Source organism: Amblyraja radiata, chromosome X (genome assembly GCF_010909765.2).
Source record: "Amblyraja radiata isolate CabotCenter1 chromosome X, sAmbRad1.1.pri, whole genome shotgun sequence".
NCBI lineage: Eukaryota > Metazoa > Chordata > Chondrichthyes > Rajiformes > Rajidae > Amblyraja > Amblyraja radiata.
Window position 1 is genome coordinate 15,777,413 of NC_045999.1, and position 144,179 is coordinate 15,921,591.

General features: G+C 46.1%; 1 protein-coding gene across 1 annotated transcript; it reads left to right on the plus strand.

The window, feature by feature from the left end:
- Positions 1-40,714: 40,714 nt before the first annotated feature.
- On the plus strand, positions 40,715-112,871 carry LOC116968193 (probable G-protein coupled receptor 139). Its single transcript, XM_033014836.1, has 2 exons — positions 40,715-40,937; positions 111,961-112,871. Exons 1-2 carry the CDS (start codon positions 40,715-40,717, stop codon positions 112,869-112,871), a joined length of 1,134 nt encoding a protein of 377 aa, XP_032870727.1.
- Positions 112,872-144,179: the final 31,308 nt, after the last annotated feature.

Consider the following 144,179-nt stretch of genomic DNA (forward strand, 5'->3'; position numbering starts at 1 on the left):
GCGGTTACTGATGACGTCATCAGCGCGACATCCGGTGAGTATTTGAATTGTTCCCGGCTTCCAGACCCGATTTTAACGCGAAAAATCGCGATTTTACAGCAGCGGAGCTAAAAGTTGCGACTGCTAGTCCAGCATGGCGCCACCGGAAGTCCCTTGTTTTTAAGTTGATGGTGTATTCTGCCAGCAGGTGGAAGGTTATAGCATAAGGTTTGGCGCTGGACTGTGATTAGCAAATCGGCCGATATTCTTTACTCTCCAAATTCCTCTGTGGTCAGGCGAATGAAATTCACGATTAATATATATCCCCGTCAGACCTCTTAATAATCGTTCTGCGATAGGCCGCGAGTCTGTAAATCCAGTTGTGGCCTTGGCCAGTGCATTTTATTCACTATTTCAGATGTCCTTTTCAGAATCAGAGATGTGTGCGCGACCCGAGTAAAAGGGGTAGGTGACAGTCTGATATACTCCATTTACTTTCACAGAACTGTCAAACTGATGCTCTTCTGGGACAGTGAATGTTGTTGATTTTAATCTCGTCTTTCCTACAGCTAACCTGATGTCAATCGTAATTCTCTCCCGGGGAAAGTGTGGACTCCCCAAATGTGTCTCCCGCTATCTGGTATCCATGGCCGTGGCTGATTTAATGGTCCTGATCATCGAGGTAATTTTCTCCGAGATTTCAGGTGGCTATTTTCCTTATTCATTCCTCAGCATAACTCAAATTTGTAGGCTAATTGTTGTCGGTGATTTTATTTGCTTCGATTGCTCTGTCTGGTTAACGGTGACCTTCACCTTCGATCGATTTGTCACTATATCCACTAGGCATTTACGAACACAATATTGCACCGAGAGAACTGCAACTATGGTGATATCGCTGACATGTCTTCTCTATGAACACAAATATACATATGTATTTTGACTTCTACACCTCACAATTATGGGCAGCACCTTTGTCCATAGAGACAATTTAAACCCCATTTTTACCAATTTTACTGATCATACTCCTCAATGCCCTGACAATCAGGTACATCATACACGCCAACATAGTGAGGAGAGGACTCCGAGGGGAAACGAAGGATGAGGGCGGCACGGATCAAGAGGTTGAGAGCAGAAGGAAGTCCATCATTCTATTGCTGGCCATATCCGGTAGGTTCATCCTACTGTGGATGGTACATTTCGTGTGCTTCTTGAGTGTAAATGTCCTCGACGTGCAGCTTTCATCAACAGATAGCAACGACCCATTTACCATTGCGGAACAGTCCGGATACATGCTGAGGTCTCTGAGTGCTTGCACCAATAAGTTTATTCATGGAGTGTCCCAGAAAATATTCAGGGAGGAATTTAAAAAGGTGATTAAGAGCCCATTCATTTTAATTTCCAATTCAATAAAGTGTTTGTTGTGATATGTGTTCAAAGTGAAAACCCGTTTCTATATTACTTGCCTTCTACATTATATACTAGCAACTGACTTTCCTAGATTCCATTTGCACCATCGGGTCAATACCGGGCGTCAGGGTAATGTCTGCATTCCATTTCCTCACTGCACGCCCATTGAATGTATTCCCCAATGAGTCATTCAAATGCCCACTATTGAACCAGCAGCCCAGATAAACCAGGGCAGTGTTATAGAGGCCATTTGCCCTGTCAACTACTTGCGTCTTTGGGGCGTGGAAAGTAACTGGATTCCTCGAGGGAATTCCCCGCGGTGGCAGGGAGAACATGAGAAATCCACACAGCATCAGTGAACAGGATCGGAAGGAAGAGTCTGTAGGTGCCTCATCTGCAGGCAGATGTCGTTCATCGACATGTATGGCATTGCGTGTTAACTAGAACACTTTTATTGTACAGCTGCGAAATTATGAACACAGATATCGTAATAGAATTGGATATAAATCTAGTTTAGCAACGGGCCGTAGATACTTATTCACCAAAAATACACACATTTTTGGAGTAAGATAGCAGGTCAGGCAGCAGGTCGGGAACAGTGATGGGTGACGTAATGACAAGGAACTGCTGGTGCTGGTTTATAACGAATGTCGATACAAAACGCTGAAGTAAATCAGCGGATGAGGCAGCATTGTTGGAGAACATGCAAGGGCGAAAGGAACACGTTTTCAGACTAAGGAAAGGTTCCGACCTGCAACGTCGCCCATCCATGTTCTCCAGGGAAGCTCTGCTGCGATTAGTTGCTCAGTATTTTGTGTCTATCCATAGAGAGGTGACGTTTCTGGTCGGGAGAATTCCTCACATACAGTAAAGTCCTGTGTGCAGCTCCGGCGAGCATGTTACGCACAGTATTAGCGAGCAGCAGAGGTGATACTCAACAAGAGGAATTTTAGCAATCTATATATTGAATTACAATCTGCATGCAGTGACAAAAACTGACAATTTCACCCCAAGAAAGCTGGTACGGTTGCTGTCTCGCTACGCTAAATGTCCCAGTTCGATTATGAGCTTGTGTGCAGTCGTTGTAGAATTTACAAGTTATTCCTGATATGTCGTGTATTTGCTCAGTGTGCCCGGGTTCCCTCCCACATTCTAAAGTTGTGTGAGTTTTCTCGGTTTATGGGCGTCTTGTCCATATTTTGTAGGGATTGGACTAGAAAGTGGACTAACATAGAACTAAACGCACTCTGAGGCCCTCACCGTCGAAGCTGCAGCCGTCGTCAGACACCACTACCCCTCGGCCACTCACAGGCCTAACCTACTGACGGCGAATCTCCAGGTACCCGCACAGCTTCCCCCGTCGGTCCCACACGGTGCCTGACCACGCCACTGACGACCTGACCCCCCACAATCCGTCCGCCGGCGGGCCGGTGCCATTACCTCCACAGTTCCTTCCCTCACAACCGGACACTAGCGGGCCGGATCTGTCGGCTCACAACGGTTCCAGGTCCTGTTTCATGCAGAAGGCTCCATGATGCCGGCCCCAACAACTTGGCGTTCATCAGATCATTAGTTCATAAGGTCTAGGAGCTGAATCAGGCCATTCGGCCCATCAGGTCCACTCCGTCGTTAAATTATGGCTGGCCTAGCATTCCCTCCCCATCCCATGTTTCTGCATTCTCCCCATAACCATTGACACCCGCACAAATCAAGAATCTATCTATCTATGCCTTAAAAATATCCATTGACGGTCTCCACAGGCTTCTGGGGGCAATGCATTCCATAGATTCTCCACCATCTAACGAAATTAATTCTTCCTCGAAAAGTCATTTAACTCTGAGCTTTGCCCTCGTGAAAATAGCCACTCCACATCCACTCTATGCAGGCCTTTCACAATTCGGTAAGTATCAAAGAGGCCCCCCTCTCATCCTAAACACTTGTTCCGATTTCCAGTAGGGAAGCTCAATAATGGCACCACCCGTACACACGTCTCTCAGCCCCCATCATCTCCTCATTGCACTACACACGAGCATCCCTGGATCCCTCTTTCCCTTTACACACAGCCCTCACCATTGTCGTTTTTTCACCATATACCCGCCCTTCGTCTTTAGGATGAAGTACGGTCGGTTCTCAACAGAATCGTTATCTTCATACCCCTGCATCTACATATCAATGGAATACCCCCATTCCCTACCCCAACCCGTAGCTCGGGCATAATGTAGAGCACTGCTTCCGCTTCCCCGTCATCTGATCTTTTCTATGGGAAGCCTTCCGGTAATTACACATTTCCCCACCACTTGCACAACCCTGCCGGCCTTCATCCCGACGGTCTATGTTACTTCGAACTGCCGTCGCGACATCAACCGTTTTGAGATCTCTACTACCTTGATCCACGCTGATCTCGCCCGTCGCAACGCACATAGAAAAAATATATGCCCAATATCATCATGGTTGATAATCCAACTCGGTATCCTGTACCTTCTTTCTCTCCATACCCCCTGATCCCTTTAGCCACAAGGGCCACATCTAACTCCCTCTTAAATATAGCCCATGAACTGGCCTCAACTACATCACATCATGTGGCAGAGAATTCCAGAGATTCACCACTGAGAGTAAACAATGTTTTTCTCATCTCAGTCGTAAAGTTTTTCCCCTTTATCCTTAAACGGTGACCTCCTTGTTCTGGACTTCCCCAACATCGGGAACAATCTTCCTGCATCTAACCTGCCCAACCCCTTAAGAATTTTGTAAGTTTCTATAAAATCCCCCCTCAATCTTCTAAATTCTAGCCGAGTACAAGCCAAGTCTATCCAGTCTTTCTTCATATGAAAGTCCTGACATCCCAGGAATCAGAATGAACCTTCTCTGTACTCCCTCTATGGCAAGAATGTCCTTCCTCAGATTAGGAGACCAAAACTGTACGCAATACTCCAGGCGTTGTCTCACTCTTTCTTCGGTCGGTGGGGGCGCTGCAAGCCTGCGCCCTGTCAGAAGCGTGTCCGTTTTTTTCAATTTTTTGTTTTTTTAGTATGTTTTAAAGTATGTTCTTTGTGTCTCTCTGTATGTCTTGTGTGTGTGTGTGGGGGGGGGGGGGTGGTGGTGAGGGGGAGTCCGCTTCAATCACCTCCTCCATGGAGAGGCGACTTTTTCCAGACCGCCTCCCCCATGGCCTAACAGCAAGGATCGACGTGGACTTTCCCGGAGACACGCCCGGGGTTCCAGCGGCGGGCGCAGCGTGGACTCTCGGCGTGCAGCGGGCGAGCCCTCGCTGGGGCTCGCAGGAGGGGATCGCTTCGTTTCGCTGGCCCGTGGCAACCGGCAGCCTGAAGCCGCGGTCTGCAGAGCTCAAGCTGGCGCGGCGTCCGCAGCCCGGGATCCCTCGTGGGGGACCCAGGAGAAGAAGGAGCTTCCATAGGCCGGCCCGCGGCTTACTTCTACCGCGGACCCGGCGTGCACTTACCATCACCCCTGGAGGGGGAGCTTCGACCGCCGGCCCTGCACTCTGCGGTGCTTCTGGCTGCGGCGGTAACTTTAAATCTTCGACCGCCGGCTTGCGGCCTACACCATCCTGAAGCCGCGGTCTCCGGTGGGGAAAAGCCGACTATGGACTGGCTCTGGACTCTGGTCCAGACCACGGGGGACATGGAGGAGGACTGGCCAATTGTTGTGCCTCCCACCACAATGATAAATGCTGTGGTGGATGTTTGTGTTCAATTGTTATTGTGTAGTGTGTTCTTTCTCATTGTATCGCTGCTGACATATTCATTTCACTTGCACTTTATGTGCAATGTGACGAATAAACCCTTATTGTAATGTATTGTATTGTACCAAGACCCAGTACAGCTTCAGTCGAACATCTCTGCTCCTGTACCCCGCTGCTGTCATAAATTGACCCCCACGCACGTCTCATCTGCGACCAGCATTTTTATTCTGCTCTGGATTGCTGAAGAACAGCACATGTGATTTAGTTATGCAGGTGGAACAGCAGGATGTCAGATATCAGTGATAGGGAAGTTATTGGATCGGTTGGAAGAAGGCGGACTGGCTTGCGAAGCAAAAAGGGCTGTTGAGCCAAAACCAAAGAGGCCAAGGTCAGGCAACGCCATTGTAGTGGGAGACTCCATTGTGAAAGATACGGACAGGGGTTTCTGCGGCAACAGACGGGATTCGAGGATGGTGTGCTGCCTTCCTGGTGCCAGGATCCAGGATGTCACGGACAGAGTGCTCAACATCCTCAAGGGCGAAGGTAAACAGCCGGAAGTGGTAGTGCATGTCGGCACAAACGATGTCGGAAAGAAGGGGATGAATATTCTGAACCGTGATTTCAGACAGCTCGGAAAAATGCTGAAAAGCAGGACCTCCAGGGTTGTTATCTCCGGTTTGCTTCCAATTACTCGTGCTGGCGAGAGCAGGAACAGGGGGATACGGAACCTGAATGTGTGGCTGAGGAACTGGTGCACGGGGCATGTATTTAGATTATTAGATCACTGGGATCTGTTTTGGAGTAAGGGGGAACTGTACAAAAGGGACGGATTGCATCTTAACATGTGGGGGACCAGCATTCTGGCTGGCAGGTTTGCCACTGCTACACGTGTGGTTTTAAACTGAATAAGGGGGGTGGGGTGTCAAATGGTTAAGTCGAGGATGGAGTTAAAGTGAAAGGGTTTCTTAAATGTGTCAGCGTAGAGACAGAGGGGTGTAAAATGAGGGTAGAAGCAATCTGTAGCAAGGTGAAAAATAAAAGTGGCAGGCAGTCAAATCCAGGGCAAAAATCAAAAATGGCCACTTTTCACCATAGTTGTATAAGGTGGATGAGTTGAATGTGCAGATAGCTATTAATGACGATGATATAGTTGGGATCACGGATACATGGCTTCAGTGTGACCAAGTCTGGGAGCTGAACTTCCAGGAATGTTCAATATTCAGGAGGGATAGACAGAAAGGAAAAGGAGGAGGGGTATCGTTGCTGGTTAGAGCGGTGATTAACGCAATAGAAAGGAAGGACATTAGCTTGGAGGATGTGGAATCGATATGGGTAGAGCTGCGAAACACTAAGGGGCAGAAAACGCTAGTGGGAGTTGTGTACAGGCCACCTAACAGTAGTAGTGGAATTGGGGATGGCATCAAACAGGAAATTAGAAATGCGTGCAACAAAGGTAAAACTGTTATAATGGGTGACTTAAATCTACATATAGATTGGGTGAATCAAATTGGCACGGGTGCTGAGGAATAGGATTTGTTGGAATGTATGCGTGATAGTTTTCTAAACCAACATGTAGAGGAACCAACGAGGGAGCAGGCTATTTTCGACTGGGTATTGAGTAATGAGGAAGGGTTAGTTAGCAGTCTTGTTGTGCGTGGCCCCTTGGGCAAGAGTGACCATAATATAGTTGAGTTCTTCATTAGGATGGAGAATGACATTGTTAATTCAGGAACAAGGGCCCTGAACTTAAAGAAAGGTAACTTTGCGGGTATGAGACGTGAATTGGCCAAGATAGACAGGCAATTGATTCATAAAGTGTTGACGGTGGAAATACAATGGAAGGCATTTAAAGACTGCATGGATGAGCTACAACAATTGTTCATCACAGTTTGGCAAAAGAATATATCAGGGAAGGTATTGCATCCGTGGATAACAAGGGAAATCAGGGATAGTATCAAAACAAAAGATGAAGCATACAAATTAGCCAGAAAAAGCAGCCTACCAGAGGGCTGGGAGAAATTCAGAGTCCAGCAGAGGAGGACAAAGGGCTTAATTAGGAAAGGGAAAATAGATTATGAAAGAAAACTGGCAGGGAACATAAAAACTGACTGCAAATGTTTTTGTAGATCTGTGAAGAGAAAAAGATTAGTTAAAAATTAGTGTGTGGATGTAATTATGTGAGTGTGTGGATGTAATTATGTGAAGCACTTTGGGGTCAATGCAAGTTGACTAAAAATGTGCTATATAAATAAACAAAAAACAAAAAACAAAACAAATGTAGGTCCCTTGCAGTCAGAAACAGGCGAATTGATCATGGGGAACAAGGACATAGCAGACCAATGGAATAGTTACTTTTTTTCTGTCTTCACTGAGGAAGACATAAACAATCTGCCGGATATAGCAGGGGACCAGGGGTCAAATGAGATGGAGGAACTGAGTGAAATCCAGGTTAATGGTGTTAGGTAAATTGAATGGATTAACGGCCGATAAATCCCCAGGGCCAGATAGGCTGCATCCCAGAGTACTTAAGGGAATAGCCACAGAAATAGTGGGTGCATTAGTGATAATTTTTCAAAACACTTTAGATTCTGGAGTAGTTCCTGAGGATTGGAGGGTAGCTAATGTAACCCCACTTTTAAAAAAGGGAGAGAGAGAGAAAACGGGGCATCACAGACCAGTTAGTCTAACTTCGGTAGTGGGGAAACTGCTAGAATCAGTTATTACGGGCCGACAGATGGCACAATGGACTAAGTGTTCGGCTGGCAACCGGAAGGTAGCTGGTTCGAATCCCGCTTGGAGTGCATACTGTCGTTGTGTCCTTGGGCAAGACACTTCACCCACCTTTGCCTATGTGTGTCCTTGGGCAAGACACTTCACCCACCTTTGCCTGTGTGTGTGGATGTAATTATGTGAAGCACTTTGGGGTCAATGCAAGTTGACTAAAAATGTGCTATATAAATAAAGATTTATTTATTATTTATTTAAAGATGGGATAGCAGCACAGTTGGAAAGAGGTGAAATCATTGGGCAAAGTCAGCATGGATTTATGAAAGGTAAATCATGTCTGACGAATCTTATAGAATTTTTCGAGGATGTAACTAGTAGAATGGATAAGGGAGAACCAGTGGATGTGTGTATATCTGGACTTTCAGAAAGCTTTCGACAAGGTCCCGCATAAGAGATTAGTATACAAACGTAAAGCACATGGTATTGGGGGTTCAGAATTGATGTGTATAGATAACTGGCTGGCAGAAAGGAAGCAAAGATTAGGAGTATACAGGTCCTTTTCACAATAGCAGGCAGTGACTAGTGGGGTACCGCAAGGCTCAATGCTGGGACCCCAGCTATTTACAATATATATTAAATGTTTTGAACGAGGGAATTGAATGCAACATCTCCAAGTTTGTGGATGACACGAAGCTGGGGGGCAGTGTTAGCTGTGAGGAGGATGCTAGGAGGCTGCAAGGTGACTTGGATAGGCTGGGTGAGTGGGCAAATGCATGGCAGATGCAGTATAAATTGGATAGATGTGAGGTTATCCACTTTGGTGGCAAAAACAAGAAAGTAGGCTTTTATCTGAATGGTGGCCGGTTAGGAAAGGGGGAGATGCAACGAGACCTGGGTGTCATGGTACACCAGTCATTGAAAGTAGGCATGCAGGTGCATCATGCAGTGAAGAAAGCGAACGGTATGTTAGCATTCATAGCAAAAGGATTTGAGTATAGGAGCAGGGAGGTTCAACTGCAGTTGTACAGGGCCTTAGTGAGACCGCACCTGGTGTATTGTGTACAGTTTTGGTCTCCTAATCTGAGGAAATACATTCTTGCCATAGATAGAGTACGGAGAAGGTTCACGAGACTTATTCCAAGGATGTCAGGACTTTCATATGAAGAAAGACTGGATAGACTCGGCTTGTACTCGGCTAGAATTTAGAAGATTGATGGGGGATCTTATAGAAACTTACAACATTCTTAAGGGGTTGGACAGGCTAGATGCAGGAAGATTGTTCCCGATGTTGGGGAAGTCCAGGACAAGGGGTCACAGTTTAAGGATAATGGGGAAATATTTTAGGACCGAGATGAGGAAAACATTTTCACACAGAGAGTGGTGAATCTTTGGAATTCTCTGGCACAGAAGGTAGTTGAGGCAGTTCATTGGCTATATTTAAGAGTGAGTTAGATGTGGCCCTTGTGGTTAAAGGAATCAGGGAGTATGGCGGGAAGGCAGGTACAGGATACTGAGTTGGATGATTAGCCATGATCATATTGAATGGAGGTGCAGGCTCGAAGGGCCGAATGGCCTACTCATGCACCTATTTTCTATGTTTCTATGTTCTATATTTCTAAGATGTATGTTGATTACATTAATGGAAAGATGAAGCGTAGAAACAGTCCCACCAAGTCTACGCCATCTACCGGCCATTCACGGTATTTCTAAAAGAGAGCGCTCTCGCATGAGCTCCCTGCGCACGATGGGCAAATGACAGACGCCGATTAACGTCTCCAGCAGCTGTGGCACACAGCCGTCCATTTGGTAAGTCAGGATTACTTAGACAAAGGCAGTAGTTTTTGCAGAAGATTATGTTTGACTTTTTTATTTTACTTTTCAGAGGCAATGAGATGACACAGTGTACTTGACCTGATTGGCATAAACTTAAGGAAAGCCTTTGTCCAGCTCCCAGAGTTACAGTTAACAAAGCTGGGTGCCGCGGGATGAAGACTTCGAAAGTTGGATGCTGAATTGGCCTGGAAAATTCCGGCAAAGGTTAAACCTAATTCTGGGAGTGGGGAGGGGGAACAAGGAAGGAAGACAACAAGGATACTTTGTTCATTGAAGCTTTATGACAACAAATATAATCCACATATAATCATTGTATCAGCAGGTTTTAAAAGTGATTGAACTCTGGATTCTTGCAGAGTTTTTCGCAGTAGAAACTATTAAGATCTTGAATAAACTGACTTGAAAAACGCGCCACTGCTCGTTGAAATGTCGTTGTGTCTCTACCGTTCTGAGCTGTTAGAGCTGTTAGAGAGAGAGACAAGTGGGTCCCAGGTGAAAGTGAGATTCCAGGTGCAGGTTCAAGAGAAAATTCCCTAAAACATCTCCTTAGAGTTGATTACCGCTAATCCGGGCAGCGTTCTGGCAAAAATCGCCTGCAGCTTCTTCGTTCCCTGCCTTTAGTCCCTGTAATTGAACTACCATAACTATACTCAGAACAAAAACAAACTGAACACCCCCTATGCTTATTATTCATTCCAAAGTGCATAACCTCACAATTATCTGGATTAAATTGCATCTACCATTGCTCAGCCATTTTAACCAAATATCACATTTCAGCCAATAATTATCTTCCTCACTGTGAACAATACCATCATTTTTAGACATCTGCAGACTTATTGGGCATATCCCACATTGCGCAAATGCAAAGCATAAAATAAGATTACAGGAGAACGTACAAACTCCGTAAAGATAAGCACCTGTAGTAAGGATATAACCCTCGCTGGCAGTAGGTCTACCGCTACGACACCGTATCAGCAGTGGAATAACATATATCTAGTGTTACTGCGACAGGCTATTAAGGTCCCGCGTTTAAGTTTCTGTTTTACAACTTTAGTGAGCCCACATTTCCTAGATTTCTGTCTGCGTATTTGAACAAATGTTCTCATTTTACCCACAGTTTGCAAAACACATATATTGTCCCTATCCCAGTCATAATTGTTGAGATATTTCCCGGCTAAATATAGCTGGGAAAGAGAGAGAGATATAGTGAGGGAGGGAAAGAGAAAGAGAGAGAGAGAGAGGGAGAGGGAGAGGGAGAGCACGAGAGAGGGAGAGCACGAGAGAGAGAGAGAGAGAGGGGAGCGAGGAGAGAGATAGATCTCTCTCTACTCTCTCTCGTCTCGTCTCGCTCTCTCTCTCTCTCTCTCTCTCTCTCTCTCTCTCTTCTTCTCTCTCTCTCTCTCTCTCTTCTCTCTCTCTTCTCGCTCTCTCTCTCTCTTCTCTCTCTCTCTCTCTCTCTCTCTCTCTCTCGTCTCTCTCTCTCTTCTCTATTGTCGCTAGAGGCGATATCGATGAGCGAGATGCATAGATAGGAGAAAGAGACGTTTTAAGCAGCCTTTGAAGGATTCTGTCGCTGGGAAAGGAACAGAGGCAGAGGGGCTTCATAGTCTAACTTATTGTTGGACTGTTGAAACTGTCCAATGCTTTAAGAAACTCCTCCATTTAGCGTGAAAATCCCTTGATAAATTTCTACATTGTCGAGGGAGCAGGGTGCGGCTGTCATTGGCGGACTGCCAAGAGTGCCTGGAAATCGAAGGTTTGAAGTGTTTCGGTGCCTTTGCTGGGTTTTTGGCACTGCTTCTCTGCCCTAAAGTCATTTTGCACAGTGCGGCTGCCTGGCTTAATGTGAAGAAGGTGCTTTGGCGTTCGGCAAGACAGGGCGAGCTGGCTTTTTGGCGTGGACGAGTTTTGGAACGTTCCTTCTTCAGCTGGAGGACTTTGCTTTTTGAGGATTGCTTTGGACTGTGACTGTCCCTGGGAATTAATTTGCTGCGCTGCTGGAGTGCCGGGAGCTGGTTTGTGCCTCTGCCCGGATGGCGATGGAGGGGGCGCGGCCGAAGGCGAGGAGCTACGCAGCAGTGACATCAGCAGAGGAAGCGAGGCCATCTGATCATGAGCCTCATGTTGACATGGACTGGGACAGGGGAGCAATTACGAAGGCTATGAATGCCCTTCTTGGTAGGGGGGCTATTGTCTCTTCCGAGCTCGAGAGGGGAAAGGTTGAGATGATATTGAAGAACCGGGAGGCTGTGGCCACAGTGGTGGAGAGGGGGATTTCAGGGGGGGTCCATATACAGGTGATTCCATGGGTGTCCAGTGTGAGATCGGTTCTCCTGCGGAGTTGCTCTACATGTATTCCGGATGCGACACTCATTCCACACCTGTCTCAGATTGGGGAGGTGCGGTCTAAGGCTCATGCACCCTGGGGGGGGGACCCGGAGGAAAAAGGGATTCTCAGTTTCAAAAGGAGGGTGTTCGTGAAGGTGGGGGAGGGGGAAGGCAATGAGGGGAGTTTCGAGGTGGAGTGTAGGGGTCTCCCTAGAACCGTGCGTTGGAGTTGGGGAAAGGCACGGTGTCATGCGTGCGGTTGTTATGGACATCTCCGTAGGGAATGTCCTAATCACGGGGTCGCTGCCAGAACTTCTAGCGCAGCGGCCCAGGAATGCATTGCTGGCCCATCAGCGGTGGCTCGTCATGCCTCGAAGGGGCGGGGTGGAATCACTGACCTGGCTGGGGCTGCTGGCTCTGCCTCGGTGATCCGGGGCAGCGGGGATAGCCCTCCTGGATCTGCAGTTTCCGCCTTGGGGACCCGGGGCAGCGAGGGCCCCCGCCCCCTACATCCTGAACCTGTGGGGGTGGCTGAAGGTGAGGCACAGAGGGAGGGTGGAGAGAAATGGGAGCAGCAGAATAAGAAGAGGAATAAGCAGAAAAAGATTACCCAAGCGAGTCAAAAGCAGATGGGTGTGCAACTGCTGAGTGCGGAGATCACCCAAGGGGTGCCTGTCAGCTCCATGGAGGTCCAGAGTGAAACTGCCGTGGCCCACCAAGGAGCTGAGGTGGCTCTGACGGGAGTAGGGAAGGTAACACGTGCGGGTGGTAAAGTGGCTGGGGGTAGTGTGGAGGCGGAAGACCCTTCCTTTATGGAGGTCACCACACCGCCGCATGCTAGTGGGACAAAAAGGAGGATTGGGCCTGGCGAGGAAGAGCAAGGACGTGAGTCCAAAGTAAGGGGGGGTGCAGTTTTCCAGTCCTTCCACCACCGATGTGGTTGGAGGTCAGGAAATGACGTCTTCTGGGCTGGAGGTTGAGCCTCCGCTTCAGGGATCTCTCGAGGGTACCACAGGATCAGATGACGGGGTAGACCCCTCTGGACCTGTGTCCTCTGGGCGGGGGGAGGTCCGTTCATCTCAGGGGCCCTCCGAGGGAGGTATCTCATCGTGTGTTGATCTTGGCTCCCCTGGGGGTGCGTCCTCTGGGTCGGAGGAGGTCCCCTCGTTTCAGAGGCCTACTAAGGGTGTTAGCACGCAGGAGGGTGGGGCAAGCTCCCCTGGTAGTGTGGACCCTGAGACGGGGGATGAGCAGAGTCAGCCCGAGGGAGGGGGGCCGGGGGGAATGGTGTACGAATCAGTGCTCAATATTGGAGCCAGTGGAGGTGCCGAGGTGTGTATTGTACTGCCGGCTGAGTTGGCAGGGGAGAGAAAAAAGACTGGTGGAGAGCCTCTGGGTGTTGCCAGTGGAGAGGGTGCTTTCGGTGCTGTAGAGGTCGGAGTTGTTTCGGGCAGCGACCTTCTTTCGGATTCTGGGGGTGCCAGTTTACCACAGACCCTGGGGGTGCCTCTTGTTTTCTCTTCCCCAGGCCAAGATGTGGAGGGTGAGGACAGAGCGCAGGAGCCCAGCCAGTCAGTGGGCTGCGTGATGCGGATAGGGGATTCGGGATCCTTCCCCGGCATTGATCCTGGGGGTGGTGACATGTCGGAGGAGGGGGAGAGTGATGGGGCCAGTTTGTGTGAAGGGGTTAGCGAAATTCCAGAGAGCTCTGGTCTTTCGACTTCTGAAAATGACCTTGGTGATGCTGAGCGTGTTGTGTCAGGTGCGAGTAACTTGGCCGATAGCCCAGGAACCAAGGACGAGTCTCAAGCAATTGTTATCTGTGAGGTGCGGGAGTTTTTAAAAACAAGCCGTACCAACAAGAAAAAGATTGATGCTGCTAAGAGACGGTGGGCTGATCTGTCGTCCTTAATTGAAACTCTCGAGGCTATCCTTGCCACCAAGGACAGTGATCTTCCTGGCTCTGAGCAGTGCCAGCTTAGGGGCTTTTTGGAGCTCCTAAGAGAGAGGGCTACGGAGCCCAGGAGGAGAAGTGCGAGGATTTCAATCTAATGTACCAGTGCATTCACGTTAGTTACCCTAAACTTAAACGGGAGTAGAGCGAGTTTTCGCAGATTCCAGCTTTTATCGGTCCTTAGGGAGGGGAAATTTGCAGTGTGTTTTCTGCAGGAGACGCATACTGTTGTCAGTGATGAACCCACCTGGAGATTGGAGTGGGAAGGTGAGGTCTATATGAGTCATCTTAGCTCAAATTCGAGTGGGGTGGCCATTCTGGTGGCTCAGAATTTCCTGCCCAATATTATAAAAGTGCAAGAAGTTGTGCCAGGACGTTTGGTCCATCTGGCCGTGAGCCTGGATGGCATGCCGTTGCATTTCATTAACGTGTATGCCCCCAGCTCCGGCACGATGCAGGCCGGCCTACTTCAGGAGGTGAGTGCTCTGTTGAGCACTATTGATCGGGGAGAGTATGTCTTCTTTGGGGGGGACTTTAACTGCACACTTGAGGTGCGAGATCGTTCTGGTACTCGGTGTGCCCCTGCTGTAGCGAAGAAGCTGAGAGGGTTGATTGATTCTTTTGAGTTGGTTGATGCGTGGCGGGACCTCAACCCAGACTCCACTGCTTTTTCGCGGAGGTCTGAGGGCGGTGGTTCCCGCATTGATCGAATATATATCTCCCGAGCGTTTGTTTCCCGTGTCTCAGGTGCCTCAATGCAGCTGGTGCCATGCTCGGACCATTGTCTGGTGCGTGCGGATTTTAATCCAGCGTGCGCTCGGGCCGGGTCTGCGTACTGGCACTTTAATAACCGGCTGCTGGAGGATCGGCGTTTCCAGGAGTCATTCAGTCGGTTTTGGGTGAGGTGGAGAGAGAGGCAGAGGTGCTTCTCTTCCCTTAGGCAGTGGTGGGATGTGGGGAAAGCTCACATCCGTATTTTTTGTAAGGAATACACGTGGGTTCGACCGGGCGGCGGGACTCAGCGGTTGAGAAGCTTGAGAGGGAGCTGATGGACGCAGAGTCTCGCATGGGTCAGGTTGGAGGTGACTCTTGCGAATGGGGTGTGTTTCATGAGAAGAAGGAAGCATTGAGGAACCTGCAACTTGAGCGGTCCCGAGGCGCATATGTGAGGGCGCGGGTCCAGATGCTGCACGGTGGATCGAGCTTAGCCTTTCTTTTTCCCTCTGGAGAAAGGGCGGGGAGCCCGCAAACAGCTCGTGGAGCTGCTAGCAGATGATGGCTCCTCTGTCACGGATCCAGAGAGGATTAGTGCCTTGGTCAGGTCCTTTTATGGATCCCTGTTCTCCGCAGGTGGAGTCAGCGGGGAAGCTCAGCAGGACCTGTGGGAGAGTCTACCGATTATAGATAGGGAGGTGACCGAACTTCTTGATGGCCCTTTATCTTTGGAGGAGTTGACTCGTGCATTGCATCAGCTCAGGAGGGGTAAGTCCCCCGGGCTGGATGGGCTGACGGTAGAGTTTGTAAGAGCCTTCTGGGGTATCCTGGGGGGTGATTACATGTTGATTCTGGGGGAGAGCCTGGCGACCGGGGAGATGCCCCTCTCGTGGCGTAGAGCAGTTGTTGCCCTGCTGCCCAAGAAGGGGGAACTCCGCCTTTGAAAAACTGGCGCCCGGTCTCTCTCCTGTGCACAGAGTATAAAGTTTTTGCACGGGCGATGGCAAATCGCCTGGGCTCCGTGCTGTCTCAGTTGATTCACCATGACCAGTCCTACACAGTCCCTGGTCGGTCCATTCAGGAAAACATCCACCTGGTTAGGGACCTGATTCATCTAGCACAGGGAGCTGGTCAGTCAGCTGCTTTTCTGCCTCTTGATCAGGAGAAGGCTTTTGATAGGGTAGAGCATGAATACCTTTTCGGAACGTTGCAAGCGTTCGGATTTGGACCGCATTTTGTGGCCCGGGTCCGCCTCTTGTATGCTGCAGTGGAGTGCTTGTGAAGGTTAATGGTGCGTTGTTGGCTCCCTTTCATTTTGGGAGGGAGGTCCGTCAATGGTGCCCCATGTCAGGTCAGTTGTACGCGGTCTGTGTGGAGCCGTTCCTGTGTCTTCTTCGGAGGAGGTTGACAGGCCTGGCCCTACCGGGCCCGGGGGTGGAGTTGGTTCTTTCGGCATATGCCGATGATGTACTCATTATGTTCACCGATCCTGGTGACCTGCGGAGGATGCGTGATTGCCAGAAGATATTCTCGGCTGCATCTTCAGCCAGGATTAATTGGAGCAAGTGCTCTGGACTTTTAGTGGGTCAGTGGCAGGTGGACTCCCTGCCAGAGGAGATGGTAATGTTTGCGTGGAGCACCACGCACCTCCTCTATCTGGGGGTGTACCTGAGTCCCACTGAGGATGTTTGGCCGGCAAACTGGCAGGAGTTGGAGACGAAAGTGGTTGGCAGGCTGGGGCGCTGGTCAGGCCTGCTTGGAGTTCTTTCTTTTCAGGGGAGGGTGTTGGTCATAAACCAGCTGGTGGCCTCCATGTTATGGTACCGGCTGGCTACTCTTGTCCCGACTTCCATTTTAGTAAATGCTTTACAGAAGAAGCTGGTGGACTTCTTTTGGGGAAATAGGAAGCACTGGGTTTCCGCAGCGGTCCTGAGTCTCCCGTTAGAGGAGGGTGGCCAGTCCTTGGTATGCGTGCGTACCCAAGTGGCGGCTCTCCGCCTCAGGACCCTGAGGAGGTATATGTATATAGAGAACCCCCCCCCCCCCCCAGATGGCACGTTTTGGCCACGTATTTTTTGCGACAGGGTCGTTGTCTAATGAGGGTCTCGCGGCTCCCGGAGGCGGGCATCAGTCGACCCGCCCTAAGGGGCTTGCATGTTTTCTACCGGGATGTGTTAAGAGTGAGGAATCTGGTTGTTTTCAGCCAGCGTGTTGCTCCACGAGGGGAGGGGGATGTTGCGGCTGCGGGAGTGGCCGGTCCTCACCAAATCATGGCGGGTGTCGAGGAGAGGCGCGAGCCTAGAGTGGTTTTGACTGAGCTCTTACCCGCTCCGTCAGATCTGCTCATCGGGCCTCGGTTCCGGGATATATCTCGGGCACCGGCTCCACACAACCTGAGCCGCCTTTCGGAGATGATTAGCGCGCCGTTTCGTGACGCGAAGAGACGCTCACTGTATAGAATGTTCCTGCACATTCTGCACCTCCTTGCCTTCGTCTCCCGTCCCGACACACCATGGCGGACGGTGTTACCACCTGAAGGCAGGGAAGGTCCCCAGTGGGGGTCCCTCTACACGGGAGTTGTCCCCCTTTACATTGGGGACCTGGGGTGGAGAGTGCTACACAGAGCGGTGGCATGTAACAAACTTTTGAGTCGGTTCACGGACTCTTCCGCTGCCTGTATTTTCTGTGGCGAGGAAGAGACCGTGTTCCACATTTATATGGAGTGTGAGAGGCTACTGCCCCTGTATCAATATCTGAAGGGGTTGTTCCTAAAGTTCTGGTTACATTTTAGTCCTACGATTCTTGTGTTTGGACACAAGGCAGGGCGTGGGGAGAGCCAAGTGGGAGGGTGGGACTTACCTGTCGGTCTACTCCTGGGCCTGGCCAAGATGGCCATACGCGGGTCCAGGCAGCAGGCGATGGATGGTCAGGCAAGAGTCGGCTGCTGGCCCCTCTTTCGGGCCTACGTCCGTGCACGTGTGTCCCTGGAGAGGGAATATGCGGTGTTCACGGGGACTTTGGAGGTATTCCGTGGGCGCTGGTCACCGCGTGGGGTTGAGAGTATTGTGAATAATGATTGTAATGTTGTACTGTAATGACACTTGGTATAATGTAATTTCGTTTTGTGTATGACGTGATATGTTGTATTATTTGATGTGTTGAATAATGTCTTGGAATTTAAAAAAAAAAGAGAGAGAGAGAGAGAGAGAGAGAGAGATAGAGGAGTGAGAGAGAGAGAGAGAGAGAGAGAGAGAGACGAGAGAGAGAGAGAGAGAGAGAGAGACGGGGAAGAGAGAGAGAGTGAGAGAGAGGGAGGGAGGGGAGGGAGAGAGAGGAAGAGAGAGAGAGAGAGAGAGAGAGAGAGAGAGAGAGAGAGAGAGAGAGAGAGAGAGAGAGAGAGAGAGAGTAACGAATTACATATATCCTCAGTATCTCTAAATATTTTTTCAAAGATCTAATAGATTGTCATCACTAATATTATAGTAGATGAATAGTTATGATTGACTTTGAATTGGAACAAATAACAAATAAATGTAATATATTGGAATCTATTGCAGACGCCACCAAATTGCTCACGTAGAACCGAGATATTTGTAATTTGTAAAGTCATGTTTTAAATGTCCGTTGAAAACAAGCAATATCTCGTCACATCCCCACCCAAGACGATCGATATACGATTATGAGATCAATGTATCTACTCTTTCAGATAATACTGTCAGACAACGTGTTACTTGAAAGTTCATGATGCCTCAAATGAAATGTCGGGCCTTACAATAAATCTGAGAGAAAAGTGCAATGTCATTACTGAATTCGCATTCACCGAAGCCACAGCTGACAATGGTCTGTTCCCTTCCTCGTTATTTATTTGCATATCTTTCCGTCATTTGTTCTATCTCTCCTTCCTAACATCATTCTCCCGCCTCCTTCCCTTAACCCTGACACCCGTAGTAATCAAGAAATAACTACATAGGACTGAGGTTGCCTATAACTAACTTACTAAGCCAATATTTATTCATTTCATTTAGCCTAGTTTAGAGATACAGCGCGGAAACTAGCATTTCGGCCTACCGAGCCGGTGCCGACCGGTGATCCCCGCACATTAACACTATCCTGCACACACAAGGTACAATTTTACATTATACATTTATACCATCCCAATTAACCTACAAACCTGTAAATCTTTGGAATATGGGAGGAAACTGGACATCCCAGAGAGAACCCACGCAGGTTACGGGAAGAACGAACATCGGCCGTACAGGCAGCTGGCGTAGTCGGGATCGAACCCGCGTCTCTGTTTCTGTAAGGAAGCAACCTTACCGCTGCACCACCGTGGCGCCCTAATTCGTGATTCAAATCTAAGTCATGAGGCCTCCAGGACCTTATGGAAGATTAGATCCATGTATGGAGTAAGCAACGTCCATCTCTATATAATTGCCTAATTCTGTCCCGATGATTTAGATGTGGTACATATGAGAAAGTGAAATATGCAGTGAGATCATATAGTCCACTTGCCACAGAACGAAGATGCCCGAAACAGATTAACCTGGGACTAGGTGGACGTTAACCAAAGGAGGATACGTCTATTACACGGGAACAAACTGAATAAAGGATAATGTTGTTGCGGGGATTGAAGGTTTTATGACAAGTATGCATATAATGCGAAATTACACAAAGAGGATGCAGAAGGACTTAGACGGGTTGGGAGAGTGGGCAGAGAAATGCCTGATGGAATACATAGCAACGTGTGCAGTCATACATTTTGGTAAAGGCGTTGACTATTTTCAAAATGGGAAGAGGGTCAAGAAATCGGAGGTGCGAAGGGACTTGGGAGTGATGGTGCATGATTCCCAAAATGTGAATTTGCAAGTCGAATCAGTAGTAAGGAAAGCAAATGCTATGCTCGCATTTATTTCAAGAGGAATGGAATAAAATAACAGGAGTGTAATGCTGAGGCTTTATAAGGCGCTGGTTACGCCGCATTTGTACTGGAGAGGGTCCAGAGGACGTTTATGAAATTTGATCCAGGAATTAGTGGGTTAACATATGACAAGCATCTGTCGGCACTGGGCCACTGCTAACTGGAGATTGGAAAGATGAGGGAGGCCCTCATTGAAACTTGCCGAATAGTGAAAGGCCTGGATAGCGTGGATATGAAGAGGATGTTTCCACTGGTGGAGGAGAAGAGGCTCATGCCGAAGATGATGCCAAAGTAAACTAATGCCAACTGCTATATTTCTCCATTCCCTGCACACCCACATACAAACTCATGCTCATCGACACGAGCGCACGTCTCCCATAAAACGCATTGACAGCCTTTTATCATGCAGTATATTTGCTGAGCATGCGTGCTTAAATGTTCATGACAGTGCATCACAATTGTCGTAAACAGTGGCAATAAACAAAAATCGCCTTTATTGTGTGATAAAGGGAGTGGAACATTCCGATTATTTTGCAAGGCTCGCTATACCCTCGGGATTTATCTCAGATATAAATAACAGGTAAGCAAGAAGCAAGAAGGAGTTTCTTCAACTAACTGGAAACGTCGCTTCCCTTTAACGATGGGATTAGCGGTCAAGTTACTCGTAGAACGCATTTACTATCCAATTCTTGTGATAATTGGTGTTCCTGGTAAGCCATTTGCATGATATTATTAGATGTACGCTTAATAACTCGTTATACGTTCGCCGGCATACATATCTATATAACCATATAACCATATAACAATTACAGCACGGAAACAGGCCATCTCGGCCCTACAAGTCCGCGCCGAACAATTTTTTTTATATGGAGAGAATGAATGGGTGATGTTTCGGGTGGAGACTCTGAAGAAGGGCCTCGACCCGATACGTCACCCATTCCTTCTCTCTCTCTCTCTCTCGAGAGAGAGAGAGGGAGAGATGCTGCATGTCCCGCTGAGGTATCCAGCATTTTGTGTCTACCTTTGATTTCAATCAGCATCTGCAGTTCTTTCCTATACATATGGTCGGTGGGGGCGCTACTTGTTTTTGTTTTTTTAGCTTGTTTTACAGTATGTTTTGATGTTTCTCGGTGTGTTTCGTGTGGGGGGTGGTGTGTGTGTGTATGGGGGGGGGGGGGGGGTAAGGGGGAAACCGCTTCGGTCGCCTCCTCCACGGAGAGGCGACTATTTCCAGGTCGCCTCCCCCGTGGCCTAACAGCAAGGATTGTCGCGGCCTTTCCCAGGGACGCGCCCGGGGCTTCAGCGGCGGGGGCAGTGCGGGCTCGGCGTGGAGCGGGCGAGCCCTCGTTGGGGCTCGCTGGAGGGAAGCGCTCCGTTTCGCTGGCCCGCGGCAGCCGGCAGCCTGAAGCCGCGGTCTGCAGAGCTCCAGCTGGCGCGGCGTCTGCAGCCCGGGATCCCTCGTGGGGGACCCGGGGGGAAGAAGAAGCCCCGAATGCCGGCCCGCGGTCAACTTATACCGCGGGCATGGCGTGAATTTACCATCATCCCTGGAGGGGAGCTTCGACCGCCGGTCCTGCAGTCTGCGGTGCTTCTGGCTGCGGCGCGAATTTTAAATCTTCGACCGCCGGCCAGCGGCCTACACCAGCCTGAAGCCGCGGTCTCTGGTGCGGAAGAGCCGATCCTGGACTAACATAACTTTTACCTTGTCTTTTATCATCTGGACGCCCGCAGCGACGGCTGTGGAAGGTGGAGGTCCCGACCACGGGAGAAAATGGAGGAGGACTGGCCAATTTCTGTGCCTTCCACCACAGTGATGAATGCTGTGGTGGATGTTTGTGTAACATTTTTATTGTGTTTGTGTGTTCTTTATTATTGTACCGCTGCCGACAAATTCATTTCACTTGCACTTTATGTGCAATGTGACGAATAAAACTGATTGATTGATTGATGTTGACATATATTATTTAAATATGCCGACATTGGCTGCGAATAGATCTGATACTTATCAGACGTCTATGAAACTGGTCATAGAATAACGGCCCTTACACAAACAAACAAACAGCCAATCTGAATTTTTTTCCCGGGAACTCTGCAATTGATACGAATGTTGTAGCTGGGCTATATTCCATGTGGTTGAGCAATCCAGCCTCATTTGTGTAAATGAATCCTTGCAGAATCTTCCCAAATGTATATTTGTACTCTGGGCTGCATGTATTCCCAAACTGTTTCGATAATTAGAAACCGACCTGTCTGTGATAATGTAATAGTAGGATATTTTATTTTGTAGACAATCAAGCTCGTGGCGATAAATATGACAATATTTTCTGTTTTCCATGGTCCGCTTTTGATCACGCATTAAGTTTTTTGGCACAGAAAACGTTAAATGACCTTCCATTCCATTTTCAATTGCCAAACGTTGCTACTAACACTGGTCTAAAGAAGGGTTTCGGCCCGAAACGTTGCCTATTTCCTTCGCTCCAGAGATGCTGCTGCACCCGCTGAGATGCTCCAGTATTTTTGTGTACCTTCGATTTTCCAGCATCTGCAGTTCCTTCCGAAAAACTCAGTATCATTCTAACCGAACCACTTTAAATTCCTGATACACTGAGAGAATGCGTTACCTAAATATGCTTGGCTTTTGTATCATGCGAGAAACGTCAACTGGGGTGAACATAAGGAAATAACCCCATAGACAGCTGAACTAGATACAGATAAAGCTTATAATTAAGCTTAAAGTGGAGATTTCTTCACTCAAAAAGGGATGAATTTTATTCGTTATACAACGTGACCACAGCGCCGAAGTTACGTGGAGAGAAGTTCCAGGTGCGAGAAAATTGAACATAAAACAGTACAGCACAGGAATGAGCCGTCATGCCCACAATGTTAGGACAATACACGTTGCCAAGTTAAACAGGTCTCATCTGCCTATACACAGAACACATCCGACTATTCTTTGCACTTCCATATGCCGATCTATCAGCGTCTGAATCACCACTACGGTACCTGCCTCCGCAACAACCGAGGCCGATGCCGTCCAGACCCCCACCACTCTCAACGTAAAAAATAACGTAGCCGCAGATCCCACTTAATCTTCTCCCTCTCACATTATTGCTACGCCCTCCAATTTTGCAGCGTGATAAAACATTCTGATTATCTATGCGACCGGTGGCGCCGATTGCCGGGTAGCATCGTAAGTGGCAGCCTCGCCACCAGCCTGTCGCGTTCCCTCATAATGTTGTTTTCAGTTTATTTTAATTGTATTTTTTTGTGGATCTTTAGTTTTTGTATTATGGGGGGGGGGGGGGGTGAGGAGGAGTACTTATTTTTTCTCTTCTCTGGACGGAGATGCGACTTTTCCGTATCGTGTTTCCGTCCGCACTGCGGCCTTAACATCGTGGAGCGGGCGGTCCCTTTGTTTGGGATCGACTGCGGGTGCTCCAACCGCCCCGGTCGTGGGAGTCTCGATCGACCCGAATGCGGATGTTTCGATCGCCCGACCGCGGGGGAAAAGGAAGGAATTATTTGACTTCAATTGCAGTGGGGAATGTGAAGTCGCCGAAAAATAAGATGGACGTGCTGCCTGATTTTGGTGACTCTGAGATAGTACTGTGAGTGCAGTGATCTCGGTGTTTGCGGGCACATCGCGCCATTAAGTCATCCGGAGTCTACTCTCGAGTGTGGACGGCTTTCTGACTGTTCGGGTGCACAGGGACTGCAGAGAGAGTTGGGAGCGGTCGGTACAACTCTGGTCACTTACGGTGAAGGAGTGTGTGTGCCGCCCGGACATTGAACTGATGGCTGTGGGTCTCCGCTTTTGCTGTGTGCCCTGGGGATTCTCACACGCCGCTGTGGTGGCTGTTTATGTTTAATCTTTGTGTAGATTTTGTATCTTGTTGCTTTTTTGGTGTGACTGTATGGTAAATCAAATGTCACTGTACCTCGGTACAATTGAACCATTCAACCCTTAAACCTATGCCTCTCTTAATGCGAGCTTCCAAATGCGAGCTAATCCTGTCTCGAATAATTTTCTCCGATAGTTCCATTACCACGGAATCTTGCTCCCTGGACCCTCTCCAAAACCCTTCCCAAAAACAAAGGAACAACATTGTCCACGTTTCTGTGCTCCTCGCATGTGGCTAGAAAAGAAACAAATATCATCGTCAAGGCTCCCACATTCTCGTCTCTTGCCTCCATCAACAAATTGTAATAGATCTTTGGCCTTGGGGAAATAACCATGTTAATGCTCTTCAGGGGCCTCAGCACAATCTCCTTCTAAATCGCAAACTGTTCTAGCTTGTTTATATAGTTTTCCACAGTAATCTTACTGTCCTCCAAGCCCTTCTTCTCTGTCAGTGCAGATGAAAGCTACCCGTTTAGCACTTCACCCACATCCTCTAACTTCAATCATGTATATCATCCTTTATCCTTTTGCGTTCTACATTCTCGCGGTTGACCTGCTTGTGATTAACGGACCTAGAGAATACTTTGGGATGTAATGAATCCATTCCGCCAATGACATTTTAAAGACCCTTGTGGGCTTCTAATCGCCCCCTTTAGTTTTCTCTCTCACATGCTTTACCTTCCTCACAATGGCCGTGGGATTACACCTTCCCAATTAGTGAAGCATTTTGTTTAAACTGCAAATGCATTCTATCTTATTCGTCCAAAATGAGTAACCTATCGATTTTGGCCCTGACTTGTATTTCCTACTTGAGTATAAAAGGTACATAATAAATACATTACTAATGCACACATTTATTGAATTATTAGTGCCAGAATTGCAAATTGGTGCTGATTTAGTCTAGACAAGAACGAGGAATAGGAAATATGCAACGAAACAACATTGACAACTGGTATTTTCCACGATCATTCAAAATACAATTTTAATTCTCCGATACGAGATTTGCGGGTTCTGCAAAAACAGCATCCGTTGGCTGATGGTTTCGACGACGGCGTACAAAACGATCCTGGTAAGTTATGTAACTTTACATGAAGTCAACAAGCTTCTCAATACTGTTATCGATTATGCTTGCAGAAATGTTCAAATGCCAACATAAGGACGTGTTCTCCATTAGGCTTTTGCCTGGTATAACTGATTACTTATGTGATTGCTACTTTTTGTAATAATAACGAAACAAACCGAGGGTCGTTTAGGCATGATGACTGGAAAATAATAACATTTAACTGCTGGTAAATGTAAAATATAGTATAATATTTTCTGAAATCCATAATTTAAAAATCGTAAATCGTAAATATCCCATCACGGAAAACAACAGAAAAGCAAGCCTGCCGCTTATCCAATCATGCTCACTGCTGAATCGCAAAACCACAAATAATTTTCTCCAGGTGGGAAGTGCAAAGATTGTTGACCGGAAATATGAAACAAAATAAAACCGAATGCCTGATTGCACTGCTTCCTGAAATAACCTCATCTCGTCCAGATCTTAATAAAGTGGGTCATAAGAAACATATTCAGGTTATAATTAAGTCCATGGTTTAAAGTAAAACGTGCATAATTAAACAAACAACCTCTGAAAGAAATGTAATATAACTTCGACTATTCCCGAAGGATGATACATCTTAATACAATTCCCTTTATTGTTTCTAGCTAATTCGTTGACAATATTCATCTTGTCCAGAGGAAGGTGCGGACTCTCCAGATGCATTACCAGATATCTGGTATGTATGGCGGCAAGTAATCTACTGCATTTGATAGTTGGTGCGATGTTTTATCAGATTAATGACGCGTTTCTTCCACGGTCATTTCTCCATTACACTCCCATCTGCCGCATTCATCTGACTCTGATTTATATTGCTATTGACTGCTCCGTCTGGCTAACTGTGGCCTTTACCTTTGATCGATCTGTTGCGGTTTGTTGCCACTCGTTACGAATGAAATTTTGCACTGTAAAAATTGCATCAAAGGTTATCACAATTGTTTGTATATTCTGCATTATAGAAAATATACCAATCTACTTCTTATTTGAACCTCGCGATATAATTGACCAGGTGCCATGGTTCTGTAATGTGAAATCAAACTTCTACACTTTATCTATCTGGGCAGCATTTTTATGGATGGATACCATCTTAACCCCGTTTCTGCCATTTGTGTTGATACCTCTGTTCAACGCCTTAACTATAAGTCACATTATACGGGCGAACAGAGTCAGAAGCAAACTCCGGAGAAAGGAAAGCGAGAAGAGCCAGATGGATCAAGAAATTGAAAATCGAAGAAAATCAATAATTTTACTACTCGCTATATCTGGCAGTTTCCTTTTATTGTGGATGGTAAATTTTTCTTGCTTCATTTCTCTATATTTTACCGATAACGAACTGATGAAATCTGATTATAGTGACCCATTTAGCATTGCGGAAGAAACTGGATTCCAGTTAAGATTTTTAAATACTTGCACAAACACCTTCATTTATGCTGCCTCCCAAAGCAAATTCAGAGAAGAACTGAAGACAATTATTAGAAGGCCACTTGTTTTTCTTTGTAAATTATTCAAGTAGAGTACACGGTTTGATAAACTCAGGATACACATTCGCTTTTATATACATTTAAGGAGTAATTAGCACACACCTGAATGTCCTTTCCTTAACATATCAGCGTTCGTCATGTTTACATAAACGCCTGCAACATATTGTTATCCTGAAAGGGATAAAACAAATCATAAGCACCATATCGCCTTTCGTTTAACTTTAAATAAATAGTTCAGCAAATGTTTGCTTATTTTAGCAGATATATCAGTCACATCAGCTTAACATATGTACACGTGTGTGTATATGGGGGAGGGGGGGTGAGTAAGTGGCACTCTTTCATCTATAAATGAGAGTGCGTGTTCATGAAAGACAAGGGGGAGTTTTACCAATACTCATCTCACGCAATATTTATTGTGAGTGCACCAGAGAAGGTCAATGTATTCTCATTCGAATATGTACATATTTCAAGGTTCTTAGAATGTTGAGCAATGAATCTATTAAACACGTGTTCAAAAGGGAACTGCAGATGCTGGAATATCGAAGGTACACAAAATTGCTGGGGAAACTCAGCGGGTGCAGCAGCATCTATGGAGCGAAGGAAATAGGCGACGTTTCGGGCCGAACCCCTTCTTCAGACATACAATACAATATACAATTTATTGTCATTTGAGCCCCAGTGAGACTCAAACGAAATTTTGTTTCCACAGCCATACAAACAAAGACAATGTCCTACAGACATACACACAATTAAGTTCACACAAACATCCATCACAGTGAACCCACTGTGATGGAAGGCAAAAGTCTTTTCTCTCCCCTGCTCTCCATGTCTCTCCCGATATCAAAGCCCCAGGCGGGTGATGATAAGTCCCACGGCCATTTTAGGCCGTGCGGGGCGATTTACGGCCCCGCTCCCGGTCTGAAAGTACAAGGTCGGAGCCCCAGCGTGCGCTGGTGAGTCCCACGGCCATGAAGCCGTGCCGGGTGATGTACTTCCCCGCTCCAGGTCGTTCCAACCCCGCGACACGGGCTGGAGAAGTCGCGTTGCGGGAGCTCCGGGAAGCGGTCTCGCTCTCCCCCCGGACCCGCGAGCTCCCGATGTCTCAGTCCACCGGACCTGCGGCTGCGTTGCTGGAGCCTCCGAGCCCCAGGAGTCGAGTCGCAGCAGCGAGTCACCACCGCTCCCCACGTTCCGAGGCCGGCCAGCCCCACGATGGTGAGTAGTCCGCAGCTCCACAGCTCCGCAGTCTCCCGAGCCCCCGGGTCGTTCAGGCTGGAGGCCGCTCCACGGTGCTAGGCCCCAACGACAACGGAGACCCGACAGGGAAAAGGTCGGGTCTCCCGTACAGGGAAGAGATTTTAAACGGTTTCCCCTTCCCCCCCCCCCGCCCCCCACATATACACATTTAAAACCAAGCTTAAAAAAAACACAAACACTACATTTAACTAGACAAAAATAAAAAAAGACAGACAGGCTGTAGGAGCCGCTACAACGAGTCGCGCAGCCACCAGGAAAATCAGTCTGAAGAAGGGTTTCGGCCCGAAACGTCGCCTATTTCCTTCGCTCCCTAGATGCTGCTGCACCCGCTGAGTTTCCCCAGCAATTTTGTGTACCTAATCTATTAAACACATAGGGTTTATGATAAGGTGAGGAGCAGGGCCGCCTCGCCGATATACATAGTGGTGGTATCAGAGAATTGCGGCGTTAAAGTCTTGCTATTAACGGCTGATCTAATTGGAGAAATTGGCAGGTGGAGATAAATAAGAGGAGGGGTCCGATCGAAAGCAATGATTGGTCGATGCCGAGATGTCTACTATAAAATAAAATATAAATTGAAGGAGAACGCCGGCAATATTTGGAAAGCCATGCAATGTATGTAGTGAGAATGAACATAAAGAGAGATAAAAAGAAAATTGCTTACTGCATTGCCTAATTTGTTCTAACATCACGGTGGAATTCCTCAGGGATCGTCAATGTCATGAGCGTTACGTCTTGTGAAGAATAACGGGTTTTTTCTGAAAATGGCATTAGGATCAGTGCCTGCGTCCAACTGAACAGACACCGGAGTGGCTTCAATACGGGAATTGAATGACAATGAAACTGCAGTTCCAGCTTTCCCCACAATTCTGCAAATAACATATAATTTATGTTTCCTATGTAAAGAAGACAACACCGGTCGCGCAGCAGTCGTGTTGCTGCCTTCGAGCGCTTGCAGGGCCAGAGTTCGATCACGACAACGGGTGCTGTCTGTATGGAGATTATACCTGTGTCATGCCATGTACCATTCATTGTTTTCGATCGTACCCCTCCTCATATTTATCTCCACCTGTCAATTTATCCAATTAGATCAGCCACTAGATCAGCCAGCAAGACGTTAACACCGCAATTCTCTATGTGTCCTTCAGGGGTAAAGGGGAAACCGCTTTGGCGCCTCCTCCATGGAAAGGCGACTTTTTCTATGTCGCCTCCCCCGTGGTCTAACATCGAGGATCGGTGCGGCCTTTCCCGGAGACGCGCACGGTGCTTCAGCTGCGGGCGCAGCGAGGACTCTTTCGTCGAGCAGCGGGCGAGCCTACGGCGGTGGTCGCCAGAGGGGAGCCTGAAGACGCGGTCTGCGAAGCTCCAGCTGGCGCGGTGTCCGGAGCCTGGGATCCCTCGTTGGGGACCCGGAGGAGAAGAGGTCCAACCGCCGGTCCGCGGCCTACTTCTACCGCGGGCGGGGCGGGCACTTACATCCGGAGCGGGGTCCCTCGCCGGGGATACCTGGAGGTAAGTATACCACCCTTGGGGGCTCGGATCGCTATCACTGGCTGACAGGCCAGGAGTTGCGATCCGACAGCATCATAGCTGACAACAGAATCTAATTAGCTGAAAGCGGTTTGGCTATCCGAACCTTGTCAACTTACTCCCCATAAAGACAGGCATTCTAGCCAGAGGAAAGAGGGAACGGCTGAGAGATGCAGCAAGCGAGAAAGAGGACTACATATTTTCAGGTTTACGTTTTTCAATCCATAAGATCTGTTGATCACCTACAAAAAGATATCGAAATAATATCCCACTGTTCAAAATACTTCATACTTTAGTTTTGTTTGAGAAACAGCGCGGAAACAGTCACTTCCGCCCGCCGAGTCGGCGCCGACCAGCGATCCCACACAATAACACTATCGTCCACACACCAGGGATCATTTTTACATTATAACTTACATCAAGTTAACCTACAAACATGTACGTCTTTGGAATGTGGGGGGAAACCGACAATCTCGGAGTACACGCACGCAGGTCACGCGGAGAGTGTCTAAACGCGATACAGACAAGAACCCGGAAACAGAAACCCGTGTTTCTGGCGTTGTAAGGCAGTAGCTCTAACGCAGCGCCACCGTGCAGCCCCAATGAAAACCTCTTTGTTCTATTCTTCCTTGAAAAATATAACGTTTTTATAAATATACTATGGCTTTCAAATGAATGAGTGAATATTCCATGCAACATATTGTCGAGGCGGCTTCTTTGTTCGTTGAACCAAAATACGGTATGAAGTATTTGAACATTTCTTAAACTCTCTCAGATTCATATTAGGTCATTGTTATATTAACCAGGATGCAATGTCATTCCTGCAGGTCATGCATATAACAGGGTCCTTGTTCATCAGTCGTCTGAAGAAGTGTTTCGGCCCCAAACATTTCCTATTTACTTCGCTCCATAGATGCTGCCGCACCGGCTGAGTTTCTCCAGCATTTTTGTATACCTTCGACTTTCCAGCATCTGCAGTCCCTTCTTAACAATGAAAGTAAGCATGCAGGTACAGCAGGCAGTGAAGAAAGCGAATGGCATGTTGGCCTTTATAACATGAGGAGTTGCGTATTGGAGCAAAGAGGTCCTCCTACAGTTGTATAGGGCCCTAGTGACACCTCAACTGGAATATTGTGTGCAGTTTTGGTCCCCTAATCTGAGGAAGGATATTCTTGCGATTGAGGGAGAGCAGTGTCGGTGTACAAGGTTAATTCCCGGGATGGCGAGACTGTCATATGCTGAGAGATGGAGCGGCTGGGCTTGTACACTCTGCAGTTTAGAAGGATGACAGGTTATATTATTGAAACATATAAGATTATTAAGGGTTTGGACACGCTACAGGCAGGAAACATGATCCCGATGTTGGGGGAGTGTTGAACCAGCGGCCACAGTTTAAGAATAAGGGGTAAGCCACTTTGAACGGAGGCGATGAAACACTTTTTCTCACAGAGAGTTGTGAGTCTGTGGAAGTCTTTGCCTCAGAGGGTGGAGGCCGGTTCTCTGGATACCTCCACCTCCTCTACTATCAACATAAAAATGCGAATATTTGATGGTTTGGGAATTAACTCACAGAAGATAGATAGGTACTTCAAAAGCCGGGAAGGGCAAGTCAGCCAAATCGGGACAACATTTCAATTGATATGTAGCGGTCTCCATCGCATGTACATCCCCCACTCTCTGTGCTGACTGACGTGTTAGCAATCTCCTTCTGATGGTTTGCCTTTCGCAAAGCCCTAAATGCGTGCGTTCAGAGGCTGCCTTGCGAGGCGAAGCGACTCAGAAACGATAAACGTAAGGTCCGAGGCAACAACAACAGTTCGAGGTACAACCCCCTTGAAAGGTCCTTCTGTACAGAACCTGCTGCAAGGAGAGCTCTGCGTTCTAATTTATAATTTTGAAAAAGTGCAAATTTACGCACAAAATATAGAGATGTAACTGGGTGAAATATTTCCAGCATGGCTGTTGTTATAAGTTGCTGTATGTCTGATCGGGTGCTTGTGAACGATGCGCCACCTCAACACAATAACTTAGAGATACGGCATCTCCGGCACATCAGGGTGAAGGACACTATCATGAGTGAAATTAACGTATTATTCTAAGTAATTCGGTGTAGTGAATCTCCTTTTCCCAATAGATGTGTTATTTCGTGCAAGCCGTACTATGGTACTCATTGATCCAAACAACTTCAACGCAGGAATAATCTCCGCTGCTCAGCCTTCACAGTCTACAAGTAGATCATGAACATTGAAATACCATCTCGCCGACATGTGTTGGCGATTAAATCTGGCAGAACAATCTAAATGCCTGTTAAATGTAAAGTTTTTCTAAAATATTTCTGAATATGTACCACGGCAATGCGTTATAAACTATGTTTACCGTATCCTGACGTCTACCTTTTACATAGGTACATAGATACATAGAAAATAGGCGCAGGAGTAGGCCATTCGGCCCTTCGAGCCTGCACCGCCATTCAATATGATCATGGCTGATCATCCAACTCAGTATCCAGTACCTGCCTTCTCTCCATACCCCCTGATCCCTCTAGCCGCAAGGGCCACGTCTAACTACCTCTTAAATATAGCCAATGAACTGGCCTCAACTACATTCTCTGGCAGAGAGTTCCTGAGATTCACCACTCTCTGTGTGAAAAATGTGTTTCGCATCTCGGTCTTAAAGGATTTCCCCTCTATCCTTAAACTGTGACCCCTTGTCCTGGACTTCCCCAACATCGGGAACAATCTTTCGGCATCTAATCTCTTAAGAACCTCTTAAGAATGTTGTAAGTTTCTACAAGATCGCCCCTCAATCTCCTAAATTCTAGCGAGTACAAGCCAAGTCTATCCAGTCTTTCTTCATATGAAAGTCCTGACATCCCATGAATCAGTCTGGTGAACCTTCTCTGCACTCCCTCTATGGCAATAATGTCCTTCCTCAGATTTGGAGACCAAAACTGTACGCAATACTCCAGGTGTGGTCTCACCAAGACCCTGTACAACTGCAGTAGAACCCCTCTGCTCCTATACTCAAAACCTTTTGCTATGAAAGCTACCATACCATTCGGACAAGAAGGCAAAGATGGCCACCTAAAAACTATGCGGTTTTCCGCTTCATTTGGACTAATAACCTGTTGTTCATGATAAGCCATTGGGGCACAGAAGTGCCTAGGTAGTTAGAATGTCTCACCGACGCAAGAATCTGGCACCAAATTGTTCTAAAAAGGAGGACCGGGTGGGTTGTCCAAGAAGGCCGCGCTGTGTGTGGTGATTAATAATAGTTGTGATAAGAAAGTAATGTGATAGTATTAAGAGTGTATTAAGACCTCGTGGTTACCGCCCTGAGAGGTTAGGGGTTTACACGGGCGAGGCAAGTATTAAGACCTCGTGGTTACCGGCCTGAGAGGTCAGGGGTTTGCACGGGCGAGGCAGGTATTAAGACCTCGTGGTTACCGCCCTGAGAGGTCAGGGGTTTGCACGGGCGAGGCAGGTATTAAGACCTCGTAGATACCGCCCTGAGAGGTCAGGGGTTTGCACGGACGAGGCAAGTATTCTGTGGACACCACCCTGAGAGGTCAGGGGTTTGTACGGGCAGAATAAAGTATTGTGTGGACAACGCCTTGGGTGACCAGGGGTCATACGGGCAAAATACAAATTTAAGGTAAGTGGGTAAGAAAATAGTGTACACTGTAATAAAATATTGTTGAATAGCAGAAAGTAGAATAGCAATAATAATTGTGTATGGTTTAAGGACTGAGTGTCATAACTGTTTGTGGAGATAAGCTTGCAGCATTCATTCAGCTGAGGGATCAGAAAAAAATGTGTTTCCTTTGTCTGGAAATTAATAGGAGTGGCGTGTGGTCAGATGTTGAGTGACTAGGATTTTGATTGGTTGTGATCTTAGTGGGGTGTGGTTAGAATTTGAGTGACGGTGAGTCTGACTGGTCACGATCTGAATCAATGTCCAATCACAGCGCTCGGGAACCTGACTGTCGGGGAATTGTATCATCCTACTTTGGCTTGGGAGGGAGATAAGAATTATATAAATGTTAATTTTGAAATTTTAATACGTGTAGAAAATGGAATAATTTCTTTGAAGTAAGAATGGAACGAATGTGATTTGTGTGTAAAAACCGGTTTTGAATGAATGAGGAAGTTTATATATGTGATAATTATTTTGTTTATTGTATTTGTAGACCACATTGTAAGGGTAAGTAAGTAAGCTTTATTTATATTGCACGTTTTAAGTCAACTCGCATTGACACCAAACTGTTTTACATAAAATAGATAATAAGTTTCCATACCAACCAGAGAAAAAGGTTAAAAAAATAAATATAGAAAATGGACACAACACATTATAGAGTTCAACAATAACGTCCGCCCACAGCAGAATCAAAAATGTCCACTGTGGGTAGGTGCATGTTCCTTTAAATAAATTGGAAGCAATGGGGGGGAGGGGGAGGTTACGAACAGCTGTAAGATAACGATTAACTCTTTGTATCCTCGAAACCTAAAAGGGGAAGTTGGAAAATGTAGGTTGCTTGTTTTTTTCTGAAGTTTATTTTAGATTTCTTTTCAGTAAAGTTAATTTGGAAAATTGTTACTAGTGCTAGGAATTGGACATTTAAAATAGTGGTGAGAATGGATTGAAATAATTGGAAATAAGTTAATTGCTGAAACATGACCAGCTTTTATGGTTTGATGTTCTATGATAAACATTCTGGTTGGAGAAGCATCATGATTGTTTGCTGAGATTCGAAGAATTTGCTGAGATTTGAGAACGTGACCTAAGGGAGGCAATTTTAAGGTAAATGTGTGACAAGATGAAAGTGTTAATTATGAATGATATGGCCACAGATAAGTTGGAAAAGTGGGAAAAGCGGTAAGGAAAGGAATTAGATACACTTTGGCAGTTTAGAAAGAAAGGAGAGAGAGGCAGTTAAGAGATAACAGAAGTAGGAAACGACAGGTGTGAAAGTAATAAAGCAGGAGGAGTCAGTGGAAGATTTAAAAAGAAAGGTGAATGAATTTGCAAGGAGGCTATAATATTTGAGAAGCAATAAATTGAGTTTGGAATAAGAAGGAAGGCATACCAGAAAGCATTAAAGTGGGAAGCATAGGGATACATTGATGAGACTGCTTTAAAAAGAAAAGAGCAGGACAGACACAGATTATCCTTTGGGGCACCCATAAACTGAGAGGGCTAAACCTATATCCCTGATGGGAGAGGAAATGGATTAGGGCTTTGAAGGAGGAGAACGTGGGACGATTATTGGCTATGGGAGATTTGAAGGCACTGTTGGTGAAAGTGATAGGAACCACTACACTAACAGAACTACTGAAGATGGCTGGTATAAAAATGCAGTGAACAATGTAATAAACAATGGCATGCTGTTTGACACAGTCAGGCAGAGGGTATGGCAGGCCCTCAGACAATGTTAGCCACTTAAGGTGAACCCCAAGGAATAAAGGTGAGATCCACTACGAGAGGCAAATGATCCAGCAGCCTATCTGGAAAACCAACCGAAAAGGTGGAGAGTTGAAAATGAACAAGAAATAGAAGGCAACCAGTTAATGAACATTATATTATGAACCACTGCGGTGGATGTCATTCCTCCTAAAGTCAAGCCTAGATTGGAGGAGGTGGTGGGATTGTCATTTATTTCCCACCCCCGATTCAGCGGTCAGTTGGTCTCTGCGGTCGAGAAATATCGCAAAGATAGGAAAAATACTTGCAAACCAGCAGGAAGAGCTTAAAAAGAAAGAGCGTGAAAAAAGAAAGATAATGTTGTCAATAGCAACGGGACTGGTTGAAAAGACTGAAATAAGTGATGCACTGACACAAAGTGAGTCATATGACAAAACCAAGCAGGGGCAAGAGAATTACATGCCAATATAAAATGTATTTTGGGGACCGTTTCCTCAAAATGTCCTATCAGGAGTGAAATTAATCTGGATATAAGCCCTAGCAGGACTGGGGTCCCCAAGGGAGGGAGGGATTTAAAGGAAGATGTCAAGAAAGGCTAGGATGAGGAAAGGTTTTGAATACTAGCCCTATGTTTTAATCAGATGATAAAGGAAGAGTTGGAAGGTGTACCCTCAGAAAGTATTTGATGATGTGGATGTGGATTATTTGTTGGTTTGTTCCACAAGTGAGAAGCAATGTGAGAGAGTGAGACATTGTAAGTTTAAACATTTCAGAATGTAGGACAGAGGATGATGACCTTGGGAAAGGCAGCATATAGATCAGACTAGATTGGAAACTATGTTGAAATTGTGACGTAATTAAGAAAGATAATGAAGGAAGAAGGACAAACAAGCCTAAAGAAGGTTTTACAGTTAGAGCTTTTGAATGATGGAGCCAAAAAAGTTTTGTTTGTGAATGTTTATTGTTAAATGGATCATAATAGCAAGTATGTAGGGTTTGAAATGGTGTATAATGATGAATTAGACTTTAAGGTAATTAAATTGGAGGCCTGTAATATTGCTTAGCACAGTTTGCAGGAATTAAAGCTTTAATAGTAGCGTGTGACATGAGGAAAATTGAGAAAGATGAAGTTTATACCGACTACGCATATGTTTATGGGGTTTGTCATATGTTTAGAGCTGTAGGGAAATAGAAAGGCTTTGAGAAAAGCAACGGAGACCACATGAAAAGTTAGCTGTAAAGTTAGACCTGATAAGAGCAATATTGAAGTCCGGGTCACTAGCTGTCATTAAATGCCAAGCACATAAGAAGGGAAATTAAAGTGCAGACGAAGCAGCCAGAACAGCATCTGTAGGATGATAAGTTGTTGTTACGTCCAGGGTAAGTTTGAATAGATTTAGGTACGAAGCCTGTAGTGTCGTCTATGATGAATAAGGTAATTAAGAGGTTTGGTAGACCTACATAAATCAGCTTTGACAACGGATTGTTTCATTTAGGGAGTAGTCAAGTTGGCGATTCAGGCCTTAGAGTAAAACACAGATTCGGGTATGTAACACCTGCAGTCACGGGCATGGTGGAAAGAATAAATGGAACACTGAAGGTTAATATAAATAAGATTTGTGTAATTACAAAGTTGAATTGGATCGATGCCCTGCCATTGGCACTGAAGAGATGTTTCATGCAAACTAACCGAATAACCCACATAACACCACATGAGATGTTTATTGGCCGGCCTATGTAGGTGGCACAATGGAGAGGTCCCTACAAGGGACCAATTTTGGAACAATTGGAGATAGAATTTAAGAAGTATATGCAACAGTTAATTATGATATACAAGTCTATTTATGAACAGGTAAAGTAACAGCTGTTGGAGGTGGACCAGGAGGAAGGACCCTTTAAACCTGGAGACAAGGTGTATGTATGAGCTTTCCGAACCACGCACCGATGTTCAGGTAGAAGGTTGATATACCTGGTACCATTTCAATCATTACAATAGGGCTGTCCCGCAGGTACGAATAGATAATAGCCCTGAGGTGAGTGAACAGGAGGACAAAGAAGTGAGAAAAGAGTAGAGTTTTAACAAGAACGTTGTTTGACATCAGTGGTGGGCAAATTAATGGAAAGGATACTTAAAGATAATAAATATAGTGATTTGGATAAATAACGTAGGATTAGGAAGAATGTGCATGGATTTGTGATTGGAAGGTCATGTTTGAGTAATCTTGAATTATTTGAAGAGGTTATTAGGGAAATTGATGAGGGTAAAGTGGTGGATGTTGTCTAGATGAACCAGTAAGGCATTTGACAAGGTTCCACATGTAAGGTTGGTTAAGAAGGTTCAGTGAGGAGTAGCAAGATGGATTAAACAGTGGATGTATGGGAGATGTCAGAGAGTAATGGTGGATGGCTGTTTGTCAGGTTGGACGTCAGTGACAGAGGGATACCTCAGGGATATGTGTTGCGTCCACTGTTGTTTGTCATGTACATCAATAATCTGGATGATGGTGTGGTAAATTGGATTAATAAGTATGCAGATGATACTAAGATAGGTGGTGTTGTGAATAATGAAGTAGATTTTCAAAGTCTACAGAGAGATTTAGGTCATTTGGAAGAGTGGGCTGAAAGATGACAGATGGGTTTAATGTTGATAAGTGTGAGATGAAACATCTTGGAAGGACAAATCAAAATTGGACGTACATGGTAAATGATTGTGAATTGAGGAATGAAGGTGAACAGAGGGATCTAGGAATAACTGTGCATACTGTAGTTCCCTGAAGGTGGAATCTCATGTAGATAGGGTGGTAAAGAAAGCTTTGGATGTGTTGGCCTTTATAAATCAGAGCATTGTGCATAGAAGTTGGGATGTAATGTTAAAACAGTACAAGGCATTGGTGAGGCCAATTGTGGAGTACGGTGTACAATTTTGGTAGGCAAATTATAGGAAGGATGTCAGCAGAATAGAGAGAGTACAGAGGAGATTAACTAGAATGTTGCTTGGGTTTCAGCAACTAAGATACAGAGAAAGGTAGAACAATTTAGGTCTTTATTCTTTGGAGAGGTAGAAGGTTAAGGGGGGGGATTGATAGAGGTCTTTAAAATGATGAGAGGGATAGATAGGTTTTTCCGTTGAAACAAGAGGACATGATGTGAGAATTTAGAGACAGAAGTTTAGGGGTAACATGAAGGGGAACGTCTTTACTGAGAGAGTGGCAGCTGTGTGGAATGAGCTTCCAGTGGAAGTGGTGGAGGTAGGTTCGATTTTATCATTTAAAAATAAATTGGATTGGTATATGGACGGGAAAGGAATGGAGGGTTATGGTCTGAGTGCAGGTAGAAGGAACTAGGTGAGAGTAAGTGTTCGGCAAGGACTAGAAGGGCCAAGGTGGCCTGTTTCATTGCTGTCATTGTTATATGGTTAAGATAATGTGAGTTTTTTTTTGAGACATTGGTGACTATGTAATTAGTGTAAATAACGTCAGAATAACGGGTATGTGTGTCTTGTTTGGGGAACAATGTTTCACCTTCATACGTAATAATACTAGCCCGAAGGGGTCTTTCACTAAAGCCATGGACACGTTAAAAAACTAAGGAGTGAGGTTAAACGAAACGCAGGGTTTGGACATAACCATATAACCATATAACAATTACAGCACGGAAACAGGCCATCTCAACCCTTCTACTCCGTGCCGAACACGTATTCTCCCCAAGTCCCATATACCTGCGTTCAGACCATAACCCTCCATTCCTTTCCCGTCCATATAACTATCCAATTTATTTTTAAATGATAAAAACGCACTTGCCTCAACCAACTTCACTGGAAGCTCATTACACACAGCGACCACTCTCTGAGTAAAGAAGTTCCCCCTCATGTTACCCCTAAACGTATGTCCCTTAATTCTCAAGTCATGTCCCCTTGTTTGAATCTTCCCTACTCTCAGTGGGAAAAGCTTATCCACGTCAACTCTGTCTATCCCCCTCATCATTTTAAAGACCTCTATCAAGTCCCCCCTTAACCTTCTGCGCTCGAAAGAATAAAGCCCTAACTTGTTCAATTGTTTGGGTGGATGGAGAGCATGTTGGGGGGTTGGGGAGAATGGCTGATTCAAATAGGTCTGACCATTGGGGTCGTACTACTTGCAGTGGCAATAATGTTGTGCTGTGTTTTCCCCTGTATTAAGTCCATCCTGGTGAAATATACTGTGAAACAACTATCAATGATTACGGGTGCAGACGAATCCGGCCCTAAAGGAAAGTGGACCTCGGTGACTGTGGTGTTGTTAAATGTAGCCTGTAAGAGAAGCTGGGTCTTTTTTCCTGCCTCACGTAATGGGGTGTGATTTTGGCCTAGTTTCTCAAGGAGGCAGAGAAAGAACACTGCACAGCATTACGTAAAATTAATTAAACGAGCCTGCATTTTAGGTGATTTGACGGGTGATGTGTGTGTAGTTTTCTTTGTCTTTTGAGACTTGGTAAAGTCTCAGAGAATGAATTATATAGCAGTTATATAGAATGTATATAGAAGAAACACGTTATTTCTTAATTTTACCAATATGTTTAAAACATTTAGTAAAGCTCGCAGATGTCAGCTATGTTTATGTGATCAGACGTCAAGGCACAAAAACAAGCTATTGCTTAGTTTATTTTGCTTTAGCTAAGAACATCACGGTAGGCTCAGAAATTAGAGGTAAAGGGCAAGGACAGTGAGAGATTAAAGTTAGAAAAACTTGCATGCTAAGCAGCCAAAGATAAGGACTGAAACTGTAATAAAACGCTGTCTGAAATTATGAATCGGAGAACATTTGGAGAATGGCAAGGCCGTGGTGGCTCTGAATGTTCCAAGCCAAATCTGTGCAAATAAAGACTTTTCGTCTTCTTGAAGAATTCTCCGTGTCTGTGTCATCTTACCCAAACTTTGAGTCTTGAAAACACAACAATAGCATGTGATATATTTGGATTGAGATAGACCACACTTTAACCGGGAGAGAATGAGGATTGCCAGGATGGTAACAGTAGAAGAACGAAGTTAAAATTACCAACGTTAATTGTTCCAGGAGAATTTATTTTGACAGTTTTTCGTGCGATGTTAGAGGATTCATTGAAGTTGTGCTCTGCTCGTTTTCCACGTGTAGCACACACATTACCGATTCTGAAATATAACCGTTACAGGTCATTTCGAAAAATAATAATGAACAAAATCGCGCAGGCAGTGCATGCCTCTCTTTAAAAAATTACAGGCTCCCGGCATATTGAAGACAACATTTTCCTAGTACTCAAACCAGTCTGAAGGATGGTCTCGATCCGTAACGTCACCCATTCTTCTCCCCAGAGATACCGCCTGTCCCGCTGAGTTACTCCAGCCTTTTAAAAAAATCTATTTTATAAAAGTGATCGTCGAGTAGAGATCTTCTTCTAGATATTGGTTTAAAAAACCATGCCGTATAAATTGCAGGAAATCCTCCTCCTCAGCGCTGCTACCAATTTGGTTTGCCCAACCTTTACGTTGATTAATGTCACGCTTGATAACTGCTGCACGTTTTGTACACGCATGCCTAATTACCTACTTGTTGATATCCCTAACCTCCCTAGTGCTGTTTGGTGGTCTAGACACAACTCCAATAAGCGTTTTATGCCCTTGGCTATTTCGCGATTCTGCCCATATCGATTAAAGAGCATCCAAGCTAATGTCTCACCTTGTTGTTGCTTTAACCAGCAATGCCACCACACCTCCCTTTCCTTTATGTCTATCCTTCCTAAACATCGAATACCCCTGCACGTTTAACTCCCAGCCTTGGTCACGTTGGAGCCATGTCTCTGTAATCCCAACTATATCATATTCCTTAACTATTAACTGTTCAATTCATCCACCTTATTACAAATGCTCCTCGCATTAACGCTTAAACATTTCAGGTTTGTTTTTCTTATCTCCATTCTATGTTTTGCTTCTGTCCTCCTTGTATGTGCTTCTGCCTCCTTGTGATTCCCATCCCCCTGTCCTGTTAGTTAAACGTGATCTTTCATGCACTGTCTTTCCCGTTCAATGCACGCTTACGCTTCCACGTTGTTCACTTTACAACTGTTTAGTTTAAACCCATCCGTGTAGCACAAGCAACCTGCCTGTCAGAGTGTCGGTCCCCCTCCAATTACGTTGCAGGTCACCCCTTCCCCAGAAGAGATTCCAGTGGTCTAGAAAACTAAATCCCTGTCCCCTGAACCAACTCTTCAGCCTCCCATTGAGATCCCCTATCTTCCTGTTCCTACTATCATTGGCACGAGGTACTGGAAACAACCCAGGTACAACCCAGGTTTCAGCCTCTTACCTGGTTCTCTATGCTCACGTTGCAGAACCTCCTTCCTATTCTTACCCACGTCATTTGTGCCTACATGCACAACTATTTCCGGCTGCTCACCTTCCCTCAGGAGGATGTTGTTAATTCGGTCTGAGCAATCTTGAACCCTGGCACCATGAAGGGAACGCACCTTCCTCGAGTCTCGCTTGTCGCCCCAGAATCTCCTGTCCGCACCTCTGACAATGGAGTCACCCAGCACTTTGGCTCTGTCTCACGTCGGTTCGCCGGTCATGTCCAGGATGCGTTCGTCTTCCCGGATGGACCGCAGGTCTTCCACCTGCTGCTCCAGTTCTCTAACTCTGTCCTTGAGGAGTTACTTCTGGACACAGTTCTCACAGGTATAGAAGTTAGTGACACCCTGGCTTCGCACATCCTGCAGGAAACGCACTGCAGTAATATTCCTGCCATGACGCCAATAAGTATAAATATTCAAATTAAATTAAACACACAACTGAATAAATGTATCCTTCTCTTCCCAGCCGCCTCGCCGAAGGCTCTTGAGCCAAATTCTCACGCTTTACCTCTCCAAGGCACTTCACTCAACGAGGCCTGTCCGAACATTAACTATATTCCACACACACTAGGAACAATTTATATTTATAGCGAACCAATTAACTACAAACCTGTACGTCTTTGGAGTGTGCGGGGAAACCGAAGATCTCGGGAAAACCCACACGGGGGTAAAGTACAAACTCCGTACAGACAGTGCCCGTAGACAGGAAGGCACCAGAGTATCCGGCGCTGCAAGCGCTGTAAGGCAGCAACCCTCCGATGCACCGCCGTGCCGCTGACAAATCAAAAATTGATGTCGCATTAGTGGCCAGAAAATTGGTCATGTGTTTGTCACAAAGCGCAGGTGTGGAGATCAAATCCGTTGCATGTTCCTGTTAATTCAGTTATACCATCAATCTGTTGCTTGAGATATTTAATTAACTTGACGACGGCCGCAAAAGGGTACAGTAATATGTTCTTTAGCACTGTTCTATATTTTCTTTTAACCACTGCATAACTAAAGGTGTTTTTACACGGGTTCAGCAGCTGCAGCATATATCCTATCTTTTCTGAAGGAGTATTCAACATTAGTATCGTTTACGTATACGAAATAAATCGTGGCTGCGAGCCAAAGGAGTATAAAACTGCTAGATATAGAAAACAATAACATTATTGATTTCATCCGGTTCATTAGCACTTGGTCATTCTGAATCACAGAGGATAGCGAGGTACGGCTCCCATTAAAATTGCGAATTTGCCCCATCTGTTGAATAATGAAGGCCAATTTGCTGAAATACTTTGACCACCCTATCTACATGTAACACCGCTTTCAAGGAACTATCATTATTTAAGATTTAAGATTCAAGATTCAATTTAATTGATACATGTACCAATTAAGATACCGTGAACTTTGAGTTACCATACAGCCATACTAATTGAATAAAACAACAACACACACAGCCACATAAATAAAACATTTAACATACATTTAATTATCTAACTCTTATGGAAACGTACACAATTCTTAAGGTGTTGGACAGGCTAGATGCAGGAAGATTGTTCCCGATGTTGGGGAAGTCCAGTACAAGGGGTCGCAGTTTATGGATAAGAGGGAAATCGTTTAGGACCGAGATGAGAAAATTGTTTTTCACAAAGAGAGTGGTGAATCTCTGGAATTCTCTGCCACAGAAGGTAGTTGAGGCCGGTTCATTGGCTATATTTAAGAGGGAGTTGGATGTGGCCCTTGTGGCCAAAGGGATCAATGGATATGGAGAGAAGGCAGGTACAGGATACTGAGTTGGATGATCAGCCATGATCACATTGAATGTCGGTGCAGGCTCGAAGGGCCGAATGGCCTATTCCTGCACCCATTTTCTATGTTTCTATAAATATCCACCTCAGTGAATTCCGCATTCCTCACTGTGATATAAGTTAATAAAGTTCAATCATCTTCCTCCTTTGTTCACCCGTGGTCGGGCTTTTGAAATCTCCGCAGTCGTCGCTGCCGACGGTCCGATGTCCGAGCCTTAGCGTCGGGTTGATCTAAACTCCGGGCCGGTCTGCAGGGAATAACGCACCACCACGTTGTTTCGCCACAGGGGGGACGGAGATGCGATGCGGCGAAAAATCGACTCTCCATCGCGGTAAGTGAGTGAAAAAAAGTTTCCCCCCAATTCCCCCTCCCCCCACCCCTCCCGAACACCCATATAAAACAGACCAAGAAATATTAAAACATACTTTAAAAACATACTGTCGGCTGAAGAAGGGTTTCGGCCCGAAGCGTTGCCTACTTCCTTGGCTCCATACAAAGGATACAAAGTATACAAAGGACATTTATTATCACATACACCAATTGGTGCAGTGAAATTTGACTTGCCGTTGCAGCACACGAATAAAGATAAGACACACCATTAAAGAATTTAACGATAAACATAAAAACATCCCCCCACAATGGTTCCCACTGTGGGGGAAGGAATCAAAGTCCACTCCCGTCCCCAGTTCACCCATAGTCGGGCCTATTGTGGCCTCCGCAGTCGTTGCTACGGCAGCCCCTCTTGCCAGGAAGATGGAACACCGGCGTCGGGTGAACACACCTCAGCGGCTTGGAATGTCTCTGTAGAGCTCCGACTCGGGCGATATCGGATCCCAGGCTCCGCGGTGTTTTAAATCCAGCGCCACCCGCCACAGCTTACAGCACGGCGACCCGGTAAGGCATCGCCAGCTCCGTGACGGTGTTTCAGCGCTTTGCCACCGCCCATAGATGCTACCGCACCCGCTGAGTTTCTCCAGAACTTTTGTCTACCTTCCACCATCACCGTCTGCTTCCTTCTGAAGTAATCAAAAGCTAGTAATATTTAGTATTACTAATAACGATATTTCCTCCATGTGGTCGAGATTTCTCAGCGAGCTACAACAACCTATAAGAAATATAGCAAACTCACTTAATGCGTACACATCTACTGACTTGATCTCTTTCCAAGCATAGACCCTCTTCATGTATGCGTTAGCAATCCTCTGTTCGTAACGTTCTTCAAGCAACCTTTTTCCCTCTCGATAGACATGGCCACCAGGCCTATTTAGTCAACTTTCTACGAACACGTTAGCATGTCCGCCTGCCGCAGGAAGTACATCCTCTGTTGTGCCTTTTTTGACTGTGAAGTCGATGGTGGCCCCCCATTTAAGATCCTTGGAGATGATGGTTCCCAGGAACTTAAAGGATTCCACAGATGTGACTGTGGTGTTGTTAATTGTAAGTGGGGTGAGGGGAGGGCGAGCTCTCCTAAAAACTACAATCAATTCCACTGGCTGATAAGCATTGAGCTCCAGGTTGTTGCGATGGCACCAGGACGCCAAGCGTGTCTCTTCCTTTCTGTAGGCAGATTCTTCCCCATACTGGATCAGTCCAATCAGGGTTGTGTCATCCGCAAACTTGAGAAGCTTGACAAAGGTGTCTGTGGAGGTGCAGTCATTGGTGTCGAGAGAGAAGAGGAGAGAGGAGAACGCGCAGCCTTGCGGTGCTCCTATTCTAAAGGTCCGCAGGTCCGAGATGTGCTTTCCCAGCGTGCCTCACATCCTGTCTATCAGGAAGCTGGCGATTCACCGACAGAGGGGTTCATGCACAGTGCAAAGTTTGCAGTATAGTAGCTCTGGCACAATTGTGTTAAATGCAGAGGTAAAATCAACAAACAAAATCCTTGTATAGGTCTCCTGGCGGTCTAGGTGCTGGAGGATGAAATGCAGTCCCAGACTGACTGCGGCATCCACATTTTCATCAGTAGTTTTCATTTCTATTCCTTCGTGAAACGCCTTATGAAAGCTTCATACCGAAAAGGATCACCATCATATCTAGGAATTTCTATTGGTGGTATGGTGGAAGATATTTCATTGAGCTATGAGCTTGGTGATTTCAGTTTGATTCTTCACCAATTCACAGAATTCACCTTGAGATCCTTGGCTTGGTGCAGACGGATGATATACAGGCCTCTGAAAAGCATACGGAATTGGTATTTTGTTACGAGCCTTATCAGGAGGCCCATACATTTATTGTTCCGGTCTAACATCCTGCTGTTGAGGTAAAGCTTTGTCGGCCCGCCACTGATCCAGTCGGTGGTCAAAGCCACGAGATCTGGTGGCCCCCGGATGTGGATATTATCTTGCTGCTATCTCCAGCTCAATAGCTCCTTCTTGGACTGAGGAACTGTTCCTCTGTGAAACTTTCGAGCCACGTCTCGAACCTCGATTTTCCAGTATCTCTGCTGTACTATTGACAATAGCCAATTTAGTGTCAAAAAAAGCCACCTGTTCTTTTTGTCCATTGAACGGCCTTTTTCGTTCCGCAGCATCTCGCTTAATCCGCATTTCTTGTTATTCTGCCTCTCTTAATCCGCATTTCTTGTTCTTTAGCCTCTCTCTTAATCCGCATTTCTTGTTCTTCAGCCTCTCCCTTAAGCTGCATTTCTTGTTCCTCAATGCCATGCATTGCCTCCATCGCTTTAACTTTTAACGAAAGAGCAGCTATGTCAGCTTCGGCTTGCACTTGAACTGATACCCTTGTGGATGAACTGGCTAAAGAAACAGATTTATGTTTTCATCTTCGTGTAGAGACGTTTGCGATACTGTCTAGTGATGTTATTTCTTGTTCGATTTCGACACCTTGTTGCGGAGCATCTCGTGCTATAGAACACGTGTTAATTTGTTCAACTGCAGCTAACCATCTCTTCGCATCTTCCATAAAATTATCAAATAACTCCACCTTTTCTTTGAACCGCGCGAGTGTGTCTTTGGTGTTCTTCCCGAGGCAGCTGTGGACTCACCAATGAGTTTTGATTATCTCCAATCTCGTGACCAATGTTGAATAATTGCTCCAGGTTAGATTGCACTGTCTTCGCGAACTCCTCTAATTCAAACAACTGGCCCATCTTCTTCCATACGTTGTCTCTATCCTTCTGGGTTTCTTTCAGGTAGGGTTCTTCTACACCTGGATTACTTGTTGAAGATTCCATGGCTCCCTCTGGTGGCGCTCTTTTGCCTGTCTTACCTGCTTCATCTGGCTCGATGAATTAAACAGGTATTGGCAGACTCCCACATCCGCTAGTTGGACAAACAGGACCACTCATCAGTTTGGACAAACTCATCAGTTTGCTTCTGTCATTATTGATAAACATTCTGAGCCGTGTTCCGTAAACCCACGATAAGAATCCTAAATAAAACTGTACTTTCACAAACCATCCAATTATTATCGAAATATAGAAGTGACTTCAGTTCAGAAACAATGTATCTTATCTTGATTTTAAAACATACCAAGGCCTGGTTTCCAGTTATATTCGCCCCTGGCTCCCTTCCAAAACCTAGCAGAACTGGCTTCTCAGCACTAGACTCTAATCAGAGCCTGTAACTTTACTTTAAAATACGACGTTGTCGAATTTTCACAGCATCTCGTTAAAAAAGCTGTTCTAATTAAAGCGTTCCGGTTTTCAAATTTACAGCATAATACTATAACTGTTCTACTCACGCTCTCGATCAGTGAAGTTTTCAATCTTCAGAGTAGTCGCGTGGCTGTCCACTACCCTACTGGTAAAGTAGGTTCTAAATCTCTGGCTGAGATCTGTCTTCAGTTCCTCTTCTACGGAACCAATTCTTCAGTTCCAATTCCATGGAACTAGTTCTTCTTGCAGTAATCTCTCTCCAGAGATCCAGCCCAAACTTATGTCCTTCTTCTATGGGACCAATCCTCTACCTCCTGTCTGTAAGGTAGTTCTCGACTAGATGTTCTGACAGATTATTATATCGATCAGGGAATTTTCCTTTAGCCACTATGATTGAAGACAGGGGTTAGGAGGTTATAATCGATACGCATTCACGAGCTCTCCAATAGACATTCAATGCCGTCCAAATATAAATCTTCAAAACACATTCTTAATTAATAGTTTATTTATGGTCGTACTAAAAACAGTAAGATATTCATCCAAACTTCATCTTGTTTAAGTACATTTTGATCGTACTCGTAGTCAAACTCGTTAACGGTGGAACCCGTGCATGGTCGAAAGCTGTACCCTCTCCCCCATGCTTCTTCCAACTAAACTAAAAACAACTCGGGCGTCTGCGCGAGAATGCCTGCCGCAAACAGGCCTCCGATACGTCACAAATTCCACCCACATAATTACAGGCAGATAAAATTGAAAGGTAACTGGTTATAATTAAAACATACCGAGTTAAGCTAAATGGCTACTACACCAAAAAGGAGCAACAAGCCACACAACACACAAGAATCGCATTTTACAAGACTGCTGTCGTAGTACGATAAGGATGATCTAAGCCACTTATGGAAAGAGCTCTTCTATTGATGGATCCTGCTCCCTGGAAACATTTATTAATTGAGTAAGGCAGCATATCTCTTGCAAATCTTTCTAAATACGAAGACGTTTTCCACTTACCCACTCCAGGCCCCAAGCTGCAAAACCCCTCAACGATGTATCTCCACACTGGGACCTGAAATGTATCGGGTTTCAAATGATTGGTCTGCTTTCTCAGTATTTCACCAAATCCTGCGGACCACGTCAAAGTATAACGATACAAGTAGGTTTAGAAGTTTCAGATCAATGCTGGAAAATTAACACTCAACGCTGTAAAGTTAAAATCAACACAATTATTTAAATCTCAATAAAGCAAAGAATCTAACAGGCATCGACTAAGCCAGATCGAGTCTGCCATGTCTGCTGTGGAGAATTGGCGTCCTGGCATCGTTCTTGATCCCGGTCCGATGAGCTCACATGCAGGTTACACTTATGTAATCAATAATTCGACGTTCCTGTCATTCTAATGAATGATACTAAATGAATTATACTATATTTAAAGGTTTAAACGTTCAAAGGTTCAAAGGTCAGTTTATTGTCACGTGTACCAAATAAGGTACAGCGAAACTCGAGTTAACATTCAGTCATACAAAAAAACAACAACACACACAACTATATAAAGGTTAACATAAACATCCACCACAGCGGCTCCCCCTCTTTCCTCACTGTGATGGAAGGCAATAAATTATTATCTTGTTCCACTTAATTCTCCCACGGTCGGGGCAGTATAACCATCCGCAGTCGGGGTGATCGAAGCTCCCGCAGTCGGGGTGATCGAAGCTCCCGCAGCCGACAATCGAAGCTCCCGCGTCGGGGCTATCGTAGCTCCCCCGTCGGGGCTATTGAAGCTCCCGCGATTGGAGCTGCCGAAGTCGGTCTCCAGCAGAGGCCGCCATAACCACGATGTTAGGCCGCAGTGCGGATTGAGAAACGATACTGCAATAACAATCACACCTCCGTCCAGGTAAGATATTTAAAACAATGATTCTCCCAACGAAATGTCAGTAATATTCGAATAAAAAAGTTAAACTATCTCATATGGAGGCAGGATTACGTTGATTTCGACGTGGTTTGGTCCTTGTGGAGTACAGAACTTCGTATGTACTATACGTAGTTCTGTACTCCACAAGGACCAAACCACGTCGAAATCAACGTATCCGTTACAAATGTTGGCTTCACCCTAATTCCTGATTACATGTTTGCAACTGCATGCCTCGAGGGCTCGTGATTTCTTGTTTTCCTCAATAAGGTTGTGTAATTGTTCAACCTAGTACTGGTAGCCGGCAGCTTCATTCAATTCGTGGATCTGTGCTAATCTTCACATTGGTTCAATTGTTCTTTATTGTCACGTATGTGGAGCGCAGTGAAAGATTTGCACAACCCACAAATGCACCATCGCTTTCTTTTGGCGTCTTTGACAAATTGTACTTAACTATTTACATGTTATCCCATTTTCTGGCACAGTGAGACCATGCAAACATCACACAGACAGCACCCGAGATCAGTATCGAACACTGGTCGCTAGCAATAGAGGCAGCGCCACTATGCCGCCCGAATTCCTCTTCTTATTCAATTTGTTGATACTAAATACCTAATATAATGAATTAACCGTCTTTTTTGACATATACTCTACCTTGCCATCGTGAGTTTTGATAATGTCACCGTACGTTAATTAGTATAAACATTCCATTAAGTTGGAAATCGAGCTGACTTTGTAACGTTTTTTAGAAATAAACCATGTTCCACAATTAGACTGAATAAGGGCGCGGAGCTTAAACATCATCTGTTCATTTCCCTACATATTCATTCCCTGGTTGAATCGTGAGTTCTTCCAGTATTTTATATTTACTCGAGTTATACGATGTTCACCTCCGTGTGATTCGCCGTGTTTTGTTGAACAATACTAGAGAGGACGCTGAAGCCTTTGACTGTCAAGAGGGATTTGTTGCATTTGGAACAAAAGTGACTTATTATCAGAAAAAAATATGTGTTTACAATTGTGATATGTTTCGCCATAGTAACGGCTAATTTTACTTCGGAGTCACGTGAGTGACTACGTGAAGAACCCCGCCAGGACGCATGCGTGTATTATCGCTGCAAGCATTGCAACGAGACACAGCAGGGGGAACGACGTACCCTTAGCGGCAAAATTTGAAAGCCGGGAACAGCAGGTAAGGAGACTCTGCGTTCCAGAATTTGAAAGTCGGGAACAGCAGGTAAGAAGACTCTGCGTTCCTTCCACTTACCTTTCAGGTGGAGACATGGACCAGATCCACGAAGGCTGCGGAAAAGCTGGCGGGGGAGAACCGCGGAGTTGCGTGCAGCCGGCAGCAGCAGCCAAAGGCACGCCAATCTCCCGTAATGGGAACAGCTGTGCCCGACTTCGCTCCCGAATTCACTCCCGCACCGGCCAAGCCGGGCGGGAGAGCGAAGCAAAAACTAACAGGGTCGTTGACTCCGAGGAGTCCGACTCTGAATAGCCGCGAGCGGCCAGTGCCCGTGCGCATTGGGGCCGGTTGGAGCGGCTTTAGGAGCAGCCGCGAGCGGCCAGTGCCCGTGAGCATTGGAGCCGGTTGGAGCGGCTGCAGGTGGAACAGCTTCAAGCAGCCGCGACGGCCAGTGCCCGTGAGCATTGGAGCCGGTTGGAGCGGCTGCAGGAGGAACAGCTTCAAGCAGCCGTGACGGCCAGTGCCTGTGAGCATTGGAGCCGGTTGGAGCGGCTGCAGGATCAGCAGCAGCCGGGAGTGGCCTATGCCCGAGAGCATAAGAGCCAGTTGGAGCGGCTGCTGGAGGAAATACCCCAAAGTGGCAGGCTCCGGGAGATGGAGGCTAGCCACAGTGGGCAGTTAGTAAGCCTCACAGCAGTACCTCTTGTAGGGCTGCACAGTGTTTCTCCCTCATCAGAGGGGAACACCGAGGGTCAATCCTGGGCTGGCTGCAGGAGCTGGAGCAGGAGCGGCTTCAGGAGCAGCCGCGACGGCCAGTGCCCGTGAACATTGGAGCAGGGTGGAGTGGCTGCAGGAACTGGAGCAGGAGCGGCCTCAGGAGTAGCAGCTTCAGGAGCAGCCGCGACGGCCAGTGCATTGGAGCCGGTTGGGTGCCTGTCAAGTCTTCTAATGTTTTTGCAGTTTCCCCGCTTGAAAGGGATTTGATTTATCTACCCCGAAATAATGAACTGGATTCACTCAGACCAAACACTTCTTTTCCACCTTTTTTATTTTCTCCTTCTTTTATTTTGGCAGATTAGTCCTTAGCAGTTTTTAGCAGTTTTAGTCTTTACCATTTTTGGTCTTTATCAGTGGGTCTTTATCAGGTGAAAAACCTTTAGACACAAAGGCAAAAAATATACACATTACTGTAACCAAATATAAATAACAGAAAATTACATGTATTTAACATTCCAACTCATAGCAGCCATTTTGTTTTTTAAATAATTTTCACATTTCATTAAATGAAAAATACAAATAATGCCCACTCCTGTTACCAATTTTTTAGCTTAATATCATATGAATCTTTACTGTTTTTTAACACATTTTATCATATTTTTTAAAGTGCAATTATTTAAACTAACACCACACATAGCATATAAGTATTAGAAATTAGCTCACATTAGCCCTTAACATATGCACTTTACATAGGCAACAAACATTTTCATCACCCTGTCATCTTGGTTAACAAACACCACCAATATCAACACGTTAGCCAGACAAGTTTCTCAGCTATTAAAGGGTTAAACAGAGTCTCTGGGGCTGCAGTTTTCGACTCAGTCCATTTAGAGTTCAGTCCTTACCGGCTGCCAATCGGGTCTGTAGAAAATCAGTCCTGCTTGCCTTTTCTGGCTATCGCGGCAGTCCTTTCGGACAGTCCTTTTGATTTACTGTACAAGTTCTCTGCTCGCAAGTCTCTTGTGTGTTCTTCACTGGCTTCTGGTGCTGTGTGTGCCCTTTTGACCCCCAGGCAGAACTCCGCAGGCTGGGGTTCCGCCCACTTTAATCACTGTCTCGTGATTTCAATGTAGCATTTTTCTGCACCTGTTCTTTCATTTCAGTTTGACTTGACACCTCCCACTCGATCTTCCAATGGAACCACTTGGGAGATCGACGCTTTAAAGTCAAACTTTGAAGTCTAGGTTTGAACTTGGTCTTTATAGGCTACCAGTCGATCTGTTGTGGTGCTTGGGAAAGTTGTGCCCAATTGCGCAGCACAAAAAATGTATTTTAGAGCATTTTCTTGTTCTCTTATTGTAATGACTCCTGTCAAAGAGATGGCCTCCCACTTTGGATTGTTCAGAGCTTTGTTCTTGCCAAGAAACCTCTTCGCTGCTCTCCAAATCCATGCGACTGTCTTGATCAGTCGTGTTAGAATGCTGAACCGCTTGACATCAACAAGGTTCTGAATAGCTGACCCTGCAGGTGGTCTATTTGGGTTTGTTGGTTCCGGTTCTTGGTTCTCTACTTTGGCTCTTGATAGTGCTGCAACAAAAGCTTTCTTCTGTAACTTGTTGAAGTTCTCTCTGGCAGTGGCAGCCAGTTCTTTAGCTGATTTTATTGGCCACTCACTCACAGGCAATACCAGGAACTTCGGTCCATTTTGCCACTCCGAATACTGATCAAGGTCTTGAGGGCTGGCACCTCTGGTGATTACATCAGCGATGTTTTGTGGGCCAGGAATCCACCGCAAGTCCTGAATGTTGGTGCTTGTTTGAATCTCTCCAATCCAATTGGCGAAGAATGTCTGAAATCCGTAGCTTTCTCGCTGTATTGCACCAAGGATTGTTTGGCTATCCACAAGATGATACCACTTCTCCACTTGAATTCGACTGTGTAGCTCAAAATACTTCTTTAAGCGTGAGGCGAACACTGCTCCGCACATCTCTGCTTCAACAATACATAGAAGTACCTACTAGAGAAGGGGCGGTACTGGACCTCCTGTTAGGAAATGAGATGGGTCAGGTGGCAGAGGTATGCGTTGGGGAACAGGTCGGGTCCAGTGATCACAATACCATTAGTTTCAATATAATTATGGAGAGGGACAAAACTGGACCTAGGGTTGAGATTTTTAATTGGAGAAAGGCTAACTTTGAGGAGATGCGAAAGGATTTAAAAGGAGTAAATTGTAGAAATTTGTTTTATGGGAAAGATGTGGAAGAGAAATGGAGTACATTTAAAGGTGAAATTTTAAGAGTACAGAATCTTTATGTCCCTGTTCGGTTGAAAGGAAATCGTAAAAATTGTAAAGAGCCATGGTTTTCAAGGGAAATTGGACACTTGGTTCGGAAAAAGAGGGAGATCTACAATAGTTATAGGCAGCATGGAGTAAATGAGGTGCTTGAGGAGTATAAAGAATGTAAAAAGAATCTTAAGAAAGAAATTAGAAAAGCTAAAAGAAGTTATGAGGTTGCTTTGGCAAGGAAGGTAAAAGTAAATCCGAAGGGTTTCTATCGCTATATTAATAGCAAAAGGATAACGAGGGATAAAATTGGTCCATTAGAGAGTCAGAGTGGCCAACTATCTGCAGAGCCAAAAGAGATGGGGGACATATTGAACAGTTTCTTTTCTTCGGTATTCACCAAGGAGAAGGATATTGAATTATGTGAGGTAAGGGAAACAAGTAGAGTAGCTATGGAAACTATGTGGATCAAAGAAGAGGAAGTACTGACACTTTTGAGAAATATAAAAGTGGATAAGTCTCCAGGTCCGGACAGGATATTCCATCGGACATTGAGGGAAGTTAGTGTAGAAATAGCAGGGGCTATGGCAGAAATATTTCAAATTTCATTAGAAACGGGAATAGTGCCGGAGGATTGGCGTACTGCGCATGTTGTTCCATTGTTTAAAAAGGGGTCTAAGAGTAAACCTAGCAATTATAGACCTGTTAGTTTGACGTCAGTGGTGGGCAAATTAATGGAAAGAATACTTAGAGATAATATATATAAGCATCTGGATAAACAGGGTCTGATTAGGTACAGTCAACATGGATTTGTGCCTGGAAGGTCATGTTTAACTAATCTTCTTGAATGTTTTGAAGATGTTACTCGGGAAATTGATGAGGGTAAAGCAGTGGATGTTGTGTATATGGACTTCAGTAAGGCCTTTGACAAGGTTCCTCATGGAAGGTTGGTTAAGAAGGTTCAATGGTTGGGTATTAATGGTGGAGTAGCAAGATGGATTCAACAGAGGCTGAATGGGAGATGCCAGAGAGTAATGGTGGATGGTTGTTTGTCAGGTTGGAGGCCAGTGACGAGTGGGGTGCCACAGGGATCTGTGTTGGGTCCACTGTTGTTTGTCATGTACATCAATGATCTGGACGATGGTGTGGTAAATTGGATTAGTAAGTATGCAGGTGATACTAAGATAGGTGGGGTTGCGGGTAATGAAGTAGAGTTTCAAAGTCTACAGAGAGATTTATGCCAGTTGGAAGAGTGGGCTGAAAGATGGCAGATGGAGTTTAATGCTGATAAGTGTGAGGTGCTACATCTTGGCAGGACAAATCAAAATATGACGTACATGGTAAATGGTAGGGAATTGAAGAATGTAGGTGAACAGAGGGATCTGGGAATAACTGTGCACAGTTCCCTGAAAGTGGAATCTCATGTAGATAGGGTGGTAAAGAAAGCATTTGGCGTGGTGGCCTTTATAAATCAGAGCATTGAGTATAGAAGTTGGTATGTAATGTTAAAATTGTACAAGGCATTGGTGAGGCCAATTCTGGAGTATCGTGTACAATTTTGGTCGCCTAATTATAGGAAGGATGTCAACAAAATAGAGAGAGTACAGAGGAGATTTACTAGAATGTTGCCTGGGTTTCAGCAACTAAGTTACAGAGAAAGGTTGAACAAGTTAGGGCTTTATTCTTTGGAGCGCAGAAGGTTAAGGGGGGACTTGATAGAGGTTTTTTAAATGATGAGAGGGATAGACAGAGTTGACGTGGAAAAGCTTTTACCACTGAGAGTAGGGAAGATTCAAACAAGGGGACATGACTTGAGAATGAAGGGACTGAAGTTTAGGGGTAACATGAGGGGGAACTTATTTACTAAGAGAGTGGTAGCTGTGTGGAATGAGCTTCCAGTGAAGGTGGTGGAGGCAGGTTCGTTTTTATCATTTAAAAATAAATTGGATAGTTATATGGATGGGAAAGGAATGGAGGGTTATGGTCTGAGCGCAGGTATATGGGACTAGGGGAGATTATGTGTTCGGCACGGACTAGAAGGGTCGAGATGGCCTGTTTCCGTGCTGTAATTGTTATATGGTTATTATATGGTTATTAACAGCGTCTCCTCTGTGGTCCAAGGGAGTTAACTTGGCCTTGGATTCCACAAGTCTGACAATTGGGCCATGGTCTGAATCCCATCTCAGGTACATCACTGCCCCGTAGGTGTGCTCACTTCCGTCGGAAAAGGTGATTCCCAAGGGTTCAGTTGCGGAGCAATAGGGAGTCAGTGCCCTGACGAACTTGACTTTTACAAGTTGTACGTACTCTTCAAAGAGCTTAATTGCATCCTCCCTGAGTCCATCTGAGTGTGCCATGTCCCATGTGTCTCTGACCGAACAGCTTCCCTCTTTTGCTTCTTGGAAAGCTCTGCGTACTAGAATCGCTCCCTTTTGCTTAACAGGCGCCACTATGCCGATGGAGTCATATAGCCCTGCTACCTGGCTGAGAAGCTCTCTTCTTGTTAGGGGATTTGGCGTCTGAGTTTTGATTTGCTCTTGTAGAAGGCTTTGACCAAGCCGCATCTTTTTCTTTCTCTTGGAGAAATTGATTCCCACCATAACGTGGAGCATGTCCTCTTCAACAATGTAGCCCAGACCAAGTGCCTTGCTATCATCATCATGCATTTAGTTTGGTAGGATCATGCTTTTTGTTTTGCTTTTCTTTAAAGCATCATTGTCCTCCTTCCTCCCACTTTGGCCAGACAGAACCCAAGGCTTGAGCTCAAACCCATCAGCTTTTAGGATTCGTTCCACATTTGCTGTGATGATTCTCAACTAGTCGAGGCTGTTGTGAGATGTGAGGATGTCGTCAACATAGCTGTCTTTCTGGAGCACTTGCTGCTCATCCTTGAGGTGGGTAAAAGAAGGAAGATTAGCAGTCTCACGCATTGCCAACTGTGCAATGCACCCCGCAGGGTTGTCTCCGATGCTCACTCTTGTGATAGCATATTCTCCCAGCTCCTCGTCCTCGGAATCTCGCCAGAGGAATCTGTGTAAGTGTACTTCACGGTCCTCCAACCAGACTGAGTTATACATCTTCTTTATGTCTCCCAGAGCAGCATAGATTCCGCCTCTGAATCTGAGGAGGACGGCGCGAATTTGGTTGAGGACGTCTGGACCTTTCATTAGCAAATCATTTAAGCTGACACCATTGCACTTTTGGCTGCTGTTCCACACTAGTCTCACTGGGGTTGTGACAGAGTGGGGTTTTGGAGCAATAAGGTGACTCACATACCACACTGGTCCCTTCCAGTTTGCAATCATGTCTTCGGACAATTTGATTGCAGCCTTTCGGTCCACCATGTCGTGCACCTGAGCTGTGTAGGCACTTTTCCATTCAGGTTCTCTGGATAGCTGCCTCTCCGTACTGAGAAATGTGGCTTCCACTGTCCTTTTATTATTTGGTAGAGAAGCTGGGTCTTCCAACCAAGGATAGCTAGTATGCCAATGTGGGTCTTCACTGTGACGGTCTCCTGTTATGTAGGTGAGGCCTTCCCATACCACTTCGAGCTCTCTCTCTTCAGCAAGAGTCATTTCTTTTCCGCCTGGCTGGCAGTTTCCACAGCGGCAACCCCCGCACTTTGGCTCGCATGCTGCTCCAATGCTATCCCACTTCCACCAATCCAAGAAGTCCCGATTGGCGGTTGATGTACGTGACTTCTGAACTTTGACGGCGACCTGTCCGTTTGGTGAAAGTTCCTCAGGGACTGGGGCAGTGAGCTCCTCATACTTTAAAGCAGCTGCTCTCATTGATCTTGCGAAGTGTGTTTTGGACATGTGGACTGACATGGTAAGCTTCTCAAACAGCTCAGGATGACAACCTCCAACAGTCTTTCCCAGTGGTCCATCCCACAGAATGAGATCTCCAACAGTTTTAATCCTCTGAGGCGCTAGCTGACCTTCTCTATGGCTTATGAGCAAATCTATCTCTTTTGGTCTCACAAGTTCCTCAAGTGGGACGTCTGGAAAGAACTTTTGCAGCTGCTGTGGTGTCACATGTTTGTGAACATCTGCAATGCTGTCCAATCCATAACAAACTAACTGGTGCGACTTGAGTGTGCCCTTGGGAGTCTTCACTCGGATCTTTAGAAGGTAGCGCATCGTCTCTACGTGGACCTTCATCCCCGCAACTCCATGGACGATAAGCGTGATGTCTTCACTCCTAAGGTTCAGTCTACTCGCAGCCTTGTGAGTTATGTAGTTGGTATCTGAAGCCAAGTCAATTAATGTCCCAACCTTTTGTCCAGCATTTGCTATGGCCTCCAAAAGCATCATAATCACTGGATGCTCTGGCAGTCCACCTTCCTTTAGGAGGCTTGGCTGATGCTTTGCAGTGTTGAAGGCTCTTGATGCAGTGTTCGAGAACACATCTCGGCATTGTTTTGCCAACTCTGGTGGAAGTTTGCTGAAAAACTCCTCTTGGTCCACTGTATATTTCTTCTTGCCTTTATCTTCCTCTGGACCAAATTTACTCCTTCTCTGATCCACACTGCTTTTCCTCATCTCATAATTGGGGCACAGATAAAAATGATGCTCAGGATTCTGTTCATCCTTGAAGATTTGATTTTTACACAGATATGCAGGTTTGCAGTATGAACCATCATCATGAACTTAAAGACACGTTTTGCATGCTCCCAACTTCTTTACTGCAGCTCTTTTCTCTGTCAGCTTTAGCCCTCGAAACTGCTTGCAGAAGTACAGCTTCCTTTTATGCTTTATGTCACCACAGACTACACAACTTGTGTGGTCATTTTCTGACTTGGTAGACTTGGTTCTGGCATGTCTTGGTTCAGTCCGAGTTTCCTTTCTACTCGGCTCCTCGTCCCTCAGTTGCTCGAGCTGTTCGTATATGCTCTCCTGCTCTTTGAGGAATGACAAGAGACTGTCAAACCGTTTCTCTGGTGCCACAGCATTCCTCTTGTCAGCTACATAAACCAGCCATTCCTTCTTAAGGGTTTCTGGAAGCTTGGTTTCAATTGATTTTGTCATCAGTGGATTTTTAATAGCGCCTGTGTCTCCGAGATCGCTCAAGTCATTAAGCGCCTTTTCCACAGCTTGAATTAATTCCACTATTTTACGTGGCTGATGTCCTCTGACAGGTGGGATTCCCTGAAGCTCCTCCACTATCTCAATAGCAATAGCTGTTTGATTTCCAAACCGGTTCTCTAGGACACGAAATATATCATCTGCAGTGTTATAACTTGTGAGGCGGAGGTCTCTTGTAATTTTGTCCTCCAGACTGTCCAGCAATTGAACCTTCTTCACCTCATTTGATCCTGTGGGTTCACCTTGCTTTTGCAGTGCTTCCCAATCCTTCCTCCATCTATAAAAGTCACGCTTGTTTCCAGTAAACTTAGGAAGGGCCGTGGGTCTCAGTCTGGTGGCTGGTGAAGGATAATTGAAAGCATTCGCCGCTTGTGCTAATCCTTCAGCGTTCTTCTTTATTCTTGCCTGTATGAAGTCAGCCTTCCTGGAAACCAGCTTGGGGACGAGAAGCTCGAGTGTTCTTAGGTGTTTCTGGAAGCTCTCTTGCTCATCCAGAGGGACCCAACGTTTCCACCGACTGTACGTCTCCTTTGCAGTCTCTACCAGATTCTGCAGGTGGTTAAGCATGAATTCATATGCTTCTTGGTTGCTATTTGATGGTGCGGTGGCAGCAGCAAGTTCACATGCACCATCTGCTGTCTGTAGTGAGGTGGATAATTCAATATTTCCAAAGTTTGCCCATAGAGTGTCCTGGATGAGCCCTTTGACCTCTTTTAGTTTCGACTCACACTCCTTTGCAGTCTTTGCCAGGTCGGCATTTTGCTGTTCAGTTAACACAGTTTCTTCATCTGCGTCCAGCTCCGCCTCCAGCTCTGCAATGAGTCCAGCCTCCACATCGTCATTGGCTTCCATGACTTTTTCGGCCTCCTGCATGAGTTTCTTGAAATTGTTCCTGAGCTCCTCTTCAGACATTTCTTCATGGTTTCTAATGATGCTGTTAACAAGACGAGAGAATGCCCTTTTTGCTATTGTCCTCTTCAGTTTGAGCTGCTCAGCTGACTTTCCAGCAACTTCATCAGCCATGTTTTATCTTGACTTAACTGTCTCTTTTCCAGGTTTCCAGATCTCCTGGCCCCACCCGGTTTTTCACTGTCAAGTCTTCTAATGTTTTTGCAGTTTCCCCGATTGAAAGGGATTTGATGTATCTACCCCGAAATGATGAACTGGATTCACTCAGACCAAACACTTCTTTTCCACCTTTTTTATTTTCTCCTTCTTTTATTTTGGCAGATTAGTCCTTAGCAGTTTTTAGCAGTTTTAGTCTTTACCATTTTTGGTCTTTATCGGTGGGTCTTTATCAGGTGAAAAACCTTTAGACACAAAGGCAAAAAATATACACGTTACTGTAACCAAATATAAATAACAGAAAATTACATGTATTTAACATTCCAACTCATAGCAGCCATTTTGTTTTTTAAATAATTTTCACATTTCATTAAATGAAAAATACAAATAATGCCCACTCCTGTTACCAATTTTTTAGCTTAATATCATATGAATCTTTACTGTTTTTTAACACATTTTATCATATTTTTTAAAGTGCAATTATTTAAACTAACACCACACATAGCATATAAGTATTAGAAATTAGCTCACATTAGCCCTTAACATATGCACTTTACATAGGCAACAAACATTTTCATCACCCTGTCATCTTGGTTAACAAACACCACCAATATCAACACGTTAGCCAGACAAGTTTCTCAGCTATTAAAGGGTTAAACAGAGTCTCTGGGGCTGCAGTCTTCGACTCAGTCCATTTAGAGTTCAGTCCTTACCGGCTGCCAATCGGGTCTGTAGAAAATCAGTCCTGCTTGCCTTTTCTGGCTATCGCGGCAGTCTTTTCGGACAGTCCTTTTGATTTACTGTACAAGTTCTCTGCTCGCAAGTCTCTTGTGTGTTCTTCACTGGCTTCTGGTGCTGTGTGTGCCCTTTTGACCCCCAGGCAGAACTCCGCAGGCTGGGGTTCCGCCCACTTTAATCACTGTCTCGTGATTTGAATGTAGCATTTCTCTGCACCTGTTCTTTAATTTCAGTTTGACTTGACAGTGCCCGAGAGCATCGGTGCCAGCTGGAGCGGCTGTTGGAGCAGGTAAGTGGCAGGCTCCGGGAGATGGAGACTAGTCACAGGGGGCAGCTAGTAAGTCATACAGCAGTACCTCTTGTAGGGCTGCACAGTGTTCTCCCTCATCAGAGGGGAGTATAGGGGGTCAATTCTGGGCTGAACCTGAACATTGTCTCTGGCACAGCGGTGTGCAATGTTGGAGCCCCACAGGGAACGGTTCTGGCCCCGTTCCTCTTCACACTGTATACAGCAGACTTTAACTATAAGTCTGACACATGCCACGTACAGAAATATTCAGATGATACAGCGATTGTGGCATGTGTAAGGAACGGGCAGGAGGAGGAATACAGGAACTTGACCAGTGCCATTTGTGCCTGGAGTGAAGAGAACTGTCTCATCCTGAACACAACTAAGACTAAAGAGATGGTGGTTAACTTTGGCAGGTCCAAGCTCCCCCTTCAGCCGGTCAACGCTGCAGGGGCTGACATTGAGGTGATGCAGACATATAAATACCTTGTAGTGCACCTTGATAACAAACTGGCCTGGTCTGTCAACTCTGACTCCCTCTACAAAAAAGGCCAGAGCAGACTCTTTTTCCTCAGAAGGCTCAAATCCTTCAATGTGTGTAATGATATGCTGCACATGTTGATATGCTGCACATATTTTACAACACTGAGGTTGCGAGTGTTATTTTCTACGCTGTTGTCTGCTGGGGCAACAACATTAGTGCAAAAAACAACAAGAAGCTGGACAGGCTGGTTAAACGAGCTAGCTCAGTGCTGGAGGGGAGAGTAGACTCTGGGATGGATGTGCTTGAGAGGCGTATGAGGCACAAGGTACAGGTCATCCTGAAAAACCCCGGGCATCCCCTCCATGTAATTCTGGGGATTATTATTATTAGAACATACCCCTAGTGCACATGGGGTGCAGAAAACCTATTGGAAGACACTTACCATCAGGGAACTGCAAAACACTGAATGTTCCCAGTATCAACCAGTGTATTTGAAAACATGGCAGGGCAGGGACTTGAAACGAAAGAAAGTTCCAAAAGTCCTAACAGCGGTTATTACGGGTTTCGCCAGCACAATAAACAAAAAGGACATGACACTAGATCACCAGGATGCACTGGCCTTATTTTGCAAACTACCAATACGAGTAAACAGCATTAGGAAGAAGTACCATCCAACCGGCTTTAGACCCTAATTTGCAGGCCTATGCAAACCTGGAACCTCCATGCCACCAATATTAAAATTTGGAGGCAACTTATCTAAACAGGTAAAGACCTTGGCATAGAGGGAAACCCTAGGGCTCATTAAAGCAACGTCTAAAAACTACTTTATTGGGGAATGCGCTAACCCTCAACACAGACCCAACTACAGATCCAGACACCGGCACCTCAACGTCCACTGAGGATACCGAAAAAGTAACAAACCTACTAATAGTAACCATGGAGGAAGAAGTATAGGGTTATACTATGGAATTATTCAAAACATAATCCTCCAGTTCAGCATGTACCGAACTGAATGTTCATGCTTACAGGCAAAGAAATAATCAAAAGCGCATACTCAACTACAGTGCCCAAATAAAAAAGGAGTAATGGAGGACATCCAACACGAATCACAGGAATTCGTGTCCAAAAATCTTTATCATAAAATAGATGGTGGTTGCCACATCATCATAGATTTGACTAATTTGAATACTTTCGTACTTTATATTCATTACTAGATGGGAACCTCTGTTACTGCAAAGGTATTGCTCCTAGGTTACTACATGGCAAGCATCGTATTAAAAAATGCTTACTATACAGTTCCCATCAGAGGTGACCACAGATGTATTTAACACAATGGATCATCTGCGATTTCACCCTTAACTCGGCTCACATGTCCGTGACTTTGCCGTAAGAAAAGGTTACAGCCTTAATGGAGGCTTGCAGTAAACTAAACCATCCATCAGATTGGTAGCAGAATAATTGGCATTATAGTGGCTGTGTTCCAGCCACATAAATCGGACCTTTACATTATCAAATTACTGAGCGCAAACATGTGTGCACTCATAAATTATGGGGGTCATTCTGACAGACCAAAGAAGCTACCAACAGAGGCCACAATGGTACTTAAATGGTGGAAACATAACATTAGGCATTGTTCCAATCCAAACATTAACAGCTACCCGTCTATGGAACTGTTTTCTGATGGGCACTTGGATGGGATGCTACCAATTCCATATCCAGCTGTGGGGGAGATGGAATGCACAGGAGGCATCATTACAAACGCTGGGCATAAATACCTGGGAAAGCTGAGTGCATTCCATGGCTTTAAGTCATATTGTTCTGGGTTATATCACCAGTATGTTAGACTACTAATTGACTACACCACCGTGGTAGCATATGTCAACCATATGGGTGGAAACATATCGACATCGTGTGACTATCTGGCCAACACAATTTGGCAATAGTGTATCAAGAAAGATATTTGGATATCAGCTACCAACTTACCAGGTAAACTGAATTTAGTGGCAGACAACAGGTCACGCTAAGTCTAAGAAAACACTGTATGGATGTTGGATAAAAAATGTATTGCTGAAATTACAGCCCGGTATGGAACACCAGATAACGACCTATTCACATCCATGCTCTCACAAGTTATCGAATTAGGTTCTTTGGAACCAGAACCTGGGGCAGTGGCTACAGATGCATTTTCGCTGCATTGGGGGATTATTTATGCATTCCCTCCTTCTGCCTCATCAGTCGGGTATTTAGGAATAAACAGTAGACTCCGCGTCTGGTATTTTGATAGTACCCGATTGGCCTACTCAACCATGGGTCCCGGTGATATCGACATGGTTTTGAACCATGCATCACCATCCATCATACACCTAATTTACTGGTTCTTCCCGCAACAAGGGGAGTTACCCATGTCATAATTATATAAACCTATTAATTTATAGAGTTGAAAGCACCTGTACTACACCTGGGACTGACGGACCGAACAGTGGAATTATTTCAGCGGGCCACAGACAGTCCACCAAAAAATCAGTACTTGGTGTCATCAAGAAATGGGAAGTACTGTCACAACAATAAACATTACCCACAGATCTATGAACATGCCGTCTGTTCTGGAATTCCTGGCAAGCGTCCATTACGATGAGAGGCTCAGTCATAGTGCCATCAACTGCGCCAGAAGTGCTCTGTCAACATACCTGGCGCAAGGAACAGAGCGGCATTCTGTTGGGACACACCCTGGTAATATTTTAATATTAATCCCCCAAGAACCAGGTACTCCCAAATATGGGATGTGAGCATTGTACTGACCATGTTAAGAAACTGGTCTCCAGCTACAGCTCTGTCCCTACAGAAACTGACTATGAAAACAGTCATGCTGATGGCCTTGGTCACGGCACAAAGGGTCCAGTCAATACAGAAACAAAGGTTGGACAACATGATTATTTCATCTGGAAACAGAACAGACAGGGGTCAGCAGGCCTAAAAAACAGAATTCAGGGCCTACCCGACAGATGGTCGTCTCTGTATTGTAACACACTTACTATTATATATGGAGTATACTATGATCATCAGAGGGAAAGAAATGTCACTTTAATCAGCTACAAACCAACAGTGACAGTCCAGACCATCTCTAGATGGCTAAAACAGGTCCTAATAAAGGCTGGAGTAGACACTAGCATTTTTAAATCTCACTCCACCAGGGCTGCAGCTACATCGGCAGCTATGAAGTTGGACGTTCCTATGGATTAAATCCTCAAGACAGCAGGATGGTCAACGGAGGAAACTTTCCAACGACTTTATAACAATCCAGTCATTGAACCTGGAAAATTTGCAGAAACAATTTTAAGTTCTGTAATATAATTTATCCCATAAATAGGGGCAATAATTGGTGTTAATATTTTTATCGTTGGGTTTCAATATCGTATTGATGTCTAATGATGTTAACTCTATTCTCCCCATAATCAAGGCAGATGTGATGCATGGACTCGTTTCCACGGCATGAAATCACAGAGTTTTAACATCTTCACGTAGTCACTCACGTGACTCCGAAGTAAAATAGTAAGATTAAACGAGAACTTACCAGTTTGAAGTTTCATCGTTATTTTATGAGGAGTAACGTTGAGGGAATACGTGCCCTCCGCTCCCACCATTGATCATATACTCAACTGGTATCTCTGATTTGAAGAATGACACGCATGCGTCCTGGCGGGGTTCTTCACGTATTCCCTCAACGTTACTCCTCATAAAATAACGATCAAACTTCAAACTGGTAAGTTCTCGTTTAATCTTACTATTAATTATTATTCAGCAAACTGAGAAATGATCGGGTTAGGCATGGAAAGGTGAGAGGAGCGAGGATATGGGCGCGTGTGCCTGGAAATGATACAATGACTTGTGGATGGTGAAATCGATCAGCGCATCGTCCCCTTTATTAGTCGGCATTGGAATGTTAATGTGAAGAAAATGGAGGAATACTGCATCCTGAAAATAATATGTCTCCATTCTACCTCCTTCGCGAATGCATTTTATTTCAAGTGGGCGTATTGTCGATTCCAATTGATTGCCACGGGCATCCACCGTCTGTTAAATGCATGGTCCACCGATTTACTCGTGTGGTCCATGTAGCTTCAATAACATTCATAAGGAGGACCTTCGTTTGCTGCAAATGTATGGCTGTGCATCTCCGAGTACATATGAAACGAATTCACCAGTAAGCATCATTCTATATCAACGTATGTATTAATAATAATGAAAACAGTTTGGGTATGTAGCTTTTCAAGCCGCAATCATTTCACTAGAAGAAGAGAAATGCGAAATTAAAAACGCGACTGGTACTATGACTACACGATATGTGTGAAACAGGTTTCTTATCTCTGAGGAATGGAATAAAAAACAGCTGCTTCGGCAACATGTGCAAGCAGGCGTAGAAAATACATCATTTGCAACACCTGCCACAACAAGTTGATGAAACAGCGTTGACCTCACGTATAAGTGCTGAAATGTATAAATGGTGTTCAATGCACAGATCACATCCATGCGCGATAACACGCCGAAAGTTTCACCAGTAATCGGAATGGAGCAACATATATTCCCTCAGATTGAGAGCATTTACTATCCCATTCTCGCACTGATTAGCATTCCTGGTAAATTCGAAACGGTTACTCCTTGACTTTTCTTGTCTAGTTATACTGCTGTGCATTTCTCAATTTACGAGTGCCGTTAATTTAGGTGTTCACACTTTATTATCAATAAAATAGTAAACATTAATTCAATACAATTTAGTCCAATTCAATTTAATCGCTGTTCAGATAGGAACAGTGTTTCCAGTATGGTTTTTAATGTCCCTTTCCTTGCTGCCACAATTGTTTACGGCCGATCAGCGTTCAGTATTCTCTATTATATTGAAGCAATTTTTTTGAGCAGCAACTGAAAGTATTTAACTAAAGCGCACTGACTGGAAAATCTTTAACTGCAAAAGCAAAAAAACAAAAAACAAAAAGGAAATGAAAGGAAAATAGGCGCAATTTAGTACTAACGCCCCAATTTGTCTTCACCTCTGAGTCACATAGATCCAAAAGACAATGTAGGCTACTGCTAATTATGGATGTTGACCCATTACCAGTTAAAAAGTAAATGACCAGTGCGGAAACATCTTGCGATTACTATTTCGTTGTAGTTTTGAACCAGAGATTGCTATCTGGTTAATTAAACGAAATGCAAACCAGTTAATGAGGCCACAATTTGAATTGTGTACGATATCTTTTGTGTAAAAATGATGCAGTAGTTTACTTAATGCACACAAACTATATGTTCTCCTGGAACAACATGAATAGCCACAGACAAAATTAATGGAACTAGGTCACATTTCCCATTTGCTTCCGAGATATATTTCGAACGGGGACACAAATGGAATGCAATAATTCAACATGTAATGGTAAAGCGGTAGTGCAAACTGAACTGTGATGTTTGATATGCTTGAAAGATTGAACGTGAATCTAAAGGAATTAAGATTTTACGTTTCGTTGTAAAATATGTTTCAGGAATGCAAGACGATTAAATGTGGTCACCCGATGAGAATATCTTACGAAGTGTTGCAATTTTGTTTTCGTTAAAACTAACATGCGCATATTCATTTCGGTATTTGTTTAAGGAACTTGAAATTAGTGCTGAAAACTGGAAATAAAATTCAGACACGATCAGTTTAGGGTGGATCAGCTACAAGACACCACAATGTGATTGTTTTTAATATTGAGTCCATATTGATCACGGCGACCTTTCGATAATCGTTTCTTTCGTCGACTTATTACATTTGTTAGAATGTCCACTGCACGGTCTCAGCGCTCGGTGATGCTCTTGTGCGTGTGTTTTGTTACATCAGACGAGTGTTGACAAAATTGAGACAAGAAAAAATGCAAATTAACGCTAATGAAAATCGAAAGCGTAAATGTAAAGCAACGCTATTTTTATTTTCGGTTTTGCATTCTTATTCTGTTTCATATCACTCCACATTTTGTTATTACATACATTGAAATAAAGAGAAGGAAAAACCTTGCAAGCTGCAGTAAATGTGGCGCTAATTGAAATAGCACGACCCGGGTTCTCCTGAAGCCATTGTTACAATTTAGTTATACCTCAGCAAGGCGATTGAACATTGGATCGCCTGTGCGACGTATTTTCATTCACGAAACGCTGCCCAGTTCACGGCGGTGATTTATTTCTGAGAACCATCAAATAGCTGCGATGCAAAACCAGCTCGTGGTTCATAAAACCCGATTTGACGCAAATGAAATTCAACCTATTAACTGAAGCAAAGGGATGTGGAGCCATAGGTGCTGGGATCCTGTGTAAAACAACACTTGTTCGGGTAACTGCAGGTCGGGCAGCATCTATGAAAGGATTGGATAGGCGTAACGGGTCGGGATGTTTCGTTAATAGTAAAAGGATAACGAGGGATACAATTGGTCCATTGGAGAGACAGAGTGGACAGTTATCTGCAGAGCCAAAAGAGATGGGGGAGATATTGAACAAATTATTTTCTTCGGTATTCACCAATGAGAAGGATATTGAATTATGTGAGGTAAGGGAAACTAGTAGAGTAGCTATGGATACTATGAGTATCAAAGTAAAAGAAGTACTGACACTTTTGAAAAATATAAAAGTGGATAAGTCTCCAGGTGATGACAGGATATTCCCTAGGACATTGAGGGAAGTTAGTGTAGAAATAGCCGGGGCTATGACAGAAATATTTCAAATGTCATTAGAAACGGGAATAGTCCCCGAGGATTGGCGTACTGCGCATGTTGTTCCATTGTTTAAAAAGGGTTCTAAGAGTAAACCTAGCAATTATAGGCCTGATAGTTTGACTTCAGTGGTGGGAAAATTAATGGAAAAGATACTTAGAGATAATATATATAAGTGTCTGGATAAACAGGGTCTGATTAGGAACAGTCATCATGGATTTGTGCCTGGAAGGTCATGTTTGACTAATCTGCTTGAATTTTTTGAAGAGGTTACTAGGGAAATTGACGAGGTAAAGCAGTGGATGTTGTCTATATGGACTTTAGTAAGGCCTTTGACAAGGTTCCTCATGGAAGGTTGGTTAAGAAGGTTCAACTGTTGGGTATAAATGCAGGAGTAGCAAGATGGATTCAACAGTGGCTGAATGGGAGAAGCCAGAGGGTAATGGTGGATGGTTGTTTGTCGGGTTGGAGGCAGGTGACTAGTGGGGTGCCTCAGGGATCGGTGTTGGGTCCTTTGTTGTTTGTCATGTACATCAATGATCTGGATGAAGGTGTGGTAAATTGGATTAGTAAGTAGGCAGATGATACCAAGATAGGGGGTGTTGTGGATAATGAAGAGGATTTCCAAAGTCTACAGAGTGATTTAGGCCATTTGGAAGAATGGGCTGAAAGATGGCAGATGGAGTTTAATGCTGATAAATGTGAGGTGCTACACCTTGGCAGGACAAATCAAAATAGGACGTGCATGGTAAATGGTAGGGAATTGAAGAATACAGTTGAACAAAGGGATCTGGGAATAACCGTGCATAGTTCCTTGAAGGTGGAATCTCATATAGATAGGGTGGTAAAGAACGCTTTTGGTATGCTATCCTTTATAAATCAGAGCATTGAGTATAGAAGCAGGGATGTAATGTTAAAATTGTACAAGGCATTGGTGAGACCAAATCTGGAGTATGGTGTACAATTTTGGTCGCCCAATTATAGGAAGGATGTCAACAAAATAGAGAGAGTACAGAGGAGATTTACTAGAATGTTGCCTGGGTTTCAACAACTAAGTTACAGAGAAAGGTTGAATAAGTTAGGTCTTTATTCTCTGGAGCGCAGAAGGGTAAGGGGGGACTTGATAGAGGTCTTTAAAATGATGAGAGGGATAGACAGAGTTGATGTGGACAAGCTTTTCCCTTTGAGACTAGGGAAGATTCAAACAAGAGGACATGACTTCAGAATTAAGGGACAGAAGTTTAGGGGTAACATGAGGGCGAACTTCTTTACTCAGTGAGTGGTAGCGGTATGGAATGAGCTTCCAGTGGAAGTGGTGGAGGCAGGTTGGTTGGTATAATTTAAAAATAAATTGGATAGGCATATGGATGAGAAGGGAATGGAGGGTTATGGTATGAGTGCAGGCAGGTGGGACTAAGGGTAAAAGGTTGTTCGGCACGGACTTCTAGGGCCGAGATGGCCTGTTTCCGTGCTGTAATTGTTATATGGTTATATGGTTAGTATGAAGATGGTTTCAGACCCGAAACGTCGCGAATTCATTACCGACACAGATGGTGTATAATCCGTTGTTACTCGGACATGTTGTGTTTTAATTTATGTATGAAAGATTTCGAGTTAATCTCCTAACATCGTTTTGTCTAAAGCAGTTATTTTTGTGAAGCCTATGTGACTGTGCGTTTTTCTATTCTTGTATGTAATCTTATGTCGATTGTGATTCTATCTCGTGGGAACTGTGGTCTTTCCAAATGCATCGCCCGTTACATGGTTGCAATGGCTGTTGCAGACCTACTGGTGATATTGTTTAATGTAGTATTATATGAGATTAATGACATGTATTTTCCTCTTTCCTTCTTGCATTATACGTTTGCAGCCTCATCATTGCCCTGGTGTTTGCAGCCATTGATTGTTCGGTCTGGCTAACCGTTGCCTTCACATTTGATCGATACATCGCCATTTGTTGTCATAAACTGAGAGCAGAATACTGCACTGAAAGAACTGCCGCTATTGTAATAGTGACTGTTTTTGGATTAAGCTTTGTGCAGCATATCCCTATCTACTTTGAAAACGAACATCTGATGATTATTGGCTACGTGACGTGGTTCTGCAAAGTGAAGTCAAGCCTCTCCAGTTTACCCATATGTGTTGCATAGTTCTTTTTTGACATTGCGTTAACACCGTTTGTACATTTCCTGCTTAATGCCCTGACGACCAGACATATTTTACGGGCCAGTCGAATAAGGAAGGGACTGCGGGGAGATGGCAATACCGAGAATTGCAATGATCCAGAGATTTTAAACCGCAGAAAATCGATCATTTTACTGCTCTCCATCTCAAGCTGTTTTATACTGCTATGGATGGTAACATTTGTACATTACATATGCACACAATTTGCAGGCGTCGAGTTCATGCTCACAGATTACAACGATCCTTTCACCATTATGGAGCACACTGGGTATATGCTCCAGTGCTTGTGTTCGTGCACCAACACATTTATTTATGCAGTAGCTCAGGCAACGTTTAGAGAATCATTGACGAATATTCTGAAACATCCTTTTAGTTTACTGATTAGATTCGTAAAATTACAGACCACGGCGTAGACATCACGTATCAATAAATATAATATATTATCCATATCCACTTACATATGGCACATTATAAAATATATGTCAGCAAAGCACAGACTACAATCTTTTATGTTTCTAAAGAGAGCAACTCCACGTGAGCATTTCTGTAATATTGATAACCAACCCTGATTGATCATCAACCAGGGTACTTAATTCTACATAGAGGTACAAAAACCGCAGATGTTGGAATGTTGTGCAAAAAGTGCAGTGCCGGACGAACTTAGGAGTCCCGAAGCAGCAACACCGTCTGTCCCTTGGGGACAGAACTGCTGCCTTTTCAGGGTTAGTTTTGCTCTCTTGCCAATGTTTTGCGTCAAATTTCAATACGACTCGAATGCAATATTGCCAATGGGTATCCAGATTTGTTTGTGACATCATAAATTTACAATGTGATCATGCTGGCGTAATCCACAAATAATTGAATTAAAAGCAAGAATGTGAGCAGGTTCCCGATCTTCGCACACCTCTATTATAAACTACTGAATTAATACGTCACATTCTTGTATCTGGTTCATTAATTATGGTCGGAAATTTGGAAATTGTAACTAAGATTGGTAGGTTATGGTCTGTTTAACTCAAGAGCATACATACATGGGAATCATGATGGGGAAATGGTCAACATACTATGTTAGGTAGGTAATAAATAGATGTGTCAATGTATTAGCTTTCACAGCACTGCCAAAAATAGCTAAAACTATCAATTGAGAGGGGATAGTAGTTCGTACTACTGCCTAGATGCTTATCCGTTGTAACCTTGAGATTACAGCTGCTCTTTGTCACTGTGGCATGATTCCCAAAAGTTAACAAACCTTAATGAGTAGACCCTCGTTAATTCTCATTATTGTGAAATGACATTCATGGTATCTACGTTAGATAAATGTTCTTGGATAGATTTTCAAAGCAAATAGGTTAAAGTTAATTCTTGGGAAATACAAAGATGGAAGGTTCCGTAAACATTTTTTGATGATTTATTTCAACTCCACAAGTAACCATTGTGTCAGGAGGATATAACCATATAAACCATTTAACAATTACAATACGGAAACAGGCCACCTCGACCCTTCAAGTCCGTGCCGAAAACTTATTTTCACCTAGTCCCATCAACCTGCACTCAGACCATAGCCCTCCATTCCTTTCCCGCCCATATACCTATCAAATTTATTTTTAAATGAAAAATCTAACCTGCCTCCACCACTTCCACTGGAAGCTCATTCCGCACAGCTACCACTCTCTGAGTAAAGAAGTCCCCCTCATGTTACCCCTAAACCTTTGTTCCTTAATCCTCAAGTCATGTCCTCTTGTTTGAATCTTCCCTACTCTCAATGGGAAAAACGGATCCACGTCAACTCTGTCTATCCCTCTCATCATTTTAAAGACCTCTATCAAGTCCCCCCTTAACCTTCTGCGCTCCAAAGAATAAAGACCTAACTTGTTCAACCTTTCTCTGTAACCTTGTAAGGATGTAAAATTATTGTAGTTTCTCTGGCGTGTTGAAGCCATTTGGGCTTGCTCCCACTCTTTTTCAAAGTACATCGCTAATGCCTTCAATAAACCGACGTGTTCGACAGACTCACCACTGATCTATGAGCTGTTTCATTTGGTGTCTGTGCCTATCTGAGTAAAGTCAGATATAGTGTACGGGTATTGTAAAAACATTAATGTCCTTATTTTATTCATATTATACTTTATTTATCACGTGGTTGCTACCCTTTGAATATTATTTTAGCCTATCTAAGCTTTATGTACGCGCCGCCCCACTGAATAACGCACTGTTTTCATTTTCGCACCACAACTGGAAATGTGATATAACGTGAACACAGCAATGTGCGTATAGCTGACCCCATCGTTCATTGAAGTTGCATAAGCATTTCTCCCATTTCTCATCATCAGTCGGAAGAACGGTCTCGACCCGAAACGTCACTCATTCCTTCACTCCAGAGATGCTGCCTGTCCCGCTGATTAACTCCAGCATTTTGTTTCTCCCATTTCTCGTTCCGGTTTACCTTCTGTATTTAAAAATAGAAAAGTTGACGCGTTTTGATGTGAGCCTGCTGTCCGCAATCTTTGAGGCAGGTGTTCTTGCAATCCAGATGTTCCAACGCTGACGGTTGTGCGAGACAGGCAACATTCACCATGAACCTGGCGCGATGCTAGACAAACTGTAGTCCATGAAGGTTGCATTTAATATGTGCTACAATCACCGTCTCCAAAGATCTCGTGATGATGACATCAGAGATACGTACGGTTATCATTTTACTATCCTCTTACTAACACTTTTATCTTGATCACTTCCTGTCTGGGTTGTAATTAAATTTGCTCAAAAACGATCCCGCATAGCGCTATGAATTTTGGCTACCTTACTCACCATTCCCCTCTGCTACCAGTCAAATAAGTTTGGTTCCGATCGGTGAAATATTAGAAAAGTTCTTAGTTTGTTATTCGCCAGGACGACGACGCCTCATCTTGCACCCGTTATTAATCACCGGCCGCGAGAATAAAGCTGAAGGAGCGTAATGAGCAGAGCAGAGGATCAGTGTTCTGCGAGCGAAGGCTGTATTCTGTGTTCTGTGTTCTGTAAGGGGGGGCTGTGCTCTGTTCTGCGAGCGGGGTCTGTGTTCTGCGAGCGGGGTCTGTGATCTGAGAGCGGGGGCCATGTTCAGCGTGCGTGGGCTGTGTTCTGCGTGCGGGGGCTGTGCTCTATTATGCGAGCGGGGGATGGAGGCTGTGTTCTGTGTTCTGCGAGCGGGGGGGGGGGGCACATCACACCTCCCACATCCCCTACCTCAACCCCGACAAACCCCCACTCCCCCACACCCTCCTACCCCTAAACCCCCACTACACCACCCCACACTGCCGCTAAACCGCACTACACACCCCACGCCCCCTCCCCCACATCCCCCCTACACCAGCCACCCCTACATCAACTCTCCCTTGCACCTCTACTCCACTACACCCCTCCCCAACACCCCACCCTCTACACCACCTCCCCCATACCCCCTCCCCTACAACCCCCTCCCCTACACCACCCTCCATTACACAAACTCTCCCACAACCCCCCTCCACTACAGCACCCCAGCCCTAAAAACGCCCTTCCTCCACAACCCCCTCCCCTACAACCCCCTCCCCTACAACCCCATCTCCCCTACGCCCAAATCCCCTACATCACCCCTTCCCCGCACCCCCTCCTCTCCATACATCCCTCCCCTACTAAACAACCCCTACAAACCTCTCTCCCCAACAACCCCCCAACCCTACACCTCCCTACCCCGCAAAACCCTACCCAACAATCACCCCTCCCCTACACGCCCCCTCCCCTACAACCCCCCTCCGGTACACCCCCTCCCTTACACCCCCATCTCCTACAGCAGCCTTCACCTGCGTCCGCCCTCCCCATACCCCCCAAAATTGGTAGGCAGACCGGAAACAAAGAGTCCCTTAACTGGTCCCTTTCAGAATGGCAGACTAGTGGGGTACCGCAAGGCTCGGTGCTGGAACCGCAGCTATATCTTATCTATATTATTAAAAGTCTGTTCTTGACCGGTTTTGGCTTTCTGTGCTGCCACCTACGGCCGTCATTTTTGGCCACCTCGCTCAGAGCCCCCCCCCCCCCCACCCCCCCTCCGCCGCATGTGTGCCGAGGATTTTTCTCGTCGATGAAAATTGACAGAGATATTAATGTTTTTACAAAATTCCCCATTCTCCCTGCTGCCCCTGCTGGAGGGAGGGGGAGGGACTATAAAACCAAGAAGTGGTGTGCCTCAATCAGTCTCTGCAAGTGGTGTGCCTCAATCAGTCTCTGCCAGCGGTGTGCCTCAATCAGAGCTATGAATGACACTGACAAATGTCTACAGCACTGTGAGTACCGTTAATTTAGTTTGAAAATATGGTTAGAGGTAAAAAAGCACTGCCTGCAAATGGTTGTTTGAGTTTGGGTTGAAGTAAAAAGGCACGCTCTCTTGCCCCCTCCCTCTACTCTCCCTCCCCACCCTCCCTCGCCTCTCCCCTTCCCTCTCCTCTCCCCTCCCTCTCCTCCGCCCCCTCTCCTCCCCCCTCCTCTCCCCCCTCTCCTATCCCCCCTCTCCTCTCCCCCCCTCTCCTCTTCCCCCTCTCCTCTCCCCCCTCTCCTCTAACCCCCTCTCCACTCCCCCCTCTCCTCTCCCCCCCTCCCTCTCCTCTACCCCTCTCTCTCCTCTCGCCCCTCCCTCTCCTCTCCCCCCTCCCTCTCCTCTCCCCCTCCCTCTCCTCTCCCCCTCCCTCTCCTCTCCCCCTCCCTCTCTTCCCCCCTCCCTCTCCTCCGCCCCCTCTCCTCCACCCTCTCCTCTCCCCTCTCTCCTATCCCCCCTCTCCCCCCCCTCTCCTCTTCACCCTCTCCTCCCCCCCCCATCTCGTCTCCCCCCCTCTCCACTCCCCCCCTCTCCACTCCCCCCTCCCCTCTCCCCCCTCTCCTCTCCCCCCTCTCCTCTCCCCCTCTCCTTTCCCCTCTCTCTCTCTCTCCTCTTTTTCTCCCCCTCCTCCCCCCCACCGTCCCTCCCCTAAACCACCCTCCCCTCCACACACCCCTATCCCCTTGCCTCCCCCTCCCTGCTCCCCACCTCTCCCCCGCCCCTCATCTCACCCCCCTCTCAGCACTCTCTCTCTCCCCCTTACTCTCCTCCCTCTCTTCCCCCTCACTCTCCCCCTCTCTCCCCTCCCTCACTCTCCCCCTCCCCCCCTCTCCCCCCTCTCACCCCCCTCTCTCCCCCCCCTCTCTCTCTCTCTCCCCCTTCCTCACCTCCATTAGCGTGAGTGTGGGGGAGGAGGGGGTGGTAGTTAGTGTGTCACGCTGCATGCCGCCTCCCCCCCCACAACCGCACGTTGGGGGAATAGACCCAACGGGTCTGCACTTGGTCTAGTATATTACTAAATCTCTGTTCTTGACCGCTTTTGGCCTTCTGTGCTGCGATTTCCGAGAGAACGCCGCCACCTACGGCCGTCATTTTTGGCCACCTCGCTCAGAGCCCCCCTCCGCCGCATATGTGCCGAGGATTTTTCCCGTCGATGTAAAATGACAGAGATATTAATGTCTTTACAAAATCCCCCATTCTCCCTGCTGCCCCTGCTGGAGGGAGGGGGAGGGACTATAAAACCAGGAAGTGGTGTGCCTCAATCAGTCTCTGCAAGTGGTGTGCCTCAATCAGTCTCTGCAAGTGGTGTGCCTCAATCAGAGTTCTGAATAACACTGAACAAATATCACCAAAGCTGTGAGTACCAATAATGTGGTTTGAAAATGAAAATATGGTTAGTTTGAGGGGAAAAAGCACTGCCTGCAAATGGTTGTGATGCAAAAAGGCACCCACTCTCTCTCTCTCTCCCGTCCTCTCTCTCCCCACAACTATCTCTCCCTATCCCTCTCTCTTTCACTCTATCTCTCCCCCCCCTGTCTCTCACCCTTTCTCTCTCTCTCTCTCCCCTCCTCTCTATCCCCCATCTCCCCATCACCCCCCCCCCTCCTCTCCCCCCCCCTCCTCTCTCCCACCCTTCCTCCCTCCTCAGCTCCCTCTTCTCCTCGCTCCCCCCTCCTCTCTCCCCCTCTCTCCTCTCCCCACCTCCATCCCTCTCTAACCCCGCCCCCCTCTCTCTAGATGTGACTGCAATTTGGGGGCTATGCGTCAGTAGATAGGGTGGTTATGGGATAAAAGGAGCAAATTAATAATATTAATATAATATCAAGGGGGTAATTACCATGGGTGTGGTGGGGGGGGGGGGGGTAGTTAGTGTGTGTGACGCTGCATGCCGTCTCCCCCTCTCCCACAACCGCACGTTGGGGGAACAGACCCAACGGGTCTGCACTTGGTCTAGTACAATATACATCAATGATTTGGATGAAGGGATTCAAAGTAAAATTAGCACATTTGCAGATGACACAAAGCTGGGCGGCAGTGTGAACTGTGAGGAGGATGCTATGAGAATGCAGGGTGGCTTGGAAAGGTTGGGTGAGTAGGCAGATGCATAGTTTAATGTGGATAATGTGAGGTTATCCACTTTGGTAGCAAAACCAGGAAGGCAGATTATTATCTAAATTGTCTTAATTTGGGAAAGGCACAACGGTATCTGGGGGGTCCATGTTCATCAGTCAATGAAAGTAAGCATGCGGGTACAGCAGGCGGTAAAGAAAGCGAATGACATGTCGGCCTTCATAAAAAGAGGAGTTGTGTATAGGAACAAAGATGTACTTCTGCAGTTGTACAGGGCCCTAGGGAGCCAAACCTGTGTATTGTGTGCAGTTTTGGTCCCCTAATTTGTGGAAGGACACTCTTGCTATTGAGGGAGTGCAGCGTAGGTGTACAAGGTTAATTCCCGGGATGGCGGGAATGTCATATGCTGAGACAATGTAGCGGCTCGGCTTGTATTCTCTGGAATTTAGAAGGATAAGAGGGGATCTTATTAAAACATATACGATTTTACTTCGGAGTCACGTGAGTGATTCCGTGAAGAACACGCACAGCACGCATGCGCGGCATTACGTTCAGCAGAGCAACAGCGGCACAGCGTGTGTCAGGCGCTCCCGCTATGGAGGTGAAAGAACGGACCGTCAGGTAAGCTGACGTCGGGTTTTTCTTTCACAGTGAGCCTTCTGCTTTCAGGCAGAGAAGAAAGGCTCTAGAACAAACCTGTCCCCCGCTCGACTCCACGGAAGAGTGTTCCATCTGGGGAGGGGGGCAGCAACAGAACAGACCTGTCCCCCGCTCGACTCCACGGAGGTGCGTTCCATCTAGGGGGGGGGCAGCATCAAGGCGGTAGGATCACTTACCCGGCGCACCGCTATCCCGACACCGTGCCGAGCCCAGCCCCGCTAGCGCCTGAGCAGCGGGCTGGAAGTACCGCCACGGAAGAGGCGTCCGACCGGTGGCTCCGACTTATCGGTCGGGATGTCTTTCCACCCGCACGGGGGGGGGGGGAAGACAGCCGCCTGAACAGACCTGCCCCCGCTCGACTCCACGGAGGAGCGTTCCATCTCGCGGGGGCAGCAACAAGGCGGTATGACCGCTTACTGGGCGGTCCGCTATACCCCAACACCGCGCCGAGCCCAGCCCGCTAGCGCCTGAGCAGCGGGCTGGATGTAAAACCATGGAAGAGGCGTCCCGCCGGTGGCTCCGACTTGTCGGACGGGGACGTCTCTCCACCCAGGCGGGGGGAGACAGCCGCCTGAGCCGCTTGGAGCGGCTCTTGGAGCAGGAGCTCCAGCGAGGTGCACCCCAGGAGCGGCGCTCTCGCAGAGGGAGGTCAGGCACTTCCTCCACAGTGCCTGGTGCACTGTCCATTGCTTCCTCCTTTCCAGAGGATAGCTTTGGTGACCAGGCCTGGGCTGGTCAAGAACAGGGGCAATGGCTGAAGATCTCGGGAGTATGCAAGGGGTGCAGGAACAGGAAGAGCTGCTAGGGGTGGTGGACAGCTACGTGGAAACCCCGCGTGCAGGAGGCCGTTAAAAGCCTGACGGCAGCCATCACATCGTTTTACCTCGTACCGTAGACAAATACGGAGATGACCACAACCTTCGTAAACAAGTCATAAGACCTGCCATAAAAATCCTACATTGCGGGGATGTGCATACCCCAGCCACTGAGCCAGACCCACTGCTCTTTGGCAAAAAAAACTCACAAAGCATATGAAGGACATGCAAGAGGTTTTACAAAACTTTCGGCTCATGAGGGCAGGACCGGGACGAGCAAACCAAAACAGTAATTCCTACGCAGCAGCACCCATCGCGTCCATCAGTCAACGTCTACGATATGGGACTGATGAAAGCTCGGGGTCCGCATTCTGTCACCGAAAGTCTTCTTTAGACCAGGGCCCAGAGCGGACCCCATGGAAAATGTGCCACCCCCCAACGTCACCGCCACGTCAGACGACGTGCAACACTCGTTGGACCGGCAGGAAACAGAAGAATACCCATAACCATGGAGGTAGGTGGGTCTGGTTCCTACCAGTATATAGAGTAGTACTAACACATGGGAGTCTATCACGAGTGATCAGTATATACTCAATGGCATTAGTGAATACAAGTACAATTCATACTATAAAAATTGCCACCAGGTCAACATTCACCCCGGAGGGTATTTTCCCCTCTCCGTTAAAGAGGGACAAGCTGAACTGGTGAGAATAATTACAAAGGGCATCATGGGAAAACCTGAACCCTTGCAATTCGTATCAAATATATTCACTAAACCCAAAAAAGATGGTGGATGTAGCATCATTAATAATAATAATAATAATAATAATAATAATAATAATAATAATAATAATAATAATAATAATAATAATAATAATAATAATAATAATAATAATAATAATAATAATAATAATAATAATTTGCTTATAGGGACAGTGCATATTAATGAACATTTGGATGTATAATGCGAGATTGTAGCCAATCAGTAGCTAATTTCCGTATCTAGTCCCAGGCAAAGGTAGGTGAAGTGTCTTGCCCAAGGACACAACGACAGTACACCTTCAGGTTGCCAGCCGAACACTTGGCCCATTGCGCCATCTGTCGTCCTAACTTAACTTAACTAAATATGTTTGTTAAGTATATACATTTCAAAATGGAACCGGTTGTTACTGCCAAACAACTAAATTCCAAAGGACACTTCATGGCAAGCATTCATCTTAAAGAAGTTTACTATTTAGTACCATTCACAAGGATCATCGCAGATACCTGAAATTTACCTGAATGGGGCAGCTATAGCAGTTTAAAGCGTTACCCAATGGGTTCACATCAGCCCAAGAGTGTCACCAAGACACTAAAACCAGCTATGACAATATTCAGAAGACAAAAACATATTGTCTTGGCATATCTTGATGATATCCTAAATGGTAGGCAAGACCATGAAATTGACTATGTTAGCTGTTCAGCTACCAAACAGTTATTCGAAACCCTGGGGTTGTCTTACATCCAGATAAATCAAAGTTGAAGCCATCCACTATCATGGACTAATTGGGCTTCACAATTAATTCAGTCTACGTGACTGTAACATTGCCAAGAGACAAAACAGTTGAATTGGCACAATCATGCAACGATTTAATGGTCAACAAACTACCAACTACTCGACAAGTAACAGAGTAATTGGGGAAAATGGTAGCAGCATTTCCGGCTACATAATTCGGACCTTTGTACCAAAAACAACATACAGTTCATTATAAGGTACACAAAATTGCTGGGGAAACTCAGCGGGTGCAGCAGCATCTATGGAGCGAAGGAAATGGGCGACGTTTCGGGCCGAAACCCTTCTTCAGACTGATGGGGGGTGGGGAAAGAAAGAAGGAAAAGGGGAGGAGGAGGAGGAGCCCGAGGGCGGGCGGATGGGAGGGTGGGAGGAGACAGCTAGAGGGTTAAGGAAGGGGAGGAGACAGCACGGGCTAGCCAAATTGGGAGAATTCAATGTTAATGCCATAAGGTTACCCGGGAGTAGCAACATCGGACGGGCCTCCAGCACAGAGACCGGCCCTGTTGCTCCGAAAGGTAGGGAAAAAAAGAAGAGGGCAATAGTAATTGGGGACTCTATTGTTAGGGGGTCGGATAGGCGTTTCTGTGGACGCAGTCGGGAGACCAGGATGGTGGTCTGCCTCCCTGGTGCCAAGGTATCGGACTTGTCTCAACGCATCCAAGATATCCTGAAATCAGAGGGAGAGGAGCCTGAGGTCGTGGTACATATTGGTAAAAATGACATAGGTAAAAAAAGTGAAGAGGTCTTGAAGGGAGGATTTAGGGTGTTGGGAGGAGAGTTAAGGAAAAGGACCAAAAAGGTAACAATCTCAGGATTACTGCCTGTACCACGCGACAGTGAGAGTAGGAATGGAGCGAGGTGGTGGATAAATGCGTGGCTGAAAGACTGGTGCAGAGGGCAGGGATTCAAGTTTCTGGATCATTGGGACTTCTTTTGGGGAAGGTGGGACCTGTACAGAAAGGATGGGTTGCACTTGAACCCGAGGGGGACCAACATCCTGGCGGGGAAATTTGCAAAGGTCACTGGGGAGACTTTAAACTAGAATGGTTGGGGCGAGGGACTCAAATAGAGAAAGCTAGTAGACAGAATGGGAGGCAGGAAGCAGAAAAGGGAAGCACTCGGACACAACAGGAGAAAGAAAATAAAGGAAATAAACAGAGAAGAAGAGACGGGGGGTTTCTTAAATGTGCATATTTTAATGCTAGGAGCATTGTAAGAAAGGTGGATGAGCTTAGAGTCTGGATAGACACCTGGAAGTATGATGTTGTGGCGATCAGTGAAACATGGTTGCAGGAGGGCTGTGATTGGAAACTAAATATTCCAGGATTTCGTTGCTTCAGGTGTGATAGAATTGGAGGGGCAAGAGGTGGTGGTGTTGCATTGCTAGTCAGGGAAGATATTACAGCAGTGCTTTGGAAGGATAGATTGGAGGGCTCATCTAGGGAGGCTATTTGGGTGGAACTGAGAAGTGGGAAAGGTGTGGCAACACTTATAGGGGTGTATTATAGACCGCCAAATGGGGAACGAGAATTGGAAGAGCAAATATGTAAGGAGATAGCACATATTAGTAGTAAGCACAAGGTAGTGATTGTGGGAGATTTCAACTTTCCACACATAGACTGGGAAACACATTCTGTAAATGGGCTGGATGGTTTGGAGTTTGTAAAATGTGTGCAGGATAGTTTTTTGCAGCAATACATAGAGGTACCTACTAGAGGAGGGGCAGTGCTGGACCTCCTGTTAGGAAATGAGACGGGACAGGTGGCGGAGGTATGCGTTGGGGAGCACTTCGGGTCCAGTGATCACAATACCATTAGTTTCAATATGATTATGGAGAAGGTCAGAACTGGACCTAGGGTTGAGATTTTTGATTGGAGAAAGGCTAACTTTGATGAGATGCGAGATGATTTAAAAGGAGTGGACTGGGACATTTTGTTTTATGGGAAAGATGTAGAAGAGAAATGGTGGACATTTAAAGGGGAAATTTTAAGAGTACAGAATCTTTATGTTCCTGTTCGGTTGAAAGGAAACAGTAAAAATTGGAAAGAGCCCTGGTTTTCAAGGGAAATTGGACATCTTGTTCGGAAAAAGAGGGAGATCTACAATAATTATAGGCAGCATGAAGTAAATGAGGTGCTTGTGGAGTATAAGGAATGTAAAAAGAATCTTAAGAAAGAAATTAGAAAAGCTAAAAGAAGATATGAGGTTGCTTTGGCAAGTAAGGTGAAAGTAAATCCAAAGGGTTTCTACAGCTATATTAATAGCAAAAGGATAACGAGGGATAAAATTGGTCCATTGGAGAAACAGAGTGGGCAGCTATCTTCAGAGCCAAAAGAGATGGGGGAGATATTGAACAATTTCTTTTCTTCGGTATTCACCAAGGAGAAGGATATTGAATTATGTGAGGTAAGGGAAACTAGTAGAGTAGTTATGGATACTATGAGTTTCAAAGTAAAAGAAGTACTGACACTTTTGAAAAATATAAAAGTGGATAAGTCTCCAGGTCCTGACAGGATATTCCCTAGGACATTGAGGGAAGTTAGTGTAGAAATAGCCGGGGCTATGACAGAAATATTTCAAATGTCATTAGAAACGGGAATAGTCCCCGAGGATTGGCGTACTGCGCATGTTGTTCCATTGTTTAAAAAGGGTTCTAAGAGTAAACCTAGCAATTATAGACCTGTTAGTTTGACTTCAGTGGTGGGCAAATTAATGGAAAAGATACTTAAAGATAATATATATAAGCATCTGGACAATCAGGGTCTGATTAGGAACAGTCAACATGGATTTGTGTCTGGAAGGTCATGTTTGACTAATCTTCTTGAATTTTTTGAAGAGGTTACTAGGGAAATTGACGAGGGTAAAGCAGTGGATGTTGTCTATATGGACTTTAGTAAGGCCTTTGACAAGGTTCCTCATGGAAGGTTGGTTAAGAAGGTTAAACTGTTGGGTATAAATGCAGGAATAGCAAGATGGATTCAGCAGTGGCTGAATGGGAGAAGCCAGAGGGTAATGGTGGATGGCTGTTTGTCGGGTTGGAGGCAGGTGACTAGTGGGGTGCCTCAGGGATCTGTGTTGGGTCCTTTGTTGTTTGTCATGTACATCAATGATCTGGATGAAGGGGTGGTAAATTGGATTAGTACGTATGCAGATGATACCAAGATAGGGGGTGTTGTGGATAATGAAGAGGATTTCCAAAGTCTACAGAGTGATTTAGGCCATTTGGAAAAATGGGCTGAAAGATGGCAGATGGAGTTTAATGCTGATAAATGTGAGGTGTTACACCTTGGCAGGACAAATCAAAATAGGACGTACATGATAAATGGTAGGGAATTGAAGAATACAGTTGAACAGAGGGATCTGGGAATAACCGTGCATAGTTCCTTGAAGGTGGAATCTCATATAGATAGGGTGGTAAAGAAAGCTTTTGGAATGCTAGCCTTTATAAATCAGAGCATTGAGTATAGAAGCTGGGATGTAATGTTAAAATTGTACAAGGCATTGGTGAGACCAAATCTGGAGTATGGTGTACAATTTTGGTCGCCCAATTATAGGAAGTGTGTCAACAAAATAGAGAGAGTACAGAGGAGATTTACTAGAATGTTGCCTGGGTTTCAACAACTAAGTTAAAGGGATAGGTTGAATAAGTTAGGTCTTTATTCTCTGGAGCGCAGAAGGTTAAGGGGGGACTTGATAGAGGTCTTTAAAATGATGAGAGGGATAGACAGAGTTGATGTTATCAAACTTTTCCCTTTGAGAATAGGGAAGATTCAAACCAGAGGACATGACTTCAGAATTAAGGGACAGAAGTTTAGGGGTAACATGAGGGGGAACTTCTTTACTCAGAGAGTGGTAGCGGTGTGGAATGAGCTTCCAGTGGAAGTGGTGGCGGCAGGTTCGTTGGTATCATTTAATAATAAATTGGATAGGCATATGGATGAGAAGGGAATGGAGGGTTATGGTATGAGTGCAGGCAGGTGGGACTAAGGGAAACAAAATTTGTTCGGCGCGGACTTGTAGGGCCGAGATGGCCTGTTTCCGTGCTGTAATTGTTATATGGTTATATGGTTATAAGGACGCAAGGTCCCCAGACGGAATATGAGGTGCTGTTCCTCCAATTTCCGCTGTTGCTCACTCTGGCAATGGAGGAGACCCAGGACAGAGAGATCGGATTGGGAATGGGAGGGGGAGTTGAAGTGCTGAGCCACCGGGAGGTCAGGTAGGTTATTGCGGACTGAGCGGAGGTGTTCGGCGAAACGATCGCCCAACCTACGCTTTGTCTCACCGATGTAAATCAGCTGACATCTAGAGCAGCGGGTGCAGTAGATGAGGTTGGAGGAGATACAGGTGAACCTTTGTCGCACCTGGAACGACTGCTTGGGACCTTGAATGGAGTCGAGGGGGGAGGTGAAGGGACAGGTGTTGCATTTCTTGCGGTTGCAACGGAAAGTGCCCGGGGAGGGGGTGGTGCGGGAGGGAAGGGAAGAATTGACGAGGGAGTTGCGGAGGGAGCGGTCTTTGCGGAAGGCAGACATGGGGGGAGTTGGGAAGATGTGGCGAGTGGTGGGGTCACGTTGGAGGTGGCGGAAATGGCGGAGGATTATGTGTTGTATTTGCCGGCTGGTGGGGTGAAAGGTGAGGACCAGAGGGACTCTGCCCTTGTTGCGTGTGCGTGGATGGGGAGAGAGAGCAATGTTACGGGGTATGGATGAGACCCTGGTGTGAGCCTCATCTATGGTGGCGGAGGAGAATCCCCGTTCCCTGAAGAACGAGGACATTTCCGATGCCCTGGTATGAAATGTCTCATCCTGGGAACAGATGCGGCGTAGGCGGAGGAATTGGGAGTAGGGGATGGAGTCTTTACAGGGGGAAGGGTGGGAAGACGTGTAGTCCAGATAGCCATGTGAGTCAGTGGGTTTGTAATGTATGTCGGTCAGGAGTCTGTCCCCTGCGATGGAGATGGTGAGGTCAAGGAATGGTAGGGAAGTGTCGGAAATCGTCCAGGTGTATTGGAGTGCCGGATGGAAGTTGGTGGTGAAGTGGGTGAAGTCAGTCAGTTGTGTGTGGGTGCAGGAGGTGGCACCAAAGCAGTCGTCAATGTAACGGAGGTAGAGGTCGGGGATGGGGCCCTGGTACGTCTCGAACAAGGATTGTTCAACGTACCCGACAAAGAGGTAGGCGTAGCTGGGGCACATGCGTGTGCCCATAGCTACGCCTTGTGTTTGGAAGAAATGGGAGGAGTCAAATGTAAAGTTGTTGAGGGTGAGGACCAACTCCGCTAAGCGGAGGAGAGTGTCAGTGGCTGGGTATAGGTTGCTCCTCTGGTCGAGGAAGAACCGGAGGGCTCTGAGGCCATCCTGGTGGGGGATGGAGGTGTAGAGTGACCGGACATCCATGGTGAAGATGAGGGGGTGAGGGCCCAGAGAGTGGAATGCGTGGAGGCGGCGGAGAGTGTCTGAGGTGTCTAGAACATAGGTGGGGAGGGATTTGACCAAGGGGGATAGGATGGAGTCAAGGTATATGGAGATGAGTTCGGTGGGGCACGAACACGCAGAGACAATGGGTCTGCCGGGAGAGCCGGGTTTGTGGATTTTGGGGAGAAGGTAAAAACGGGCCGTGCGGGGCTGTGGAACGATGAGGTTGGAGGCTTGGTCAGGTAGGGTGTGGGAATTGATGAGGTCGGTGATGGTGCTAGAAATGGTGGACTGGTGCTCGTCAGTGGGGCCATGGTCCAAGGGTAAGTAGGAGGAGGTGTCCGAGAGTTGGCGCGTGGCCTCAGCTTTGTAGAGATCGGCGCGCCAGACTACCACGGCACCTCCCTTGTCGGCTGGTTTGATGACCCAATCTGGGGTTTTGCGGAGTGATTCTATGGCAGTGCGTTCAGAGGTGGAAAGATTGGAGTGAGACAGGGGAGTGGAGAAGTTGAGGCGGTTGACGTCGCGGCGGCAGTTCTGAATGAAGAGTTCCAGAGCCGGGACTTTATGAGGGGGGTTCCACGAGGAGGGGGTGCGTTGGAGACGGGAAAAGGGGTCATCATTAGGGGGCGAGGACTCTTTCCCATGGAAGTGCGCCGTGAGGCGGAGACGACGGTAGAAGCGCTCCAAGTCACGGTGGGCGCGGAACTCATTGAGATGGGGACGGAGGGGTACAAAGGTGAGACCTCTGTTGAGGACAGACCGTTGGGTGGGGGAGAGGGGGAGGTCGGGGGGGATGGTGAACACCCGGCAGGGGTGGGAGTTGGGGCCAGAGGAAGGCAGGTGGGTAGACTGGGGACGGGGCGATGTGTGGGGGGGGGGGGGGTTGTGGGTGTTGGAGGGGTGGTGGGTGGTCAGGGGGTGGGGGGGAGAGAGGGCTGTAAGGTGGGTGGGGAAGAGCGGGTGTGACATGGTTGGGGGGGGGGGGATGGGGGAGGGTCAGTGGAGCAGCCACTGAGGTTAGCACGGCTGGGCAGACGGGCGCTAGGACCCAGTGGAGTTAAGTCCAACAGAGTGGGAGTAAGCAGCGTGGAGGCTGCAGGCCCAGTGCAGAGTCCAGGCTCCAGGTAAGGCGACGGCTGTGGGTTGCTGGAGGGGGGTGGAGTGGCGCGGGTCACCGGACCCGATGGTCGGAGTCCAGTGGCGCGGGTCAACGGACCCGATGGTCGGAGTCGAGTGGCGCGGGTCACCGGACCCGATGGTCGGAGTCCAGTGGTGGTTGAGTCGGGGTCCGCGGGCGTTGCGTGGGTGGTCCCGGTGGGCGGATGGTCGGCAGGTCGGCGGCGAGATGAATCGGGTGCGTTGCGGCGGCCATGTTGAGAGTTCCCCGGTCCGGCGGCGTTGTCTGGTAGTTCGGGTCGGGCGGCGATGTCGGAGGAATCGGCGATGCGGAGGGAGTCCGAGTTACCGTAGAAGCTGCGAGGCTGGGCGTCATCGGTAGGCAGGTGAGGGTCGGCGGCGGCATCGATGTGGAGGTCGGTGAAGGCGGCGTCCCGGTGAGTATGGAAGTCGCTCCTAGTGGCCAAGATGGCGTCGCGGGACTCGGGCAGGCGATGCGGGCCAGAGTTGGGGCCCGGAGTCTGCGGGCGGTCGAGCCGCGGAGTGTAGGCGTCGGGAGCGGCCTGGAGTCGGGATAATTTAAGGTCCTTGGTGGAATTAAGGTAGGCCAGGAATTTTTTATTAAAGAGGTGGATCTTCCGGCGGATGAAATACAGCTGGGGTCCGTTGCAGGTCTGGGTTAGTGAGGCCTGAAGTCCAGGGAGTGTCGATGTGAGGTCCTGTTGGTGCCGGCGCATCGCGACCAGGGTGGATCTCAGTGCCCGGTTGGAGAATTGCTGGGTATGCCGGTGGATAGCCAGTCGGTACCGATGGTCCGGTTGGGGTCCGAACTGGGAGGTAGGGAACTGGAGCTGGAAGCCGTGGGGTATGAGATGATGGCGCAGGCAGGCCCCGAGGAAGCAAATGTGGCTGTGGTATCGAGTCTGGGTAAGGATGTGGTCGTACAGTTGGAGGGCAGGGGGATCACAGAAGGTGTGCAGTTAGAGAGGATGTTGTGAAACTGTCTCCGGAGAGAGGAGGAGAACTTCTTCAAAGTAGGCATACCTTGAGGAGATATCGCAGTGGAGTAGACAAAGTGTTCAAAAGGGAACTGCAGATGCTGGAATATCGAAGGTACACAAAATTACTGGGGAAACTCAGCGGGTGCAGCAGCATCTATGGAGCGAAGGAAATAGGCGACGTTTCGGGCCGAAACCCTTCTTCAGACTGATGGGGGGTGGGGAAAGAAAGAAGAAAAAGGGGAGGAGGAGGAGGAGCCCGAGGGCGGGCGGATGGGAGGGTGGGATGACACAGCTAGAGGGTTAAGGAAGGGGAGGAGACAGCACGGGCTAGCCAAATTGGGAGAATTCAATGTTAATGCCATAAGGACGCAAGGTCCCCAGACGGAATATGAGGTGCTGTTCCTCCAATTTCCGCTGTTGCTCACTCTGGCAATGGAGGAGACCCAGGACAGAGAGGTCGGATTGGGAATGGGAGGGGGAGTTGAAGTGCTGAGCCACCGGGAGGTCAGGTAGGTTATTGCGGACTGAGCGGAGGTGTTCGGCGAAACGATCGCCCAACCTACGCTTTGTCTCACCGATGTAAATCAGCTGACATCTAGAGCAGCGGATGCAGTAGATGAGGTTGGAGGAGATACAGGTGAACCTTTGTCGCACCTGGAACGACTGCTTGGGACCTTGAATGGAGTCGAGGGGGGAGGTGAAGGGACAGGTGTTGCATTTCTTGCGGTTGCAACGGAAAGTGCCCGGGGAGGGGGTGGTGCGGGAGGGAAGGGAAGAATTGACGAGGGAGTTGCGGAGGGAGCGGTCTTTGCGGAAGGCAGACATGGGGGGAGATGGGAAGATGTGGCGAGTGGTGGGGTCACGTTGGAGATGGCGGAGGATTATGTGTTGTATTTGCCGGCTGGTGGGGTGAAAGGTGAGGACCAGAGGGACTCTGCCCTTGTTGCGTGTGCGGGGATGGGGAGAGAGAGCAGTGTTACGGGTTATGGATGAGACCCTGGTGTGAGCCTCATCTATGGTGGCGGAGGGGAATCCCCGTTCCCTGAAGAACGAGGACATTTCCGATGACCTGGTATGACATGTCTCATCCTGGGAACAGATGCGGCGTAGGCGGAGGAATTGGGAGTAGGGGATGGAGTCTTTACAGGGGGCAGGGTTGGAAAACGTGTAGTCCAGATAGCCATGTGAGTCAGTGGGTTTGTAACGTATGTCGGTCAGGAGTCTGTACCCTGCGATTGAGATGGTGAGGTCAAGGAATGGTAGGGAAGTGTCGGAAATCGTCCAGGTGTATTTGAGTGCCGGATGGAAGTTGCTGGTGAAGTGGATGAAGTCAGTCAGTTGTGTGTGGGTGCAGGAGGTGGCACCAAAGCAGTCGTCAATGTAACGGAGGTAGTTGTCGGGGATGGGGCCCTGGTACGTCTCGAACAAGGATTGTTCAACGTACCCGACAAAGAGGCAGGCGTAGCTGGGGCCCATGCGTGTGCCCATAGCTACGCCTTGTGTTTGGAGGAAATGGGAAGAGTCAAATGTAAAGTTGTTGAGGGTGAGGACCAACTCCGCTAAGCGGAGGAGAATGTCAGTGGCTGGGTATAGGTTGCTCCTCTGGTCGAGGAAGAACCGGAGGGCTCTGAGGCCATCCTGATGGGGGATGGAGGTGTAGAGTGACCGGACATCCATGGTGAAGATGAGGGGGTGAGGGCCCAGAGAGTGGAATGCGTGGAGGCGGCGGAGAGTATCTGAGGTGTCTATAACATAGGTGGGGAGGGATTTGACCAAGGGGGATAGGATGGAGTCAAGGTATGTGGAGATGAGTTCGGTGGGGCACGAACACGCAGAGACAATGGGTCTGCCGGGAGAGCCGGTTTGTGGATTTTGGGGAGAAGGTAAAAACGGGCCGTGCGGGGCTGGGGAACGATGAGGTTGGAGGCTTGGTCAGGTGGGTCATGGGAATTGATGAAGTCGGTGATGGTGCTAGAAATGGTGGCCTGGTGCTCGTCAGTGGGGTCATGTACAGGTCATTATGATCGTTTCATGAAGTTACCCACTGAAGTAATATCGGAACTACAATGGTGGGCAAAAAACGTTTGACATAGTTTCAGCCTATTATCATCACTAACACTACGTCAGTTATCCAAACAGATGCCACTGCTCAAGGCTGGGGAGCAACTAACTCTATATCTAGCACAAGTAGTAGATGGACTAACCCAGAATCATCGTTACCACTTACACTGGGCATTGATTATCTAGAGATGTTGGGTGACTTTTATGGTTTAAAAGCATATGCATAAATATGCATCACTTGCATGTACGGTTATAAATAGATAATACTACGGTGGTGGCCTACATTAACCATATGTGCGGCATAAAATCGGTATCATGCGACAAGTTGGTCAACACAATTTGGCAATGGTGTGTCCAAAGACATATTTGGCTATCAGTAACTTACCTGTCAGGTAAGCTAAATACAGTGGCAGACACCAGGTCACGTACATTTAATGACAACATCGAATGGATGTTAAAACCCCCAAACTTTTTTTCACAAAAGTTATCAAGCAATATGGCACGCCAGATATCGATTTATTTGCATCAAGGCTAAATCACCAGGTACCAATGTATGTCGATTGGGAACCAGACCCTGAGGCAGCAGCGGTAGTTGCGTTCGCGGTGGATTGGGGAAATCCTTCTTCTATGCATTTCCTCCCTTCTGCCTCATCAGTTGGGGACTACGCACAGTACAAATGGACTCTGCTTCAGGTATTTTGATAGTACCCGACTGGCCTACACAGCCATGGTTCCCAATACTCCATGACATGGTTGTTGAAACTCCGATGGTATTCCCCAGTGACCCAGAGTTCTTAACACCCAGTGTCGGGCACAAGCCACCCGTGCCATGAAAAAAGCAAACTCCTGGGTTGCAGATTCTGCACAAACCACTTGTGGGACTGGGATTATCATAACAAACCGTCGACACCATGTCAGCATCCCTCCGAACACCCACTAAAAAACAGCACTTGTCCAGCATCAAAAAATGGGAGAAGTACTGCTTGGATACAGGGACCACCTACTCAACCGCTACAGTTACCAACGTACTGGAATTCCTGGCGAACCTTCACCACGATGAAGGACTCAGCTACAGAGCCATCAACACAGCTAGAATTGCCCTGCCTGTCTATTTAAAAACTGATCCAGGACAACAGGCCATGGGGTCCCACCAGCTGGTGGTCAAACTAATGAAGGGTATTTACAACTCTAACCCCCTAGACCAAGGTACACCCATAAATTGGATGTCAGTGTGGTCCTGACATACCTCAGGGGAAGGCCACCAGCCAGATCCCTCAACCTGGAACCATCTATGCTCAAAACACTCATGTTGATGGCATTTGTATCTGCACAGAGGGTCCAGTCATTACACCTATTGCGACTGGGCACCATGCTCACAGCTCCAGACCAGATCTCTGTCATTATCCATGGAATGATCAAACAGAGCAGACCAGGAACACCTAATCCAGTCGTGGAATACCCGGCCTCAGTTTTGTAGAGATCGGCGCGCCAGATGACCACGGCACCTCCCTTGTCGGCTGGTTTGATGACCCAATCTGGGTTTTTGCGGAGTGATTCGATGGCAGTGCGTTCAGAGGGGGAAAGATTGGAGTGAGACAGGAGAGTGGAGAAGTTGAGGCGGTTGACGTCGCGGCGGCAGTTCTGAATGAAGAGTTCCAGAGCCGGGACTTTATGAGGGGGGTTCCACGAGGAGTGGGTGCGTTGGAGACGGGAAAAGGGGTCATCATTAGGGGGCGAGGACTCTTTCCCATTGAAGTGCGCTGTGAGGCGGAGACGACTGTAGAAGCGCTCCAAGTCATGGTGGGCGCGGAACTCATTGAGATGGGGACGGAGGGGTACAAAGGTGAGACCTCTGTTGAGGACAGACCGTTGGGTGGGGGAGAGGGGGAGGTCGGGGGGGGTGGTGAACACCCGGCAGGGGTGGGAGTTGGGGCCAGAGGAAGGCAGGTGGGTAGACTGGGGACGGGGCGACGTGTGGGGGGGGGGGGGTTGTGGGTGTTGGAGGGGGGGGGGGGGGTCGGGGGGTGGGGGGGGGGAGAGGGCTGTAAGGGGGGGGGGGAAGAGCGGGTGTGACACGGTTGGGGGGGGGGGGGGGGGAGGGTCAGTGGAGCAGCCACTGAGGTTAGCACGGCTGGGCAGACGGGCGCTAGGACCCAGTGGAGTTAAGTCCAACAGAGTGGGAGTAAGCAGCGTGGAGGCTGCAGGCCCAGTGCAGAGTCCAGGCTCCAGGTAAGGCGACGGCTGTGGGTTGCTGGAGGGGGGTGGAGTGGCGCGGGTCACCGGACCCGATGGTCGGAGTCCAGTGGCGCGGGTCAACGGACCCGATGGTCGGAGTCGAGTGGCGCGGGTCACCGGACCGGATGGTCGGAGTCCAGTGGTGGTTGAGTCGGGGTCCGCGGGCGTTGCGTGGGTGGTCCCGGTGGGCGGATGGTCGGCAGGTCGGCGGCGAGATGAATCGGGTGCGTTGCGGCGGCCATGTTGAGAGTTCCCCGGTCCGGCGGCGTTGTCGGGTAGTTCGGGTCGGGCGGCGATGTCGGAGGAATCGGCGATGGGGAGGGAGTCCGAGTTACCGTAGAAGCTGCGAGGCTGGACGTCATCGGTAGGCAGGTGAGGGCCGGCGGCGGCATCGATGTGGAGGTCGGTGAAGGCGGCGTCCCGGTGAGTATGGAAGTCGCTCCTAGTGGCCAAGATGGCGTCGCGGGACTCGGGCAGGCGATGCGGGCCAGAGTTGGGGCCCGGAGTCTGCGGGCGGTCGAGTCGCGGAGTGTAGGCGTCGAGAGCGGCCTGGAGTCGGGATAATTTAAGGTCCTTGGTGGAATTAAGGTAGGCCAGGAATTTTTTATTAAAGAGGTGGATCTTCCGGCGGATGAAATACAGCTGGGGTCCGTTGCAGGTCTGGGTTAGTGAGGCCTGAAGTCCAGGGAGTGTCGATGTGAGGTCCTGTTGGTGCCGGCGCATCGCGACCAGGGTGGATCTCAGTGCCCGGTTGGAGAATTGCTGGGTATGCCGGTGGATAGCCAGTCGGTACCGATGGTCCGGTTGGGGTCCGAACTGGGAGGTAGGGAACTGGAGCTGGAAGCCGTGGGGTATGAGATGATGAGGCAGGCAGGCCCCGAGGAAGCAAATGTGGCTGTGGTATCGAGTCTGGGTAAGGATGTGGTCGTACAGTTGGAGGGCTGGGGGGATCACAGAAGGTGTGCAGTTAGAGAGGAGGTTGTGAAACTGTCTCCGGAGTGAGGAGGAGAACTTCTTCAAAGTAGGCATACCTTGAGGAGATATCGCAGTGGAGTAGACAAAGTCAGCGGGTGCAGCAGCATCTATGGAGCGAAGGAAATAGGCGACGTTTCGGGCCGAAACCCTTCTTCAGACTGATGGGGGGTGGGGAAAGAAAGAAGGAAAAGGGGAGGAGGAGGAGGAGCCCGAGGGCGGGCGGATGGGAGGGTGGGATGACACAGCTAGAGGGTTAAGGAAGGGTAGGAGACAGCACGGGCTAGCCAAATTGGGAGAATTCAATGTTAATGCCATAAGGACGCAAGGTCCCCAGACGGAATATGAGGTGCTGTTCCTCCAATTTCCGCTGTTGCTCACTCTGGCAATGGAGGAGACCCAGGACAGAGAGGTCGGATTGGGAATGGGAGGGGGAGTTGAAGTGCTGAGCCACCGGGAGGTCAGGTAGGTTATTGCGGACTGAGCGGAGGTGTTCGGCGAAACGATCGCCCAACCTACGCTTTGTCTCACCGATGTAAATCAGCTGACATCTAGAGCAGCGGATGCAGTAGATGAGGTTGGTGGAGATACAGGTGAACCTTTGTCGCACCTGGAACGACTGCTTGGGACCTTGAATGGAGTCGAGGGGGGAGGTGAAGGGACAGGTGTTGCATTTCTTGCGGTTGCAACGGAAAGTGCCCGGGGAAGGGGTGGTGCGGGAGGGAAGGGAAGAATTGACGAGGGAGTTGCGGAGGGAGCGGTCTTTGCGGAAGGCAGATATGGGGGAGATGGGAAGATGTGGCGAGTGGTGGGGTCACGTTGGAGGTGGCGGAAATGGCGGAGGATTATGTGTTGTATTTGCCGGCTGGTGGGGTGAAAGGTGAGGACCAGAGGGACTCTGCCCTTGTTGCGTGTGCGTGGATGGGGAGAGAGAGCAGTGTTACGGGGTATGGATGAGACCCTGGTGTGAGCCTCATCTATGGTGGCGGAGGGGAATCCCCGTTCCCTGAAGAACGAGGACATTTCCGATGCCCTGGTATGAAATGTCTCATCCTGGGAACAGATGCGGCGTAGGCGGAGGAATTGGGAGTAGGGGATGGAGTCTTTACAGGGGGAAGGGTGGGAAGACGTGTAGTCCAGATAGCCATGTGAGTCAGTGGGTTTGTAATGTATGTCGGTCAGGAGTCTGTCCCCTGCGATGGAGATGTTGAGGTCAAGGAATGGTAGGGAAGTGTCGGAAATCGTCCAGCTGTATTGGAGTGCCGGATGGAAGTTGGTGGTGAAGTGGATGAAGTCAGTCAGTTGTGTGTGGGTGCAGGAGGTGGCACCAAAGCAGTCGTCAATGTAACGGAGGTAGATGCCGGGGATGGGGCCCTGGTACGTCTCGAACAAGGATTGTTCAACGTACCCGACAAAGAGGCAGGCGTAGCTGGGGCCCATGCGTGTGCCCATAGCTACGCCTTGTGTTTGGAGGAAATGGGAGGAGTCAAATGTAAAGTTGTTGAGGGTGAGGACCAACTCCGCTAAGCGGAGGAGAATGTCAGTGGCTGGGTATAGGTTGCTCCTCTGGTCGAGGAAGAACCGGAGGGCTCTGAGGCCATCCTGATGGTGGATGGAGGTGTAGAGTGACCGGACATCCATGGTGAAGATGAGGGGGTGAGGGCCCAGAGAGTGGAATGCGTGGAGGCGGCGGAGAGTGTCTGAGGTGTCTAGAACATAGGTGGGGAGGGATTTGACCAAGGGGGATAGGATGGAGTCAAGGTATGTGGAGATGAGTTCGGTGGGGCACGAACACGCAGAGACAATGGGTCTGCCGGGAGAGCCGGGTTTGTGGATTTTGGGGAGAAGGTAAAAACGGGCCGTGCGGGGCTGGGGAACGATGAGGTTGGAGGCTTGGTCAGGTAGGTCGTGGGAATTGATGAAGTCGGTGATGGTGCTAGAAATGGTGGCCTGGTGCTCGTCAGTGGGGTCATGTACAGGTCATTATGATCGTTTCATGAAGTTACCCACTGAAGTAATATCGGAACTACAATGGTGGGCAAAAAACGTTTGACATAGTTTCAGCCTATTATCATCACTAACACTACGTCAGTTATCCAAACAGATGCCACTGCTCAAGGCTGGGGAGCAACTAACTCTATATCCAGCACAAGTAGTAGATGGACTAAACCAGAATCATCCTTACCACTTACACTGGGCATTAATTATCTAGAGATGTTGGGTGACTTTTATGGTTTAAAAGCATATGCATAAATATGCATCACTTGCATGTACGGTTATAAATAGATAATACTACGGTGGTGGCCTACATTAACCATATGTGCGACATAACAGTACCCGACTGGCCTACACAGCCATGGTTCCCAATACTCCATGACATGGTTGTTGAAACTCCGATGGTATTCCCCAGTGACCCAGAGTTCTTAACACCCAGTGTCGGGCACAAGCCACCCGTGCCATGAAAAAAGCAAACTCCTGGGTTGCAGATTCTGCACAAACCACTTCTGGGACTGGGATTATCATAACAAACCGTCGACACCATGTCAGCATCCCTCCGAACATCCACTAAAAAACAGCACTTGTCCAGCATCAAAAAATGGGAGAAGTACTGCTTGGATACAGGGACCACCTACTCAACCGCTACAGTTACCAACGTACTGGAATTCCTGGCGAACCTTCACCACGATGAAGGACTCAGCTACAGAGCCATCAACACAGCTAGAATTGCCCTGCCTGTCTATTTAAAAACTGATCCAGGACAACAGGCCATGGGGTCCCACCAGCTGGTGGTCAAACTAATGAAGGGTATTTACAACTCTAACCCCCTAGACCAAGGTACACCCATAAATTGGATGTCAGTGTGGTCCTGACATACCTCAGGGGAAGGCCACCAGCCAGATCCCTCAACCTGGAACCATCTATGCTCAAAACACTCATGTTGATGGCATTTGTATCTGCACAGAGGGTCCAGTCATTACACCTATTGCGACTGGGCACCATGCTCACAGCTCCAGACCAGATCTCTGTCATTATCCATGGAATGATCAAACAGAGCAGACCAGGAACACCTAATCCAGTCGTGGAATACCCGGCTTACCCTCCAGAAACACGGTTATGTGCCACGACCGTACTATCCTACATAGACACAACCAAAATATTCGAGGGAGATGAAAAGCCTTGTGGGTCAGTCATAAAAAAACCTTATGGTCTAGTGACGAGCCAAACCATTTCGAGATGGCTCAAGGAGGTGCTAAATGCTGCTGGGATAAAAACTAACATGTACAAATTTCATTCCACCAGGGCAGCATCCACGTCGACGGCTAAAAGAATGGACGTGCCTCTAGACCACATCCTGGCTACAGCAGGATGGTGGGGGGAAAGACCGTTCAGACATTTTATAATAAGCCGTTGGCAAAACCTGTTTAATTTGCAGGAAAGATTTTACAGACTGCAAATATTTAATTTTAGCCCAGGGCAGCAATTTAATTTCTTTGTTGTTATTGTTAAAAAATACCATTGTGTTTTTCTACAAACAGATTCATTGGTTGGTTACGATAACACACTTCCTCCCTCAAAGACTTCGGCAGTGATGTAGTAATAACTGTTACACGGTTTGAAATCACAGAGCTTTGAAATCTTCACGGCATCACTCACGTGACTCCGAAGTAAAATAGTAAGATTAAACGAGAACTTACCAGTTTGAAGTTTGATCAGTATTTTATGACGAGTTACGATGAAGGATTACGTGCCCTCCGCTCCCACCCTCAATAATATGGGTCAAATTCATAAACTGATGTCTCCTTGTCTTTACTATGTTTACTTCAATAACTGTGTCTATCTGTGATTCCACACCGCAGCTTTGAAGTATGACGCGCATGCGTGCTGAGCGGGTTCTTCACGTAATCCCTTATCGTAACTCCTCATAAAATACAGATCAAACTTCAAACTGGTAAATTCTCGTTTAATCTTACTATTATTAAGGATGTGGACACGTTAGAGGCAGGATACATGTTCCCGATGTAGGGAAAATCCAGAACTAGGGGCCACAGTTTAATAATAAGATGTAAGACATTTAGAACGGAAATGAGGAAAAACTGTTTCACACAGAGAGTTGTGAGTGTGGAATTCTCTGCCTCAGTGGAGGCCGGTTCTCTGGATACTTCCCTGGAAGAGCTAGAAAGTGCTCTTAAAAATAGCGGAGTCAGGGGATATGGTGAGAAGGCAGGAACGGGGTACTGATTGGGGATGATCAGCCATGATCACATTGAATGACGGTGCTGACTCGTGGTCGATTTGCCTACTCCTGCGCATATTGTCTACCGGACTAAGGGAGAACCTTTGGGTCCCACGTTCACACTGGTCGGCTGGTCCCCCAACGCAATATTCCACCTCTCCAACAATTCCAATATTGGTGCCCAGTCGGGGGGGGGGGGGGCTTACTGGAGCGCTAGTATGGGTGTTGTGGGCCGAAGGGACTGGTTTCCATTGTGTTCAGAATGGATTCTTAGGCTGGCAGCTCAGTCACTCTGGCCTGGCAGCTCAGGCACTCAGGCCTCGCGGGCTGCTACCTCAGTCACTCAAGCCTGGCGGGCTGGCAGCTCAGTCACTCAGGCCTGGCGTGCAGGCCGTTCAGTCACTGAGGCCTGGTGGGCTGGCAGCTCAGTCACTCAGGGTTGGTGGGCGGGCAGCTCAGTCACTCAGGCCTGGGGGGCTGGCAGCTCAGAAACTCAGGCCTGGTGGGCTGCCTGCTCAGTCACTTAGGCCTTGTGGGCTGGCAGCTCAGCCACTCAGGGCAGGTGGGCTGGCAGCTCCGGAACTGCCAGAAATTATACACAAAACAGGTGAGAGTGTGAGAGAGAAGGGAGAGAGGGTGGAGAATCAATTTGAGACATTTTGAATCTTTTTCTACAGATCACAGCAATGAAGGAGGAAAGTCTATACTGGCGTGGATGTCACAGGGAACCAATGAAGGGAGGGAGAACAATACTGGGGTGAAGTTTAATACTTACTGATTGACCGAAGGGGCTGGAAAAAAATGTGAGTGAAATCTCAGTGAAAGGAAATTTATCTGAACTTTTCCTGGCCTGGCACGGGCCTTGTGGGCCAAAACGATCGTTCTGTGCTAATGCGGGCATTCTGGGCAAAATTGACTGGTTTCTAGGCTACTAGGGGCCTTAGGGGCGAAATGAGTGGTTTCAGGTAGGCCAAAGGTGGGCTGCCTGTTGACTCACTCACTCACTCAATCACGGCTGGCGGACTGACATTTGACTCACGGCTGGTGGGCTGGCAGTTAACTCACGGCTGGTGGGCTGGCAGTTGACTCACGGCTGGTGGGCTCACACACACACACACCCTCCATCACACACAGACCCTCTATCACACACACACACCCACACCTTCCATCACACACACTCACACCCTCCATCTCTCTCTCACACACACACACACACACACAATCCATCACACACACACGCTCACAGCCACACACACAGATACACTTTATCACACACACACACCGTCACACACACAGGCACACACACACACACAGCCACACACACACAGCCACCCTCCATCTCACACACACACTCGCACGCACACAATCCATCACACATTCACAGCCACACAAAGACACCCTGCATCTCACAGACACACTCACAGCCACCCTCCATCTCACAGCCACACACACATTGACTCGCATACACTCACTCACTCACACACACAACATATATATGACAGTAAAACTCTCCTGAATCTACTCACGTGGCTGAGCGCGGCCTCTCCACTGAGCGGTAAAGTACAATCCATTGCATTTCATGTCAGGCCAAGCCCTGTGCAGAGCCAACAGTACAATCCATTGCAATTCAAGTCAAGCCAAGCACAGTGCAGGGCGAACAGTGCAATCCATTGCATTGCATTTCAAGTCAAGCCAAGCACAGTGCAGGGCCAACAGGACAATCCATTCCATTTCAAGTCGTCAAACACAGATCAGGACCAACAGTACAATCCATTGCATTTCATGTCACGCCAAGCACAGTGCAGGGCCAATAGTACAATCCATTCCATTGAAGTCAGGCCATGCACAGTGCATGGCCAACAGTGCAATCCATTGCATTTCAAGTCGTCAAACACAGATCAGGACCAACAGTACAATCCATTACTTTCAAGTCAAGCCAAGCGCAGTGCAGGGCCAACAATACAATCCATTCCATATCAAGTCAAGCAAAGGACAGTGCAGGTCCAACAATACAATCAATTTTATTTCAAGTCAAACACAGTGCAGGGCCAATAATTCAATCAATTTCAAGTCAAGCACAGGGCTTACAATTCAGTTCACTCACGGGGCAGGCACAGGTCAATTCATTCACGAGGCATACACAGTTCAATACACTCACGGGGCAAGCAAAGTTCAATTCACTCACGGGGCAGGCACATTTCTGTTCACTTCACACACGGCGTAGAATCACAGTTCTGGACTCCTCTTACTCATGGTCTTCCAGTGCGACTGACTCAAGACCGGCCTCCGGGGCTTTTTTCCTCCTGTGCCGGCGGAAGTGCCGTGACCTTCATCAGGGTGACTGACAGGCGAGAAGACCAATCATCTGATCTCACAATTTTTTAACCAATCATAAGTTTTAATTATTTCACCGATCGGAAAAAAACCTTGGGGCGGTTGGAGGAGAGGGGGGCGATGAGTAAGATAGCGAAAGAATCATAGCAATATAGGGTAGCGTTTTTTTCTAAAATGTATTTACAACGTAGACAGGAAGTGGTCAAGATGAGACTTTTAGTAATAGTATAGATTGTCTATTGTCTATATAAATTTGCCCAGTTCTCTTTACCATTCTCTCTTGTTTATGCGCAAAACTGTTTATCGTAATTATTTTATTAATTGATGTACGGACGTCTAAACGTATGCGTGATGTCTAACGTTATTCGGACGTATTGAGAATGTGCGGGCGTCGGTAAGGAACGGCCGCACATTAATATGCCTGGAATATTGTGACCAAGAGATTTGTTGGAGCTGTGAATTCATGGCGGAATCCTAAATTCCACAAATTCTTATTATGACTGAATGAAATACGCCATAATTCGGCTTGGGTAACCATTAGGAACAATGTAAGCCTCCAAACGCAAGACAAAAACATAAACAAAAACAAGAATATTTTAGTGGATATTTCCACTAAATTAGGTTTACATATTTCCAAATGTCCATCTGTTTTTTAACGACAGATATGTTGCAGATTTTATCGCGAGCCACGTCCGTGTTTAGCTCCCAAAATCATGTTAAAGGGCAGATTTAAAAATGTGGTAAACAACACAAAACCATGAATAGGTAGTCGGAATTTGCGGAATGAATTGAGAGTAATCACAAATTATTCCTTGACTCTGATGAAAATCTACCTTGCAGATTCCACAATGCTCTACGATTGCTATTCTTTGGATGTATTTTAGAATAATATAGTACTCTCTTCCACATGGCTGAATGACTGCAATCGTAGTCACATCTTTCCCCGCGTTACTATTTATAGTCTGCAAGGAAAGCACGGGGGTGGTAGGATTCAAATGAATATATTCACTAGTTGTATTGTAAATGAACCGAAACTTATTTGCCATGATAATTTAATTCTTACTTGTTATCGTCATAAACTCATAAAGACACAGTTATTCAGTACGGAAACAGATCTTTCCGCCGAATTCATCCAGGTCGCAATTGACCTACTTGCTTACAGCTATCCCATGTCCATTCAAAACGTTTCCATACACTATCCGTTTAAAATATATTTTAATGACGGTCACTGTTCACGATCTGGACAGTTTTATGAAATTGGATTGTAGTTTCTTAGTATCTGAATATGCTTCCAACGCATTCATACCTGCAGATTCCTGAACATTTGGTTTGACGTAAGGGCGCGAAAATGATCAAGAAGTGCACCTCTATAAATATTGTTCAAAGGAACACGCCAGTAATATTTGAAAATCAAAACTCAAATATATTTACATATTAATTCACATCAAAGTATTGGGGCACGTTCTATCAAAATAGGCGCTTACAGTGACGGATAACAATTCGATCCCTTCTCAGAGGGATCACGTGAGTTAATGACTCCAGTCGTTTTGCAGTGCCATTTAAACCCTAGAGGTTTCTCTGAAACATAAATAAAATTTCCAATTGTAAGGAAGGGATCTGCACATCTGATCGACTCATCAAAGAGCCGCTCCAATTCGATAATGGGATTGACCATACACTTACTTATAGAACGTATTTACTAGCATGCTCTTGTGATTATTGGCAATCCTGGTAAGTCAAGTTTGCGATCGTGCAATGGATATATTTATTTGTTTTTTTTACTGTTTTGATTTAGATAACACAACACTAAAATGTTTTTTAAAAAGGGTTTGGTCACATAGCAGAATGACGGTGCCTCAGAGGCAATATGAACTCTCTACTCATGTTGAAATGTCCCTTCCTCCTTCCTTTCAACAAGTATAATGATCTGTTTTGTCGTTGACAGTGCGGACAGGGTACATGAGCAGGAGGGCCCTCCGTCCTCCGACAGTGTGCGCCTGCACCTTGGCCATATCCTAAACAACTGGATGGATGATTGAAATCCAACATATTGCTAATAATTCTATCGTTCATATTTTATTTCTCTTACAACCGAGCCTAACGTCACACACGTCCACACGAAAGCCCCACTGCGGTTTTGCTGCAATCTGTTGCATATTGTGTCTGACCACTTGGTTCCCTTTGTACCATGTTTCGATGCCCAACGATTACATTACCATCTGTTGACAACGCCAAATGTTGCTCACTGTCTTGCGCCATAGGCTTGATGTTGAAACGTAGAAACACATTTTGCCGCTTAAAGTTTCTATATTTACAATGTCGGATGAACGACAAAAATTTAGCCGAAGGAACATTCGCTCAAGTATTGCTCAAGTCTTCTCGAATTGCAATAAAAGTTATTACGTCTTCGTTCGTAAAGGGACTTATTCGTCCGTAAATGATCTTTATTCCTCGTGCAACATCGTCGAGGATATGTCGTAAGATATTTTTGCTAGGGTACATTTCAGGAGGCGTGTTTGAATAATTACTGATGCACGCGTTCGGTATCTTTATATGACTGCCTGAATTATTATGTATGATACTGATTTTACTTCCATTCCGACGAAATCGTTGCATTAATATCGTTTAACGATTGAATTTAAACCATTTGTTGAAAGGAAAGAGAAGTAGAAGATAGACTATGTAAAGAGGGTGGGGGACGTGGATGAGACAACATCTTGCTAGTGACTAGTGCATGCAGGTTATGAGTGGTGGATTGGTGGTTGTGCGTAACCTGTGGAACCTGATGGAAAATAAAAGTGTATTATGTTACTAAATATGAGAGGTGGGGAGGCCACATGGGAACCATATAGGGATTGCTAAGTGCTTTGTGCGGCTGATCTTGGCTCACCTCAAAGCCAGCCTCCCCCCTCCCCCCCCCCCCCACACTGGACCCCCATCAGTTTGCCTACCGGGCCAACAGGTCTACAGAGGACGCCATATCGGCGGCCCTACACTCTGCCCTGGCCCACCTGGACAACAACAACTCCTACATCAGGTTGCTGTTCATTGATTTCAGCTCTGCCTTTAACACTGTCATCCCCGCCAGCTTGATCACCAAACTCAGCGGACTTGGCATCTCCGCCTCCCTCTGCAACTGGACACTGGATTTCCTCACCAACAGACCACAGTCTGTCAGGGTCAACAACCTCACCTCCTCCACTATAACACTGAACACCGGCGTGCCACAGGGCTGTGTGCTCAGCCCTCTCCTCTACTCCCTCTTCACCCACGACTGCATCCCTAAGTACGGATCCAACGCCATCATTAAGTTTGCTGACGACACCACTGTGGTAGGACTGATCAGTGACAACGATGAGTCAGCCTACAGAGCGGAGGTCCAGCACGTGACAACCTGGTGTGCCAACAATAACCTCGTCCTCAACTCCAAGAAGACGAAGGAAATTATTGTTGACTTCAGGAAGGTCAGAGGAGGCAGTCATACCCCCATCCATATAAACGGGACTGAGGTGGAGCGCGTCTCCAACTACAAATTCCTCGGGGTACACATCTCGGAGGATTTGTCCTGGTCCCTCAACACCTCCAAGCTGATCAAAAAGGCACAGCAGCGCCTTTACTTCCTGAGGAGGCTCAAGAAAGCCCACCTGTCCCCCCAGATCCTGACCAACTTCTACCGCTGTACCATCGAGAGCATCCTGACCACCTGCTTCACGGTAAGGTACAGCAGCTGCACTGTTGCGGACAGGAAGGCACTACAACGGGTGGTGAAAACCGCGCAGCACATCATCGGTGCCCCGCTCCCTGCCATGGATGCCCACCACCGAAAACGGTGTCTGAGACGGGCAGGGAAGATCATTAAAGACCCCTCCCACCCCAACCATGGACTGTTTGCCCTCCTCCCATCAGGGAGGCGGTACAGGAGCCTCCGGTCTCGTACCAGTAGGATGAGGAACAGCTTCTACAATTATACCACCACATTGCTGAACTCGGAGTCCCGCCGATAGATTTATCCGGTCCCTCCGTCCCCATTGTTTAATTATTCTGTATTTTTGATTATTCTGTATCTTCTTTTTTTTTAAAATTTCTATATGCACTACTACTACGGACTGACGAAAAACTGCATTTCGTTATACCCATACTCAGTATTTGTGCAATGACATTAAATTTGAATTGAATTGAATTGAATTGAATTTGACTCGATTCGAAGCGTACTGGGTATTGTGCATAAGGATTGGTTTGCGAACACGTGGCATGGGAAGGGGCATGGGGAGCATGTTTCCGGAAATTGAAGAATTCAGAGTTCATACCGTCCGGCTGTAGAATGACATCTAGCATTGAATTGTCTAGCAGCCGGGTATTCCAGGATAACATGGCGGATTCCCTTTACCAGAGGGAATCGACAAAGCGGCCCCTTAGCCTGCATTTCGTCATTTCTTTCTTGTTTTTTTTTTTTTTTTAATTAAAAGCATATGTACCAATGATAATAAACGACAAACTGATTACAGGGTTATTACATAGCTTCAAGTTTTAAAGTTAAAAAAAAAAAATTGAGAAAGATAGATATAAGAGAGACTATAAGGGAAAAAAGCAAGACGGAAAGGAGATTACAAATATAAAGATTGTGGAGATAGATCCGGGAGATGTTGAGCATAGTCGTTCAACCCCAACTCCAACTAAACACAAGTTGTGACTTTAAATTTGTGTTAAACCAGTTTACTTCAAAAACAATTCAATAAATGGAGACCGTATTTTAGAAAATACTTCTTGTTTGTCAATTAATACAAATGTTTTTTTTCCAAATGCAAGGTCTCGGTCATTTCCGTTATCCACATTTTAATTGTGGGGGTTACTGTTTTTTTGTTTCCAAATTTAAGTATTCATTTTTCCGCAGTTATTAAACTGTAATCAATAAAGTCTCTCTGGCTTATCGTATGGTTTGTGGTGTATTCTGATAATCTTAATTTTATTAATTTCGGATCTGGGTCCAGTTGATTATCGATAACTTTAGATATAATTTTTTAAATGTCCGTCCAAAAAATCTGCATTTTTATACAAGTTACAAAAGTATGAGTATAGGCTTCTTGAAATTGACATTCATCACAAAGAGGGGAAGTACTTGGGAAGATCCGATTTAATGTTGTCTTCGAATAGTGTAATGTATGTAATATATATATATATATATATATATAGTAAACTTTCATCCGATGTGTCTTTCAATATGGGTTGAGCCAATTCATCCTCCCATGTTCGTCTATATGACTGATGACGGAATGTCAGTATCTAAAAGGGTATTATAAATATAAGATATTAGTTTATTTGTATTGGGATGTCGGTTCAGACATTCATCAAGGATTTGCATATGTAATTTTACAGTTTCCATGCTGTACTTGAGAAAAAGTAATTACTCGTATTTGCACCATCACCGTGAAAGCAGGAACGTTCATTCCTGGGCAAAATACATCAGGGCACGGGTAAACGCGGGGAGATGTTACCCAGATAGCGATTACACAATTGTTCGCTAGACCTAGATAGGCCTTAGCCTCGTATCATAGAAACATAGAAACATAGACATTAGGTGCAGCATTGGCCATTCGGCCCTTCGAGCCTGCACCGCCATTCAATATGATCATGGCTGGTCACCCAACTCAGTATCCCGTACCTGCCTTCTCTCCATACCCTCTGATCCCCTTAGCCACAAGGGCCACATCTAATTCCCTCTTAAATATAGCGAATGAACTGGCCTCGACTACCCTCTGTGGCAGAGAGTTCCAGAGATTCACCACTCTCTGTGTGAAAAAAAGTTCTTCTCATCTCGGTTTTAAAGGATTTCCCCCTTATCTTTAAGCTGTGACCCCTTGTCCTGGACTTCCCCAACATCGGGAGCAATCTTCCTGCATCTAGCCTGTCCAACCCCTTAAGAATTTTGTAAGTTTCTATAAGATCGCCTCTCAATCTCCTAAATTCTAGAGAGTATAAACCAAGTCTATCCAGTCTTTCTTCATAAGACAGTCCTGACATCCCAGGAATCAGTCTGGTGAACCTTCTCTGCACTCCCTCTATGGCAATAATGTCCTTCCTCAGATTTGGAGACCAAAACTGTACGCAATACTCCAGGTGTGGTCTCACCAAGACCCTGTACAACTGCAGTAGAACCTCCCTGCTCCTATACTCAAATCATTTTGCTATGCAAGCTAACATACCATTCGCTTTCTTCACTGCCTGCTGCACCTGCATGCCCACTTTCAATGACTGGTGTACCATGACACCCAGGTCTCGCTGCATCTCCCCTTTTCCTAGTCGGCCACCATTTAGATAATAGTCTGCTTTCCTGTTTTTGCCACCAAAATGGATAACCTCACATTTATCCATATTATACTGCATCTGCCAAACATTTGCCCACTCACCCAGCCTATCCAAGTCACCTTGCAGCCTCCTAGCATCCTCCTCACAGCTAACACTGCCCCCCAGCTTAGTGTCATCCGCAAACTTGGAGATATTGCCTTCAATTCCCTCATCCAGATCATTAATATACATTGTAAATAGCTGGGGTCCCAGCACTGAGCCTTGCGGTACCCCACTAGTCACTGCCTGCCATTGTGAAAAGGACCCGTTTACTCCTACTCTTTGCTTCCTGTTTGCCAGCGAGTTCTCTATCCACATCAATACTGAACCTCCAATGCCGTGTGCTTTAAGTTTGTATACTAATCTCTTATGTGGGACCTTGTCGAAAGCCTTCTGGAAGTCCAGATACACCACATCCACTGGTTCTCCCCTATCCACGCTACTAGTTACATCCTAGAAAAATTATATAAGATTCGTCAGACATGATTTACCTTTTGTAAATCCATGCTGACTTTGTCCAATGATTTCACCACTTTCCAAATGCGCTGCTTTCCCATCTTTAATAACTGACTCTAGCAGTTTCCCCACTACCGATGTTAGACTAACTGGTCTGTAATTCCACGTTTTCTCTCTCCCTCCCTTCTTAAAAAGTGGGGTTACGTTTGCTACCTGCCAATCCTCAGGAACTACTCCAGAATCTAAAGAGTTTTGAAAGATTATTACTAATGTATCCACTATTTCTGGAGCTACTTCCTTAAATACTCTGGGATGCAGCCAATCTGGCCCTGGGGATTTATCGGCCTTTAATCCATTCAAATTACCCAACACCACTCCCGGCTAACCTGGATTTCACTCAATTCCTCCAACTCCTTTGACCCGCGGCCCCGTGCTATTTCCGGCTGATTATTTATGTCTTCCTTAGTGAAGACGGAACCAAAGTAGTTATTCAATTGGTCCGCCATATCCTTGTTCCCCATGATCAACTCACCTGTTTCTGACTGCAAGGGACCTACATTTGTTTTAACTAATCTCTTTCTTTTCACATATCTATAAAAACTTTTGCAGTCAGTTTTTATGTTCCCTGCCAGTTTTATTTCAAAATCTATTTTTTCCTTTCCTAATTAAGCCCTTTGTCCTCCTCTGCTGGTCTCTGAATTTCTCCCAGTCCTCCGGTATGCTGCTTTTTCTGGCTAATTTGTACGCATCATCCTTCGCTTTGATACTATCCCTGATTTCCCTTGTTATCCACGGATGCACTACCTTCCCTGGTTTATTATTTTGCCAAACTGGGATGAACAATTTTTGTAGTTCATCCATGCAGTCTTTAAATGACTTCCATTGCATATCCACCGTCAACCCTTTTGGAATTAATTGCCAGTCAATCTTGGCCAATTCACGTCTCATACCCTCACAGTTACCTTTCTTTAAGTTCAGAACCATTGTTTCTGAATTAACAATGTCACTCTCCATCCTCATGTAGAACTCAACCATATTATGGTCACTCTTGCCCAAAGGGGCACGTACAACAAGACTGCTAACTAACCCTTCCTCATTACTCAATACCCAGTCTAAAATAGCCTGCTCTCTCGTTGGCTCCTCTACATGTTGATTTAGATAACTATCCCGCATACATTCCAAGAAATCCTCTTCCTCAGCACCCCTGCCAATTTGATTCACCCAATCTATATGTAGATTGAAGTCACCCATTATAACGGTTTTGCCTTTGTCGCACGCATTTCTAATTTCCTGTTTGATACCATCTCCAACTTCACTACTACTGTTAGGTGGCCTGTACACAACACCCACACAACACCCACCAGTATCACTTCTTGTGTTTGTTCAGTAAGGTATCACATGAGCAAAATTAAGCTGCGTTTATTTAAAAGCTTTGGATACGAAGGGAATCAAACACATTTTTTGTCGGAAGGTGTTGCGGCCTTCTGTGATCCTCTCCTTTGTTTTTTCCTACAGCAATAAACAACACAATGCAATGCCAAAATACAGGCAAGTTGAACAAACGGGACACTTTCAACGAATGTCCAACCGTTGCTTTCAGTCTGTACAGACATTAAACATCTCCATCTCCTTCACCTTCCCTGGGAACCAGATCCCTTCCGGGTCACCTTTATGGGTTTCCATAAAGAACTCTTCAACAGGACTGAATATAGACACAACATACTGGAGTAACTCACCGGGACAGGCAGCATCTCTGGAGAGTAGGAATGGGTGACTATTCGGGTCGAGACCCTTCTTCTTCAACAGGGCTGACTTGCTTTCAATGGGTGTGCGAACTACGTACCGACGTAATTTACTGAAGATCTCTGTTGCTCGGGTTGAGAATCAATCTAACAACCCGCTTGCGTGCATGGAATCTTGAGAAATATTTTTGCAATGGTGTATCGCTGGTGATGGATTTTCTCAGGGTACCTTTGACGGATAAATTGATGGGAGTTCGGTGTACTTGTGATGGGCTGTTGCCAGTATTATTTAGCTTCGTATATATTAGGATAAACTCTCACTTTGGGGTGGAAAAGGCAAGTTTTTACCAGTACCACGATGACAGGTATAGAAGGTTACTCGCCAAGTGCTGGTGAATGGGATTAGTGTAGATGGGTATTTGATTTGCCTGCAAAGAGAAGGTGGGCCGAAGGGTCTGTTTCTGTCTCCATAACTGCGTGACTGACTCCATTTCAGTGCGGGCGATCCACTTTAGCCAGCATCCGTGAAACACCGACGGAACTCAATTGGGTCGTTTAATTAATGAATATCGAAGATCGGCTTCCATTCAGATTTCCTCCGAAAAGTGTTCCGGATTTAAAGTTATCGGATCAAAATCTGCTAATACTATGCACAAACACAATCGAACCAAACTCCAGTACTATAGAGAACACGAACGGAAAGGTACAATGACAATTTATTTCAAGAGTGTCAGGGATGTAACGCTGAGGCTCTTCAGGCGCAGATAAGGCCATATTTGGAATATTGTGAGCAATTTTGAGCACCATATCGGAGGAAGGGCGTGCTGGCTCTGGATTGCGTCCAGGAGGCGTTGATAAAAGTGGTCGCAGCAATGAGTAGATTAACCTATGCTGAACGTTTATCGGCACTGGACCAGCACTCGCTTGAGTTTAGAGGAAGGAGGGGGGGGGGGGGGCCTTATTGAAACATACATAATAGTGAGTGGATGTGTAGATGATGTTTCCACTAGAGGTAGCGACGAAGTCGAGAGTACGAATTAAATGACGTTTTATTTGTAAGGAGATTTTCTTTAGTAAGATGGAGGTGAATCTGTGCTACAGAAGGTTGTGGAGGCCGTTATTGTATATATTTAAGGCAGAGACGGATAGATTCTTGATTAATACGGGTGTCAGATGTTATGGGAAGAAGGCAGGAGAATTAGTTTATGAGTGACAAATAGATTACATGATTGAATGGTTGAGCAGACTTTACGGGCCGAATGACCTATATAACCATATAACCATAATTCTGACCTAATTCTGCTCCTATCACTTATGATCGTATGATCTTACGATTTTAAGAAGAAAGAGGCAATCTTGATGCACGAGAGAGAAAGGTTGCTAATATCCCTGATTCTGCGGATCTGTAGCGATACAATATGTTAGAACTTTATTCGTGCCCGGAGGTAAATTGTTGTGCCAACAATCATAACATCTAACAAGCAACACGAAAACTTGAAATTAAAATTGAATTAAAAGTGAAAAGTAAAAAAAGACAATATACATGTCCATAGATTCCTGCACAGTCCTTGCATTTGTCTGCAAAAGTAGATCCGCAAATCCAGGACTATTTTCTCCATAACAACTGGAGAATCCTGGCATATTAAGAAATGCGTGTTTCTAATTAAAATGTTATCAATTGCTTCATTTCGTCGGAAAATATTACGCACTAACTTAATTAGTCCTAATTGGCATCTGGCCAATTTCGCCTGTTTAAAAGACTGCCACTAGTCCCAATCATTTTACCCTGCTAATGAGTGACTAGATTTCTCCCGAGTATAAACGGTGACAGCATTGACTGTAAAGGCTAGTATGAAACAGCCGGTAATAATTCAGGTAGAAAACATTTACTATCCGATCCTTGCCATCATCGGCATTCCTGGTAAGCCGCTTAATATCACCTGTTAATCTTTTCATTGTGTAGTTTTGTGTTGTTAAGTGGAAGTTGTTATTATGGTATATGGACACACCGATCTATATTGTAGTAAATGCCTACTATGGTCTGTGTGCTGAAGAAACGCAATAATGTCATTGTCCTAACAGGGACACATGACAATAAACTCACTTGAACTTGAACTTGAAGTGTATTCTTAATTGTCTGTTTGATTTAGTATTGGCAGTCAAATAATAATCGACATGTAACGAGCGAAAATAGCGTACAAAGTGTTTCTTTTAGATGTATAGCGTGGAAATATGCCCTCAGACCCACCGAGTACGCGCCGACAAACTATCACCGTAAGCGCGTTCTGTCCTACATATCAGGGATAATTTACAGAAGCCAATTTACCTACCAACCCGCAGGTCTTTGGAATGTGGGAAGAAACCGGAGAACTGGAAGGAAACCCATAGTCACAGGGAGAAGGACTAACCTCCTCACTGAGAGCACCTAAGTTCATGATTGAACCCGGGTGTCCGGAGCCGCGAGACGGCATCTCTGCCAACTGCGCTACCTTAGTCTAGAAACCAGTACGGCTACAATTTAAACCTCCCATTACAACTTCGTGATCCCCAAATGCGTCTCCAATGCGAAGTAACGACAGGCTGCAAAACAAAAAATCTGATAGAAACTTAATTTTCCAATAGCTCATTTTAAATTCCGCCTTACATTCATCGTGGGAAACACTGATTAGAGGGCACAGATTTAGAATGAGAGGGACAAAGCCTGATGAAATATCATTAGTTTGAAGAAGTGTCCGGACCCGAAACATCGTCTCTCAATTTCCCTCCGTATGAGATGCCTGCCTGTTGAGTCCATCCAGCATTTTGTACTTCGCTCTGTAGTCCGGTACTTCGACCTGCAGTCTCTCGTGTCTCCTAGAATAATTAGGCTCCCGGGTTTGTTCAGGTTTGAACAGCAGATGCCGGCTTCCACCGGTGAAAGGGAAAAAATGCTGGAACAACAGGTGCAGGGGCAGCATCCCTGGATAGAAGGAATGGATGACACTTCGGATCGAACCCATTCCTCAGGCTTGATCCGAGACATCACAGATTCCTTCTATCCAGGGATGCTGCCTGTCCCGCTGATTTGCTCCAGCGTTTTGTGTCTGTTCCAGGTCTGTTCACAAAGCTCTTCGAATAAGTGAACGGGCGGAGCACTTGGTAAGTCAGGGAATCTGCAGACAGAACCAATTCAGTGGGCGAGCGACAATCTCCGTGAATTAGACGTAGTTGCCGGATATTTTTTTAGCGGTTCGGCGGGAGATCTTTGGCAGTAAGAAAATAGAATGACTTCACCATTTCACGTTCCTCCGCAGCCTTCTAGAACTCCATGAATGTCCAATTCCGCCAATATTATCCCATTGACTCGATGGGAATAGACCAACAGCAAAAATCTGTAGCCTCCCTATGATCTGGTATTTTGTTGGTTCACATGCTTGATCCATGGTGTGTTATCATTAATGTTTTATTATTATTAATGTTTAGTGTTTTCGGAGTCATTCGAAACTGTCACTGTACGTCATGTAGTTACTTGTGGGTGGAGCACCAAGGGAAATTCCTTGTATGTGAATACTTGGCCAATATACTTACTTACTTACTTACTCTTCGGAAAAACGCATGACTGGAGACCTCCCATCTCAGCCTAAAACTCGCGCTCCATTTTACCGAGACTTGTTTAGACATAAGCACGAAAACAGGCCGTTGGGCCCACCGAGTCCGCGCCGACCAGTGATCCCACCGTACACAAGCGCTATCCTACCCAACTAGGGACACATTGCAATCTTTACTGAAGCCAAATTAACTTGCAAATCGCATGTCTTTGGAGTGTGGGAGGAGACCGGAGCTCCCGCATAAAACTCACGCAGGTCACGGGGAGAAAGTACAAACTCCATACAGGCAGAACCGGTTGTCAGCATATAACCCGGCTCCTTGGCGCTGTAAGGCAGAAACTCTACAGATCTGCCGTCGTAATTAAATTTCGGGCATCTTGAAATACACCAGTGACAAGGTTAGGATTATTCATGGATGGCAAAGCATATTTCCGCAGACACTTCGATATTTCATTATGGATGGATTATACTTGAATAGTAATGGTTTTATATAGGATGAATATGCAGTTCATTTTACCATGGTATGTAAATGCAAAAAAACAGAAGACATCGCTTTAAGGTGAGAGGGGAATGATATAATAAGAATCTAAATGGATTTTTTTTCACTTAGGATCGTACGAGCTGCCAGAGGAGGTTGTTGAGGGAGGTACAATAACAACATTTAAAATACATTTGAACAGGTACATGGATAAGAAATGAATAGACTGGCATAGGTCAAACACAGGCAAGTGGGAATAGCTCACATGGAGTACCTTGGTTGGCATAGACGAGTGAGGCCGATGGGCTTGTTTCGTTGTCGCGGTTCATGTAGACGGCGACGTGAACCCAGCAATATATTGTTTTTTTTAATCAGAATCACTGGTTCGTAATTACTCCCTGACATTTGACCCGGAGCACATTTTAACTGCATTTTATCTAAAAAGCGAGTTTGCCTCTGGAGTGACAGAATGATTATACCACAAGGCGCGGTGTTGGAGAGTGGTTACCAAAGGTCGCCTTTCTTGGCGCTCCACATTCCGCCCTGGTCCATGCCATAAGAATCACAATACAAAATATGCTACAGACCTGATTAGATTGTAAAACAGAGTCAGGGGTAGGGGAACGAGAGATGTAGACGGTATTTAAGACAAATGTATGGAAGATTTGCGGGAAACAACGATAATGAAGAGGCTCAGAAAAACTATACGTGCCTTTAGAAGCAAGGAGCGGAGGAATATCTTTAGTCAGGGGGTGGTGAATCTGTGGAACTCATTGCCACCGTCGGCTCTGCAGGCCAAGACAATTGATATTTCTTTTAAGGCAGAGATTTACAGATTTACGTGTATTCGGGATTATGGGCCGAAAGCAGGGGAATTGGGTTGAATGAGCTTGAGCTCTTATGGCCAGCGCAATCAAGGAATATGGGGAGAAGGCAGGAATGGATTACTAATTTTGGACAATCAGCCAGAATCACATTGAATGGCGGTGCTGACTCGAAGGGCCAAATGGCCTACTCCAGCACTTATGTTCTATGTTTCCATGAGAGAGAAAGATAGATCCGCCGTGATTCATTGGCGCAGTAGATTGAATGGATCGATGACCGGATTCTGATCCAAGAAGGTATGAACAGAATAGAGGACTACAGGTGAAGTGTAAGGCCAGTGAGAGGGACATAGGTGGGGTGAGAGGGGACCGTAGTTGGAAAGAGGGGCGGGATAGTGGGCGAATTGAATGATAAATGGGTGGGCTCGTGGTTGTAGCGGAGAACAAGAGACAGAGAGAGAGAGGGGGGAATGGGGGATATTACTTAAAATGCAGTGATCAATGTTCATACCGATCGGTTATACGTTATCTGTTGGATCGTATGGCAAAGCGATATTTGGTCGAAATGGAATCTGAAAACCCAGTCATGCGGTTTATGTAGTCGGCGACGTGAACTTACCAATATATTGCTTTTATCAGAATCACTGGCATATCGAACGGACGAGGGAACGAAGTAGGTTTGAAAGCCAAAAAATCTTCACCTTTTCGCAAAATCTTTCAGATTAGGTAGGATTGCTGCTTTACAGGGCAAGGGACCAGGGTTCCATCCTGACCGCTCTGTCTGTACGGATTTCCCGTGTGATCGCATGTCTTTTCTCCGGGTGCTCTGGTTTCCTCTCGGAACCCAAACACGTGCAGGTCTGTAGGTTAATTGGCTTCTGTAAATTGGCTCTAGTGTGTCGGTTAGAACTACTGTGAACCGGTGATCGCTGGACGGCGAGGACTCGGTGGGCCGAACGTCCCGTTCCCAAGCTGCATCTCTAAACTAAGCTTCCTGCAAGACCAATAACGGGTAATAAAGTCATTTTAATTTCGTCTTTTCTACAGCTAACGTGGTGGCAATCGTCATTCTCGCCCGAGGAAAGTGCGGTCTCTCCAAATGTATCACCCTTTACCTGGTATATATGGCCGTGGGTGATTTAATGGTTCTGATCTTCGAGGTAATTCTCTACGAGATTAAAGATGGCTATTTCCCCAATTCATTTCTGAATTTAACTCCTGTTTGTAGCGTCAACTTGACCATGCTTTTTATGTCCATTGATTGCTCTGTCTGGCTAACGGTAACTTTCACCTTCGATCGATTTGTTGCTATTTGTTGTCCAAAGTTACGAGTAAGGTATTGCACTGAGAAAACCGCGAGTTTGGTGATAGCAGTGGTGTGTTCCCTGAGTGTTATTGAAAATATCCCAATGTATTTTGTCTACGCACCACGAGAAATCATTAACAACGTGGCTTGGTCATGTGGCGTAACCCCAGACTTCTACACCTCACCGTTACTGGTAGCATTTTGGTCGTTCGAAACTATTTTAACCCCATTTATACCATTCCTACTGATCATGCTCCTCAACGCCCTGACAATCAGACACATTATACACGCTAACAGAGTGAGGAGCGGTCTCCGAGCGAACAAGAAGGAGGAGAGCGGCGCAGATCACGAGGTGGATAATAGAAGGAAGTCCATCATTCTATTGCTGGCCGTATCCGGCAGCTTCGTCCTACTGTGGATGGTAATATTCGTGTGCTTCATCAGTGTACGATTTATAGACGTGCAGCTTTTAGCAACAGATTACGACGACCCATTTACCGTGGCAGAACAGTCCGGATACATGCTGAGGTGTCTGAGTGCTTGCACCAACACGTTTATTTACGCCGTGTCACAGACGAAATTCAGGGAAGAATTAAAAACCCTGTTTAGGGTTCCTTGCGGGTTCTTGTCTAATTCAATAAAGCACTTTTAATTTATCAGTGAAACCACAATTCATTTCAAAGTGACGTTGTATTCGTGTTATTTTATTATATCCTACTTTCCCATCCTCCTTCCTTTTCACCAGCTGGTCAAGGTCTTACTGTAATTCATGATCCCATTTCTAATGTGTGGGTTAACACGTCGTTTAACATAATTGTGTATATGTATAGGGAGCTGATAGTTGAATATTGTATTCAGCATCGTTGCCAATAATGTGTCCTCCTGATCTGTTCGACATTTAAAGCCGATTTAATGGAAATACGCTGTTACACTGTGCATGTAAGCACCCTTCCCTCCAAAAATCTGCCACCCCCTTTTAGCCCATCTACACTAATCTTAGTTTCCCACTTTGGTGGTTCATACAATTAACCGGTGATAGGGTCGTAAAGTCATACATTTGTGTATGCCTTTACGACACTATCATTTCTGTCGTCCATGGAAATCCCACAAAGATTACTTTCATGAGAGGGGAACTAATTAACATCAGACATTCGGTTCTTCCAAACATTGTTCCGAATTTCTCTGAATCGCTGTATTATTTAGACATTCTTGTCAGCGGATGTGTCCAAGGCCTTGAGACGTAGGAGGCTCTCCTTCTTTGTCTTTGGTGGATCTTTCTTTTTTCCTTGAAGATGCAGCTCATACTCTCATGGTGGAAGCATGCATTTTTATAATAATTTTATATATCAGAACAACAGGTGATTCTATGTCAAACTAGCTATATCCTTTGGTAACATGATGGCGTAGTTTGCGGAGTCAAATAGTCATACAATGTGGAAACAGTCCCTTCGGCCCAACTGTCTACAACCCGCCAACATGTCCCAGCTATATTATTCCCAGGGCGGAATTAGATGAAGAGAGGCCTTAAGCTATTTCACTTGTGAGCCCCCCCCCCCCCCCCTCCCAATACCCCCACCCCACGACTAGAGGACCATGACTACCCGACAGTGACAGTTTGACACTTTTAGATCCTACTGTATGTTGTCATTAAACAGTTGGCTTTAAAATACATATTGTATTCACTGCGGAGCAGGCGATACCTTACCTGGATCGCTGTTTGAAGCTCTGGAGTGTTGGGCCTGCTGCTTCAACATCATGGAGCTGTGGTTTGCGGAGCTCCCAGCCTCGGGCCGCGCTGATTTCAACATCGTGGAGCCCTGGGATCCCTTTGCCGAGGGCTGCCAGCGTGAATCTCCACCCAGCTAAGCCTGTGGACTTCGGGTGGCGAGGTCTCCGGTAGGATGTGGCCGATTCGGAAGTCCAAGCCGCTGAAAATGTTCTCCCGTTCCGACGTCGGATGGTGACCCCAAATTTCATTGTACCAATTGGTGCATGTGACAATAAGTGTCACTTGAATTGAATGTGGAATATTAAGAAATAAATAAATTACAAATACACTAAGAGCAAAAATGTTTTTTTCTCGCCTTGTTTATAGCAAAATCATCCAGAAGTTCACCAAGGAGATGTCAGGCAAGCTGATTCAGTGTGATGCTTATAGTATGTGGGAGGTCAAGGACACTGCTGATGCCTCTGGCTGCTACAAATATGTTAAATGCATCCAGGTGCAACTCCTGGAGGACCGTGTTGAGAAATTGGAGAAGCAAGTGGATGACCTCAGGTTCGTCCGAGAAACTGAGTCGTTCCTCGACAAATGCTACATTAAGATTGTTTCACCTAAGGTACTGGAAGAGAGAAGGTGGGTGACGGTTAGAAAGGGAGGGAAGCATGGAATGCAAACGTCCCCGGGTGTTGTATCTCTTGTGAACAGGTTAACCCACTTAGAAACTGTCGGGACAGAAGACGTTATTACACTGAGCGGCGGACTGGCTTGCGAAGCAAAAAGGGCTGTTGAGCCAAAACCAATGAGGCCAACGTCAGGCAACGCCATTGTAGTGGGAGACTCCATTGTGAGAGGTACGGACAGTGGTTTATGCGGCAAGAGACGAGATTCGGGGATGGTGTGCTACCTTCCTGGTGCCAGAATTTAGGATGTCACGGACAGAGTGCAGAAAATCCTCAAGGGCGAATGTGAACAGCCTGAGGTGGTAGTGCATGTCGGCACAAACGATGTCGGAAAGAAGGGGGTGACTATGCTGCAGCGTGACTTTAGAGAGCTCGGAAAAATGCTGAAAAGCAGGACCTCCAGGGTTGTTATCTCCGGTTTGCTTCCAGTCTCGTGCTGGCGAGAGCAGGAACAGGGAGATACGGAACCTGAATGTGTGGCTGAGGAACTGGTGCACGGTGCAGGGATTTAGATTCTTAGATCATTGGGATCTGTTTTGGAGTAAGAGGGAACTGTACAAAAGATACCGATTGCATCTTCACAGGTGGAGAACAAGCATTCTGGCAGGCAGGTTTGCCACTGCTACACGGGTGGTATTAACCATATAACCATATAACCATATAACAATTACAGCACGCAAACAGGCCATCTCAACCCTTCTAGTCCGTGCCGAACACATATTCTCCCCTAGTCCCATATACCTGCGCTCAGACCATAACCCTCCATTCCCTTCTCGTCCATATAACTATCCAATTTATTTTAAAATTATAAAAACGAACCTGCCGCCACTACTTCCACTGGAAGCTCATTCCACACAGCTACCACTCTCTGAGTAAAGAAGTTTCCCCTCATGTTACCCCTAAACTTCTGTCCCTTAATTCTCAAGTCATGTCCCCTTGTTTGAAACTTCCCTACACTCAATGGGAAAAGCTTATCCAGGTCAACTCTGTCTATCCCTCTCGTCATTTTAAAGACCTCTATCAAGTCCCACTTTAGCCTTCTGCGCTCCAAAGAATAAAGCCCTAACTTGTTCAACCTTTCTCTATAACTTAGTTGATGAAACCCAGGCAGCATTCCAGTAAATCTCTTCTGGACTCTCTCTATTTTGTTGACATCCTTCCTATAATTAGGCGACCTAAATTGTACACCATACTCCAGAATTGGCCTCACCAATGCCTTGTACAATTTTAACATTACATTTGGTAAAGAAAGCTTTTGGTATGCTAGCCTTTATAAATCAGAGCATTGAGTATAGAAGCTGGGATGTAATGTTAAAATTGTACAAGGCATTGGTGAGACCAAATCTGGAGTATGGTGTACAATTTTGGTCGCCCAATTATAGGAAGGATGTCAACAAAATAGAGAGAGTACAGAGGAGATTTACTGGAATGTTGCCTGGGTTTCAACAACTAAGTTACATAGGTTGAATAAGTTAGGTCTTTATTCTCTGGAGCGCAGAAGGTTAAGGGGGGACGATAGAGGTCTTTAAAATGATGAGAGGGATAGACAGAGTTGACGTGATCAAGCTTTTCCCTTTGAGAATAGGAAAGATTCAAACAAGAGGACATGACTTCAGAATTAAGGGACAGAAGTTTAGGGGTAACATGAGGGGAAACGTCTTTACTCAGAGAGTGGTAGCTGTGTGGAATGAGCTTCCAGTGGAAGTAGTGGCGGCAGTTTCGTTGGTATCATTTAAAAATAAATTGGATAGGCATATGGATGAGAAGGGAATGGAGGGTTATGGTATGAGTGCAGGCAGGTGGGACTAAGGGAAAAAAGTTGTTCGGCACGGACTTGTAGGGCCGAGATGGCCTGTTTCCGTGCTGCAATTGTTATATTGTTATATGGTTATATCCCAACTTCTATACTCAATGCTCTGATTTATAAAGGCCAGCACACCAAAAGCTTACCATCGTATCTACAAGAGATTACACTTTCAGGGAACTGTCCACAGTTATTCCCAGATCCCTCTGTGCACCTGCGTTCTTGAATTCCCTACCATTTACCATGTACGTCCTATTTTGATTTGTCCTGCCAAGATGTAGAACCTCACACTTATCAGCATTAAACTCCATCTGCCATCTTTCAGCCCACTCTTCCAACTGCCATAAATCTCTCTGTAGACTTAGAAAATCTACTTCATTATCCACAACCCCACCTATCTTAGTATCATCTGCATACTTACTAATCCAATTTACCACACAATCATCTAGATCATTGATGCACATGAGAAACAACAGTGGACCCAACACAGTTCCCTGTGGCACCCCACTAGTCACTGGCCTCCAACCTGACAAACAACCATCCGCCATTACGCTCTGGCATCTCCCATTCAGCCACTGTTGAATCCATCTTGCTACTCCACCATTAATACCCAACAATTGAACCTTCTTAACCAACCTTCCATGAGGAAGCCTGTCAAAGGCCTTACTGAAGACCATATATACAACATCCACTGATTTACCCTCATCAATTTCCCGAGTAACCTCTTCAAAAAATTCAAGAAGATTAGTCAAACATACCCTTCCAGGCACAATTCCATGTTGACTGTTCCTAATCAGACCCTGTTTATCCAGATGCTTATATATATTATCTCTAAGTATCCTTTCCATTCATTTGCCCACAACTGACGTCAAACTAACAGGTCTATAATTGCTAGGTTTACTCTTTAAAACCCTTTTTAAACAATGGAACAACATGCGCAGCACGCCAATCCTCCGGCACTGATCCCGTTTCTAATGACATTTGAAATATTTCTGTCATAGCACCTGCTATTTCTACACTAACTTCCCTCAATGTCCTAGGGAATAACCTGTCCGGACCTGGAGCCTTATCCACTTTTATATTTTTCAAAAGTGTCAGTACTTCCTCTTCTTTGAATCTCATGGTTTCCATAGCTACTCTACTTGTTTCCCTTACCTTACATAATTCAATATCCTTCTCCTTGGTGAATACCGAAGAAAATAAATTGTTCAATATCTCCCCCATCTCTTTTGGCTCTGCAGATAGCTGTCCACTCTGACTCTCTAAAGGACCAATGTTATCTCCCGTTATCCTTTTGCTATTAATATAGCTGTAGAAACCCTTTGGGTTTACTTTCACCTTACTTGCCAAAGCAACCTCATATCGTCTTTTAGCTTTTCTAATTTCTTTCTTAAGATTCTTTTTACATTCTTTATACTCCTCAAGCACCTCATTTAATTCATGCTGCCTATAATTATTGTAGATCTCTCTCTTTTTCCGAACCAAGTGTACCAATTTCCCTTGAAAACCATGGCTCTTTCCAATTTTTACCATTTCCTTTCAACCGAGTACATAAAGATTCTGTACTCTTAAAATTTCACCTTTAAATGTCCTCCATTTCTCTTCCACATCTTTCCCATAAAACAAACTGTCGCAATTTACTCCTTTTAAATCCATTCGCAACACCTCACAGTTAGCCTTTCTCCAATCAAATATCTCAACCCTAGGTCCAGTTCTGACCCTCTCCATAATTATATTGAAACTAATGGTATTGTGATCACTGGTCCCGAACTGTTCCCCAACGCATACCTCTGCCACCTGACCCGTCTCATTTCCTAACATGAGGTCCAGCACCGCCTCTTCTCTAGTAGGTACTTCTATGTGTTGCTGCAAAAAACTTTCCTGCTCAGATTTTACAAACTCCAACCCATCCTGCCCATTTACAGAATGTGTTTCCCAGTCTATGTGTGGAAAACTGAAATCTCCCACAATCACCACCTTGTGCTTACTACTAATATCTGCAATCGCCTTACATATTTGCTCTTCCAATTCTCGCTCCCCATTTGGCGGTCTATAATACACCCGTATAAGTGTTGCTAGCCCTTTCCCATTCCTCAGTTCCACCCAAATAGCCTCCCTAAACGAGCCCTCTAAGCTATCCTGCCTAAGCACTGCTGTATACCTTCCCTGATAAGCAATGCAACACCTCCACCTCTTGCCCCTCCAATTCTAACACACCTGAAGCAACGAAATCCTGGAATATTTTGTTTCCAATCACAGTCCTCCTGCAACCATGTTTCACTGATCGCCACAACATCATACTTCCAGGTGTCAATCCAGGCTCTAAGTTCATCCACCTTTCTTACAATGCTCCTAGCATATAAATTTACACATTTAAGAAACCCATCCTAGCTTAGTCTCTGTTTATTGTCTTTTTCTTCTCTCTCCCCTATATTTTGGGTCAGAGTGCTACCATTCTCTGCCTCCTGCCTCACACACTGACTGCTAGCTTTCCCAATTCGAGTCCCTCCCCCCAATCATACTAGTTTAAAGTCTCCCCAGTAGTCTTTGCAAATGAATCTGAATAAGGGGGGTGGGGTGGCAAATGGGAGAGTCGCGGATGGAGTTAAAGGGACAGGGTTTCTTAGATGTGTGAGCGGAGAGACAGAGAGGTGTAAAATGAGGGTAGAAGCAATACAGAGCAAGGTGAAAAGCAAAAGTGGCAGGCAGACAAATCCAGGGCAAGACTCAAAAAGGGCCTCTTTTCAACATAATTGTATAAGGGTGAAGAGTGTTGTAAAAGACAAGCCTGAAGGCTTTGTGTCTCAATGCAAGGAGCATTCGTAATAAGGTGGATGAGTTGAATGTGCAGATAGCTATTAATGAATATGATACAGTTGGGATCATGGAAACATGGCTCCAGGGTGACTACGGCTGGGAGGTGAACATCGAGGGATATTCAATATTCAGGAGGGATAGACAGAAAGGAAATGAGTTGGGGTAGCGTTGCTGGTTAGAGAGGAGATTAACGCAATAGAAATGAAGGACATTAGCTTGGAGGATGTGGAATCGATATGGGTAGAGCAGCGAAACTCTAAGGGGCAGAAAACGCTATTGGCAGTTGTGTACAGGCCACCTAACAGTTGTAGTGGAGTTGGGGATGGCATCAAACAGGAAATTAGAAATGCGTGCAACAAAGGTAATACAGTTATAATGGGTGACTTCAATTTATATATAGATTGGGTGAATCAAATTGGCAAGGGAGCTGAAGAGGATTTATTGGAATGTATGCGGGATAATTTTCTAAACCAACATGTATAGGAACCAACGAGAGAGCAGGCTATTCTAGCCTGGGTATTGAGTAATGAGGAAAGGTTAGTTAGCAGTCTTGTTGTGCGTGGCCCCTTGGGCAAGAGTGAGCATAATATGGTCGAGTTCTTCATTAGGATGGAAAGTGACATTGTTAATTCATAAACAAGGGTCCTGAACTTAAAGAAAGGTATCTTTGAGGGTATGAGACGTGAATTGGCCAAGATAGACTGGCAATTGATTCTTAAAGTGTAGACGGTGGGTAAGCAATGGAAGGCATTTATAGACTGCATGGATGAACTACAACAATTGTTCATCCCAGCTTGGCAAAATAATAAATCAGGGAAGGTAGTGCATCCGTAGATAAGAAGGGGAATCAGGGATTGTATCAAAACAAAAGATGAAGCGAACAAATTAGCCAGAAAAAGCAGCCTACCAGAGGACTGGGAGAAATTCAGAGTCCAGCAGAGGAGGACAAATGGCTTAATTAGGAAAGGGAAAATGGATTATGAAAGAAAACTGCAGGGAATATAAAAACTGACTGCGAAAGATTTTATAGATATGTGAAGAGAAAAAGATTAGTTAAAACAAATGTACGTCCCTTGCAGTCAGAAACAGGTGAATTGATCATGGGGAACAGAGACAAAGCGGACCAATTGAATAACTACATTGGTTCTGTCTTCAATAAGGAAGACATAAATAATCTGCCGGAAATAGCAGGGGACCGGGAGTTAGCCGGGAGTGGTGTTAGGTAAATTGAATGGATTAAAGGCCGATAAACCCCCAGGGCCAGATGGGCTGCATCCCAGAATATTTAAGGAAGTAGCAGCAGAAATAGTGGATGCATTAGTGATAATATTTCAAAACTCTTTAGATTTTGGAGTAGTTCCTGAAGATTGGAGGGTAGCTAATGTAACCCACTTTTTAAAAAGGGAGGGAGAGAGAAATCGGGGAATTACAGACCAGTTAGTCTAACATCGGTAGTGGGGAAACTGCTAGAATCAGTTATTAAAGATAGGATAGCAGCACATTTGGAAAGTGGTAAAATCATTGCACAATGTCAGCATGGATTTATGAAAGGTATATCATGTCTGTGAATCTTATATAATTTTTCGAGGATGTAACTAGTAGAGTGGATAAGGGAGAACCAGTGGATGTGTTATATCTGGACTTTCAGAAGGCTTTCGACAATGTCCCACATAAGAGATTAGTATACAAACTTAAAACACACGGTATTGGGGGTTCAGTATGGATGTGGATAGAGAACTGGCTGGCAGACATGAAGCAAAGAGTAGGAGTAAACGGGTTCTTTTCACAATGGCAGGCAGTGACAAGTGAGGTACCGCAAGGCTCAGTGCTGGGACCCCAGCTATTTACAATATATATTAATGATTTGGATGTGGGAATTGAATGCAACATCTCCAGGTTTGCGGTTGACACGAAGCTGGGGGGCAGTGTTAGCTGTGAGGAGGAAGCTAGGAGGCTGCAAGGTGACTTTGATAGGCTGTGTGAGTGGGAAAATGCTTGACAGATGCGGTATAATGTGGATAAGTGTGAGGTTATCCACTTTGGTGGTAAAAACAGGAAAGTTTTATCTGAATGGTGGCCGATTGGGTAAAGGGGAGATGCAACGAGACCTGGGTGTCATTGTACACCAGTCATTGAAAGTAGGCATGCAGGTGCAGCAGGCAGTGAAGAAAGCGAATGGTATGTTAGCATTTACGGCAAAATGATTTGAGTATAGGTGCAGGGAGGTTCTACTGCAGTTGTACAGGGTCTTGGTGAGACCACACCTGGAGTATTGCGTAGAGTTTTGGTCTCCTAATCTGAGGAAAGACATTCTTGTCATAGAGGGAGAACAGAGAAGGTTCGCCAGACTGATTCCTGGAATGTCAGGACTTTCATATAAAGAAAGACTGGATAGACTCGGCTTGTACTCGCTAGAATTTAGAAGATAGAGGGGGGATCTTATAGAAACTTACAAAATCTTAAGGGGTTGGATAGGCTAGGTGCAGGAAGATTGTTCCCGATGTTGGGGAAGTCCAGAACACAAGGGGTCACAATTTAAGGATAAGGGGGAAATCCTTTAGGACCGAGATGTAAAAACCTTTTTTACACAGAGAGTGGTGAATCTCTGGAATTCTCTGCCACAGAAGGTAGTTGAGACCAGTTCATTGATTATATTGAAGAGGGAGTTAGATGTGGCCTTTGTGGCTAAATGGATCAGGGGGTATGGAGAGAAGGCAGGTACAGGATACTGAGTTGGATGGTCAGCCATGATCATATTGAATGGCGGTGCAGGCTCGAAGTGCCAAATGGCCTACTCCTGCACCTATTTTCTATGTGCTATGCTTTCTAAGATCTGTTTGTCTAAGTGTGTCACGCCCAATGCACAGAATGCTCATTGCAGACAAACTCTCTTGAGACATTGTGGACCTTAATTAATTTTTAATTATTTTGAATCTTGCAAAAAACCTCTCTCCCGAGAAGTTGGTGACCATTTAGCAAAGAAACAGCCGCAAGATTGCTTTTACATTAGGGAAGTCCATCTGAATTGTTTACTTGTATATTATTTGATAAAGGTCTGTATGAGACATAGAGTGCTCTTCTGTATGCCTATGGCTTTGTCTCACATACGAGTGAAAGTGCAAAAGTTCATCTGTAAGTTCCAGGTCAACATCTTCTGGGTATGCTTCCATCAACAGTTCAACACCTTGCTGAATTATTTGCTTAGATGCGGTCAGATTAGCAAGAAAGGAAAACTGTTGTGCAACTTCACTATACACAGTACCTCTTCTTTTTAAATTGGTTTAAAGTGCATCTAATATAGGAATAAAGGAATTTATCCTAAACTTATCTCTTGAAGAGAGTTTACCTAAAGCATCAGGTGCACTTCCACCATTTCCTTGCCATTTTCTTACTCTTTGTCTCCCTGTGACAGTTCTGTAGTTAACATCTGGCAATGTGGCCTTCGTTTGTTGCTCAAGCACATCAAAATCTTCACTAATTTTGCTTACAAAATCATGAAGTGAACTGTACAAACTTGCACAAGTACTCAATAACGGTTTGGTTTTCTGAATGGCTTTATTTACCTTGTGGAATTGACCTAGCAGACGTGTCCAAAAATGCAGCATAAACACAAATTCTAGTTCGTCCATTTTCTGCAAAAGATTGTAGTCTTGAAGCGTGGTATCACCCTTCACATTAACTTCGGAGTACAAATGATTGAGGGCATCAGCGCTGTGACTTTCCAAAATAATTTCTGTGGCTTTTGCATGTGCCTCCCACCTAGTGTCTGACAAATATTTAATCACTTTTGATTGAGGTTTCTAAAAATGATTTTAGGACTGCCCATCTCTTTACCAAGGATGAAAAGAAGGTATACATTTCATTGATAATTCCAAAACAGTTCACTGCATCAAGGCAGCAATCAACAGCCGAACGGCCCACGAAATTTAATGAGTGAGCAGCGGATGGAATACATATTGCAAATTTGTTTTTTTCGATGTTTTTTGCTGCATACCCTTGTACCTATCAGCCATGATGGCAGCATTGTCATAAGACCTCGGGAGAAGAGCTAGAAATCGCGGCGGGCGCGGACCTAATTGAGGTGGGGACGGAGGGGGACAAAGGTGAGGCCTCTGCTGCGGACAGGTCGTTCGGTATCTGAGAAGAGGAGGTCAGGGGGGGTGGTGAACACACGGCATGGATGGGATTTGGGGCCAGAGGAAGGCAGGTGAGTGGGCTGAGGCCGAGACGATATCTGGTGGGGGGCTGGTGGGTGGTTAGGGGGTAGGGGGGTATGGGGACTGTAGTGTGGGTAGCGAAGAGCTGGGGTCACATGGTTTGAGAGGAATGGGGAAGACCCAGTGGAACAGCCACTGAGGTTACCAGAGTTGGGGGTGGGGGGGCTAGCACTAGGACCAAGCGCAGTCAAACTCATGGTAGTTGGAGTCTGCAGCATGGAAACTTCAGGCCCGGTGTTGAGTCTAGACTGCAGTTAAGGCGAGGGCTGCGGGCTGCTGGAGGGCAGTGGAGTGGCGATGGTCAGCGGGCAAAGCGTGGGATGTCCCGGTGAGCGGGAAACAGCACCATCAAAGACTGTGAACAGGGTTAACTATAGAAAGGACCATTCCGCCTATCGTAGCGGGTGGCTGTTCGTTCCCACCCACCCTTTACCCCGCCCGGAGCCTTATCTCTTCTCCCCTGAAGCAGGCAGGTCGGGCATAGTCGGAGCTGGTTCTGACATTATTAAACTTGCAGCCGCGCACCGATTTGAACACTCCTGACTGTTGAAAGGACAAGGCTCAGAACATACGAATGTCAAACTTTTTATACACCGATGCCCCCCCTAGATCTCGAGGCCCTAAGCTTAAAATTGTCTAGCTGATACGTAAATCCGGCCCTGATTAGTCCCACATGCCTGCGTTTGGTCCACATTCCTCCTATTAATAGTGATGTGGCCTATCGGACACTAAGCTCGTCCCGGGTGTCTCTGGGAAAGCAAAGCTTATCTTAGTAACCTCACAGGTGTCCTCATGATCTTTCCCAATGTGTTGTTTTTACCCAAGCGTTCTTTGAAAACATCGACTTGTTCCATGAGCCGGGTTGGAAATGCGGTGTTGCTAATTCAGCTGACAACTAGATTTTAGCTCACATTCTTTTATTTAACCCTTACTTTACAGCCAGGAAGAATCTCTGCAGAAACAAAGATGGGTGACATATCACTTTGGGTCTTTTCCTCAGCGACCCGAACCGGCACCAATTCACTGGAATTTAGCAGGATGAAAGGGCATCTTATCTACAATTCGTAAGGGGTTGAACAGGCTAGAAGTAGGGAAAATGGTCCCGATGTTGGGGAAGTCTAGAACCAAGGGGTCACAGTTTAAGAATAAGGGGTACGCGAATTAGGACTGAGATGAGGAAAAACATTTTCATCCTGAGTGGTATGAATCTGTGGAATTCTCGGCAACAGAAGGCAGTGGAGGTAAATCCATTGGATGTTTTCAAGAGGGAGTTAGATTTAGCTCTTAGGGCTAAAAGAATCGATGGATATGGGAGAAAAGCATGAATATTTGAAGATCAGTCTTGATCATATGGAATGGCAGTGGTAGCTCGAAGGACCGAATGGTCTACTCCTGCAGCTATTTTCTATGTTCTCAGTTTTCTCTAGAGATGGGACTGGTGTCTGTGCTCTCCCTGTGCCGCTGAAGAAGCTGGCAGCTCATTCCATGCGCTTGGAGTAGCTCTGGTTTTTCGACGTGTCTGAGGCGCCGGGGTTCGGGAGCCACAGCAGAGGCCGTGTAAAGCGAGGGAATAGCGATTTTACGGATCGATAGATACGGATTAAGGTGTCAGTGGAGTGGGCAACCTGAGGCCCGGCAGCTGCCAATCGTTTAGATTGGACATCGCTCAAAGTCGCTAAGTACGCAGGTCGGACGGGGCCTGCAGCGGCACGGAGCGGAATGTAGTGGAACGACATGAACAGCATTACCAGACCCGGCCAACCCCTGCAACTCAGACGCAGTGCCACCAGCAGGACAACGGACCACTTAACTCTCAGACATTTCTTCCATCTTTGAACTTCAAGGGAACAGTGGTGCTGGTAACCTGGGGACACTTGTCTATTACCTCAGTATAATCTATTATTGCTCATCCATTTTACTTAAGTATAATCGTGCCAATATGTAGTGGGATTGTGACTGAACCCCAAGCAAAAAAGGAATTTCACTGACCCGAGGAACGTGACAATAAAGTGCCATTGTACGAAAATTCTAAATTATTTATCAACGAAGGGAGGAATAAGTTCAGCAATGATAATTGGAATTTAATCCTGATAGCAACCTGGTGATGTACTTTGTGAGAACTAATAAGGATGCGGCATACACAGTCATTTATGATGCCTTATGGAGCAATGCAGGGAAGTATTGGCGTATAAATCCACGGAACGTGAAAGTAGCAAACACAAGGTGGTGAAGGGGGCATGTCAGCCTTGGAGCGCAGGATGATGAGGATGGTCTTATAGAGAGGTGTTCTCGATCATGAGAGGAATAGATCAGGTCAACGCACAGAGAACCAAATACCAGAGGACATAAACAAGAGACAATAGACAATAGGTGCAGGAGTAGGCCATTCGGCCCTTCGAGCCAGCACCGCCATTCAATGTGATCATGGCTGATCATCCCCAATCAGTACACCGTTCCAGCCTACTCCCTATATCCCCTGACTCCGCTATCTTTAAGAGTCCTATCTAGCTCTCTCTTGAAAACACTCAGATAACCCGTCTCCTCCGCCCTTTTTCTCACAGACTCACCACTCTCTGTGAGAAAAAGTGTTTCCTCGTCTCCGTTCTAAATGGCTTACTTCTTAATTCTTAAACTGTGGCCCCTGGTTCTGGACCCCATAACATCGGGAACACGTTTCCTGCCTCTAGCTTGTCCAAACCCTTAACAATCTTATATGTATCAATGAGATGCCCTCTCATCCTTCTAAACTCCAGAGTGTACAAACCCAGCTGCTCCATTCTGTAAGCATATTACAGTCCCGCCATCCCGGGAATTAACATTGTAAATCTACGCTGCACTCCCTCAATAGCAAGAATGTTTCCTGCCTCTAGCGTGTCCCAACCCTCAAATTAGGGGACCAAAACTGCACACAATAGTGCACGTGTGGCCTTACTAGGGTGCTGTACAACTGCAGAAGGACCTATTTGCTCCTATATTCGATTTCTCTTCTTATAAAGGCCAACATGCCATTCGCTTTCTTCACTGCCTGCTGTACCCGCATGCTTACTTTCATAGACTAGTACAAGGACACCCAGATCCCGTTGTACTTCCCCTTTTCCCAATTTGACGCCATTTAGATAGCAACCAGCCTTCCTGTTTTAGCTAGCACAGTGGATAACCTCACATTTATCCGCATTAAACTTCATCATAGGTTCTACTTAAACCACATAGGTTTAGTTGAAGGGGAAGGGTTGATTTAATAGGACCTAAGGGGTAGCTTTTTGTACATAAAGAGCGGTGGGTGTATGGGAATAGATTATGACAGGCACGTGCATAGTACAGGTTGATAGGGATATGGGCCAAATGCAGACAGGTGGGACAAGCGCAGATAAGACATTTTGGATGTAGTGGGCAGGTTGGGCCGCAAGACCTATTTCCACTCTGTATGACTATGAGATAATTGCCAACAGTGGCTTTAGCATAGAACATGAGATCACTGATGGTATGGTGCAACATCATAAAAGACCACCATCCCCCCGACCTCCCCCTCTCCGACACCGAACGGTCGGTCCTCAGCAGAGGTCTTACCTTTGTCCCCCTCCGTCCCCACCTCAATGAGTTCCGCGCCCACCACGACTTGGAGCTCTTCTACCGTCGCCTCCGCCTCACAGCGTTCTTCCATGGGAAGGAGTCCTCGCTCCCAATTGCTGATCCCTTTGACCACCCCAACGTACCCCCTCCTGGTGGACCCCCTCCCCTCCCCCATCGTGGCCCTCGGGCTTTAGAACTGTTATCAAAAACTGCGTCGTGACATCAACCGCCTCAACTTCTCCACTCCCCTGTCTCACTCCAATCTCCCCCCCCCCCTTGAACGTACTGCCATCGACTCACTCCGCAACAACCCAGATTGGGTTATCAAACCCGCCGACAAGGGAGGTGCCGTGGTAGTCTGGCGCGTCGATCTCTACAAAGCTGAGGCCACGCGCCAACTCTCGGACACCTCCTCCTACTTACTCCTGGACCATGAGCCCACTAACGAGCACCAGGCCAATATCTCTAGCACCATCACCAACTTCATCAACTCCGGCTCCGTGCCCCGCCGAGCGTCCACCTCATCGTTCCCCAGCCCCGCCCGGCATGATGTTACCTTCTCCCCAAAATCCACAAACCTGCCTGTCCTGGTAGACACATTGCCTCTGCCTATTCGTGCCGTACCGAACTTATTTCCACATACCTTGACTCCATCCTATCCCCCATGGTTAAATCCCTCCCTACCCAGGTTCAAGACACCTCAGACACTCTCCGTCGTCTCCGCGCATTCCATTCTCTAGGCCCCCATCCCCGCATCTTCACCAGGGACGTCCAGTCACTCTACACCTCCAGCCCCCACCAGGATGGTCTCAAAGACCTCCGGTTCTTCCTCGGCCGGAGAAGCAACCTATACCCGTCCACTGATACTCTCCTCCGCCCACCCTCAATAACTTCTCGTTTGATTCGTTCTATTTCCTCCAAATACAAGTCGTAGCTAGGGGCACACGCACGGGCCCCAGCTATGCCTGTCTCTTTGTCGGTTACGTCGAACAATCGTTGTTCGAGGCGTACCATGGCCCCATCCCCGACCTCTACCTCCGCTACATCGACGATTGCTTTGGTGCCACCTCCTGCTCCAACACACAACTGACTGACTTCATCCACTTCACCACTAACTTTTATCCGGAACTCAAAAAGACCTGGACCATTTCCGACACATCCCTACCATTCCCTGACCTCACTATCTCCATTGCAGGTGATAGACATCAGACCGACATCCACTATAAACCCACTGACTCCCATGGCGATCTAGACTACTCTTTTTGCCGCCCTGCTTCCTGTAAGGACTCCATCCCCTACTCCCAATTCCTTCGTCTACGCCGCATCTGCTCCCAGGATGAGGCGTTCCACACCAGGGCATCTGAAATGTCCTCATTCTTCAGGGAACGGGGCTTCCCCTGCCCGACTAAAGATGTGGCTGGAACTAGGGTATCTTCCATACCCCGTAACACTGCTCTCTCTCTCCCCCCATTCCCCCACTCGCAACAAGGGCAGAGTCCCCCTAGTCCTCACCTTTCACCCCACTTGCCGTCACATACAACAAGTAATCCTCCGTCAGTTTCGCCATTTCCAACGTGACCCCACCACTCGCCACATCATCCCATCTCCCTCCTTGTCTGCCTTCCGCAAAGACCGCTCCCTTCGTAACTCCCTTGTCAATTCTTCCCTTCCCTCCCGCACCATCCCCTCCCCTGGCTCATTCCCTTGCAACCGCAAGAACAACTACACTTGTCGCTTTACCTCCCCCCTCGACTCCATTCAAGGACCCAAGCAGTCGTTCCAGGTGCGACAGAGGTTCACCTGCATCTCCTCCAACCTCATCTATTGCACACACTCCTCTAGATTTAAGCTGATCTACATCGGTGAGACCAAGCGGAGGCTTGGCGATCGTTTCGCCGAACACCTCCGCTCGGTCCGCATTAACCAACCTGACCTCCCGGTGGCTCAGCACTTCAACTACACCTCCTAATCTGTATCCGACTTCTCTGTCCTGGGCCTCCTCCATGGCCAGAATGAGGGCCACCGTAAATTGGAGGAGCAGCACCTCATATTCCGCTCGGGAGTTTGCATTCTGGTGGCAGGAACATTGGATTCTCCCAATTATGTTAACCCTAGCTGTCTCCTCCCCTTCCTATCTCTACCTCAGCCCTCGACCTGTCCTCCTCCTCCTTTTTCCTATCTGCTCCCCGCCCCCCTCCGTCTGAAGAAGGGGTTCGGTCCGAAACGTTGCCTATCTCCCTCGCTCCATAGATGCTGCTGCACCCGCTGAGTCTCTCCAGTATTTTTGTGTACCTTCGATTTTCAAGCATCTGCAGTTCCAACCGAAAAACATCACAAAAGACTGAGTTTGAAGAAGGGTCTCAACAAGAAACGCCACCCATTCCTTCTATCCAGAGATGCTGCCTGTTCTGCTGAGTTACCCCAGCTTTTTGTATCTATCTGCGGTGTATACCAAAATCCGCAGTTCCTTCAAACACATTTATAAAACATTCAGTTCACAGCTGGCGTTGAGTGCACAGTTCTTGTTATAACCATATAACCATATAACAAATACAGCACGGAAACAGGCCATCTCGGCCCGACAAGACGGTGCCGAACAACTTTTTTCCCTTTGTCCCACCTGCCTGCACTCATACCATAACCCTCCATTCCCTTCTCATCCATATGCCTATCCAATTTATTTTTAATTTGGAGTAAGGATGAACTGTACAAAAGGTACGGATTGCATCTTCACATGTGGGGGACCAGCATTCTGGCAGGCAGGTTTGCCACTGCTACACGGGTGGTATTAACCATATAACCATATAACAATTACAGCACGGAAACAGGCCATCTCGACCCTTCTAGTCCGTGCCGAACACGTATTCTCCCCTAGTCCCATATACCTGCGCTCAGGCCATAACCCTCCATTCCTTTCCCGTCCATATAACTATCCAATTTATTTTTAAATGATAAAAACGAACCTGCCTCCACCACCTTCACTGGAAGCTCATTCCACACCGCCACCACTCTCTGAGTAAAGAAGTTCCCCCTCATGTTACCTCTAAACTTCTGTCCCTTAATTCTGAAGTCATGTCATCTTGTTTGAATCTTCCCTATTCTCAAAGGGAAAAGCTGATTCACATCAACTCTGTCTATCCATATCATCATTTTAAAGACCTCTATCGTCCCCTCTTAACCTTCTGCGCTCCAGAGAATAAAGACCTAACTTATTCAACCTTTCTCTGTAACTTAGTTGTTGAAACCCAGGCAACATTCTAGTAAAACTCCTCTGTACTCTCTCTATTTTGTTGACCTCCTTGTTGAAACCCAGGCAACATTCTAGTAAATCTCCTCTGTACTCTCTCTATTTTGTTGACATCCTTCCTATAATTGGGCGACCAAAATTGTACACCATACTCCAGATTTGGTCTCACCAATGCCTTGTACAATTTTAACATTACATCCCAGTTTCTATATTCAATGCTCTGATTTATAAAGGCTAGCATACCAACAGCTTTCTTTACCACCCTATCTATATGAGATTCCACCTTCAAGGAACTATGCACGGTTATTCCCAGATCCCTCTGTTCAACTGTATTCTTCAATTCCCTACCATTTACCATGTACGTCCTATTTTCATTTGTCCTGCCCAGGTGTAGCACCTCACATTTATCAGCATTAAACTCCATCTGCCATCTTTCAGCCCATTCTTCCAAATGGCCTAAATCACTCTGTAGACTTTGGAAATCCTCTTTATTATCCACAACAAGATACCATTATCTTGGTATCATCTGCATACTTACTAATCCAATTTACCACACCTTCATCCAGATCATTGATGTACATGACAAACAACAAATAATAATAATAATAATGGATGGGATTTTTATAGCGCCTTTCTAATACTCAAGGCGCTTTACATCGCATTATGCATTCGCTCCTCAGTCACACTCGGTGGTGGTAAGCTACGTCCGTAGCAACAGCTGCCCTGGGGCAGACTGACGGAATCGTGGCTGCCAATCCACCATTACCCTCTGGCTTCTCCCATTCAACCACTGTTGAATCCATCTTGCTACTCCTGCATTTATACCCAACAGTTGGACCTTCTTAACCAACCTTCCACGAGGAACCTTGTCAAAGGCCTTATTAAAGTCCATATAGACAACATACACTGCTTTACCCTCGTCAATTTCCCTAGTAACCTCTTCGAAAAATTCAAGAAGATTTTAACAAACATTACCTTCCAGGCACAAATCCATGCTGACTGTTCCTAATCAGACCCTCTTTATCCAGATGTTTATATATATTATCTCTCAGTATCTTTTCCATTAATTTGCCCATCACTGAAGTCAAACTAACAGGCCTATAAGTGCTAGGTTTACTCTTAGAACCCTTTTGAAACAATGGAACAACATGCGCAGTACGCCAATCCTCGGGGACTATTCCCGTTTCAAATGACATTTTAAATATTTCTGTCATAGCCCCGGCTATTTCTACACTAACTTCCCTCAATGTCCTAGGGAATATCCAGTCAGTACCTGGAGACTTATCCACTTTTATATTTTTCAAAAGTGTCAGTACTTCTTTTCCTTTGAAACTCATAGTATCCATAGCTACTCTACTAGTTTCCATTACCTCACATAATTCAATATCATTCTCCTTGGTGAATACTGACGAAAAGAAATTGTTCAATATCTCCCCCATCCCTTTTGGCTCTGCATATAGCTGTCCACTCTGTCTCTCCAATGGACCAATTTTATCCCTCGTTATCCTTTTGCTATTAATATAGCTGTAGAAACCCTTTGGATTTACGTTCACCTTACTTGCCAAAGCAACCTCATGTCTTCTTTTAGCTTTTCTAATTTCTTTCTGAAGATTCCTTTTACATTCCTTATACTCCTCAAGCACCTCATTTACTTCATGCTGCCTATAATTATTGTAGATCTCCCTCTTTTTCCGAACAAGATGTCCAATTTCCCTTGAAAACCAGGGCACTTTCCAATTTTTACTGTTTCCTTTCAAACGAACAGGAACATAAAGATTCTGTACTCTTAAAATTTCCCTTTTAAATGTCCTCCATTTCTCTTCTACATCCTTTCCATAAAACAAAATGTCCCAGTTCACTCCTTTTAAATCATTTCGCATCTCATCAAAGTTAGCCTTTCTCCAATCAAAAATCTCAACCCTAGGTCCAGTTCTGACCCTCTCCATAATTATATTGAAACTAATGGTATTGTGATCACTGGTCCCGAAGTGCTCCCCAACGCATACCTCCGCCACCTGTCCCGTCTCATTTCCTAACAGGAGGTCCAACACTGCCCGTCCTCTAGAAGGTATGTATTGCTGCAAAAAACTATCCTGCACACATTTTACAAACTCCAAACCATCCAGCCCATTTACCGAATGTGTTTCCCAGTCTATGTGTGGAAAGTTGAAATCTCCCACAATCACTACTTTGTGCTTACTACTAATATCTGCTATCTCCTTACATATTTGCTCTTCCAATTCTCGATCCCCATTTGGCGGTCTATAATTCACCCCTATAAGTGTTTCTACCCCTTTCCCACTTCTCAGTTCCACCCAAATAGCCTCCCTAGATGAGCCCTTCAATCTATCCTGCCAAAGCACTGCTGTAATATCTTCCCTGACTAGTAATGCAACACCTCCACCTCTTGCCCCTCCAATTCTATCACACCTGAAGCAACGAAATCCTGGAATATTTAGTTTCCAATCACAGCCCTCCTGCAACCATGTTTCACTGATCGCCACAACATCATACTTCCAGGTGTCTATCCAGACTCTAAGCTCATCCACCTTTCTTACACTGCTCCTAGCATTACAATATGCACATTTAAGAAACCCCCCGCCTCTTATTCTCTGTTTATTTCCTTTTTTTTCTTTCTCCTCTTGTGCCCGAGTGCTTCCCTTTTCTGCTTCTTGCCTCCCATTCTGTCTATTAGCTTTCTCTATTTGAGTCCCACGTCCCAACCATTCTAGTTTAAAGTCTCCCCAGTAGCCTTTGCAAATTTCCCCGCCAGGATATTGATCCCCTCGGGTTCAAGTGCAACCCATCCTTTCTGTACAGGTCCCCAAAATAAGTCCCAAATGATCCAGAAACTTGAATCCCTGCCCTCTGCACCAGTCTTTCAGCCACGCATTTATCAAACTACGGAAAGTACATGACTGCAAATTACAGGATGTACAGATTATTCAACGGCGTATGTGATTGAACATCGGGATCAGGAGAAGAGACTAAAATGGCTTAGATACCTGAAGCCGCTTACGTGGAATCGTCGTAACAGCTTGATGGGTGTTGATGGTATAAGATTGGATAATGAGGGTAAAACAGTTCCGTCCCAATATTCACCCGCAATCCAAACCAAGTCGTTTGTCGTGTTTAATTGTTACTTTAGTGATGGACACGCTTTATTTCGGGTTAGTTTAGTCAACTACCGCATTCCTGTACAGACATGCCGAGCATGCTAAATGGCACGAGAGTTAGAAGTGAGTCAGAGGGGGGGAAACAGGTGAAAACTGAGGAATTTGGTTTGTAAATTGGCAAATTAGGCAAATTCAGAGTATAGAAGTAGGGATGTAATGTTAAAATTGTACAAGGCATTGGTGAGGCCAATTCTGGAGTATGCTGTACAATTTTGGTCGCCTAATTATAGGAAGGATGACAACAAAATAGAGAGAATTTTGCACAATTGAGTCGGTCATGACCAGCTGCATCTCTACGTGGTGCGGCAGCTGTACAGCTGCGGACTGGAAGTGCCTTCAGAGAGTGGTGAGGACAGCGGAAAAAATCATTGGGACTTCTCTTCCTTCAATCATGGACATGGGGTACAAGCGCTGTCTGATTAGAGCTAAGGGCATTACCAGTGCCCCCACACACCCACAATTCGGACTGTTTATACTGCTTAACTCTGGGAGGAGGTACCGCAGCATGAAGAGCGGGACAACCAGGTTCTGCAACAGCTTCATCCGCCAGGCCATAATATTACTGAACAATCAACAAAACCGAGGCTAGAACTTTTTAAATATCGACACTTTTTAAAAACTTTTTATATATATTTATTTTACAGTATCATGCACATGAGGCATTTTTATGGACGCACCTAGCACTTTTACTTTTACTATTTACCTGATTGGAGAGTCAAATGCAACGAAATTTTGTTCAAGGTGCACTGTGTCTAGGTGTATATCTGAATGACAATAAAGTTTTCATTCATTCATTCATTCATTCAGAGTACAGAGGAGATTTACTAGAATGTTGCCTGGGTTTCAGCAACTAAGTTACAGAGAAAGGTTGAACAAGTTAGGTCTTTATTCTTTGGAGCGCAGAAGGTTAAGGGGGGACTTGATAGAGGTCTTTAAAATGATGAGAGGGATAGACAGAGTTGACGTGTATAAGCTTTTCCCACTGAGAGTAGAGAAGATTCAAACAAGAGGACATGACTTGAGAATTAAGGGACAGAAGTTTAGGGGTAACATGAGGGGAATGTCTTTACTCAGAAAGTAGTAGCTGTGTGGAATGAGCTTCCAGTGGAGGTGGTTGAGGCAGGTTCGAATTTATCATTTAAAAATAAATTGGATGCTGAAAAGCAAGACCTCCAGTGTTGTTATTTCCGGTTTGCTTCCAGTTCCTCGTGCTGGCGAGCGCAAGAACAGGGAGATACGGGACCTGAATGTGTGGCTGAGGAACTGGTGCACGGGGCAGGGATTTAGATTCTCAGATCACTGGGATATGTTTTGGAGTAAGGGAGAACTGTACAAAAGGGACGGATTGCATCTTCACAGATGGGGGACCAGAAATCTGGCAGGCAGGTTTGCCACTGCTACACGGGTGGTTATAAACTGAATAAGGGGGGTGGGGTGTCAAATTGAATAGTCGAGGATGGAGTTAAAGGGAAAGGGTTTCTTAAATGTGTGAGCGGAGAGACAGAGGGGCGTAAATTGAGGGTGGAAGCAATAGGTAGCAAGGTGAAAAGTAAAATTGGCAGGCAGACAAAAATCAAAAGGGCCACTTTTCAACATAATTGTGTAAGGGGTAAAAGTGTTGTAAAAACATGCCTGGAGGCTTTGTGCCACAATGCAATGAACATTCGTAATAAGGTGGATGAGTTGAATGTGCAGAAAGCTTTTAATGACCATGGTATACTTGGGATCACGGAGACATGGCTCCAGGGTGACCAAGGCTGGGAGCTGAACATCCAGGGATATTCAATATTCAGGAGGGATAGACAGAAAGGAAAAGGAGTTGGGGTAGCGTTGCTGATTAGAGAGGAGATTAACGCAATAGAAAGGAAGGACATAAGCTTGGAGGATGTGGAATCGATATGGGTAGAGTTGCGAAACACTAAGAGGCAGAAAACACTAGTGGGAGTTGTTTACAGGCCACCTAACAGTAGTAGTGGAGTTGGGGATGGCATCAAACAGGAAATTAGAAATGCGTGCAACAAAGGTAAAACAGTTACAATGGGTGACTTCAATTTAATGGGTGAATCAAATTTGCAGAGGTACTGAGGAAGAGGATTTCTTCGAATGTATGCGGGGTAGTTGTCTAAACAAACGTAGAGGAACCAACGAGAGAGGAGGCTATTTTGGACTGGGTATTGAGTAATGAGGAAGGGTTAGTTGGCAGTCTTGTTGTGCATGACCCCTTGGGCAAGAGTGACCATAATATGGTTGAGTTCTTCATTAGGATGGAGAGTTACATTGTTCATTCAAAAACAAGGGTTCTGAATTTAAAGAAATGTAAATTTGATGGTATGAGACGTGAATTGGCCAAGATAGACTGGCAATTGATTCTTAAAGGGTTGACGGTGGATATGCAATAGAAGGTATTTAAAGACTGCATGGATGAACTACAACAAATGTTCATCCCATTTTGGCAAAATAATCAATCAGGGAAGATAATGCATCCGTGGATAACAAGGGAAATCAGGGATAGTATCAAAACAAATGATGAAATAGAAATTAGCCAGAAAAAGCAGCCTACCAGAGGACTGGGAGAAATTCAGTCCAGCAGAGGAGGTTAAAGGGCTTAATTAGGAAAGGGAAATACATTATGAAAGAAAACTGGCAGGGAACATAAAAACTGACTGCAAAAGTTTGTATATACATGTGAAGAGGAAAATATTAGTTAAAACAAATGTAGGTCCCTTGCAGTCAGACACAGGTTATTTGATCAATGGGAACAAGGACATGGAAGACCAATTGAATAACTACTTTGGTTCTGTCTTCACTAAGGATGACATAAATAATCTGCCGGAAATAGCAGGCGACCGGTGGTCAAATGAGATTGAGGAACTGAGTGAATTCCAGGTTAGCCGGGAAGTGGTGTTAGGTAAATTGAATGGATTAAAGGCCGATAAATCCCCAGGACCAGATAGGCTGCATCCCAGAGTATTTAAGGAAGTAGCCCCGGAAATAGTGGATGCATTAGTGATATTTTTTCAAAACTCTTTAGATTCTGGAGTAATTCCTGAGGATTGGACGGTAGGTAATGTAACCCCACTTTTTAAAAAGGGAGGGAGAGAGTAAACGGGGAATTACAGACAAGTTAGTCTAACATTGGTAGAGGAGAATATGTTAGAGTCAGTTATTAAAGATGGGATAGCAGCACATTTGGAAAGTGATGAATTCATTGGAGAAAGGCAGCATGGATTTATGAAAGGTAAATCATGTCTGACGAATCTTATAGAATTTTTCGAGGATGTAACTAGTAGATTGGATAGGGGAGAACCAGTGGATGTGTTATATCTGGACTTTCAGAAGGCTTTTGACAAGGTCCCCCAAAAGAGATTAGTATACACACTTAAATCACACGGTATTGGGGGTTCAGTATTGATGTGGATAGAGAACTGGCTGGCAGACAGGAAGCAAAGAGTAGTAGTAAACGGATCCTTTTCACAATGACAGGCAGTGACTAGTGGGGTACCGCAAGACTCAGTGCTGGGACCCCAGATATTTACAATATATATTAATGATTTGGACGATGCAATTGAATGCAACGTCTCCAAGTTTGCGGATGACACGAAGCTGGGTGGCAGTGTAAGCTGTGAGGAGGATGCTAGGAGGCTGCAAGGTGAATTGGATAGGCTGGGTGAGTGGGCAAGTGCATGGCAGATGCAATATAATGTGGATAAATGTGAGGTTATCCACTTTGGTGGCAAAAACAGGAAAGTCGGCTATTATCTGAATGGTGGCCGATTAGGAAAAGGGGAGTTGCAACGAGACCTGGGTGTCATGGTACACCAGTCACTGAAAGTAGGCATGCAGGTGTAGCAGGCAGTGAAGAAAGCGAATGGTATGTTAGGATTCATACCAAAAGGATTTGAATATTGGAGCAGGGAGGTTCTATTGCAGTTTAGGCTGTGGGCCGAGCATCAAAAATGTGTCTACAAATCAGTTTTCGTGACCCAAGTCACAGAACTACATTACATTTTCCACAAATTTAGATGAATTAAAATTGAGACGGATGTCATAACTCGTCATTGCCGAAAGTTGCACATGAATTAATTAAACTAATTAGAAAATGAGATTGGGAAAGTACGCGCCATCTAGTGGCCAATGCCCACATTACACAATGGGCAGCATATTTCCTTGTTGCAGTCCATTTAAACTATATATTATTATTATACCTATATTAATGTCAGGGGAGACCATCCCCTGTGGGTGGTCAGGCAGAGGCTACAAAAAAACACATCTCATAGTCATTAAGTCTGCATGGACTTCAATTCATCAAATTTCAACCTCTTCTTAATGTTAATGAGAATAACACTGTTACTACCATAGAAATATTAGTTCAAGTTCAAGATCACATACACCAATTCATTTCTACATAAACATCAGCCATTTCTGACCATTTCTCACTCCAATGGCAGCCTATGAAGTGGATTGAATATTCTTCCGTTTTTCTCCCGTGGTCGGGGCCTGGTAACGAGCGCTACAGACGGGACTATGTACAGCCACTATGTACAGCCTCCCCCACCCCCCCCCCCCACCCCCCCCCCCCCCCACCCCATCGCCCGCATAGAAGCTCGGCGGCTCCGCGTTCGCGAATCGGCCGCTGTTTAATTGAGACCGCGGCTTAACTATGTTAAATACATAGGCCCCGCCATCGGTGCATTTTTTCCCGGTAAGTTATCGCAGGCAGCTACGAGATTAGATGGTTAAGACTTATTAGACTACAACAAGCTGTCATTAGTGAAAATGTTTAATTTACCTTGTTATTGATACATATAGTTTAGTCCCTCAACTTCATGAATGATCGAATGAATAAGTGAATGAATGAGTGAATTAATGAATTAATGAGTGAATGAAGGAGTGAATGAATGAGTGAATGAGTGAGTGAGTGAATGAATGAAGGAATGAATGAGTGAGTGAACTAAATAATGAATGAATGAATGAATGAATGAATGAATGAATGAATGAATGAATGAATGAATGAATGAATGAATGAGTGAATGTACAGCCTCCAAATCTCATTTTTTCACATTATAAAGGGTGCAATTAAATTAATTAAAGTCCATACAGATTAATTTTCATCAATTCAGACTTTAGATCTTACCTTTCAGTTTAAGTTGATTCATAAAGTTTCACAACTTTGTGTTGCAGCACCTCAGCAAGGACTTAGCTTTCATGGCTTTCTTCCACCTATCCACTTAGCTGCACATTCTTCAGACTTCTTAATGCTTTTCTTAATACATTAAATTATCCCGCGGCAAGTTTCCACGACATGTATTCCACAGAACTAGAAATAGCTTTCATCGGAATCTCCAGTAAAACAGGCATCAGCGAAGTCCTCTCAGCCATGTTGTGTGCTAGCCTGAAAAAAAGCTCGTGATTGGCCAACTATCATACAACTCAATGTTAAACGTGCTTTAATTGGACTAAAAATACCCGATATTTCCCGGATTTTCTCTAATTTAATTTTTTAAATGCGCAAGTTTTGTTCTTGACGAGTTTCAGGGGCGATTTATATAATTTTTCTACACAATATGTGAACATTTAATGTAGTTCTGTGACTTGGGTCATGAAACACTGGAATAAAGCTCCTCGGTGCTTTAGTTGTTTAGCCTAGTTGGCGCTTTAGCCTAGTTGTACAGAGTCTTGGTGAGATCACACATGGAGTATTGCATACAGTTTTGGTCTCCTAATCTGAGGAAATACATTCTTGCCATAGAGGGAGTACAGAGAAGATTCACCAGACTGATTCCTGGGATGTCAGGATAGTTCCCGATGTTGGGGAAGTCCAGAACAAGGGGTCACAGTTTAAGGATAAGGGGGAAATCTTTTACGACCGAGATGACGAAAACATCTTTCACACAGAGAGTGGTGAATCTCTGGAATTCTCTGCCACAGAAGGTAGTTGAGGCCAGTTCATTGGCTATATTTAAGAGGGAGTTAGATGTGGCCCTTGTGGCTAATGGGATCAGGGGGTGTGGAGAGAAGGCAGGTACAGGATACTGAGTTGGATGATCAGCCATGATCATATTGAATGGCGGTGCAGGCTCGAAGAGCCGAATTGCCTACCCTTGCACCTATTTTCTATGTGTCTATGTTTCTATGTTTCATTTGAAGAAAGACTGGATGTACTCGCTTGAATTTAGAAGATTTAGGGGGAACTTATAGAAACTTACAAAATTCTTAAGTGGTTGGACAGGCTAGATGCAGGAAGATTGATCACGATGTTGGGGAAGTCCGGAACAAGGGGTCACGGTTTAAGGATAAAGGGGAAATCTTTTAGGACCGCGATGAGAATTTTTTTTTCATACAGAGAGTGGTGAATCTCTGGAATTATCTGCCAGGGGATATGGAGAGAAGGCATGTACAGGATACAGAGTTGGATGATCAGCTGCACCTATTTCCCATATTTCTATGTTTCTATCTACTCAGACCGCCTTGACCTACTCGAACTCCCGTTGCCAAACATTTTACCTCCCTCTCACATTTCCATACTGACCATTCTATCACTGTCAGAGTAAGGTCAACTGCAAATTAGAGGAACAGCACATTATATTTTGCTTGAGAACCTTACACCCCAATGGTATGAATACTCAGTTCTCCAACTTCAAGTAACACTTGCATCCCATCTCTCTCCGCTCCTACCACACCCAATCCGCCAAACTAGTTTCACAGTTGTCCTTATGGACCATTGTGGGCTCCAACTTTCTCCACAATGGATACAGTGGCCAACCCTTGGGAAATAATTTAAAGTGGGGCAATGGTGGAGTTGCTGCCTTAGAGCATTTACTTCGCCTGCGACACGGGTTCGATCCCGACTACGGGCGCTATATGTACGGGGCTTGGAAGTTATCTCCGTGACCGCTGGGCTTTCTCCGAGACCTTCGGTTTCCTGCTTTGTACAAGTATAAATTGTCCCTTATGTGGAGGACTAGCGTTAGTGTACAGAAATCGCTGGTCGGTGCGGACGGTGCGGACTCAGTGGGCCAATGGGCCAGTTTCCCCGTTTTATCTCTAAACTAAATGAAAACACTGTTTGTCTCAATTCATAGAAACATAGAAACATAGAAAATAGGTGGTGCAGGGATAGGCCATTCGGCCCTTCGAGCCTGCACCGCCATTCAATATGATCATGGCTGATCATCCAACTCAGTATCCGGTACCTGCCTTCTCTCCATACCGCCTGATCCTTTTAGCCACAAGGGCCACATCTAACTCCCTCTTAAATATAGCAAATGAACTGGCCTCAACTACCTTATGTGGCAGAGAATTCCAGAGATTCACCACTCTCTGTGTGAAAAAAGTTTTTCTCATCTCGGTCCTAAAAGATTGCCCCCTCATCCTTAAAGTATTTTGTCACACCCAGTAACCAGGGCTACAGAGAAAGAACACTCTCCACACAAGTTCAATCCCACGTTTGAACAAAGCATGGCCTCACTCTGTAGAAGGCAATCCTAGATACACGATTCAAGGTTCAAGATTCAATTTAATTGTCACATGTACCAGTGAAGGTACCGTGAAATTTGAGTTCCCATACAGCCGAACTAAGTGCAAAAAAAAACAATACACAATTCAGCCACATTAAATAACATTTAACATAAACATCCACCACAGCGGAAATCACATTCCTCACTTTGATGGAAAGGAATAAAGTTCAGTCATCTTCCTCCGTCAATTTACCCGTCGTCGGAATCCACCTCACGACCCGCTGACGACCGTCCGCTGTCAAGCCCTCTCGTTGGGATGATCGTAACTCCGGCATCGGGAAGGATCGGAACACTCTGCGGCATGGATCACCTGAGTTGGCCGCTTCTTCCCGGAGACCGTTGCTTCACGGTGTTAAAGAGCACAGGCCCCGCGGTCGGAGCTCCTTCACTGGCGATCATCGCAAAATGTCCCAGGCTCCGTGGTTACGTGGATCTCGGAGAAGCAGCAATAAAAGAGAAGCAGGGAGAAGAGTGTATTGGCTGAAATCCGTGGAAAATATGTCAGAGGGGAGTCAGACGTGTGTCAGAGGGGGGAAACTGTTTAAAACTGAGGAATTTGAATTGTAAATTGGCAAACTAGGCAATTTATCAGCCAATATAAACAAGGCTGCTCCATGGTAGCGGCAATGAGGGAAGTGCCTTGTGAGGGAACTGTGAGTCTTTGGCTCGACAGTCTTCGGTGAGGAGTCTGAGGAGAGGAGACGACGCAAAAAACTGGAGCGGAAGGGACGCGGTGAATACACGGCGGGTATGATGTGACAGTATGATGCTTGCAGGTTGTGGGAGCGCGGACACGGATGGAGCCTCTGGCTGCTTCAACTGTGGTAAGTGTGTCCATGTTCAGCTCATATAGGACCGTGTTTGGGCACTGGAGAAGCAGCTGGATGACCTCAAAGTCATTCGGGAAAATTGAAATTTCCTGGACAGGACCTACAGTGAGGCGGTCACACCAAGTATACGGGAAGGACTAAGGTGTGCGACTGAGAGAATGGGTGGCACAGCAAGCAGGATACCCAGCTGGCTGTGCCTAATGAAAACAGGTATGCCCTCGTGAGAACTGTCAGGGGAGACGACGCTTCCTGTCCGAGCGGCGAACACGTCGGTGGCTCCAATCCCAGAGGTGGGACTCGACCGGCGAGACCAACATCGGGCAGAGCCATAGTGGTGGGTGACTCCATTGTCCGAGTAACGGGCAGGAGATGTAGACGAGATGCGAGGGTGGTATGTTGCCTCCCTGGTGCCAGGGTTCAGAATGTCACTAGCCGAATTCACAACATCCTCGAGAGAGGTGATCAGCTGGCAGTAGTTGTGCACTTAGATACAAACGACATCGGGAAGAAGAGGAAGGAAGTTCTGCAACGCGAGTTCAGAGAGTTAGGAAGAAGACTGAAAAGCAGGATATTAGGGTGGTTATCTCTGGATTGCTTCCAGTACCTCGTGCTATTGAGGACAGGGACAAGGAGATAGGGGATCTGAATGTGTGGCTGAGGTGCTGGTGCAGGGAGCAAGCGTTTAGATTTATAGACCACTGTGATCTCTTCTGGGGTAGGGGTGACCTGTACAAAAGGGATGAGTTACACATTAATTGGAGAGGGACGGACATATTGGTTTGGTTTGCATGTCAGGCAGGTTTGCTCGTGTTACACGTGTGGATTTAAACTAAATAGTGGGGGGGGGGGGGGGGGGGGGAGGGATTGACAAATTCTGAGTATGGAGTTGAAGGGGAAGTAAGTACAGGAAATGTTACAAAAGACTCTAGAATTAATGGGAAGGAAAGCTCCAGAAGGGACAACAGAGTAAGATCAGGGTCAATTGCGAGCGGTGCGAGGGGTAAAGGGAATACGGAGGTCAAGGTGATGTATATGAATGCGCGAAGTATAAGGAATATAGTGGACGAGCTTGAGGCTCAGTTAGAAACCGGCAAATATGATGTTGTGAGAATTACTGAGACATGGCTGCAAGAGGGCCGGGGCTGGGAACTGAATATTCAAGGGTATACCTCCTATTGAAAAGACAGACAGGCGGGCAGAGGGTGTGAGGTTGGCCTGTTGGTGAGGACGGTGTTCGGATACACACGAAGAGTCGGCGGCGCTATGTTCTGTTCACGACACGTCAGCTGGTGACCGAAAGTGTATGTGTACAGCTTCCGAGAATCTGCCTAAATCGCGATAGGCTGGGAGCGCACGGCGACACAACTGTCCGACGAGGATTGCCACGCCGATCCTTATCCGCCGCGGAGCCGAGACACGGGCCCGGAACTTAGGCCTCGGAGGTCAGTTATGGGGATGCATCCGCCGGAACTGTGTGGACCGAAGTCCCGGCCGCAGGCCGCAAATTCGACCCGCCGATTTACTGTTGTGTAATGAATCGAATTTGATAAAGGAACCCAGAGTAAAGGAACCATTAGGAGGGAGCGACCACAACATGATACATTTTAATCTGTAATTTGAGAAGGAGAAGGTGATATCGGATGTGTCGGTATTGCATCTGGGCAAAGGAGACTACAGAGGCACGAGGGAGGAGCTGGCCAAAGTTGACTGGAAAGGGACCCTCGCAGGGATGACGGTGGAACAGCAATGGCAGGAATTTCTGTGAATAATGCGGAAGATGCAGCATCTTTTCATTCCGACGAAGAAGAAAGATTCTAGGGGGAGAAAGAGGCGACAGTGCCTGACAAAGGACGTCAAGGGCAGTAAAAAACTAAAAGAGAAACCGTATAACATCGCAAATATTATCGGGAAGCGAGAGGATTGGGTAGCTGTTCAAGAAACAATCGAAGGTAACTGTAAAGGCAATTCAGGGAGAAAATATGAAATACGAATGTAAGCTAGTCGATAATATTAAATAGGATAGCAAGAAAGTGGAAGAAGGAGGCAAGAGCAGACGTTGAATCGCAGGGAAATGATGCAGGAGAAGTGATAATGAGTTGAATAGGGTGCATATATTGGATCTGATTATTTCCAAGGGTCTCAACATTTCTGATGTTATGGTGACTGATGTTGCTCTTTCCGATCACCACTGTGTATTTTTTAAAACGACCATCTCTGCTAGCAGTATCAGAAAAGAACCAGAGGTGATCGAAAGGCGCGGTATCAATTGTTTACTCAGGCCTATACACCACCACCAACTCTGCCTTCGGCCTGTGTCAACGACCTTGTGGATGGTTTTAGCTCCAATGTTATGACTCTTATGGATGCTATTGCACCACT

Bases quoted from the DNA above. Each gene is read 5' to 3' on its own strand.
- LOC116968193 (XM_033014836.1), top strand. From the start codon at position 40,715: ATGAAGGGAACGCACCTTCCTCGAGTCTCGCTTGTCGCCCCAGAATCT. The intron at 40,938-111,960 runs GTATAGAAGTTA...TCTTTTCTACAG, and splicing joins TCTGGACACAGTTCTCACAG to CTAACGTGGTGGCAATCGTC.